The sequence below is a fragment of the Protobothrops mucrosquamatus genome, unplaced genomic scaffold, assembly GCF_001527695.2.
Source record: "Protobothrops mucrosquamatus isolate PMUCROS unplaced genomic scaffold, P.Mucros_1.0 scaffold315, whole genome shotgun sequence".
Classification (NCBI taxonomy): Eukaryota; Metazoa; Chordata; class Lepidosauria; order Squamata; family Viperidae; genus Protobothrops; species Protobothrops mucrosquamatus.
This window is the reverse complement of record NW_015386655.1, coordinates 732,633-860,778: the sequence shown is the minus strand read 5'-3', so window position 1 is coordinate 860,778 and position 128,146 is coordinate 732,633. Positions and strand designations below refer to the sequence as shown.

Sequence of the window (128,146 nt, the reverse complement as noted above, 5' to 3'; positions counted from 1 at the left end):
GTTTCTTGATGATCATACAAATTCTTCAGTAAATTAAGTGGCTGGATATCTATGTTTTAAGGGCTATCCACAATTTGTTTTATTCTACACAGTCGAAAGCTTTAGTATAAACATTAAAGCAAAAATAGACGTTGCCTTTACTCATCAAATAGTAGCAATATCATCTCAAGGTGAATAATAATAATATTGATTGGCTTGTCTTGAATTCAAACTGAGATAATCATATTGTGATATTTTTTTAGTTGTATCTCAGTAATGGTAACTGCTTCATTTCTTTTTCATGTATGGTAAAAGACCTAATGCTCCTATGATGTGAAGTGATCAAATCAAGTTCATTTCAATTCACTGGTTCCTAGAATGTCAATACTGAGTCTTGATATTTCTGCTCTAACAATCCCAAATTTGTCTTGGTTCATGCTTCTTATATTCCACATACCAGCTGTAAACACAGAACTTCAAACTTTCTCTAGCTTTTGAGAAGCTGGATAGCTATATTTCAGACCCCAAACCAAGAATGATATGTCACATTTTTTTCAAGCTGAGTCTTTATTGTTTCATACCTATAGACAAAATCTTGCCAGAATGAAGACTACTACTACATCTAAATTTTAGATTCTAAAATATACTCTGAAAAATATTAGGGAGAGACTGTCTTCACCCTCTTTCTCTCACACATGATATCTGGGCTAAGTTGTCTCTTACTTATCTGGAATGCACTGCCTCCCTCATGGAGATCCAACGCCACACTATATTCCATCACACCGTACCAATTTTGCAGGTGATCTCAAATATGATAATTAGTGGTTCTGTGATCACTTGGTTCCTTTGGTCTCCTAGGATGTAATTCTTCTGGCCGGTGATACTTGTATTCATTTGAATCAGCTTTCTATTCTTTTACCCTCTCTTTGTCTAGTCTGAGCTTCACCACTCTGCTACTAGTGATAGAGCAAAAGCAAACTAGGACATTGTGGGGTCCTTGGTCCACTCTGAGCTTGGTTGCTTTCTTGCAGATATTTCATTACCAAACTAGGTAACATCATCAGTCTTACCGGTGGTAGGGAGTGGGGTTTGCTCTCATTTTATAAGCTAGTGGTTTACCCTGTCAGTGTCGGTGAAAGTGGCCTTGGTGGTTTTGTTGATTGGGCTGTTGTTTACTGTTAGCTTGTTTGTGAGTGGTGGTTCCTTGACTGGGGTATTGTTTGCTTCTTGATTCGTGGTCTAATGTTAATTTTGGTGTTAATCTAGGCATTGTATTGAGTGCTGGTGAGGAGGTGTTTTCATCTTTTTGTTTCCTTGTTGGCTTTTTGATTGTCTCTTTTAAATGGTATGTAGATATTATCTCTATGTGCCGGTTAATGGCCAGTTTGTCTGAGTGCCTGGCTTCAGGGAATCTTCTAATTTTTTGGACTTGGCTTGATCTAGGATGCTTGCAGTTTCCCAGCTGTAACTATGGTTAAGTCTGTCCATGTGTTGTGAAATTAAGGAATATTTATCATGTCTTCTGATTGCTAGTTGGTGTTCATGGGTGTGTTGTGCTACTCTTCTGCCTGTTTGTTACACATAATGACTGAGGCAGTCCTTACACTGCATGTTGTACATGACTCCTGTTTTTTTCTTCTGGGGCTGCGGAGTCTTTTAGTTTACTTAGGATGTTTTGAAAGACTTTAATTGGTTTGTGTGCTATGGTGATGCTATGTGGTTGTAATAGTCTGTTGATGGTTTCTGGGATGTTTTTTATGTTTGCCAGTGTTATCATTTTCATAGCTTGTGTTGTTTGTGCTATATTGAGCGGTCAGGCATTTTTTTTATAAAGTTGCATGGATATCCAATTTGTTGGAAGATATTGTATAGATGATCTTTTTCCTTTTTCTGATGTTGAAGGATGCTGCAGTATGTTTGTACTTGTCTAAATAGTAATCTTACACAGCTTCCCTTATGGAAGGTTGAGTTGTTACTTTGGTAGTAGAGTTCTTGGTTGGTGTGGGTAGTTTTATGATAGACTTGTGTTTCAAATTTGCCATCACTGTCTCTGCTAATGAGGATATCCAAGAAGGGCGGTGCGTTCTTTTCTTTTTCCTTAGTGAATTTTATTCCTTTGAAGATGTTATTGATGGTTTTGTGCCTGTTCTTTAGTTGATTCTTTTTTATTATGACAAACCGAATCCATACTTTAGGTTGTATGCAAGGGAGTGCCATACATTCCAGGCTTTGCATTATGGTCACTGCTATTAGTCCTGAAAGCTAGGACATTGTTTCTTTCTCAGAGAAGACAGACATAAAATATGAATTAAAACCTTTCTCACCATCATTCGTGACTAATTTATCTGTTTCTCCCAAGAACAGAATTTATAATTTCTTGGCTTTTTCTTCTGTTTCTGTCCTACACCACACACCCCGCCGCCCAAAGCCTTTGTTGATATTCTTGGTATTGTTCACAAGCCTCAACTTATTATGAGCTTTAGCCTGATACAATCCCTACAATTCCTAGGGATTGTCTTGTATTCTTCTTTAACTATCCACTTCTCGTTACATTACCTCTGCTTGATCTTCTTCTTTCAGCATTTTGGAAATCCACCTGCATATTCACACTGGTCTGTTTTGATGTCTCCCATTTTTCCTTCTAGTAGGAATTCTTTGTGATTGTGCCTTCAGTATCTTGCTTTATCTTTCCTGGAGATTTTTTTCTTTCAGCATTTGAATCTGCTGGATTTACTTTTCATTGGAAACCATCAAAATCAGTAGTGAAACCCAGTATATAAATTTGACTCTTCCCTGATCCACCTCTCTTTGATATCAAGAAGTCCCAGTTGTCATCTCTAACTTATGTCCTGATTTGGGAATGTTTATTTCATTCAGAGCCCTGGTGGCGCAGTGGTTAGAATGCAGTATTGCAAACTAATTCTGCCAACTGCCAGGAGTTTGATTCTCACTGGCTCAAGGTTGACTTCCATCCTTCTGAGGTCGGTAAAGTGAGAACCCAGATTGTTGGGGGCATTATACTGACACTGTAAATTGCTCAGAGAGTGCTGTAAGGAACTATGAAGCGGTATGTGAGCACCAGCCCACTGCTCATGTGATCCTGGGCCACCAAGCCGCCTGCTCGAGATGCTCCAAAAATGGAGTGGTGAGAGCAGAGGCTGAGTAGGATGAGTCCACCCTGCTCAGCTTTGCTGACTCACTGAAGCTGTCTGTGCAGGACATCTGATCCACTTTTGGTGCATCGGGCAGCCTCAGTGAATCTGAAGGAGCATGAGACCAGGCCCCCAAAGGCTGCTTATCTTCTCCACGCCAAAAGCTTTTGCAAATAGACAAATGGCTTCAGGGGAGTGATCTTGCTCTGCTTCAAGCCTTACATCCCTTTGCAAAAGTTGGCGCAGAGAAGCCTGAAGGAGCATGAAACCGCGCCCCAAAGGCTTCTCTTCTCTCTTGTGTGAGTGGAACAGTGCACGCACACAGATCCATGCACCAGCCCACAGCTCTCGCGGCCTGGTTCCCCTCTCCCCCCCAGCTGGACCGCCAAGCCGCAAAGGTTGGGGACCACTGCTGTAAAGCATTATGGAGCGATATGTAAATCTAAATGCTATTCCTCTTTCTTGGCAGTGGGTTGTTATATCCTTCTCTAGTGAATAATACGTAGTATTTGATAATTAGTATTGGAGTATTTATGGTTCACCAAATATGGTGAACCATAGCTCCCAGAGATTTTAGTCAACATAACAAATGGCAGGGCATAACAGAATTTGGAAGATCACAGGTTTTTTCAACTTTTTTCTGACCCCTAACTCTTACACTTGAAAATGACACACAGATATTTTGAAAGTTAATCCTCACTTTAGTTCCATCGACGTATTTAAAATCATCTGTGATTCAAGCACTGTGGTTTGGTGAGTCAAATGAAAAAGCTGTCTCAATATTCCAATCACCATATACATGTAGCTGCTTACTGGGAAAAAGTATTGATGGGGACTTGATAACCATTTGCATTTCACAATGAATTATTCATAGGAAGCCTGAGTCAAGTTGAATGACTTTCTTAATAGACCCATGGGGATGGGAAGGTAGTGTGTTGAAGTTGGCTACAATTCCCAACCCCATTCTTATTTGTGCAAAAATTCAGAATGGAGTTTAATCCACAAATTGAAAATGGGACTTTTAAAGAAAATTAATCGTTAGGGAGAGCAACATAATCATGGTGAGATAACTATGGGATAGTCCAATGATTCGTTTTAATTTAGTTCTATGTTCAGTTTACTGATTAAGTTCAGAACCTTTGTTACAAAAGAAGGCTTAGGCATTTCCAAACCATTCCAGCACTTCTGGGGATGTATGACCTCACCCTTGCTCTAAATTCAGGAGTTTAGTGAGCAAAGACTGTGCAAACTGTATTAAGATCAGGTTCGGTTTCACTCAAGGATGTTCCCCAGTGTTCTCTGTAAACTCTGTTTTTACTCTGCATTTCAGATATACTGACAATGAAAATGAACTGGCTAAAAAATTAGCAAATATACTCTTTCTCTATCTGTGACTTCATAACTTAGCCGTTGTTGAAGGAATTTAAAGGTAATTCTCATTAATATTACTTTGGTACAAAAATGACCGGATGACTCTAGAACACGGGTGTCAAACTCGCTACATCACGTGACGTGTCGCGACGTATCGCAACTCTTTTTGCATTGCCGGCAATGGGGTGGGGCGCAGCTTCAGTATGATGAAACCGGCCCGCTGGCCAGCAGTTCGACACCCCTGCTCTAGAAGATGTTATATAGATAGTTCTCAACTTGCAACTCTTCATTTAGTGACCAAAGTTACAACAGCACTGAAAAATGATTTATGACCGTTTTTCTCACTTACGACCATTGCAGCATCCCCACGATTAGGTGAGACAATTTGGATGCTTGGCAACTGGCATGTATTTATGACGGTTGCAATGTGATCATCTTTTGCAACTTTCTGACAAGCAAAGTCAGTGGGGAAGCCAGAGTCACTTAACAACTGTGTTACTAACTTTACAATGGCAGTGATTCACTTAGCAACTGTAACAAGAAAGGTTGTAAAATGGGGCAAAACTCACTTAACAACTGTCTTGGTTAACAGTGGAAATTTTGGGCGCAATTGAGGTAGTAACTTGAGGACTACCTGTACATTGCTAGTGGAGAAATGACTTACTTTCATATATTCTATAATGCTTCAGCATCCTCCACCTTCTTTCTTTTACATTAGTTAAGGTTTCCGTAGCCACTCCCCAAGTCTAATTGTAACACGCAGCCCTGATTAGAATGATTGGGGAAAGCACTTAGTTTCAGGATTATTAGTATGCTATACTTTCACTTCACTTTTCTTTTTGCAGCCCACTCACATGTACTGAGGGACGGACTCCTAGCCATTGAATTTTATTCCCCTTTATACAGAGTGGGACTGAGAGGTTATTTCTTATTCTAGGACTGGGAGAGGTTCAAGAGGGAGGCAGGATACTGATTGGTTAACAGGTTTTGCATTCTCTTGTTGGTCAGTTGGAGAGTTAGCAATGATTCGCTCATTGATTTCTTTGCTTATTCTCTCCATTTCAAGACCAGCAGAAATGAAGACATTCCTAGGTTATCCTTAAACTATTTTGTGAGGGATCGGAAAGTGGAAATGTGGTTGATAAAGATTAGTGCTACATTTTCCATTGAATGGTGCTTTCCAGGTATGTTGGGATTACACCATACAACATTCCCAGAATATTGCCCACACATCTGCAGGTACAATATTGGAGAAAACTGCAGTGGTCTGATCCTGGTGGCGCAGTGGTTAGAATGCAATATTGCAGGCTAACTCTGCACACTGCTAGCAGTTTGATCTTGACCAGCTCAAGGTTGACTCAGCCTTCCATCCTGCCAAGGTCAGTAAAATGAGGATCCAGATTGTTGGGGCCAATATGCTGACTCTGTAAACTACTTAGAGAGAGCTGTAATGCACTGCGAAGCGGTATATAAGTCTAAGTGCTATTGCTATTAATAAATATATACTGTACAGTGCAACATGAATTCACAGCTGCCATTTGTTTTAGCTGGTATTGACTTTCACATCACATTATGCCCCTGAACATAGGATATTATAATGGTTTGACATGGTATCTGTGCAATTTCAAGTAGTTTCCAAGTAATTTACAGATGGAATTTTTTTTATCAATGTGCTGTCCAAGGTTTTCTGATATGGTACCCAAGATGTCTATATCCACGTGGACCCCCACTGTTGGTTTATACAAATTTATTTATTATGGCTGGTTGCCAGATGTTTAAACTGGATTTGGCATTTTTATCCACCAATGGAGTTTTTCCCAAGGATGTGGATAGACAGATGTTGTTTGCTGGTGTTAAAGGTATTATTGTGAGATGTAAGCTTGCTATTGACTGATGGTGATTTTGTCAATAGTGATGGTGTTCAAGTGGTTTTGGGATTGCATCCAAGATGCCTATTACTATTGGTACTATTATTATTACTAGTACGGCTACTAGAGCTTCTAGCAGTGATGTGTTGAATATATCTAACGGGTTGCCACAAAGAGGGGGGGTCAATCTATTCTCCAGAGCACCTGAAGGCAGTACAAGAAGCAATAGATGGAAACCAAACAAGGAGCGAACCAACCTAGAACAAAGGAGAAAGTTAGAACAATTAATCAGTGGAATTGCTTGCCTCCAGAAGTTGTAAGTGCTCCAACACTGGAGGTTTTTAAGAACTGATTGGACAACCATTTGCCTGAAATGGTATAGGGTATCCAGCCTGAGCAGGTGGTTGGACTAGAAGACCTCCCGAGGCCCCTTCCAATTCTGTTATGTACTAGATGAGGTTTTTCAGGCTTGGTTTCATAGAATTAGCTCCTTCTCCCTCTGTTGCATCTGGGCTCCTCTTTCCTGTAGAAAGTCTGTGTTAGTCTGCTAGAATACAACAGATATCTGTGGATTAAATAAAATAGATAAATAAACCCAAAGGAATCTACTGAAGTTAATTACTAAAAAGGAAAAGGGGTAGGGGTGGAGGAGGGAATGGCTATGCACTCCTGGAATGCAAAGAATGTTGTGCTATTGCTGAGATCAACTTGGAGCAAAACCACATGTGAAGGCTACTTAGGGTGGCTGCCCAACAAGAAATCTCAAACCGATTTCCTAGTCTCTAGCCACTATGCTCAGCAACAGCAGACATAGCGTCCCAACACAACTCAAAGGCTTCTTTAGAGTTGCTAAGACTTTCAAAGATAATGACAATTTGAATCAGCTGAGAGATTCTTGCTCGAACACAACATCTGAGAAAAAGGGAGATTTTGTAATACAGCCATAAAAGGGTTGCCATTGCCACATTTGGCTCCCTTACAGAACCCAAATGCTGTTAGTGATCTACTGAAAACTTGCCATGGATTTATCAAGGGAATTTTGTGACAAACAGAGTATGAAGGAGGGGAAATTCTAAGTTACTCTGTACAGGATTTAAGATTCTCAAGGGACTCCAGCAAAAGGCTCTTCAGAGATGCATCAAAAATGTGTCTGCCTACATTAATGTCCCACCCAGGGTACATTCCTGCAGTTGCTGTCATGACCCAGCTGGGACCAGCTCCTGCATGGGCAAGAGAAACACATATGAGCAAGAACCAGGAAATGTGCATTTGAGTGGAGACCCAGCTTTAATTTAAAAAGAGAGAAAAGGGACATGCTAACAGTGAAAAGCTTTAGGGAACTTATGGTTTAAAACAGGGGTCCCCAACCCTTGGTCTGTGGACTAGTATCGGGCCATGGCATGCCAGCAACCGGTCCGCACAAACAAGCAAAGCCCCATCTGTGGGATGCAGGCAGCACACAAAACCACGCCCCCTCCGGTCCACGGAAAAACCTCTCTCCACGTATAAAATGTTGGGGACCTCTGGTTTAAAATACCCCTAGCCAACACATCTGAATCCTTCTCATATCTTTTCACAAACTCTGGCTACTAAGTTTCCTCCTCCCCCCACAATTATTAGACACTCCTCCCCCACCACGAGTCTCAGATTTTGACAGCACTTGATGAAAAGTATTGGACTTCCTTAATCATGCCAATGGAATGTGTTTTGTTATTACAGTATAGTAGCCACAGTAGAGCTAGTGCTTGACTCACAACTCCAATTGGGACCAGAATTTTCATCATGGTTGTAAAGCAAATCACTGCAGTTGTTAAGTGAATTGTGTGGTTTTTAAGTGAATCTGGCTGCCTCCGTTGACTTTGCTTGTCGGAAGCCAGCCGGGACGGTCGCAAAAGGCAATTCGCATGACCCCAGGATGCTGCACAACTGTCTTAAATACATACCAGTTGCCAAGTGCCCAAAGTTTGATCACATGACCATGAGGATCCTGCAATGGTCATAAGTGTGAGGACTGGTCATAAGTCACTTTTTTCAGTGCCCTTGTAACTCTGAATGGTTGCTAAATAAATGGTTTTAAGTTGAGACTGCAATGGTTGCAGGTTGTAAGGTTGAGCAGTGAGCAGGAAAAAGTTGCTGGGTCTAAAGACTTGCTTAAACTCTTCAAGTTTAACAAGCAAATGTATCCTTTTCTCAAGTTCACTGCAGGTGAACTATCTCCAGAAGAACTACATTGTCAAGGCACAGAAACTACAGGACCAAGGTAGGAATATCTAAGAAAACCTTTTTAGGGAGAGTCTGGCCCTTACCCATCCAGATAAAAATAGGAAAGGAGAGTACAGTCTGAGTCAGGCATAAAGATAATCATACAATATTCCAACCTGAAAATTTATTATGTATTGTAACCATAATACAATACAATAGAAGGGGATGACAGAGAATGAGGTGGCTGGATGGAGTCACTGAAGCAGTAGGCGTGAGCTTAAATGGACTCCAGAAGATGGTAGAGGACAGGAAGGCCTGGAGGAACGTTGTCCATGGGGTTGCGATGGGTCAGACACGACTTTGCAACTAACAACAACAACATTGTAACCATATATTGTATTATGGATGGTTCTTTCACTACAGTTAGCACCTTACCTTGTTATCTATACTCAAAAAAGACAACATCTGGAAATTAGAGTTTGTAACATAGAACAAATCTTGTGTCAGAAGTTTTGAGGGCCCACTCAACTTCACTAATTGCAGACAACCTCATTAACTTTAATCGTCAGTCTACTTAGAAGCTGATGTCAAACATACCTGAATGACATAAGGTTAAAGAAGGATGATCTAATCAGAGATTAGGTTTTGAGGCTTATACTATACAGTGCAAACATTTTATATTCCAAATGTTAGGATCAAGCATTGTAAACAAATTTCTTCCTTGGGATCGCTATGTCCAGTTCACAATTTTGATAGACATTTCCCAACAACTGTGCACGTCCTTTTGAGGTGCCCCAATTCCTACTTTTGCTTCCCCCCAGTGTGCTTTCAGATCCAGATCATTTACAGACCCAGCTTATGGGGAAAATTGTTTCGATTTACTGTCAAAGCAAGTTATATACACTGGTGGATATGCTCCAGTAGTTGGGGACACATTTAAATAAGGTTATCAGATCTGGGCTACAACATTGAGGACAACCATTAGATGGCAGCAGAAATTAAGAGTTTTGTGTATTCTTCTGGTGCCCCCTTTTGGTCATGGGATTTTTGCAGCCCAGTTCTGGGAAACCTCAATCAGAGGTTCATGATTGGTATGCATGTATGTGCAAATGTGGGCCTGTATGTTCCCAGTCAGTGCCAGCTATTTTGATGCTGAGGTGGCTTGCTCACAAGAAGAAGAATGATAATAAATTAAGTGACTGTGTTTGGCAGGAAGGATTTTGGCATCTGCAACCCTTTGTTATGCAATGTTATCAATTTATCTTTGCAAAAATCTAGCCAACCAGCTGTTCTGATTGATCTTTAAAGGACAAAATCTTTATTATAATATTCTTTCAGGGCTAATGCTGCCTGTAGACAGAAAGATGTACATGCCAATAAATATTGGTTTGCTTAGTTCTGATCAAGTATGTTGGGTGAACTGAGACATTGTGGTACACAAAAGATGGTTTATAACTTAAGGCATTCTATGAAGCCAGCCAATGATGGTTTATCCAAGAAAGCATGGATAAACAAGCCATTGCTCAATGTAATATGTAAACCCAGTCATACTGGGTTTTTTTCCCACACAGTACATACATCAGGTTTGGTAGGAAAGGCATGTTGTGGGTCACTGGTTGGCTAGAGAATGTTGTAGTGTGGAACCTAGGAAGAAAGCCTTTTCTGTTGTAGCCCCTGCCCTTTGGAACATCATTCCACTCAGAGCCCCTACTCAGAGTCACCTCGAACCACAAGTTGCACAGCAAATAAATTTAATAACAATAAATAATAATCATTCCCCACAAAATAAGGTTGAGCCCAAACCTGTTGGCCTTCAGGGAGGCCCTTAAAACATGGCTTTGTCAGCTAGCTTAGGAATCCCACAGTAAAGTGGAGTTTGTTAGATGGTTATATGCAGGGCTTTTTTTCTCATAGAACACCCAGAACGGAGTTCCGGCATCTTTTTTAGATGGAACCTTGTAGGTTAGGCAAGGTGGGTTGTATGAGGTGTGTGAGTTCTGGCACCTTTTTTTTTTTTTTTTTAGAAAAAAAGCACTGGTTATATGGATTAATGGAATATACTCTCTATATGTTTTCCTTCCACCTTGTTTTTATTTGTTTTTATCTTGTTTTTATTTTGTTTTAATTTCAATTGGTTGTTTTAAGAGTTTTGTGTGTGTGTTTATTGTTACTGTGTACACCTCCCATAATCACTGTGTGAGCTGGGAGGCTATACACTGGTGAATTTTGCCATTTCGCTCACCCATAGGAATTGTTGCTAGTAAGTCTCACTGAAACCAACCAGAATATATACAAGTGCACAACAAATCCTTAGGCCAAGGATGGAGCAGGAAAATGGAAAAAACATCCGATTCATGATCTAACCACTTGCAATGATCCTTTCACACAACCACTTCCTACCTCTTGAAAGGGAAACTGTAAAATGGCTGATTTCCACAACAACCTTGTGCATCCAGGTGTGGCAATCTATTTCCATCCCCTGCTTTGTTTCTAAAAAAAAGACTGCCTATTGTTAGGATTAGAAAGGGCAACAATAAATCCTTTTTCTGAGCTGGCACCCTCCCAACTCCCATAATGCTCAGAGGATTTAACTATAGATTTTGGAATTTGTAGTCCATCATAATAAATAAAATGTGCCAGATTGGAGAAAGTTAGATAAACGGATGCATAATCCAACAGAGTTCTTATGTTTCTGTCGGCCTCCCAGGGAGAGGGGAAAAAAGGGCCCTCTGGATATTGTTAATTACTATTCCTCTCATCCATGTCCAACAGCCATTAGTTACTCTAGGCTGCTAGAAGCTGCACTCCAGTGAATTACTATACCTCACCATAAACCTCTCCATCTTTATTCTGTATAAAGCATGCTGTATAATGAACGAGCCCTCTCTCTCCCCCTCCCCCTATACTATATTTCTGATTTCTCATCCTTTCATATCCCAGGACTTCCTCTCTCCCTCTTTATCATTTATCTTCTTCCACTTATTGTTTCTTCAAAGTACAGAACCATTTCTTTACCAACAAGATGGCTTCCTTTCTTCTATGTTTATCACAAGCCAGGCTCTCCCAGTCAGGGAAGATAAATATTTTGCATGGCCTTAAACCAACACAAAAGCCATCCTTTCTGGCGCCACCAAGTCAGAGAGTTTTTTTTTGTTGTGTTGTCCCCTTCCCCCACCCAACTTCTTTTGGGGGCAGTTTTGTCTCCTTGCTGTCCTCCCAACCCACTAACTCTTGTGACCACTTTGAAACGAACAGGCAAAAAAAAAAAAAGTCTGTCATTTTGGAGTGGAGAAGTGGCTGAAAACTTCCATCCTTGAGGTTGAGCGGTTTTTTCTCTCTCTTTTAATTTTTTTCCCATTTTTGGCAGGTGGTTGATGGAAACCACATGATGGTTCAGCCCCTGAAGTCATTTGTGTGTGTGTGTGTGTGTGTGTGCGTGCGCGTGTGTGTGAGCTCTGTACCTCATTGAAACCAGCTTGCCTACAAGGAAGTCAACCCCTTTCAATCCCCTCTAGTACAGTACAGCCTCCTTCAGTCCTGCGAAGGGCTTGACACACTCAGCTTCAGTCTGCTGGCAAAGGGGGAGAAAAAAAGAACATACAAAAAACAAGCGGAGGAACAGAAAAAAGACGGACTTTAACAAGGCGGCCAAGGAGAAGGCGCTCGGGTAGAGAAGAAAGATCTACTTCAGGTGTGATTGCGAGGACCAAACTCTGATCTGAAGGTACATTTTCTTTTTTCCTTTTCATTTTTCCTCTCTCAACTCATTTCCCAAAGTTTGGGGTTTTTTTTTTGTTCTCTCTCTTGGAGAGTCTTTGGGGCAAATGGATTAAATGCAGTGGACCACACAGGAATTTCAGCCATGGAACCAGCAGAAACTGGGAATTTGGATTTTTAGATCCCTTGCTCTCACCCTCAACTTAAGCTGCAGTGTTCTGTTACTCTAACCCGTTAGAACTTCCTCCTTCCTAAAAAATTTTTTAAAAAATCCATTCTGTTCCATTTACTGTCCCATCACTGTCTCCCCTCCTGCTCTAACTATTAGAGATCATTCCTCTTACGCTCTCAGGAATAAATAGTAAGAGTCCTGCATGTCTACTTCTCACCCACCCTTTCTCCAGCTGCATACATTTTGTGTGTACATAAGTGGTGGAATTGTTCTCTCCAGTCGCCATTCCCTACATTTTGCTCCCCCCCTCCCTGTAAACTGATGAGAATCCTACTGTTAACAGCTTGCTCTTAAGCTCCCTTACTCTCAGGTTTCGTTTCATCTATTTGGCAGCTGCCTAACCTTGTAAGATTTATTTGATTGTTTCATTCTTGCTCCCTGGAAGAGCTTTTAGGGAACCCCCTGCACTGTAGCTGGAAAGGAACTACGATAGGTGTGTAACACAAGGAACCTCTCCTACGCTGATCTCAACAACTAGCCACACATTATTCAGGCTCCCTTATGGTGCGTCCCCAATTTTTTTTGAAGGATGGCTCAAACCCTACTAAGAAAGAAATTTGGGACTGTCATCTCAAACACGGTGTTTGGTCTGCACTTGTGTGTGTCTGAGTAGGAGACAGGATGACTCTGAAGCCACAAGGTCTAATTCAGTGGGGAGTTCAGCCTTGAGCAAGTGAGGAGAAATGCCACATATTGTGGGATGGACATTGTGCGTGTCCATCTATGTTTTTGTCTTAGATCCCGACATTTGTGGGAGCAGAGATCCCTGAGAATGGGTTTTATCATTTCTAGGTATAGATTTTCTGCAACGGTGTAAATGTATGAACTGGCTGGGGTGATCCTCAACAATTCCCACAATCAACCAAGCTGAAGTATGGAACTGTAGCTGAAACTATGTTTGTATTTATCTAACTAATATATCAAAGGTGGCCATGCCCAAAGAAAGTTGGAACTCCTTGTGTCCAAAGAGAGAAGTGAACTGAAAGTACCAGTTTTTTTCTAAAGCAGGGCTTTTCATGGGATTTAGCTCTCTTTTATTCCTTTCGCTTGTGGTGTTTTTCCATCTCAGGGGTAGATGCAATCTCCCGTTCTCAACCTCTGCAAAGTAGTAAGTTAAAATTAAAACAAAGGGTGAATTTGGGGGGAAATGCAGCTCCAAAGGGTCTTTCTGAGTTCCCATGAAAAGAGAGCCTAGGACCTAGGTGCTTAGACCTGCTCATTGACTCTAGCGCCCTCTAGCACCACTTGCAGCTATGCAAGATCCCCACCAGAGGAGCGCCTTTTGGTCCAGATATGATCAGAATCTCTCTCCAATATCCCAGGAGCAGCTAGAGGACTCTGCAAAACTCGCCAGAAGGGCAGAAACTGCCTTTCCCTGATGTTTTTTCCTTCCACCTCTCATATTCAGAGATGTACTGCCTCTGGTCATGGCAATTTTAACTAGCTTCCGAGTCACTGCCTTCCCCATCTAAGCCCCTTGTGGAGTCATTTGGCCTCCCGCTCCATCTTGCGGGAACAGCTTCCTTAAATGAAACATGGGTTTGAAAACTATAAAAGAGCACTTTTATTTGTCCATCTTTCTGTGTTATTGCTGTTCTTTGATTTGGCACTCTTCTGGATTTTGTCTTTCCTAGTCAATCAGCACCAGATCTTTCTGGTACCGTAGTTGGAAAATATAGAGACGGATATTTATTGTTCAATTTATTTGCTGCCTATCTTGCCAAGGGGCTAACATTGAGACCCTCATCTCTTGCTCAGGGGATACAGAGAAGCCCTGTATTCACCTCTGTAATTTCTCAATTTAGCATTGCACTTTTTTTAAAAAAAAAAATATCTTAAATCCAAGAATGACTGCACTCAGCTGTCTTGGATTTGTCCAGTGTGAGTCGAAACATGAGCAGAGCAGACTGGAAGAGTTTTTTTTCATTCATAGCCAGCATAAATGTTTGCAAACCAGGACTGCAAAGCCAGCAATGTCTCCAAGAGCTTCCTATTCCCACCCTTGGAAGCAATTATACAAGGAGGCCCCAGGGGGATAGGAAACCCACAATGCCTGCCAATTTAAGCAAAGCCTCCTCAATCCTTTTAGCGGATCAAGCAAAAGGGAGGCGGAGAAGATGGTTATAGATGTTAGAAAGAGAGAACAAGAGGGAGAAAATTAAGACAGGCTGAGCTATCCAAGGTTAACACAGGAGAGGCATCCAGCTAAAATGGGAGATACGGAAAAGTGGGTGGCTTTCCCAGAGAAGGGAGGAGGGGAGTGACAGACGTGCTTAGGCCAACAGATGCGGGAAGCACACAGCTCCTCGCTGCTGCCTCCATCTTTGGGAGAGCAGATCTAGCCGGGCTTGTGGAAGAAAGGCTGCCTGGGAAAAAAACTATATGCCTGCTTGCCAAGTCTGCATCCTTGTGCCAATTCTGCCTTTCTTGGCTGTGCAATTTCCTTGGCAGCCCGCTGCTTGCTGAGCTGGCAGGCATGACCCACTGCCTGCCATTAGAATCCTCAAGCTGGCTCCACACAACCACAGATGTCAAAGCCACACGGGCTCCTCTGACCCACAGCACGTGGCATTCCCCCTCCCCCCCACTTCGTATTTTTAATTTGATTGTTCCAGAGCTGTGTTGGTCAGTCAATTCTGTACTTATCCCAAAGATGCTTTTTCACGAGGCAACTGGACTTTCTTGTTTTTCTTAGAAGACATTTTGTTTCTCATCCAAGAAGTTTCTTCAGCTCTGACTGGATGATGGGGAATGGAAAGATTTATACTCCTTGGAGACAGCTGTTCATTTGCATTCTTTTAGCGAGTCTTAAAGCTACCTGGAGGCTTATCTGTGTCTTCAGAGTCACCTGAGTAGTGCAAATGGGTGTAGACCCTTCTTAGAAGTGTTGAAAGGACTGTGTTGTAGACTGGAGATAGATGATGTTGGATCCCTCCCCCTCTGTTGAGAGAGGGTTGTTCAATTTTGACATAGATGGCCTCTTTGACCCCTCTTTCATCTATGTCAAAATAGAACAGCCCTCTCTCAACGGAGAGGGAGGGATACCACATCATCTATCTCCAGTCCTTTCAACAGTTCCAAAAAGGCTCCACACCCATTTGCACTACTCAAGTGACCCTGACACAGAGATAAACCTCCAGGTAAACCTCAACAACTCTCTAAAAGAATGCAAATGAACAGCTGTCTGCAAGGAGTATAAATCCTTCCATTCCCCACCATCCAGTCAGAGCTGAAGAAGCTTCTTGGATGAGAAGCGAAACATCTTCAAAGAAAAACAAGAAAGTCCAGTTGCCTCGTGAAAAAGCATCTTTGGGATAACTATGACCTGGATGACTGAGAATCTCCATAGACAATCCTGTACTTGTTTTTTCCAGGCGCCATCCTTTCCCTTCTCCCATTATTGTACCAAAGGCCACATTGTCATGCCTGGAATCAGGAGACCTGAATGGATTCCAGAATCCACTACTCTGAGCTGGCAGCCATAGTCCTGAATGATCCTGAAACTTGGATTCTGTCCCCATCTTTCCTGTCTCCTTACATCAAAGGGGAGAAACCAATTTGTCAGGCGTATACATAATATCTCAGTCCTATGTTCTTTCCCACTCTTCTAGGGGATTTTTAGGCATACAATATCTCTATGGCGTTGTGTTTTGTTTGGACCTCTTTAACACATCCCTGCAATCTGGCAAAATATCCTTACAGGTTTACAGGATTGTTTTTGTGGGAGTAAATCTGAGAGGCAGGAGTGCTATGCAGGTTGCCTTGATCTCCTGACCTGGTAGGAAAGTGGGTTATAAAGCTAACAAAGGAATAAGGAAAATATTGCTGTGGTGCAATGACTACGAATGAGGGAGGTGACACTGGAACCAGTGTCCCAGCTTAGAGGCTTTAAGTAGCAATTAATTTGGAATTAAAATTTGCCTTTCTTTATAAGTAACTTTCAGCCTCATCCAAGCATTATGATTTGTAGTACAACAGTAACAAAGGCAGGCTTTATTAATAGCACAGCGATGATGGCTACCACTATAAGTTATTGCAAATCACTAGGGAGGAAAAGGCCAGGGACACTGAATCTACAAAGTGAGTGCTTTAATTGTACACTCTCCCTTGCAGTAGGCTGACACTGTTGATCTAGACTTGTCAACTCAAAGAAAGCCCTGTTAAGTATGCCTAGAATGTCAGTCTGAATGTCCTACAGACAAAGAAAATGTATTGAGTATTAGTAGTATTTGTTCAGAATGGAGGAAGTCATTAAAAAAGCAAGAAATGGTGACAAATTTCTTTATCCAATACGAGCAGAGTCTAATTACATCATTCTCCTGATATGTCAAATTTCAAGCTGATTTATTTATCACACATACATATTCCACCTTTCTTCCAAGGGCTTGTGGGGAGGCGTTATTCCTTCTGTCTTCATAACAACCTGTGAGTTGCATAGGCTTAGGGACTGATTCAAACATGCACACAATTCGCATGGAACGTTGGATAAGTATCATTTCTTGATGAGCAATACATGATTATGGACTCACAAGATATCCTAACAAGAAATAATCCAAGTAACAAGTAAACAAGTCAAGGAATGTTGCCAGCTGTGATAATTTTTTTTTTCACTCAGAAAGCAAAGGAAATATTATTTGAAAGTACAGGAATCTTTTTGATCATTATTCCATTTGTCCTATTATTATTTACCACAATTCCTACAGTTTCTACAAGGACTCCTATTTCAACATTTTAAATTGGCGATACCAACTGAAATTGGAAAGCAATTGTACCTCCATTAAGCTACCACCTGTTTCTGTTTCCCATCTCACACACACATGCGTCACAAAATTGTCTCTTGAAACTCTGAGATATGCTTCCATATTCTTTTTCTATGGTGTCACCTGGAAATGGTTCCCCCACAGGGGAACCATGAAATTCTTTGTCCCAATTGTATCTAACCATGATGCAGACATAATAAGAGTAGCAAAATAGTACCTAATCAAGATGAAAAGAATCTTGGTTTTGTTGCATCTCCATGACCTCATCCTCATTTTGTTCCCAACCTTTAATATAAGATTGGATTGAGACATGCTGAGGTGTACCTGGGTTAGCACATCCCCATCCTCCCCCTATATACAGATAGTCCTCGACTTACAACCATTCATTAAGTGTCCGTTCAAAGTTCCAATGGCACAAAAAAGGTGAGTTATGACCATTTTTCACACTTATGACTGTTCTGGCATCAAAATTCAGACGCTTGGCAACTGACTCATATTTATGACGGTCGAAGTGTCCCGGATCCTGCAATCACCTTTTGTGACCTTCTGACAAGCAAAGTCAACGGGGAAGCCAGATTCACTTAACAACAGTGTTACTAACTTAACCACTGCGATGATTCACTTAACCGTGGCAAGAAAGGTCATCAAAACTCACTTCACAAATGTCTCAACAACAGAAATGTTGGACTCAATTGTGGTTGTAAGTTGAGGACTACCTCTATTCTGACACTATCTTAAGGGCAGCTTCAAGAGGTATAAAATTCAGGAGGCTTTTCCCCTCATGCCTTGGAGGGAGGGAAATCAAGGGACTCCAGTGATTCTGAAATAGGCCCAACAGAGCCAGGATGGGGATCAGCAGTGGGAATATTAAATGTTATGCTGGTATAATTTCTTGCCGACTCCAATACGGATGCAGAACATTGCAGCGTAGCAGCAAAGAAAGGTCCAGAGCAAGCCTCATGCAGGAGATGTGAAACAACAAAATTGATCTGCATTTATTTTTTAATAGTTTCTTTCATCCAACCCGAGCAACTCAGCTTCCCTTTTCAACATGTCCCCCACCTCCCAATGAATATGCAATCTGGCATATTCAGGTGTCTCTGCCAGCTGGTTGCTGGTTCGCTTACGTTGTCATTGTCTTCCAACTGGCACTTTGTTAAAAATAAAGTTCAGATCCTAAATGAGTATTTTGTACGGACAAGGAGCCAAATTATTTGAAAGCCAGGATTGGCAAGCCCCAGTTTTGTTATTTTATGTTGGAATGGGTGGAGCCGTTTGCTGAGCTGGAGTGCAGATGAGCAGGAACCAAAACTCCTCTCCTGTATTCATGAAAAGCAGAATCTGGCTCCGGCACACTGGCAGCCACAGAGGGAATGCCTGTAATTGACAGCCTCATGTAGAGCACTGCATGATGTTTGGGGAAAGCTGCAAGATGAGGGCCAAGATGTGAACATGTTCAAATGCTGGTCCAAGATTATTGGTTGCAGGAAATCCACCCCGATACGCTCTAATTAACAATCAGGGAGAACACATTCCACTCCGAAAGGCTGCTGAGAAAGTGTAATTGAAATTAATAAGAATAGCAAAATAGCCCTGCAATGGGGCATCAAGAGTGCAAGGGAGAACCTCCAGTTAGCCCAGGAGTCTGTGCCTTGGCTAAGGCTGAATTAAAAGTCACTTGAGTCCAGGGGTGCTGCAGAATTCTCCACTTTGCATAATCCTCTTTTTCTATCTGGAACACACCAAGGTTTTCTCCTGCTCTGCTTTCCATCTCAGATCTGCTAAAGAGGAAAAGTTGGAATAGCTAACCATTGGCTTTTGATGGGTAATACTAAAAGGCCTCCTTTACAATTCTCCTGAGGCAGCTTCCAAATACAAGTAGTCCTCTCTTAATGACTGCCTTGTTTAGTGACCATTCAAAGTTACAATGGCGCTGAAAAAGTAACTTACGACTGTCAGAGCAACCTCACGATCGATCGTGTGCTTGAGATGTAGGTGTTTGCAATCAGCCAGCATTTATGACCCATGAAGCACCATGTGAATACACGATTGCTATTTCCATGCTTCATAGCCAGCTTCTGACAAGCAGAGTTAGTGAAGAAATCAGCAATAAAATTGCAAGTCGCAGTCACATTCCATTTTTCCATCCATAGAAGATCATTTTTGTCACAATTAAAAAGGCCAACAAAGCAGTGGGAAAACAGGCATATTCCAAAGGCAGAGAATAAAGTCTGTGCACACATCTGTGTATGCACACACTCACTGGAGAATAATATTCCAAGAAATAGGGCAAATACACAATAAAAGCCTTGTTTGGAAAGCTCCTATATTTACATTTCTTTATATCACATTCCTTATAACATTCCTCCCTATTACTGTCAAAGTGTGTTAAAAGTTAAACAAACAAGAAAGAAAAGAGAATTTTGTATTGCCAGTTCTCAAAGCTGATGAGAAAGTTCAAATCTTATTACTTCTTACTTTGACATTCACAGCATGGGGCTGGTCTCTGGAATAGCTCTCCCCCCCCCTTTCTAGGCCCTTTCCCCTGTGATTCCCTGCCCCCATTTGAGTTGGAATAAAATCATACTATCTTAACATTGGCTGTTTGCATCACCAATTCCTATCCTACATCTGCAGCAATTCCAGCTGCATGCACACTCTTTCCAGACCCTCAGGCTTTGCAAGCAAGCAACTACCAGACCCTCAGTTGCAGCAAGCAAGCAACTACCAGCCAGGAGACTGCAGCCTGAATAGGGTGGGTCTGATATTCTTTAATTGCAAGACTCTGCTTTGGCTTTCCCAGGTTGTCTGCTCTTCTTCTGACATCCTATCTGGGCATTGCACACATTATGCAATGAAATGAAGAAACTTACAGAAATCAAACCTCAATCATAAAAATGTGCCTACAATATTTTTGTACTATTACTTTTTACAGAGTAAAAAAGAGTAACAAAAGAAACCTTTTATAGAGTAAAAATAATTTAAAGAACAAAAAAGTAAAGTGATAAGTAAATAAGCAAGAAATAAAAGAGAAAAGGTAGAAAAGAAAGAAGAAAAAGGGGTATATAAAAAAGCAGCTTCTGATTTTCTTTACAGCAGTTACAGTAAATGCATTTATATTTTATCCTCTCTAGAGTTATATTGTGGCTCTCTTCTTTCCATATTCTACCCTTGCTATTTCTCAAACCCATAAATCAAAATTTATTTTTTTATGTTTTTAGCATAATAAAGTACATAAATGGTTTCCAGTCAGAAAATGTGTCTATAACTTTTTTAATTAACCGAGCAAGATCAAATAGATTACAATTTGGATAGGTAGGGGATGAAAAAACAGAACAGTCAGTGCAGAGGGCTAGTGACCAGATGGAAGAAGCATATCTGTACCACCTAACACACATCAAACCCACCTGTGGCCACGCCTACAACATCTTGGTAACTTTGGCTTGGTGACCTTGGATGGTGAAGGACTATAAATTCTATATACGTAGGGGCTGTGATGGAGCCGTGTCAGATTCAGATCTGTCATTTAAATTGGATAACAAGCAGTTCTTGAGCAGGTAAAGAGTGGGGCAAGTTGACTAGCAGGAGGTGAGACCAATAGTATCACTGCAGTTGAATGATGACTTCTTGGGACAGTGGGGAACATCCCTCCTCCCAGTCTTCCCTTTGGAAAAAAAAAAGAGGTGATATGCTGCAAAAATTAACAACTGAACCAAACTTGCCTACATAATACTCCTGCTTCTAGGAGCCAAAGTACATATTGTATTGCCATTCTGACACATGAAATCACAACATAAGATTGTTGAGGTTCTGGACTGTGTACTAGACAAGGCTAGGCTTATGTGTGTAAGGGGTAACATTAGCACTGTCAGGGCATTATGTTGACACACTGTAAACTTCAAAGTGGGGGAAGGTCTTAGTAAGTGAACAGACAGAGGTCTTAAGCCTTGGAAATGAGAAAACCATTTTCCGTTTTTCAGCTTTACTAGCTAAATTATAATAGGAAAGTTGGGTGGAGAAGATAGGGCCCAGCGAGCTGCTGTGGTACTTGCACAATTAACAATTGCATGAATGGTTTTTTTAAACAGAAACCTGCAAGAATGGGGTCCTTGAGCTTGGGATGGTGGGACAGAGAAGAGGAGGTCTTCACTAGTAACTGCGAATAAACAAATAATTAACAAACATGCTTCTTGGGGTGACAATCATAAAGGAACTTCAGGAGTCCATCTTGCCTTATGTCCATTCCAAACTTTCAGGATGGCATGCCTAACAAAATGATTTTAAAAATCAACATTACCTTTAACTAAATCATTCATTCCCCCCCCAACACTCTTCTCCCAAGTAGTTAGGCTTTCAATTGTCAATTGATCAACTGTTTGTCCTTTTTCTGCTGAGGAAGACAGCAAGTGAAAAGTTGTCCACTTTATCCCCAATCTGAATCCCACAGGAAACCTTAAAGAATGCCAGGTGCTCAATATGTTGCCCACTTCTAATATGATCTTTGACATCTATGGTGATCCTAATCTGTATTAGTCACACTACCACCCATGCCTGTTAGGAAAACATTAGCTACTGGAGTAATTGAGAAATTTTTTTCCAATGCAAATAGGCCTCAAATCCAGATTGACATTGCAAAGATCTGTCAAAATTGGGAGCTTCCATACTTGCAATATATACAGGGGCAACTGTGGGGGAGGAACTTTAAAAAGTCAAGATGGAGTCTTTGATCATGTGCTCAAAAAAAGAGGTGTGACTTAAAACAGGGCCAGGTCTTTAATCATATATTTGCAGCTGCCATTTTGAGACCCTCTACCACAGATGTTGCATAATGTGTATTTAAATGCGATTTACATAGTTGCTAGTTAACTGACTTCTCATCTACTTTGACTTTTCACAAAAGGGAAGATCAGAAGGAAAAGCAAACTTGAAAAAGAGAGATATATTTATAAATGTTTAAGGTGGCTGCTAGGGTCATGCCAGTTCAAGAGACAGTGCTGCCAAGTCTGGTTTCAATATGACAGAAAGGGGAAATTATTAAATACACATGGGAGGAATTTTTTAAACATATTTCATACATTTTAATAAGGTTTAAATGAAATGAATTCCACATTAATTTTTTACCCTGGCCCCATCTCCTTTTTTGAACTATGCCATTCGAAACCCACATATGGGTCCTGCTCGCAAAAAACCACACCCTCCCACTTAGGGTAAACGGAGGGATGCTTCGCTGATTGGATGTGGCACCAGGAGGGGATTCAAGGTGGCCTATTTTACCATAGAGCAGTGTTACTCAACTTCAGCAATTTTAAGATGTGTGGACTCCCACTCCCAGAATTCCTCATTCAGCAATGCTGGGGAATTCCAGGGATAGAAGTCCAAACCTTTTAAATTTGGTGAGGTTGAGAAACAGTCATAGAGAATGCACAGTGGCAATGAGTGCACTATTGGAAGACTTAAAATATCAGGGATAGATTGTCTTGAAGAAAATCTATGTGGTTATTAGGAGTAAAACATGACTTGATGGCACAATCAATCTGCCACACCATAAACAATGACAATGACAATGGAAGAACTATAATTTTCTGAATCTGCCAAGTAATGACAGCTAATATGGTAAAGACTGTGGATGGATCTTAATCCCTTCTGAAACCCACCGTATTCTTATAAAGGAGGAAACATGGTTTAATCAGGACTGGGCTTTTGAACTACAGGTAGTCTTTGACTTATAACAATTGAGTCCAAAATTTCTGTTGCTAAGTGAAACACTGGTTAAATGAGTTTTGCCCCATTTTACGACCTTTTTTGCCACAATTGTTAAGTGAATCATTGTGGTTGTGAAATTAGTAACAAGCTTGTTAAGTGAACTTGGCTTCCCCATTGACTTTGCTTGTCAGAAGGCTGCAAAAAGTGATCACATGACCCTGCAATCGTCATAAACATGAGTCAGTTGCCAAGCATCTGAATTTTAATCACGTGACCATGGGGCTGTTGCAATGGTCATAGGTGTGAAAACTGGTCATGTCACTCTTTTCAGTGCTGTTGTAACTTTGAACAGTCACTAAATGAACTGTTGTAAGTTGAGGACTACCTGTATGGGAAGAGTGTGCTGGAGAGTGTCATATCACATACTCAAACCAAGTTTAATGAAGTCAAAGGAGAGAAGCCAAATGAACACTGTGGAAACCTAAGTGCTTCCTTACACCCCAGCTTTCTTTTTTCTAGAGTAGTACAGTCAGCCACAGCAGTTTTTCCCCAGCCTGGTGTTCTCTGATAAATTGGGACTACAATTTCCAAAATTCCCTGTCAATTAGGATTTTGGGAATTGCAATTCCAATATTTGGAGGTCCCAGGTTGAGTACAGCAGGCCTGTTAAATATACAGTACACAAGCACTGCACCTAGAAAGAGTGCAATGAACTGGGTTTCTCTTCTGTGCCCAGTTTTTAATTCTTGGAATTAACCCAGAAATGTATGAATACCATTTCTTCAGTCTCTGGTTCTAGCAGTTGGTGATTAGTTTCAAAAAAGAAAAGTGCCAGTGCTCTGTCTATTATGAAATGAATGTGTCTTAATCCCAGGGCTGTATGAGCATGAGTAATCGGGCCATAGAAGCTCACTGAAGGGCCTCTGTTTAGATTAGATCGCTAGAAATGTTCTCTACCCACGGTGGCATCCACAGGCTCTCACCGTTTTCATCAGAAGGACAAAAACAGCACAAGAGCCTTGTGCATCAGTGTGACATGGCCATAAATGTAGCTGGATCACCACAATCACAATGCCTCAATCCTGCTTGCATTGCTAGTTTTGATCATTCTCCTCCTACAGGCTGCTCTCTTACCATTTTTGGAGCAGCATAGGAGTAAGGTAGTTTAACTAGGACACCGAGATGTAGGTTTTAATATTCCCCCAATACTCAAATGCTGCAGAGCATTAAGGCTGCTCTGAAGTCCAATATTTTTAGAACTTAATTTGTTGTGTTGTTTTGAAGCCTATCCTTCTCACGTGGAATAAGATGAGTAACAAAATTCTATCTCCCAATACTGAACATAATAAAAATCATATCACAGGGCCATCAAACTTTTCTCACTCACCATCTGCCAGCATGACTCTGGATTCCAAAATACTACTTTTATATATTTTTTCCCTGATCCTCCTTTCTTCCCCATATTTTTCCATTTTTCCATCATTGTTGTTGTTAGTTGCAAAGTCGTGTCCGACCCATCGCAACTCCATGGACAATGTTCCTCCAGGCCTTCCTGTCCTCTACCATCTTCTGGAGTCCATTTAAGCTCATGCCTACTGCTTCAGTGACTCCATCCAGCCACCTCATTCTCTGTCGTCCTCTTCTTCTATTGCCCTCAATCTTTCCCAGCATTAGGCTCTTCTCCAGTGAGTCCTTCCTTCTCATTAGGTGGCCAAAGTACGTGAGTTTCAACTTCAGGATCTGGCCTTCTAAAGAGCAGCCCTCATTACACAATTACAATTCTTGGTACTATTGATGTATACAAAGTTAGATATAAACATCTTCATCATTTTTTACTACTATTATACAAATAACAATAATATCAATTCATAAATCAATATCCTGTTTTTCGTGCTCTTGTTAAAGTTTTATTTCTCATCAATATTTAAAGTATCTTTGTCAGTTATGATTTTCTCAATATTAATTACACTTATATAGCTAAAAATTTTATTCATATCAATCCTCCTCTTATTTTCATATTTCCCATATCAAAAGAAGAAAAAAATGCTATTTTAATTCTAAATCATATCTTTCATTATAAAAGTCTAATTATATCTAAGGGTCATCCATTCTTTTAATCATATTCAAACAAGTATTTAAACATATCATGCCCCCTCTAATAGGTCAAATCTTCTATTTTTTAAATCTAACTCTTGCTTTCTTTCTTTGCCAAGTAGCTTTCCAAGCCAAGGCAATTAAATCGCCCAGGAATTTTCTTTCTATTTTTATGAAAGTTGCTTGGTATGAAGAAGATAATTTAGGTAGGGTATTTTTTTTGAGGAGGGGGGAATTCCGCCCATTTATGTTCCTTAAGCAACTCCCACCTTCCTTCTCCCTCAATTTCTCCCCTCATCTTTTGTCTCCCTAACTGTAACATTTCCCCTGACAGCTCTATGTTCCATTCCCCAAAATCTTCTTCCTTGTCATTAGGTGCATGTTGCAGACTTAAAGGGTAAAGGGTCTTTTGCATTTTCATAGTTATGGGTAAGTCTTGCAGTATTTTATTTGTGTATGGTAATTTATATTTCCCTTCTTTCATCTTTTCCGTCTCTAAGTCCAATTCCTCTGCTTCATCTTCCAATCTCTGGTTTATTTGTTTATACTTTGTAGTTGTTGTCTGGGAACTTTCTAGTTGTAGATTTAATTTGGAGATTTGCTCATTTATATTATCTAAATTATTTTTAGTCTCATTATGGTTTCTTTTTATGTCCTCTTTGTATGCAATAATTGTTTGGTGAATTAGTTGTAGCGTAGAGTATATTTCCTTCTGAAAGGTGTTTGTTTTTTCTTAGGCATCATTCCTGGAGATCCTCTAATATCACCAGTCTCAGTAAGAGTAGAACAAAGTTTCCTCTAGCTTTCTGGTCTTTATATGTAGCCTTTATAATCCAATAGATTCCAGAATACAGGTCCAGTCCAAAAAGCAATATTTTATAGTGATCCTTTGTCTCAGGCATCCAAAAATTTTCAGTCAAGCAAGGTTATAATGCACAATGTTCAAAGTGTTCAAAGTGTTCAAAGACCCTTTTTAGGGACCCCAGCAGGGTGAAATTGGATGCGGAAGGCAGAGCCCTGTCTTCCTGCATCCCATACTGCCACGACGCAAAACCGGAAGTCCTCTACTTATATTTTTTCCTAAAAGTGCTTAATCCTGGACTTTGGCCAGACTCTGAATATTAATCATCTTGTACAAATTGTGCATATTTGCAAATATTTTCTAATATTGCATTAATTAAAGCCCTGTTTCATTTCAGTAAGGTTTGAGAAGGAAACCATCCAACACATCATGCTTTGTATTATTGAGGAGGCGAGGGGTTGGGGCCAGGCTTGGCTGGGGCCATTTGGAGTTTGTGCAACATTGATCAGACTGGGTTGGTTCAGCATCACATCTTCTTCCTTCTCCAGCATGTCCACACATCACATTATAACCCAAGCTACGTTGGCTTGTCCCAGGCCCGGTGTGTACAGGTGGTCCTCGACAGTTCGTTTAGTGCCCATTCTAAGTTACAACGGCACTGAAAAAAACTGACTTCTGGCCATTTTTCACACTTATGACTGTTGCAGCATCACCATGGTGACGTGATCAAAGTTCAGATGCTTGGCAACTGACTCATATTTATGACGGTTGCAGTATTCCAGGATCATGTGGTCACCTTTTGTGATCTTCTGACAAGCAAAGTCAATGGGGAAGCCAGATTCACTTAACAGCTGTGTTACTAACTTAACAACTGCACTGATTCACTTAACAACTGTGGCAAGAAAGGTGGTAAAAATGGGGCAAAATTCAGCTAGCAACCGCCTTGCTTAGCAATAGAAATTTTAGGCTCATTTGTGGTTGTAAGTTGAGGACTACCTGTACATCCAGGGAATGCTACTAAGGGAGAGAAACTTTTACCAGTCTGGCGTCAGCTCCAAAACTGGAACAGAAAACTGGGTGTGACTCCACCTATAATCGCAACCATTTGGGATCTGGGATATAAAGGCTGCTATTGTAGGCTTTGGAGTGCGTTGTGGGTTTGGAAGGGACATGGGGGATGCTTGCTGCTTGTAATTGTTGGCTGCAGCCTGGGTGGAAAGCAGCTTTTACTGGAAGTAGCTCTTCTAGGAACGCAATCATTTATATTTTGGGCTGTCCCACTAAGACAATCTGCTTGATAGAGTTGCCACCTTTCTCCCTGGCTTTGTTCCTGTGCCATCAGCAGCAAGGAAAAATTAAAAAAAAATCACTGGAAGCCCTTTCCAGCATGGAGATTAAAGGAGAGGAAAAAACTTCAGGGTTTATTTTCTCTCTGGCTGCTGTTAAAAACGTAAGAGCGCAGATATTGGGAAGAGATAAAAAAAAAAGGAAGAAAACCTCCAAGTATGTAACAGGGAATATTTTATTGAGGTCAATATATTTGGAACAGAATAAACCCTTAGAGTCACTATTAAGCATAACTAATTTAACTGGATGGTCAGTCTGCATGATCATACAATATTATCCTGGCATTCTGATATCTAGCTGGTGTTCCAATGTAGATTTTGCCCTGGTTTTGTTCACGCTTTGTGCAAAATAATGCCCATTTGGGTATAAAAGTGTGCAAACATGTGTTCTTCAGCTCAATATGAAAATGTAAGTTACCTAAGCATACTTACAGACAATGAAAAAAGAACTAACCGTTGAAATCTGTCATCTCACTCAGCTGTTTCATTCTGCTTCACGGTCAAGCCCTTGGCTCTTATCTCTGTGGTTTGGTTGTGCTTGAGTTGCTCCAGGAAAAAAAAAAAGCATGTGCAGAAAAGCATGGTATTAGCCTTTCAGGGATAACCGGGGAGAAAGCTTAGATCATCTAGTTATACATCACATGAAATCTGGTCACTCCTGTCTGCTTTAGTTGTAAATCTATCCATTGTTATTTTATTGCTTGTACTGTTTCTGAACTTCCATACTGTTATTGTTCTCATTTTGCTGTCTAAGCCAAATACACTGGCAAGTACAGAGAAGTTCCCAAAATCTCAAGTGATCCCTTTATTTGCTACATATGCAGGACCCAGCTGGATCTTTGGTGTCTTGAATTCTAATACAATAAGCTAAATTTACTGTCTTGAGCAAGCTCAGGCCGGCCAGGAGCCAATGGCACTGCAGAGCTGGTGGCCCTGGAGGGAGGTAGAAATAGAGCACAATTCACTAAATGGGAAAAATGTCCTTTGGGATCCAAGCTTAGATTTTATAATTTAATAAAATAGCCATAGGATATTGAAGACACAAGTTTAATTCTCTCAGTAACTTCAGTGATGCTTTTGGACAACACTCCTTCCACATCTTCTTAGGAAATGGCTTTTAATATTTGGAGAAACTTTGCTTTCTTTTTAACTGCCCTCTTCCCAAATCTTACTTTGATACATAATTCCAGTAGATCACATTGAAAGCATTAGAGGAGCAGGCAGATTCCAAAGGGAGTTTGCTCACCACAATTTATAGTCCCTGTGTTGTTCATTTGAAGCTGCTTCAAAATAAAAATGTAAAAAATCAGCTTCAACGGGGAAATAATTCCTGTTAGCGTTGTCCAAAGTGCAATTGACTGTATTGCATTTTTTATATGGTGTACATCTATTTTAATGGACCAGGATTCAGACAGGGCTCCTGTTCAAATTCTAGTGCCACAAGTGCCACAATAAGACATAGGGCAAAGTTGGAGTGGAAGCAGGGTCCGCCCTGTGCAAGGAAGATGTTTGTGTATGTTTCTATGTGGATGTGTAGATGATGACTACAAACAGAGGGACTGAGGTTTTCCCTTCCTGGAATTAAAAAGTAGCTTGGTAAGTGCACAGAATTTGTTTTCACATCTGCCATCTCATGTGAGGATCCCTTCCCCTTAAAAGAAAGCCAGGGGAACAAATAGCTTCACCCTACACAAGTGCCAGCTCAAAGAATTTGGGCAATACACATGTGCATGTGTGTGTGCACGCGCACACACATATACACACAGAGAGAGAGACAGAAAGAGAGAGAGAAGGAAAAAACCAAGTGCATTGAGATGATAAAATTCAATAATTTTAAATTCTGGGAGAAAAAAAAGAAAAGCCATTCAGCAGCTACCATAATGTCCCTTGTTCAGAAACTGCCCCATCATATCCAAGAACCCTATCATCTTGGAATTAGGAGACTTGTAATCCAATACATCTAGAGGAAATCAAGTTGATTAAAACTGGGTTGGATCCAAGTCTTCATTCATGTTATATGAGTCTGAGCAATCTGCCTAAACATCAAACATCAATCCTCCGCCCAGTACTCATCACAGTTGATCCTTACTGGACAGGCTGATTCCATTTGAATAATCTATCCCCAAAGTAACAAGGAGCCAAGCCACAACCAACAACCAAATGTTATTGGTTTACTTGTTTATCAAATTTATTTGCCTCCCATTTCATGGTTCAAGGCGACTCTGAGAAGCTTATAGCAAGATAACTTATCTTGGCTAGTTCATCTTTTCTCAAAACGATGCTCTCCAAATGTTTGGTACTATAATTCCCAGGGATCCTAGCCATCAAGGCCAACCAGAGAAATACCAAGTTGGCAGCAGTTAGGGCTGTGTTTTTCAAAGTCCATACATCTTAAAGCTGCCAACTTTAAAAAACATTGAGCTAGGGGAATCAATCTCATTTAGTCTACCAGGATTCTTATGAAGAATAATGGTTTGGAGAAGAATGTATAGAGTCATTCAAGACCTGGATAGGGAAGGAGCATGTCTGGTTAACTTAGGTCAATAAACTCAATATTCTGCTAGGCAATATCTTTGACCCATCAAATTCCTCTAGTTGGGCTACACTGCCTTAGCTCTGGGCTAGGGATATTTATTTAAAACAAACATTGGCAACCATGTGGCCTGCCAACATAGCTCTTATATTTGCATTGGAGACCAACCATTGGCAGAAGTCACATTTCATGACACCTCATGAGGGAATGTCCTTAGCCCAGACCTCCAACAGCTAGTATGCTGGTCCCAAGTGAGGCATAGAGGGAATATTGCCTAGAATGTATGTTATGTAGCTATAAAAATTAATATTAGCTTTTAGCCCCAGTCTAGATGTTGTCAAGGAAAAGGAGAAGGAGAAGCTTTTTAATCTCTCTGGTAGAGAAGACTACAGTTGGGGAGAGAACTGAACTCACATATCTGCAAAGAAATTCCCAAAATTTGACCTAAGCAAAAGAAAATTAGGAAAATTAGAGCCATGCATGTGAAAGGTTTGGGTTGTCAGAGTGAGATTATGAACTCATCTCCTTTCCTGGTTTGGAATGGCCTTGGGATTGCAGTAGTTGGTAAGGTTAGATACTGTTCTGGGGATTTTGTTCATGAGCAAATCAGCTGAAGAAGTGGGATCCTAGAAGCTTCCCTTGATAAATTCTGCCTCATAGATAAGCTTAAGTCAGAAAAAGATTTTAAAGCTTTTTGTTGTTGTTGTTCAAATGATGGTCAACTTTGCTGTCTTCCTATTCTGCTGGCTAAGTGTGATTTCACTCATTTTGTGGGACCCTTCAGAAAGAGGGAGTTTACCTCCACATACCCTTTTTCGGATACATTCTTAGAGCTGAAGTGAATGGAAGGGAGGACAATAATGAATAGGACTTACTTTTAAGAGGGAAGCAAGTGAGGCAAGTTGGCCTTTTTTCTCCTTCTGTCCTTCATGGACATAAATGTTTTGTTTTCCTGGAGGAATGGAGGAGAGATACAGTTGAGTAATAGGTTTCCGAAAGTTCTTCATATATCAAGTGGAAATACAAAATAGCCATGAAGTTTTAATCATTTTTTTATTGCTGATTGAAAAATCAGAGGACTTGAGAGTTGAAGAAATCCATGGATGCTTCAAATACACATAATATGCTTTGTCAAATTGGTCCATATGGGAGTCAGAAAACACCAGAACAGGGGCTCATCTCTGGAAGTGCCGTGTGCCACTTCAATATCCCCTCACCTGCCAAGTTTACGCTTCCTACATTTACATTCTTATCTTTCTCCTCTTTCTCCTAATAAATTCTGGCTGTGAGGACTGAAGCTATAGAGCAATGGAAGATGGTGGAGAGAGGAAAACAGCATACGACCTGATTACCTTTTCCTTTTCACATGAATGAACAATCTAGTGCCTACCAGGGAAATGAAAAACTCAGACAACATTTTTTGACTGGTCAGGTTGGGTGTCTTTCACCTGGATGTCTGCAACTTTCAGTAGTTGATTTAGAGCAGTGGTGGCGAACCTATGGCACGGGTGCCAGAGGCGGCACTCAGAGCCCTCTCTGTGAGCATGTGCGCCGTCGCCCCAGTCCTAGGCCTTCACTGGGTTTTATAAAACCTTTTCGCTTTAGGCCTCCACCACCATGTACAAAAAAAAAAGGTTCAATTAATCAGTTAATTTCAATCTCGCGGGGAAAAAAAAGACCTTGCAAAGTTGGAATTGATTGATTGAACTTTTTAGTCCCACCCAGTCTGCTGTTACCACTGCAGCCACGCCCACCCAATGGGCCACACTCAGCCAATGGGCCACACCCACTCGGTACCCGACAATGCATAAGTGGGTTTTGGGTTGCAGTTTGGGCACTCGGTCTCTAAAAGGTTCGCCATCACTGGTTTAGAGATTCAGTACTGCACTGTAGTTGCTGCTTTCTTTTTCTCTTGCTTTTTTTCTTTAATAAAAGGGATCAAGTAAATATTCCCTTGAGTCTAGCTCTTTGTTCCTGATGGCTACTGTATATAAATATGGCCACGTATTTTCCTTGGCCACAAAGTATTGCGCTAATCTGAATCCCCTCCCTCATCATTATTTTTCTAGGCATAAATGGAAAAGAGAAGATCAAACTGACTCAATGTGTTTATCAAAACATGACCAAGAGGAAAAGTGTTTCTAAAATTCTACTTTGTTTTTATCAAAAGTGGTCTGTTTCCTAGCTCTTGAAAAGATTCCTGGAAACAAATTAAAACCATACATATTCCATACATAAGACAAATCTCTACTTTCCCAATTATTTGGGGGAAATTCATTATGAAGCCTTCCATTTAGAGGACAATGAAATAATGTACAAAATACCAAATGTCCCATTTACAGTCAGCATTTCCTTTTGGGTTGTAAGGAATGTTTTGAAATATTCCATTCAACACAATGGAAGGCATTCAAGACAGTAATAGAAATCTCAGGAGGATATAAACTTTCCTCAAAGGAAATTTGCTTAAGCATACAATAATATTTTCTCAGGCAGAGGTGATACTAACATTGTATTGTGCAAGAGAACAATCAAAACTGGATTGAAGGAAGAGCTGTTTCCTTTAAGGCAGAGGTATCCAACCTTGGCAACTTTAAGACTTGTGGACTTCAACTCCCAGAATTCCCCAGCAGCCATGCTTGGACACCCCTGTACTGTATTAGGATGTTCAGCAAAATAACTTTTGTCCCTCTAAAGGTTAAGCCTCATATTCTGAAGAGCCCAAAGTGAATTGATGAAACCATTCTCAGAAATGAGCTGTCAGGGAAATGCTATTTTCTAAATTCTAATTTCTATAGGAAATTCAGTTCTTTGCTAAAGAAATGTTGTTGCATAAAGAGAAGCAGAGATGACACCCATCTCTGTTACAGCCATGTTTTCAACAGACTTGGGACACTTTTTAAAGGTCAGTTTCTGCCTTCATCTCTCCCAAATCCTGCCTCCTGAAATAACCTTCTTCCCCCCACTGCTGTCTGGTAGGGCCAGGCCTGAATTTGCTTAGGCAGAAAAAGGGTTGGGTAATCTCCTATGTTTGCACAGACACAAATCTGAGCCAGAAATTAAGAAGGAACAATTGGGCTTTTATTTCTAGAAATGTTATTTCTATCATGTTTCAACATTCAGTTGTAAAGGGGGAAAAAAGAAGCAAATTGGCAACATTATACTGGAAATAATTTCTTAAGTATTTGTGTAAACTCATAACATTCTAAACCTTGTCTAGAAGTTAAGGATATAGTTTTGATTCAAAAGATTTTTAGATTGGGTACTACCATTCTGTCAGACTGTCTTCCAATCTTTTGACACGCTTGTAAATAATAAATTGGTGAAATTCATTACCACAAAATGCCTTGTCCTTCAAGTAGGCTAAGTCAGCAAACACATAAAGCAGTAATTCCAGGAATGGCCTTTATCATAGAGGTAGTCCTGAACTTATATCCACAATTGAGCCCAAAATTTCCATTGCCAAACAAAACAGTTGTTAAGTGAGTTTTGCCCCATTTTACGATCTTTCTTGCCACAGTCGTTAATTGAATGACTGCAGTTGTTAAGTTAGTGACACAGTTGTTAAGTGAATCTGGCTTCCCCATTGACTTTGCTTGTCAGAAGGTCTCAAAGGGTGATCACGTGACTTCAGGACAGTGAAACCGTCATAAATATATACCAGTTGCCAAGGGTCCGAATGTTAATCTTGTCACCATGGGGATACTGAAATGGTTGTAAGTGTTAAAAAATGTCATAACTCACTTTTTTCAGTGCCATTGTAATTCCAAATGGTTGCTAAACGAATGGTTGAAAGTTGAGGATTATCTGTAATAGGGTAGAAGAATAGAATCTTGAAATGAGGGGTACTTGGAGCTCTCTGAACTTGCTTGTTTTCTTATAGATGTTTCTGCAAGAAACTTGAAAGCCTGTCCAAATCTTTCTGTCTCATTCTCCACTAAAAAAAAAAAATCAAGGAAGGATTATTTTGAGTTACTTTTTCACCCTTCCCCCCTTACTCGGGACCAAGTAAACTTTCCTCAAAGTCCCACTTCAATGGCCCATTCCTTTCTTCCATATGACCAAAGTCAAGTCTACATTCCTTTACAAAGGTATAGTGGCGGACAGTTCCTTGGATGGCTTTAAAAGGAAATTGAATAAATTCAAGGAGGGTGGCTCTATCAAGGCTATTAGTCAGTGTTTCCTCTGGATTGGGGTCAGCATACTTTCAAACATCACTTGCTGTGGGAGAGCGAAGGGGAAGACATTATATCTCCGCCTCACCAGAGGCCTCTGATAGACCACAGTAAGAAACAAAATGCAGAACTAAGAGGCAGCTGGCTCGATGCAAAAGGGCTATTCCCACAATCCTACTGGCATCTTCTTACTGTAATCTTGGGGTAGAAAATAAACTGGTTTTACTGAATGGGGATGTATATGTTGTTGAAAGAGACTGGAGCATTTCGTAGGTATATCCTTCCTCATCATATTCCAGGGACATTTTCCTTTCGTGGCTCCCCAGCACTAGTAATAACTTGAGGGGATGATTTTTTTTGACAGGGCAAAGCAGAGGAGAATTCCCTTTCCAGCAGTACCATCATCCTGATCAGTAATCACAACCTCCTCCCATATGCTGCTATTTATAGTAACACAGCAGGAACAGCATAAGTTCAAATGGCAGGTTTAACATCATGCGCAACTCAGTCCTTTAATACAGATTTACCACCTCAGTGACAAGCCGTTGTGGTAACAAATTACATCCTTTCACCTCACTTTCTGCAACTTAAGTATGGAAACATGTCATATCCAAGTCCCAAATTGCAACTTACAAAAGCACATGACTTGCCCGCTGCTTCTGACTCTTCCTGGCAACAAGGGAATGAAAAGAAACTACCAATATGGTATTGTTGCATCATCACCTAGAATAGCTTCCCTCCAATTGATGCTCTCCAGATGTGGCTAGGAATTCTGGAACTGCATTGTGGCATATCTAGAGGGCACCAGGTTGGAAAAAGCTATTTCTGGACTATCAATCAATTGAACAGATCAGAGGGCACAGCAATGCTGGTGCAATGCGGTTGCATCAGATCCCTTTTTCTACAACATATGAATGGGAAGTTGCAGGAGCTGTGTAAATTGGCAATAGTTATTGTATTTTTATAGCTTGGTTGCAATTCTCTTTTTCATGTGTGAATCAGTCATAAATCTGTCCCAGAAGCATTCTGGCTTCTGATCTTTTACTGACTTGAAGCATTTACCACAGCTAAACTGGAACAATTTTAATCATAGCTAAACTTGAACTGAAATGAAGGATATTAAATGGTTTGAGTCTTCCTGGTCAAGTTTAAAAATAAAAGGGAAGTAAAGAAGGGTGCTTTAGTGGACCAGCTACCAAGGAGAATTTGAAAAGACTGTTACAACATGCGGTAGAACCAAGATCCTTGGAAGGTCATACTGGAATAAGAAAAAAAAATTGCCTCTATTGAACATCTGTACCCTTAATTATTGGATATACAGGAGTTTTACTGACCTGTGCAGGTGAATATCCTCAGTGTTTGATATTCCATCTAGTTAATGGGCTCAGGACTAAGACCCTGCTGGAGCAATGTATAAAGAATACTGAGTGATCACATAATGTACAATGATCACACAACTAAATGCTTCCAGCTTTGGAGGCATAGTTTCCAGGAAATGCTTAAATCTGGCATGCATTTCTTGGAGTAACCATCTGTCACTGGCTGCAATTAGAGCCTAATGTGATGTTTTGAACATTTGAACATTCATAGATATGCATAAAATAAATAAAAGGAAGGAAAACGCTGCTGCAGAAGACAGAAGGAGATTCAGAAGACAGAAGACAGAAGTAGTAGCTCAGAAACAGCCTTTTGCTCAATATTTCTGTCCCTCTCAGAGTTGCACTTTCTGTCCACCTATTTGGTTGATGCTATAGTACTGTGGTTATTTCTCACCATTCAATACTTATTCCAGCCTCTAGAAAAACCGGCTTTCTCCATCTACATATCCGGAATATTGGATTACAGTCACCTTCATTTGCCATCACTCCTTTCTCTAACACCAAATTAGGGTTTGTGTGTGTGTGTGTGTGGGGGGAGAGTTTAAGAATTAAAGATAATGCTTACCTACTGCATTCCTCTAAAATGCTCCTGTCTTCCTCCAAGGAGGAGGACATGATCTTCACATGGGGCTTTCCTAAGCATGTTATGGGATATGTCAAAACAGTTGCTTATTTATTTATTATTGCTCAAAATATTGCAGGGATGTGGGTGGGTGGCATCCCAAGGACAGCTTCTTTTGCTCCAGTATAGTCTTTTCCATCCATTTTTTTTTCACCAGAGAATGATCACCTCCACTGTATTATCCACCTGTCTTGACTGGTTGCAAAGATAAGGGTGTTTTTATGCAAATGATATTTTCATGGTTTCCTCAAATGGTATGGCAATTTATTCAGCTTCTTCGAGACCTTGGAAAATCAGAGAGACGGAGATGGGGGATGGGGGCGGAGGGAATCTAATTCAACCATACTGTTTGCTTGACTTCATTATACGTTTACTTCACACCCTCAATCATTTTTGGACACACAGAGAATTTCTAAATTTTTCTTCATTTATTTTCAGCATTAGCCAATATTACCCCCTGCCCTCATGATGCTGCCTACTTGCATCTCAGTCCTAGTTATCTCACCTTATTCCACATGCTGTCTTAAACCCAGATCGGAGGTGAAGACAGTCAGATCAATGATCAGATTTTTTTTTGCAGCAACAGTTCTTTCTCTCATTACTGTGAGCTCTGCTAAAAATATTGAGAAAACATTCAAAGGACCACTTTTAAGTGAGGCATTTGTTGGGCAATTTCTTTGCTGAGTGTTCAGATATTTAAAGGAGGTGCCGAGATGGACATTCAGACTTTGTTGCATTGTAAAAGCTTGTGCTGAGACTGAGAAAAAAAAGAGGAGCGGCACTAAGCAAAAAATAAAATAAAAATCAGCAAATGGGGGGTCCTCTCATTACCAACTTATCTAATAAACGGACTTTTTGTCATGCAAATGTTTGGGGAAAAAGAGACTCAGAGGTTTCAGAGAGATTCCTGCCTTAATGAACGCACCAACAATGCATGGTTGGAGATTTCTCACCTCAGCATCTCACAATTCTGTATAAGGGTAAAAGTAAAGGTTTCCCCTATCCAGTCGTATCCAACTCTAAGGGGGGGCGATGCTCACCTCCGTTTCTTAGCTGAGGGAGCCAGCATTATCTAAAGACACTCCTGTGGTCATGTGGCCAGAATTATTATATGGTGAGACATGGAATGCTGTTACCGTCCCACCCAATGTGGTACCTATTTATTTACTCACATTTGCATGCTTTTAAGCTGCTGGATTGGTAGGAGCTGGGGCAAGAATAGGAGCTAACTCTGTCACATAGTGTTTGGGTTTCAAATTGCCAACTTTCCAGTTGACAAGTCCAGCATCTTAACTGCTAGGCCACAGCGCGCTCCACAGTTCTGTATTCTGATCCCTAATTCTTGCCATTACAACTCAAAAGGAAAGCTCGTGTGAATCTTGCTTCTGTGATTGTACTTTTAGGTTAAGGGGCTTGGAATGTGTTGCTCCAGGCATTCCCCATTTTTTGCTTTGGTCAGAAGAAAAGAAAGGGAACCATTTTTTACTTTTAGCACCAATAGCAAGACCGGTTCTATCTTTAGATGGGGCAAAGCTCTACTATCTCTAGTAGATGCTTTGGTCTACTATCCAAAGCAACTGATTCACTTTGCTTAATGAAAAGAAAGCTGCCAGCATGGTCTTGACCTTTGATGCTTCTAATCTGGGCTTCTAAATATGAAGCAACAGTAGCTCTTTGATTGACTATGACTGTCAGCTCATATTCTTGTTTTGAGAAATTACCTAAGCAAGTATAAAGCCAACAGGCTTGGAAGCCATTGCACACAATGAGAAACATTGCATGTGGATGAATGAGGTGGGGGGATTGTTTTGGGTGAATGGTGGCTGCAGTGGCAATTCAGGAAGGGTAAAAGTAAGAAATCATCAGCAGCAGAAAGTCTTGACTGAAAACATAGCTGTTGAAAGAAAAATCTTCATCAGGGTCCAGTCCAAACTGGGAATAAGCAAAATGAAGACTGCTTTAGAAAGAAGGTTGGAGTTTATTAAAGAGCAAAGCCAGGCAGAAGCGTAGCTCTGGGAAAGCTGACCACATGTAGTAGGGAGTGGTGGGTTTTTATACCTTTCTTGAGCTTTTGTTTGGAGTTGTTCCTGTGGCATGAACTTTGACCTGAGTCTGTGTGTGCCTTTCTGGTATTCTGACAGTGGCGGGTTAACCTTATTATGTCCCAAATGTCATATCCTGCTTCCCTGGGGGTGTGGCTGATGACTATGTCCTGTGTTGGATTTTTTGGTGTGACGGATTGTTGATTCTATGGATCTTTGTCTTTCTAAACCCAGCTTCCTGGTTCCAATCTTTCTGACAAGATTATCACATCTGCATTTCTGCAGACCTGGTTTCTGTTTGGGGTAGATAGAGTTGGAAGAGGGTTGGTTTCTGCCTTTAAGATCCTTTGGGTAAATATAATATTCTGCCTTTTAATTATTCCCAAAAATATTTCTTTCTGGGGGGAGCTGACTTCCAACATTGCCATTCTGGTTTCAGATTTTATCCATGTGCCTAAAAGGCACATTTGAGCCACGCATAAAATTGTCTCAACTCAGAAGTGTCTGTTGCTAGCCATGATAACACCAAAGTAAAAAATGCATTAAGATGTCACAATGCAAGCCTTCCCTTTTGTATTTGTATCATACATAAGTACATAAGAAGACATTGCACCATGAAGTTGCAATTGTGTTTTGACACTTCCTACCTTCCTCCCCCCAAACTATGTTTCAACTTTAGCATTTACCTGAGCTTTACTTACATTCTTTTCTTTCTCACTTTCTTTGTCCTAGTTTGGCCTACACTACACTTTCCCCATCTTATCACCTCTAGCTCCACCTACATATATGACAGCACTTGAAATCAAAGGTTCCTACTTTATCCTTTCCCATATTGGGTTTCTTCTAGAAGCATTTATTTATTTATTTATTTATTTTACAAAATTTATATGCCGCCCTTCTCCCCATGGGACTCAGGGCGGCTCACAGCATGTTAAAACAATATACAGAATTACCCCTTCTAAAAACCAATTAAAATCCAAATATTAGTGGCTGTGACTATTTAAAATCATTAAAAATTATCCCTATTTAAAATTCACCCTAGGTCAGGCNTGTGGGAGGGAATCTGCGGCAGAAGGCGGTCTCGGAGGTAGCCAGGACCGATGCCATGGAGCGCTTTAAAGGTGGTGACTAGCACCTTAAAGCGTACCCGGAAGGCCACTGGCAACCAGTGCAGCTCGCGCAGCAGCAGCGTTACATGGGAGCGACGTGTCGCTCCCAACACCGCCCGCGCGGCCGCATTCTGGACCAGTTGGAGCCTACACTAATCAGCATATATTAAAATGAGATTTCAAAGGGTAACCACCTCCAATATACACTTCATAAATGTAACAAAAAGTGAATAAATAAAATAAATTATGCATATGTGGCCCAGAGAAACAACACAGCATAGTTTGGATGAAGTTTTTAGAGGAAGTTATATTTCTCACACTTTTCATATCAATACTTGGAAGAAAACAACCAAGTTCAGAGCGAGCCCCAAGGATCTCACAGAATAACCTTTTTCTTGAAAAGCTGGCCCCAGAGAGCCTTCTGTTTAAAGATGTCCTCTCCTGAAAAGCCTTTCTTGTTCTGATTAAGGAAAAAGAATGTACAAAGAGTGAACCAACGGTGGCTTGAAGGGATCCACCAGGAACTTGCAAGAGGAGAGCCGGAAGTCAGACCGTTACTCACAAATCTTTCTCTCTAGGACAGGGGTCTTCAAACTTGGCCACTTTTAAGACTTGGCCACTTTTAAGACTTGTGGACTTCAACTCCCAAAATTCCTCAGCCATTTCCATTGCTGACCGAGACAGTTGCTAAGCGGGTTTTGCCCCATTTTATGACCTTTCTTGCACTAACGGTGAAGTGAATCCCCACAGATGTTAAGTTAGTAACACGGTTGTGAAGTGAATCTGGCTTCCCCATTTATTCTGCTCATCAGAAGGTCACAAAAGGGGGAATCACGTGATCCTGGGACACTGCAACTGTCGTAAATATGAGTCAGTTGTGCCAAACGTTTCAATTTTGATCACATGATCCTGGGGATGCTGGCCTGGCGGTAAGTGTGAAAAACCATCATAAGTCATTTTTTTTCGGTGCTGAACGGTCCCTAAGTGAATGCTTGTAAACAGTGGTGGGATACAGATATGGGAACAACCGGTTCTCTGCGGGGAGGCCATTTCCGTAAGTCCATTCTGCCGAAGTGGTATGAACTGGCTGAATCCCACCACTGGACACAGGGTCTCCTGCTTGAGCAGGGGGTTGGACTAGAAGACCCTCAAGGTCCCTTCCACTCTATTCTGATTCTGATTCCAGATTCCCAATCCGTGTAGGCAGTGGTGGGATTCTCTGTATGGATGCCACTTCCGGAAGTTCATTAGCTACCGGTTCTGCCAAAATGGTGTGAATCGGCTGAATCCCACCACTGCTTGTAAGCCAAGGACTAACCGTAATTTAAACTTGGCTATGCACAACCAGTGTGAGACAGATTAACATCCTTTCCTTTTAATGACACAATCCCTAACACCAGCTGCAACTCTCCTTCTCCTACACCTGTCTGTTTAGTTCAACCCAACGGCCCTGTACTCCGGGAATCTTTTCACACCCGTCCGTCTGTTTCATCACGTAGACATGCTTGTTTATTTGATGATGGCTGCAGGAGAGATTCTCACCAGTCTCTTTGCTCTTGAAGTGATGGCATGAATGCATCGGCACTGACAGGGTGTGGAGGGGAGGGGTTGGGGGGGAATATGACAGAAGAGAGCAGCCCCAGATAAACCCATAATTCTGCCATCTCCAGGCTGCCNAGTAGTCCAGGCGAGAGGTGACGAGGGCCTGAGTGACTGTGCGCAAAGCGTCCCGGTCCAGAAAGGGGCGCAACTGGTAAATCAGGCGCACCTGATAAAATGCCCCCCTGGTCACGGCCGACAAATGATCTTCCAGTGTCAGCCGTGGATCCAGGAGGACTCCCAGATTGCGCACCCTCTCTGAGGGGGCCAAGGATTCACCCCCTATAGACAGCGATGGAACCAGCTGACTATGCCGGGGTGCCGGCAACCACAGCCACTCGGTCTTGGAAGGGTTGAGTCTAAGTCTGTTCCTTCCCATCCAGACCCGTACGGCCTCCAGGCATTGGACATTCACTCCCATAATGACTAACCAATCTGGCCAAATCAACTTGGAAGGCTTCAAGTTGGAGAAAGCTGCCCTATTTGCCCGGTGAAAGGGTATTGAACCCACTTGAACCATAACATGACATCTGCACTCAAGAGCCTCACTTCCTTACAGATAAAAGAGGGATGTGGACCTCTAGAGAAGCATGGGACAATGATCTCAACTCTCCAGGCATTGCCTCTGGGAAGTCATGTCTCATTGTTGTTTTCCACATCTATAGACCTGGGCACAAGCAGGAAGTGGGGAATGGAGAAAGAGAAAAGGCCAGTGTGGATTCTCTTCCCTGTCTTTCCTGTCCATGGTTTGCTTTTCAGTCCAAAGTAGTCCCCAAAGCAGCTCTGGGGATCAAGGGATCTGCCCGTTTCTGAACACCAGAGGCCTACAGGCAGGCTAAAATAATGGTGAAATTACAGCCTTTCCTTTATGCAATTACAGGACATCTGCTTACTGCAAAAAACCAGGGAAAGCTACCATATTTTCCCCCAACTATTTATAAACAGTTATAAACATGCTGATTTGCTTGCAGTCCGAAATAGTAGCATAGATAAATCTTGAGGGACCGGCCTTTCATTTAGCTGATTGTGGGTGCGTTTTCGATCTGAGATTCACCTGTGTCTCAACTTTTGCATGGTCTCCAATAGCAAACAAATCAGGTCATAAGTATTAAGAAACGTGAAGGTATGAAATATTTTGACCCTATTCAGGGATCAAGCAGTGGAGGGATCAATCCCTCTTCATTGCCTTAACTAGGGATTGTATGCAAGAACTGATTGCTCTGCCAATCATCTTTCTTCTGTGTCAGAAGGGCAGCTGGCAGTTAACCAAATGGATTGTTAAGCAATATGTACATTTTTTTGAAAAAATAAGTTTCTAGATCTCAAGACTGTGAATTGTAGGGCTCTCAGATTTCAAAGGTGAAAACCTGGATGACCAACAATGAGCAGCGAAAAATTTGAATTTTCTCATTTAGCATATTGTGATGGCACAACATATTCTAATGGGTAAATATGACTTAAAGCTTGTCATCAACACTCTAACTCATTTTACAATTAATTTCTTAGCAGTATTTTTGGAAGTGGTTGGCTTCTGCTGTTGTTCCAGAGCTGAGAGAGAATGACTAGCCCAGAGACACCCAGATGACTTCATGCCTAAAAATCACCATCTTCCAGTTTCTAGCCCAGGGCTTTGAACCACTGCATCAAACCCAGTTGTTTTCTTTTGTTGTTTGGAGGGTTGTTGCTGCTCTTTTAACAGTAGTAGTTTGGAGCTGAATGTTGCGTTTATGCAATGTATGTCCTTTTTGTGATGTCATTATTATAACTACAAATTTACATGTAAATTTTATTTTGTTTTGGTTCACTGTCATCCTTCACCTGAATCTGATTGCAAAATTTCCAGCAAGCTTTGTCTGGAAAAACTGGAGGATTTATTGAAATAAATACAGGAATGAAAATGCAGATTGCGCATCCCTAACCTAAAGCTAAAGTTTGGTAGGTTAAGAGCCCCATGTGATTGGTAAAAATGGCATATCTGTGGTGCAAGGGGCAAAGTCAGCTCAAGGTAAAAGTGGATATAGCCAGTGGTGGAATACAAATACCTGAACATCTGCGTGGATGCCGCTTCCAGAAATCTGTTCTGGGCCTGGGCCTCCGAGGCCCATAACGGACTTCTGGAAGTGGCATCCATGCACTTCCGGTGGGCCGTTCTGGGCCTGGGAGGCCTCCCTGGCTCAGAACGGACTTCCGGAAGTGGCGTCCACACACTTCCGGTGGACCACTCTGGGCCTTGAGAAAAAAGGCTAGGGCATCAGGCGGTTAACAAAAAATTAACTACCGGTTCTACTCAGCTAGTGCGAACCAGCTGAATCCTACCCCTGGGTATAGCATGAGATTAAAAAAAAAACCCATTTATTTTAAATTCCATCTGCTTTTCCATAGCCAGCTAACTTTTCCTGTTTTATTTAGTTGTAAAATCATAAACTTTGGGAGAGGGGGTTTACACATTTTGTTAAAACTGTCAGCAGCTGATAGAAGGGCACAGGCTGTATAGAAACCTGGGATGGGGACCTGCAGCTTGTGTACCCCCATGCTTTACACTTTCCCCCCATCCTAACAATGGAAAAATGACTTACAGTCAGTATAGGCATTTGCAGCTAGCAGCTCAGTCTTCTGACACATCAGAAAAAAACACAAAGAACAGATGAAAAATGCTATGCTAAAAATAAGCAGGAAGTATGTTCCTTTAACCCTCTTTTCTTTCATATTGCTTTTCGATCACTCACTTTTTGTGAAATATCCAAGGAACGTCATGTCATTGCATCCTGTTTTCCTGGATTTATTTTATTTGTGGAAATTTAGGGAGTGGGGATGGTTGGTAATACAATGCAATGGCAAGAGCAGGTCTTGTGAAGTGGACAATATTCTATTATAAGAGTCCTGGTATCTTTAATTAAAGAGTTCTTATTTCAGATTCAGAGTTTTTATTACCAGACACAAAAAGCAATGTTTTTTTTTTTAATACTGTGAGACCTTTATTCTGAATAACACTTGCTTGTAAGTAAATTTTCTAGGAGAATCATTTTAGGAGAATTGACATTTGCTTTCAATTAAATTCAGAACATCCAGCCTTTAGTAATGCTGATGGACTCTGACATGAAAATAACCGCAATTAGGATAACTTGGAGAATGTGAATTTAAAATTATCATTGCAATTACAATTCTTAGACTTGTAGAATCATAGAACTGTGGACTTGGAAGTGAACATAAGAATCTCATCCAGTTATCTTCAAGAAAAAACAGTTAAACTATTCACAAGAAGTGGCTGTCTAACCTTTTCTCCAGAGAAGGAAGACCCATGGTTGTCAATAGAGACTGACTCTTTCACTGTTGCACAGATCTTTTCATCAGGAATTTTCCTCTTATTTTTAAACAAAATATTGGTAGCTGCAATTTATGCACATTATTTCTGGCCCTACTTTCCATGGTCATGAAAATAATTCCTGCCCATTTTCCTTACGGCACCCTTTCATAGATTTCATATCCTATCACCCTTCAATCTTCTTTTTTTGCAGGGTGAACAACCCAAGGTCCTGTCCCCTATCCTCAGAGGGTGTATCCTTAAGTCCTTCTATTAACCCAAAGGTGCTTTTTTAAGAGGCAACTGGACTTTCTTGTTTTTCTTTGAAGACATTTCACTGCTCATCCAAAAAGCTTCTTCAGTTCTCACTGGATGGTGCGGAATGGAAAGATTTATACTCCTTGCAGGCAGCTGGTCATTTGCATTATTTTAGAGAGTTGTTGAGGCCACCTGGAGGTTTATCTGTGTCATCAGGGTCAGCTGAGTGGTGTGGAGCCTGTCTATCTCCAGTCTACAACACAGTCCTTTCATCAGTTCCAAGAAGGCTCCACACCCATTTGCACTACTCAGGTGACCCTGACACAGAGATAAACCTCCAGGTGGCCTCAACAACTCTCTAAAAGAATGCAAATGACCAGCTGCCTGCAAGGAGTATATATATCCTTCCATTTCCCACCATCCAGTCAGAGCTGAAGAAACTTCTTGGATGAGAAGTGAAATGTCTTCAAAGAAAAACAAGAATGTCCAGTTTTCTCTTGAAAGAGCACCTTTGGGACAACCATGACCTGGATGACTGAGAATCTGCATAGACATTCCTTACATTAATTTTGTTGGTGTCTTCCAAACCCTTTCTAACCTGTCAATATCTTTTTGGAAATTTGAATGGTAAAAAATAATCCAGGTGTGGTTTCACCAGTGCAAACCGGAGGGGAATAAAGACTTCACATGCCGTTCAGGCAGCACTTCTATGATGCAGTACAAAATTGCTTTAACACCCCCGGGTGTCAAACTCGCTGTGTCATGTGACATGTTATGATGCATCGTGACTTTTTTTGCATTGCTGGAGTTGGGGTGGGCGTGGCCTCTGTATGACGCAACCGGCCTGCAGGCCAATAATTTGACACCCCTGCTTTAATCATTCTAGCAACTGCCTCACACTATTTGCCCATGATTAACTTGTTGTCAATGACCACACCCTAATCTTTTTTTCCCAATCTAGTGCTTTCAAGCCATCAATCCTATATCTTCTATACATTTCCTATTTTTTCCCCTCTCAGATGTAATTCCTCATGTTTTTTCCTATTAAAGGGCACCTTGGTCCAGTCTTCCAATCTATCCAGATTAAATTATAATCCCATTCTGTTATCATAGGTATTGTCCAGACCTCCCTGCACATTTCATTACTTTTCAATTAATTAGGTTATTAATAAAAAGGTTGAATGTAATAGTTAGGGCAGCTGGGTGACTTTTGGACCGGTCCCTCTTTTTTAGTCCTGGGAAACATGCAAAGGGCAAACCACTTCTGAAAATCTTGCTTGGAAAACTGCAAGATTTAAACAATCACTAGAAGGCACAAAATTTTGATGGTGATGTTCTGAATGAGACGGTCATTCACCTTCTGCTACATGCTCATTCCATTTTGAAATGTTTTTTTTCAACCGCACATTCCTGTGTTGTTGGTCTTTAAATTTTTATTTATGTATTTTACTTTTGTTCCCTTTGTACACCGCCTGACTCCCAAAGATTCTGCACTGTAAAAATGCAGCTTCCTCTTCACTCTTGTTATAGGTTATAATGAATGTGCCTAATCTATTTGTATGCTGTATATAACACTTTCCTCAATGATGCCCCCACATGTTTGGCACTACAATTCTCAGAATTTCCAGGAAGCATGGCTCTTGGTTGCAGTTGCTGAACTTGATGACAATTTGTTTGTTTGCTTGATTACATTTCTAGAGTTGCCTGACTCAACCAACTCTGGGTGGTTTACAGTAAAAGCAACCAATAATCACTCAGCATCCCCCAGGAGAGTCAAACCAGCTAAAAAAACCTTGTTCTTAAAAAAGAACAAGATCTGGTCATGCATATCATCCAACAATAAACCCTCTCAGGTCCTGGGGGCGGTGGGGAACCCTATTTTCAAAGTTCACTTAGAGGACGACAAGGTCAAGGCAATGAAAACTTGAGGAGGGCGGGGGACTAGTATTCCAGAGGACAGGTGTCATGGTAAGGAAAGCACGCTTAGATGCATTGTTTCAAAGATGGGACCTGCAGTATGCCCACTCTGCTTAATCTTACTGGGGAGGTGGGCAGAAAACATGTGAGAAAGTCTTTAGGTAACCAGTCCATATGCCATGGATAGGCCATCACCAATACCTTGAAATGAACCTGAAGGTCATTGGATGCAATACAGATGTTACTGTGGTAGACACCAAACAGCTGCCTCTGAGGTTATAGAAAAGTTCTAGAAGTAAGGAGAGGAAAGATATGACAGAGAAAAGCAGGTTCCATCATGAAGACTAGAACAGTTAGAAGGATGAATGGCAATTATTTTAAGGAGGATTAAAAGGAGAAATAACTGAATGCACTGAAAGTGTGTGGGATATTCCTTTTGTATCCTGTACTGACTAGAGAAGGAGAGTCCCAGCAGGGTAGCTGAGAGGACCACCAAGGCAGATAATAGAGATGTTGCAGGCCAGATGTGAGGTTAACTCAGATCTGAAGGATGAAGCAGCCACTGTGGAGAGTACAAAACTGCTTAACGGTTGCTTCGACATGGGAGGAGAAATGAGGCAGAGGCTGATTGCTGTCTAGATGGTAAGGTACCTTATGTAACAGAAAGAGGGGAACAAATTTAACTCAGTCAACTGCCCTGCCAGAAACTGCTTTAGTTCAGTTACATAAACAAAAGTAAGGCAGCCTTTCATTAAAAGACAAAAACTTTGCCTACAACTGCAAAGCAGAAGTCAAAAACCAGAGCATGAAGCAATGAGAGGCTCCAAATGTAAAGAGGGGCTATTAGCAGTGTGGAGGAATTGCGGGCCAGGAACTCTTTGTTCCTGTCTCCCAAAAACAAGGATAAGAGAATACCCCAAATTAATTAGAAAAAGTTGGGTTTGAAAGATGGAGGATCTGGGTGATAGCCAGAGAACATATTGCCTTTGGCTGAAGTATGGTATGGTTAATAATTGAAATAAGCAAGCCCAGAGGGCTTTAGTAACAAAGAGGTCTCCCCAGCTCAGCCTGGTTTCCTTTTCACCCATTTCCTTTGCAAACAAGAAAAAGCAAAATCTTCCACCAATGCTTTCAAACGAGTCTTTCTTGGCAGACCGAGTTGGCACCATTAGAGAAGCAGTGTTACAGCTGTTTGCAGGCCCTGGATTGAATGAAGCTAAGCTATATGTTGCCAAGTCAACCCAGCTTTGGGGGACAGGCCATTGGCAGGGATCCCAGTCATTATTCCAGCAATTCTGGGCTGAGTTTTGAAAGATATTTATTGCACAATCAACACTGGAGTGAGTATACTCACTCTCTCCCACATTTTCTGGTGTTCCTGACTCATCACCCATCCCTCCTGGTTCGTAAGGGCTTGGATTTTGTCTCTTCTCCTTCATATAATGAAATAATTAACTGTACAAAGTCTCAGCTAGGAAGTGCCTGATTTAAATCTGGATTCCGTTATGGAGTCACTAAGTTGCCACATCCATATCAATGTTTCATGAATTAAATAAAGTTCCCTATTTAAATTAAATTAAATTAAATTTAGTTTAAATTAAATACAGTGTTACCGTAAATAACTGAAATAAATAAAAAATAAAGTCATAGTAATTTGCAACCTCCCTCACCCTGGGACTGCCCAGAAGTGTTGGCTGTCCAGTCAGGACTCTATAGTCCTACTAGATTGGCTAGATGGGACTCAGTTCAGATTTGTTCTTAGCACTTAGCACCAGAAGGGAAGAATTGAAAATTATGATATCCTCTTGAAATTTTTGGAGAAAAAGTGAGTCCATTGCACTTCCTTCCTTCCTTCCTTCCTTCCTTCCTTCCTTCCTTCCTTCCTTCCTTCCTTCCTTCCCTTCCCTTCCCTTCCCTTCCTTCCTTCCTTCCTTCCTTCCTTCCTTCCTTCCTTCCTTCCTTCCTTCCTTCCTTCCTTCCCCCTTCTCCCTTCCCCCTCCCTTTCCCTCTCCCCTTCCTGTCTGTTGAGTCAGCTGAGTCACAATGTACAGCCTGAGGATCAGCTACCAATTACTGAAGCCATCTACCAAAATGAAGATGGTGGTCTTGGCTATATCTATTGCAGCAAGAAATTTGTTGCACCACAGTTTCATGCAAAAGGACAAAAAGGGACATTTCCATTTACCACATGGTCATCTAGGGATGAGAAGAATGGGATGGCAGCAACTCCAGATCTCATAGAAGGGGGAAAATGGGAGGGGGGAGTGGATAGCTGTGGCAGAGCAACCAGTGAAACAGGTAATACGGGGAGTTGTAGAATGGGCTTAAGCAAGGTTTCTCCCACCTTTATAATGTCACTGAAGAGGAGCAGGAAAAACTCAAAGATTAGCTATGGTCCTCCTTTCAGAGCATTGGGCTGTGGTAGGTGCCCAATAATACCACGCTGAGAGTTATTATCAATAATAAAGAAATTCTGATTCTGAGGATCTCGAGAATCTCAACTCCAAGCACACTCTGATCTCTGCCCATCTTTTCTATATCTTAGCCTGGGACCTCCCACTATGGAACACTTCCTTCTTCTGATGCCCCTCCTGGGTCTGGTGAGCAGTGAATTGCCATTTGTACAAAGAGGATTCTGGGACTTCTCCATGGACGATCCCTCGGTTCAAGAAGAGGAAGAGGCTTCTGGGATCCTCCCTACTTCGAGTGGATCTGAGGCAGAAGACATTCCTTTCTACCCAGGCCTCTGTCCCTTTGGCTGTCATTGCCACCTAAGGGTGGTCCAATGCTCTGATCTGGGTGAGTCCCTTTTCTGAGGGGGAGGGAAAGATTACAGCAGTTGGGCAAGATTGTGATCTAACATTCATTCTGGAGATCCTGGTGCTATGAACAGAGGTAAATGTCCATGGTTGGAAAATTTAAACCTAAGAAACAAAAGAGTTTAAAATATAAAACTATTGTTCCAAAAACAATATTAGAACATAGAATATCGGTAATAGGGTTGGAGGGGACCTTGGAGGTCTTCTAGTCCGACCCCCTGTGCAAGCAGGAGATCTATACCATTCAATCTAAATGGGTATCCAATTGTCAAATGCCAGAAATCAGGCAATCCAGGCAGTTCAAATGAATATAATGGTTTATTGCAAGCTTAAACTCTCTACTAGAATCTGAACTACTAAAAGCCAAAGCAAATTGGCAGTAGATAAGAGTCAATGGAATTCAAGGTGGGCTGAACTTAGATCTCTTGTGGGCGTGAAGAGACTTGAGACTGATGACACATTTGACCTTTCCCTCAGGCTCAACCTGGTCACCGCCCTATACCAATCTTTTCTTAAAAACCTCCAGTGATGGAGCACTCACAACTTCTGGAGGCAAACCGTTCCACTGGTTAATTCTTCCCACAGTCAGGAAATTTCTCCTTAGTTCTAGATAAGTTTTTAGCAGATGGATGGAAGGAAGGAAGGAAGGAAGGAAGGAAGGAAGGAAGGAAGGAAGGAAGGAAAGAAAGAAACACAGATAAGAGCAGCCATCTGGAATCGTTAGATCTTTCCATCAGGCAAAGTATTAACAAATAAAGGAAATTGACATACTGCTGAAGTCTGCAATGCCTGTCATGAATCTTGCTAGAACTTCCCACGACAGCTACCATTCTGGCTTCCTTTTCCTTGCCCCCACTCTGTCTGTCAAATAAGCTTCTGAGTGTAAACAAAGACCTCTTGGGCAGACTCTAAATGCAGTTGAAGAATAGAAGAGGAAACTGGCTATGTGGTTTATCCATTGTGCTAAACCACATTGTAAATTACAGTTGATTGGGCTCACACCAAAGTAGAATGTCATTAGCTAATTTGTGTCTTTTTTTTTTACTAGATGAGCTATATCAACAAACCAAGCCATGATAATCCATAAGATGTTTACAAATTGTGGTCAGAGCATATCTTTATTAGGAACCAGCATTTTCTAGCCTGCAAAGTAGGACATGCTACAAGACATCATTGTTACTTATTTCACAGCTATTATTATTAGCATTTGTGCTAAATAATATTCTGAATATATAAGACATATGGCCTATATGTACAAAGAGAGATAAAGTTCTTTCCCAAACTCTTCTCAACCAGTAAAATATAATAAATGGTGCAACTACACAAATTAAACCACTCTCAGACTAAGAAAAAGCACATACTACAATAAAATCAAATTTGAGCTGGCAGATTTATTCAAACCTTAAGCAGTGATAGAAAGATTAGAAATAAGAAAGAGAGAAATAATCTGTTGCCTTGAAAATAAAATTAAAATAAAATAAAGTATAAGGTTAACTAGCTAAGACCTAGTTAACTAGTTGCCTCTTTGGCAACAGCCTAAAAGTGAACATTGTTCTTTCCAAAGTAAGATTTGTTGAAATGAAAGGGATAGTTTTACAAGAATTCCAGCAACTAAAATATTTTAGAAACAATCTCTGCATTTGTTAGGGTGGAGATTTTGGGTTTCTGCTGATAAGGAGAAGCCTCACAGCTGATTGTTTACATTACAGTCTCCAGAACTGTCTTTACAATCTGGAAACTATCTCTTATATTTAAACTTTAAAGAAGACGATTAATTTATTAATATAGTTGCAAATGGAACAAGGGGGCACTTGAGCTTCACTTCTCTGCACCTGCTCAAAGTTGCATTTCACATTCAAAGATATTTCTGTGAAATACATGGCAGTTCAGTAAAGTCTCAAATTATTTGTTCCACTTATTTCATTTCACCATAGTTGGTCTTCCCTTACAGGGAATCCAGACCTTGCCTTGGCAACAGAAAAAAAGTTTGGGATGAGAGTGGGACTAAAGCTGTCCTGATGCTCTTTATTTTCCACTTGTGTTTCTCAACTGAATGGGTGTTTTGCAGGTGTAAAAAGTGCAGGATTGTATAAATCATAGCTCAGAGTTGAGACAAGGGCACCATCCGGAGGATAGTAGGTTCAAATAGGATTACCAGGCCATTCCAGTGACTGCTATTGAAACACTAGTAAAAAAAAAAAGAAAGAAAGAAAGACTGTCTTTAAAAAAAAAACTTTTATTCAATTTTTTAAATTAAAGATAGAAACTAACAAAAACTAATAATTATGATAGAAAGTCCTGCAAGAGACTGATTGTGCTGTCTCTCCTTTTCCTTCTCATACCCTAATAAATTAGGGGGGAATCTGCCTGAGCCGCTTCCTAATGTTATCTCATTGTTCTGGACTTATAAAAGACTTTAGCCCCTTTCCAATGTACATATATGTATCTAGGTACATACATGTGTATGTATCTCCTTTAGCAATGATAGGCAAATTTCAGGGTTACGTGATTTTCAATTTCATTTTTAACTAAAGCTCCCTCCACCCCCCACCCCCCAACAAAACCCTTTAACTAGAGCCTTGGTTGAAATATATGCACTTTAAAGCAAAGGATTTGAAGTCCAGAAATTTGTTTTCATGAGCAGAACTTAATGGAGTTGACAGTTCTGTCTCCTAATTCCAATCTATTGATTTTGTTGCTGCTACAGTCAAATAGTGGGGACTCAGATATTCTTATTACAGCTCACCCAGAGATTTATCAAGAAATTCAGATTCAGTCTATCTGTGCTCTTCAGATTGTACAAAAGGGCACACTGATTCCAAAGCATCTACAGGTAATCCTTCATGTACAAACGTAAATCGAGCCTGGAGTTACAGCTGCACGTTGAGTATCATTAAGGCAATCATTAAGTGGACCACTAGGTGACCATGACTGAATGTACAACCTTTTTGCAGGGGTTGTTAAGCGAATGCCTTGATGTTTAAATGAACCCATTTTCTTCAATCTGCGGCAGGGGGCGGGTTTGCCAGAAACTGGACGTAAATGCCAGAAACAGGCAAAAAACACTAAAAATTGCAGTAATGTGACTATGGGCTGCTGCAAACCGCCATAAATGCAAGCTAGTTGTCAAGTGCCCAAAATGTGATCACGTGATGACAGGGTGTGTGGCCATTGGAACTCCAGAAGTGGGATGCAAGCAGCTCTGGGGAGGTTTATCGTAGCTTTGAATGTTCACTAAGTGAGGACTACCTGTATAATCTAATACAAATTACAGAGGAGGACGTGTGAGGGGCATATTAGGGATAGCCAAGTCACCAGACTCAGAATGTGAAGCAATTTTTCCCGTTCCCTAGATTGAGATATAGCCAGAATCACCCAAGAAAATTACTTAAACAAGGTTCTCAAACAATAAATGTGAGGGAACATCTTTATTTTAATGTTAACCTTTCAATGACTTTTGTGTGTAATGCGCAGCTGTATATCTGAATGCATTATTTTGACACAGTTCTATCTTCTTGTATAAGAAGAAGAGGGTGCCTAGGAATGAAATTCTGATTGCCAGATTATCTGTGTATTTGTGAAACTCACAAAGGCTTCAGAGCAGGTAATTTACTTTTTTTGAAAACCTCTATTTTGCTTCCGGGTTTTTTTGAAACAGTCACTTGCAGTAGTTTATTCATTCTTCATTGAGCCAGCCCATGAATGGCCTTGTTTGAAGCGGTCAAGGTAAAATAAAATACAAGTCTTCACTATTGATCATTCTGAGCTGTGCAACAGGATTTCTTCATGGTGTTGGGAGTTAGGCCATCTTAATCACTATAAATTAATAGTTAAGACTTAGAGAATAAATTAGAGACAGACAAGCAGACATTCAGCAAATGCAGTTTTTGCAAGAATTTAATGTTTATTCCAGACAAGGCATCTCCAATGCAGTTGATAAAGAAAACATCTCTACCACATACTTTTAACACAGCAGCAACAATTCTGTGAATATTTTTCAGGCATGTGTAGAAGCAGTATCTATCCCTCATCCCTCTTGTAGCCTTGAATAAAAGCTTGCTTCTGGCACATTAATCATGTGTGAGCCACATCAGATTTACCAAGTGTGACTTAGCATTGTGTGACTATAAACAGGGTAAACAGATGAATGCAGTATGTGGGCAGAGTCACAGCGAATCCACATGAGGATATTGTGACTGTAATACCGGTAGCAGCCCATTATACAGCATGGTTTATTGTGATCCAGTGATCAGATCAGAATAAGACTGTTGTGCCAGGGCTCAGGACTGTATTTCACTGAGCTAATGAAGAAGTGACTCAGCTGCCAGTATTGTTCCACCCACGTAGAGAGAGGAATTCCTTGGAATGCTGACATGTTTTTGTTTTAATCAGAACCAAGGCAGCTTGTCAGTCCAGATTATAATAACTTTTTGGGAGGGAGGGAGGGAGGGAGGAGGAGGAAGAAGTACAGCCAGTTATGGAAAAGCTGATGTGGAGCTCCGGATCATAATGTGAGTTGGGAAGATGCCAGAGGATGCTTCTGCATGGATGCATTTCCCATCTCCAACTGCTGCAAAATATTTCAATGCTGGCCATGCAAACATCTTCGTTCCTGCTCAAAATGCTGAGATCAGAGCTCTCACCAGTTGAGCACTGCAGGAGAGCCAGAACTGGCATTCTGCCAGTGGCCCAATTTTCTGAGCAAAATAGCTCCCGAAGCAACGCACATTTTTTTTGTTCTGTTCTAGACAGAAAGAGGACAATCAAGTTGCTGAAGGCATTTCTGTTTCATCTACACCAGTTCTGGCTGGTGGTGGCAGTGTCCCTCCAAATTCTCAATTGGAGTTCTGCCCCCTCCCTCCCATCAGTTTCTTCCATGCGATCCATTTTTGGCTGCAGAGAGCAAGGCAGGAACGTGATGTTTTCTGCATGCAAGGCATTCACCCTCTGCCCTTGAGCTATATACCATCCTTAAATACCCAGTTCCTCTGTAAAATGACATGAAGCAGCTTCTCAAGACAATTCAGGGGAGCCCGACTCTTGAAAGTCGCCAGGCCATCACTGTTCTCAAGGAAACAGCAAATCTTGCAAAGGCAGCTTATGATTTCCTATGGTTCAGTGGCTTAGGTACAATAGCATCAGCCAGGTACAACTGAGCAACAGTACTTGGTGGATTGTATGTACTTTGCATATTGATGCAAAGCTAACTGTAAGGTAGTGTGATACTCTAAAAGGTGGAGCTTCTAATCTCCGTGCTCTCTTTCTTGTGGACATTTGCAACCATCAAGTTGTGAAAGTGATGTTGCTGTGCTGGACTGTCTCAAGTCATTGGCTGACAGATGTGTGGAAAACCCGAACACTGTTGCTTTATGTCATACATTGTGAGTTAGCAAGAAACAATTGCAAGCAAAGGGAGCAAAGAAACTGGAAAGCATGCTGGACCACAAGTGCTGCCCCTTTTCGGTTCTCCTGGCCATTCATGATGCTCTACCTCACACACACACACACACACACACACACACACACATCATTGATTACACTTCATGATAAGGGAGAAGCGGGAAAAGCAGGTGGAATACTTATTGCTAATTTATTTATACGGCTTGCAAGGTTTTTAAAATTCACTGACAAATTGTAAAACAAGAACTTGAATATTTTTCCTCCTTGCTTGGGGTAGATAATCTTATTAATGTGGGCTGTGATTAATGTGTGGGGCTGAATAGCCAAGTGCAAAAGAAGCGAGGGCTCCAGAGCCTTAATTTCAGCAGGTGCTAAATTCATTCTCTTCTCTGGGATTCACAGTACAGGGCCCCATCCACTCTGGCTTTCCAGCCTTGTCTAGCTGGTCCTGTTTCAGCCTGGCCAGGCCTATCTGCCCTGGATATCCCTTCATCTGTCTGTGTAGCCAATCCTGACTTTTCTGACTTGTCTGTTTCTGTTTTTTCCAGGTCTCAAGCAAGTGCCTAAGGAAATCTCGCCAGACACCACATTACTAGATCTGCAAAACAACCACATTACGGAGCTGCGCAAAGATGACTTTAAAGGGCTCTTTCGCCTCTATGTATGTACTGCCAAAGACCCCTCCCCACTTCTAATGGATATAAGTAGGACAGGAGAACCTAGTTAGGTTCACTCTGAATATACAGTAGCTTCATTCAGGTGTAGCACTAAAATCTATTTATTCTGCCAGGACTAGATCCTGGAACACTGAACATCTCAACATGAATGGCCTTCACTATTTGCAACCTCCACTTCTCTCTAACACCTGGGATTATGTTTCCTGGAAACCTTGAGCCACTAGCTGTATTCTTTATCATGATACTCTGCTAAAAGATTTCTGCAAGTCTCACTCCATTCCTTAAATTGTTTTTTTTTTCAGTGCAAACAATTGCATCTATCTTGTCTACAGTATTGCTCCTTTCTTTATATGATTACCATCTGCAAGCAGACTTGGGAAGTGTGCAGATATCTTATTTGTACCGATGAGAATCTGGTATCTAATTTTTCTGCAGGACTTCCTCACAAATTTCTCTAGCTGCAAAAATGGGTTGCCAGGATAATAATAGATTCCACCTTCTTACATCTATGTCAGCACGTGCTTAAATGCTGCTCACATGTCATCTCTTTCTATGACTCTACCCACAGGCTTTGGTATTGGTGAACAATAAGATCTCCAAGATCCATCCAAAGGCTTTTACCCCTCTGATTAAGCTGCAGAAACTCTACATCTCCAAGAACAACTTGGTGGAGATTCCTCCTAACCTGCCCAACTCCTTGGTGGAACTCCGGATCCATGAGAACAAAATCAAGAAGATCCCAAAAGCTGTCTTCAATGGGCTCCACAACATGAATTGCATTGGTGAGGCATCACTACCTCTCCCCACTTTTCTTTCCCAAAGGCCCGCTTTGTATTTGCTCCTTTTCTTTAGAAACATAGACACAGACCCTGATGAATGGTTCCCTAGAATGAAGAAAATTGCATCCAATATTGTGTGACATGTTGGTTGGTCCGTTAAAAAAAATATATGGTTAATATCAAGCAAGACTAGACCAAAAGGCCACTGCAGCTCCCAATGTTACCCAGTGTTTTGGAAATGCAAATATACATTAACAGTCAATTTATATTCTGACTTTATTTGCCTTCTTGGCATACGTTTTCATAATCATCTTCCCTTGCATAAATTTATAGCATGCATAGAGTGATATGCACAATATAGTTGAGAAAAAGCACAGAATGAACATTAACAAATCAGAGTCAATTGGCTACATTTGCATAGAGGTCCTTTTCCATTGTTCATGTGAACCTATGAGCAAATAAAAAAAAATCAAGAATAGAGGGCTCAAAAATCCATTTTTTCACCTTTCCAAAGAACTCTACCTTTGCAAGCCAGCAATTTGGGAGGAATAAACTAGATATTGGCTTCAGATGAAGTTTGAAAGTGTTCGTTTCCGGTTTATTTACTTACTTAGGAACAAAGCATGAGCAAAGAACTGTGGGAATCTGCATATACTTTTCTTCTTAACTGTGTTCATTAAGTATGTTTAAGAATAGATTAAAGCACAATCCACGGAAAGTTGAGCTTTTCAGTTTAGAATGTCAAATACATTCACAAAATTATTCTACTGCCTCCTGAAAGGACTTACGTAGGCCTGGATCAGCTTTGGAAAACTTCTAAGATTTTAGAATATGTTAAACTGAGGAGTTCTCCCCCCCTCCCCCAAATTTGACTCATTCAAAATATGATGCCATAATCAACAATATCCATTGTCTCTTTCAAAATTCCATCAAGATTTTTAGGGCCTTTCCCTGTGACTGAGTTTATTTGTTATCTAATCATCCCACCTCCTCTGCTAATCCCTATCCTGCATCTATTGCATTGACTCCAAGTCTGCTCCAAATGATAATGCCCTAAATATACACATTGATCAAACCCTTCAGCACTGTCAACAGGCAGGGAAAACATCTGTCAGACTCAGCATGGCAGCAGGTGTGAGATAGGTGTGACCTCAGGGGTCTATTAGGCATCACTAGACTACTTTGTGTACCCCTTCTTCCATGTCCCTTTCAGGTGTAACTCCAGCTGAATTACAGGTTTTAAAAAACCAAATAAGAATCACGAAGGGAAGCGAATCACGTTTAGCATTTCCTGGGAGAGTAGAGCACCATTGCAGCATTGCATGAATCCAGCAAGGCTATAACAATAGAGAAAGTTCTTAGAATAATATCAAATGAATGGTCTACCCCTATAGTGCAAATCTGCTGAATTACCTACACAGTCATGGTCTCTACACTTTCCACAAGCATCAGACTCCAGGGCCCAAACTCAGGCGAAGCTAGTTAGGCATTTGACACAGCACAGCTAGCTTAATAACTTGGATGAAGACACCTTAAACAGTTGACTGCCCTCTGCAAAAATAGAAAATAGACACCAATTCTTATCAATCCCAATGGTTTAATTCCTACATTTCTCCTTTTCCCCTTGTGTCTATGGAGATTGTCAGTCATCCAGGTCATGATTGTCCCAAAGTTGCTTTTCAAAAGGCAACTGGACTTTCTTGATTTTTTCCCCCTTGAAAACATTTCACTTCTCATTCAATAATTTTTTTCAGAACTACCATATTTTCCCAAAAATAAGACGGGGTCTTATATTAATTTTTGTTCCAAAAGACGCATTAGGGCATATTTTCTGGTTAGGTCTTATTTCCAGGGAAATACGGCACTAGATGTGTCTGGCAGGCTGACGATCTTAACTGGGGCTTATTTTTGGGGTGGGGCTTATATTATGAGTATCCTGAAAAATCATACTAGGGCTTATATTCCAGTTGGGTCTTATTTTCGGGAAAATACGGACCCTGGCTTTAATACAATTGCAAGACCACTTGGAGAAAAATGCCCAAATTGCTCCACCAATAAATTTGTTTAAAAATGCAAATGATTCAAATTGATTGAAAGCGTAGAATCATATATACATATCTTATTCTGTTAACATCAGCGTTGCATTTAATGAACATTTAGTTGCTTTCCCATAAGCTTCGAGGGTGGAACTGCGTGTTTCAGGCAAGCAAGTACAATTTGCTTCTTCCAAGAAGAAGGAAAAAATGGGTTCAAGAAAGGGAAATTTGGAGCTGAGTTGGAGGAGGGTGGGAGGAGATGGGCCTTACTAATCCATAATCAAATAGAAACAGATTGTACTTTTGGCTCCTAAAGATTGATCACAATGTGTAGTATCCCTCTTACCACGTTTGTAGCCCTTTTCATTCATTCTTCCTGTACATGGCTACCTTAGAGAGAGAAGGAGAAGGACACATACATAATTTTTTTAAAAGATATGCCATACGTTGCAGAAGAGGGCTTGGGTGAATCTGGATCTGATAAAGCTGAACACTGTTGTTCTATATAAAACTACTTCTTTTTGCAGAAATGGGTGGGAATCCTCTGGAGAACAGTGGATTTGAACCTGGTGCCTTTGATGGCCTAAAACTGAACTACCTGAGGATCTCAGAAGCAAAGCTCACTGGTGTACCCAAAGGTGATAACTTCTCCATATTCTTTTTTCTCTATATCTACCTGTTAATAAAACCCAGGGCTATGGCTTCTCTCAGCTTTTAATCCTAAAGGTAGTGCAGAACTATTTTGTTTTTTTCAAAGAATACTGAGACGTATCAGCTGAATTCAGGGACACAGCAGTGACACAGGAAGGAGACCATATTTTTTAAAAAAAAGACACAGATATCTTTATTTTCCCTTATTCTTCCCCTAGAACTCTAGTCTCTTCCCCCCAAAATACATCTTTCTTTTTCCTGCAAGGATTCTTTTTTTTTTTCCAGTTTCCTTATTTCAGATCATATGGGATGGGGAGAGTTTAATGTTAGACTATATATAGTAGGATGGGAAGTATTTAATATTAGACAACTGAGAGACAAAACCTGCAATTTCCTGGAAATCATATACAACTCGACTATGAGGTATTGATGAGTCATCATAAGTAGTGGAAGTGACATAGTGAATGGCATAGTAGCCATTGTCCTGATGAAGTTTTACAAGAAGTCCCATCTTTTCTGTTGCTTTCCATTGGGAGCAGAACTTTTTCATATATGCTAAATAGAAATGGAATTCTTCTCCTGTTGAGGAAAATTTCTCCTTTTCTGTAAACCAGTACAAATGTTGTGACCTCAGAGCATTTCAGAACGCATTACTGCTACTGTATATCCCATTTTATTTTGTTTGCAGCATCATTCTCAGTTCAAAACATTAACGGCAGGGTTCATTCAACAAAACAAGCTTATTTGGTTAATGATGACTCAATGCTATACATGAATTCAGGCCATTGAGTTAAGCCAGGGAACTATAAAAGTCGGCTAACCATTGTTAGTGCATTGTGCAATTAGAGCTTCTCTCTTTTTATTGTTGCTTTATCTGTTTTGAAGCACTCTGGAATGCTGTGGATTTTAGAAAGACTAATATTTTCCTACTCTTCTCCAACCAGACCTCCCTGAAACCTTAACTGAGCTACATCTGGACCACAACAAGATCCAGGCAATTGAATTAGAGGATTTGATCCGCTACTCCAAAATCTACAGGTAATAGGAGAGTCATTCTTGAAGAGCTTGCCAGGATTGTGCAGATGAAATCTGGGGCAAAAGTAGGAAGGTCACTAATCTCCAGATGTTACAGAGCAACCTCTCTCACCATTGGCTACACTATCTGCAGTTTTTATGAGTCGCAACATCTGGAGAACTACAAATTAGGGTATGACTGAGATACAAGGCAGTTGATTTCAGACTTTGCAACATAAAGATGAGAAATGAAAATAAGCTTGAGCATTTTTTTAAAAAGGAAATTATCCTACTTCAAGTCTGTCCACAATTTCTCATTGCACATTCTAAACAAGGAAGCCAAAGCAGTTCCTTGCTTCAAAGTTAGTTGCACAGGAAAAAAAGGGGGAATACAATAGTGGGAAGCAAATCTGTGTTTTATCAAGCTGGCAAAAATGTGTTTAGAAAATAGGAAATGTTCGGAGTGAATATATAGTAAGAGTTATTTTTTAAACATGGAAGGAATGTTCCTTTTTTACTGGTCATCCTCACGATACTTTTGATAAAAGTTTTAGTTTCCCTAGAGATGCAATTATGGTTCACTTTTTAGCATAATGTAACAATAATACTTTGTCTCTGGCCTCGAACCTTCTTTCCGCATTTCCTTTTCCTCTGGCCTTGTAATTCCAAGGTCTTTGCAGGGAATCACTTCATGTTGTCCACAAAACCAAATGCCATACAGTATATAGAGTTAGAAGGACCAAGGGAGGAGGTCCACTGAGTTTTAATTTTTGTGCACATATAGCAAAGTTGTTCCATCTCTTCCATAACTTGGTAGCTGACAGAGTGATCCTATCTTGGAGGTTTCTGCCTAGATGCCCCTCCCCAGGCAGGGGACAATCTGACCAGGTGCCAGATATGGGCCCAAAGTCAACTTCCATCCTCCTAGTTAAAACATACTACAAATTATAGCTAAAACTGAGGGTTATAGATCTTCAAGAAGCATGTGTTTAAAGCCCAGATTATCTATAAGGAGCAAACAGTGCAACGAGAAAACAAATGTACAGTATTCAAAACACAAAAATAGAGCCTTTCACCAGCTGGTGCCCAAAAGATACAAACAACCATTCACTCCCTTGTTCCTGACTTGCAATCCCTACTGTTGGGCCACCAATTCTGCTTCAGCATTTAAGAGGTGCATTTCTTTAAAATGTTTCACCAAATAAAAAGGGGAAGAGAGAGGAGAGGAGAGGAGTTCTGTTACAACCAAGGAGAGCCCCCACTAACTACCTGGGTAGGCAGAACTAAGTATTGATTCATTTCAGTTCTCTGTTTCTAAACCTACACCTGCAACATCAGTCATCTCCTACCAGTGTCAGGGAGATCTGGACTGCCTCCCTTTCATTTTTCTTTTCTCTTTTTTTTTGCCACAAAAGCACTCCTTCAGAATCTTTAACTGGCTAAAATGTTAAAATGTCTGGGGGTTTAAAATATCCACCCAGCTCAGCTGTGGTCTCCCTAGCAACAAGCTCCTGAAAAACTTCAACTGCTGTCCCCCCCCCCCTTCCCACAGGCTGTAGGTGAAAGCATTTTCAACCGTGCTCAGTGATTAGTCAGGATGCTGCTCATGACCTTGCTCCTCCAAGCTAGAGAAGAACTGCGACTGTATGAGGTCATCATAAGTAATCTTCCATGGTTCAGACTAGCAGAAGGTATTCCAAGCATGAAATGGGAGGTAGAAATATGCAGACGTAGAGCCTACTATAGCACAGCATGCTCAATATGGTGTATAATTAAGTGTGGCCATGTGCAATTGTGCCAGCTGGTTCCTTTCCTTTCCCCCCCTGTCATGGATGACTTAAAACAGCCATCACCAAGCCATTTTAAGTTATTGAGTGGTCTCTATATCACATCTAAAACAATCAACAAACAAAGATGGTGGCTGTGTGAATGTGATAAACAAACTGAACATGCAACCTCAAGTCAGAGAATATTTGTTTTTCACCATATGTTATTATAGAGTATAATTTCAAAGAATTAAAACAGTTTCTAGTCCGATTGAGAAGACAGGCCTGGAAAATCAACTGGCAAAAATTCAGTTTTCTAAATTTTTCAATTGTTTTCTGTTAACCTGACAAAGGAAATGACTTAATAACTGAAGTAGAATCGCTCTTGGAAATAAAGCCATTAAGTTGTCCAGTGAGGTGAATTTTAGCATATCCTCCAATTCACAAATTTATATTTGGGGAACTAATGTTGTTCTAAATAATGTAACATAGATACAATAAAGTGCTTCATCTGGGAAAGATGAAAAAAATAGGAGGTGGAGTTTTTATTATACTCTGTATAAACTTCACACATATTTAAACTAGGCCTAAATATGGTCTCACCGTTTTAAGTTCAATATCTATTTCAGCCACTAGAGGGGGAAAGAGCTATATTTGTTAGCAACTTTTTAACGGGTGTTCTAATTCCTTTCCTTGAAGCATTTTGATCTGAAGAGACAAACTTGATCAGGAAAGTCTTTTCTAAGAATTTGCTTTCCCTGCCTCCCAAGAGGCCATTCTTTTCATCAGTTCTGTTGTATAAAAACCAGACAAAGCCCAAAAGATTAAGGTCCTTGATTCAGGATTGAATCCCTCCACTTTTGATTTTTATGCGTTGATTTTGGGCAGATTTGGATGCAATGAAAGGAAAAGAAAGAATTTTCTGAGTTTTAAAAAAATGTTAATAGCAGCTTAGCAGCTTGACTGTAGTGATAGAAAAAGGATTTTCATTTTTCCCTTTGGGTAGCTCTGCATATTGAATTACTACCCAAAGTTGTTACTGCCCCATAAGATCAAACTCAGTGCCCATTGGAGGCCCACATACTTTACTGCATGGGGCAGTCCTAGCCTTTGATGAGGTACAGTTAAGACAACTGCACAGGGACATGATTTTATCCTCTGCTTTCCATTTGTCACGTTGCATTTGTGTTCCTCCTTGGGGACCAGCTCCTAATGTTTGTCAATATTTTGGATGAAGACATTCAAGTTGAAGCCATAGTCAGGAAGCTGGGCAGTTTTTCCAGCCAGGGAAGTCACTTATCTTAACGCTGGCCTTATTTCACACAAAGCTGCACACAGAGCACTAATACCTCTGGAGCACAGCTTTCAGACACGCAACTCTTGTAAACCCCATGTGTATTCTGAGGTGGTGGTACAGCACTGTTTTTCAACTCAGCAACTTTAAGATGTGTGGACTTCAACTCCCAGAAAACCCAGCCTGCATTCCCTAGCCAGAAAAAACACTGTGGTACAGTAAAAAGGAAGCTTCTGTTGCGTTCATTTCTGCTTAAATAGGCTCCAAATAGCATCGCCACCCAGACTCTAGAAATGTGGACTTTTATATTTTACACCAAACAGCAGCCGAAATCCTTCTGTGTCTCCTTCTCACCTTTTCCTTATTGGTCCACTTATCCAATCCATAGCTGCAGTTGGTGTGGCGCACCCAGACATCTGCTCGCTGCATGAAGGAATGAGGTAGCTGACTGGAGAGAATCAGACAGAAGATGGCAGCGTAATCATACATTTGTTTCCTGCTTCATTTGGAAATTGAAATATCTGTACCCAAATGCCCAGACTGATTGGTCTTTGTTTTCTCATTCATCACCATCTTCATCTGTCATCTATAACATTTAACTATATTGCCTGAGCTGTGATGTGCAATCTGTAATACAGACAGACACATCTTTGATGAGTAAGCTGCAAAAAACCAACCAGGACCAAAAGAAATCTGGTCTTCAAATTTTACTTTCCCTTGGCCCACAGAGCCAAAAGGGTGGACTTTATCAAAGGACTTGGGACTTGCTCCTGTCCACAAACTTTATGCTGTTTATAAGGTGGAAACTGAATTCACACATAACCCTAAACTAGTAGGAGCCAGGGTGGTGTCGTGGTGAAGATGCTAGACTAGGGCAGTTTCAATTCTATAACTCAGAGAAACTACTTGAGTGATTTTGGGTCTGTCTCCTATCTCTCCCTTCCCCAAAATTTTATTAGGGGGAAAATTAGAGTGCTGTATACAGATAGTCCTGGACTTACAACCATTCATTTAGTGACCATTCAAAGTTACAATGGCACTGAAAAAAAAGTGACTTACGACTAGTTTTCACGCCTACTACCGTTGCAACATCCCCCTGCTCATGTGATCAAAATTCGGATGCTTGGCAACTGACATGTTTTTTAACAGTTGCACTGTCCTGGGTCATGTGATTACTATTTGTGATCTTCCCATCATCGGAATTCCATCTAAAATTTTGTAATCAAGACAGGGCAACTGCAACAAAGATTCCATAGCCAAAGGAAGGAAAAGTAAGAAAAATCTTTATTCTTCCATTTCGTGGCTTGTCCCCATCTCTGCAGTTTTAGACTTCCAGTAATTTGAGAAAGAATTTGGGGGCAGAGGGGGGGGGGGAGACAAGGAAAAACACCTCATTGGCAAAGTGAATGCAAGGAAGTGAGGGCTGATCTTCTTCTGCATTGTAAAGTACACAAGTTGGCATCATACTAAATCTCCACTTTACTTTATATCCCCTTTCTCTTCTCATAGATTGGGCCTCGGACACAACAATATTCGCATGATTGAGAATGGCAGTCTTGCTTTCCTGCCTATCCTACGTGAGTTGCACTTGGATAACAACAAGCTTTCAAGAGTCCCCCCAGGATTGCCTGATCTCAAGTTTCTGCAGGTAACCAATAAGATGCAGTTCTGTGGTGAGAAAAGTAAGGTCCTGCACTTAGGCAGGAAAAACCAAATCCACAGGTACAAAATAAACAGTACCTGGCTCAGCAGTAGTTTTTGTGAGAGGGGTCTACGTACTCTGCTTAACCATGAGCCAGCAGTGTGCTGCAACTGCCAAAAAAGCCAATGCAGTCCTAGGCTGCATCAACACAGGGCTAACGTCAAGATAATGAGAAGTGATAGTACCACTCTTTATAGTACTAGTAAGGCCACGCTTGGAATACTGTGTCTGCTTCTGCTCACCATCATACAAAAAAGATGCTGAGATCCTAGAAAGAGTCAGATAGAAGAGCAACAAACATGATAAGCTAGACTATATGATGAAAAGTTCAGGGAACTAAGTATGTTTAGCCTAATGAAGGGAAGGCTTAGAGGTGACATGATAGCCATCTTTTAATACTTGAACTGCTGTCACAGGGAAGAGGGGGTCAATTTATTCTCCAAAGCACATGAGGGCAGGACAAGAAGCAATGGATGGAAGATCATCAGAGGAAGTTCCAGCCTGGAACTAAGGAGAAGTTTCCTGACAGTAAGAACAATTAGTCAATGGAATGGCTTGCCTCCTGAAGTTATGGATACTCCATCACTGGAAATTTTCAAGAAAAGATTAGACAACCGTTTGTTCGGGATGGAATAAGGACTCCTGCCTTGGGTGTGGGGTTGGATGAGAAGACTTCCCAGGTCCCTTCCAGCCCTATGATTCTATGACCCTATGATCTAGGTTTCAGGGAGGGCATGGAATCTAGGAGATCATACTTCAAACTTCAACAATGAGCAACCTTAGAAAATTGATTGGGATGACATGACCCATAGATATCTAGAACTCTGTCTTCTTGATTCTGTTTTGAAATACCTATAGAAAACATTCAAATGGAACAAGACATTGCCATCCTTTACCAATCCATATATTGCCTTTTTGGTTCCAAACTGTCTTTCATGTCCCTTTCCATAGTGAATCTGGCTCTGTTGCACTGCAAGTCCAGAACTATGAACCCAGAACCCAGCAAACTGATTTTGCAAATTCTCTGTGGTGCATAAAAACAATATATTTATCTGTATTCTGTAGTTTCATGAGTATCTTGTGCTACTGTAATAATCATGGTTATTTGCATGGAATTTTAAAATGTACTAGACAACCCATGATCCTTTGGGTCATCTTTTCAAAGATCCTTATCAGATCCCTCAATACCTTCAACAGTGGCAGAGCTTCTAATGTACTTGAAAAGTTCTTAATAATTCAGGAAGATATTTAGAGATGTATCTAGCTTGAAAATAGCCCGTGTTGAACTGTATAGTGCAGTCAAACATCAGGAGTTCACCACAAGAAATGTTTTATGACATTTTGTATAGTCATAAAATGCTTTATGATAATTTTTATCACAAAATGTTTTTTTAAAAATGACAAATTTCAGTTCCATAAGAGTCATGGGCCCCAGATTTTGGATGTATTCTGTAAGGTAGTCCATTTGAGGTTGCTTGGTTCCAAACATTTTGCCCTATAATGCACCATTTTGTCAAGGTAAGGGTTACAGGTCTGAGAGCTTTAGATATAGTTATCCTGCTAGGAAAAATGGATATTGTACAATTTACAAAACTCAGTTAACAATACAAATAATGGCAAAGCTGGAAATTGCTGTGTCCTTGGAAGGACACTGTGCTGAAATCAATAGAGCTTATTTCTCGTTGCTGTAAAACCATTATATGAATTCATGATCTTTAGACATTCAACCTTCCTATGGCAACCTGAATCAATTGAATCTCCTTCCCTTTCTCCTCCACCCAAAACCAACCCCCACCACATTCCCAACAAATTCCAATTGTTTCTAAAACAAACTTTGTTAAATATGTATACAAAAGGACCCAATGACTTAACTGGGACTCTGGGTTTTTTGGTTCTTCATTGTGGCTTTCTAATACCATTGTTGGGAAAATAATTTGTCTGAAACAGCTTTCCCTAGCATGGTGCCTTCCAGCTGTATTAGGACTATAGCCCCCATCATTCCCAGCCAATATGGCCATCAGCTGCTTTAATAGACCAGTGCTTTAGGTAACAAATAAGCTGAGCTGAGATTTTTTATATATATATAAGATGTTTTACAAAAGTTTCACCCTCAAGAATGATAGATTCCATGCAGTATCTGCAGCCATTTTGTTAGCTTCAAGGTATCTCAAATTCGAATGAATATGATCTAAGGGAAAGATACATATGTTCCTTTTTGCTTATGCTCTTCCTGTTCTTACCACTTGCAGAAATGTTATTTCCCACCGTCTCATTATGGGGAGAGGCAAGGTTTTAAACAGGAGTCTGTCTGTTTCCTCAAAATCTTAATCTTGCCGTAATTTCTTAGGCTTCTGGGATTTCATCAAGTGTTACTCATGGACCACTAAGTGTATCTAAATGGGAAACCTGAACACTGGATCCAGTTTTAGCATATAAATATAGGTCTTTACATTGAAAAGTGTTAAGAGCTGAACTGTTGTACAGGCAACTTACAACCATTCATTTAGCAACTGTTTGAAGTTACAATGACCCTGAAAAAAATTACTTATGACAGGTCCTCACACTTATGACTGTTGCAGCATCCCCATGGTCACATGATCAAATTTGAGTGCTTGGCAGCCATCAAGTATTTATGATGGTTGCAGTGTCCTGGAATCACGTGATTGCCATTTCGATCTTCCCATCTCGCTTCCAAGTCAATGGGGCAAGCTTAATGACTATGTGACTCATTTAACCACTGCAGTGATTCACTTAACAACCATAGCAAAAAGATCATAAAATCAGGCACAGTTCACTTAACAACCACCTTGCTTAGCAATAGAAACTCTGGTCCCAGTTGTGGTTGTAAAGTCGTGGACTACCTGCGTTCAAGACAAATGTCTCCATTGATGAAGATAAGTCCAGTTGACCCTCCACTTCTAACAAGTTCTTATGTCTTCTTCCACAGGTGGTGTACTTGCATTCCAACAACATTACTCATGTTGGCGTTAACGATTTCTGCCCTGTGGGCTTTGGGGTAAAGCGTGCCTCGTACCATGGAATCAGCCTTTTTGGCAACCCTGTGCCTTACTGGGAAGTTCAACCAGCTACTTTCCGCTGTGCCACTGACCGCCTGGCTATCCAGTTTGGCAACTACAAAAAATAAAGAATAAATGAGGGAGGGAGGGTTGGGTATAGAGGGACAAGGTAAGCCCAATGGGGAAAGGAGGGGGTGGGAGTAGGGAGGGGGATGTGAATAAGGCAACGGTGAAACAAAGCCCATTCTGGAGAAGTGGGAATCACTGGTAAGGTTATGCTAACAAAAAAGTCGAGAATTGTTGGCTTCTACGAGCCAGCCAATATCCAGGATAGAGCAAGGGATGGGAAGGAAGTTCATAGAGCAAAGGGAAGAGAAATAGATGAAGATCTTACAATATGGTCCATTTAACTAGCCTACATTACTCCTGCATTTGAAATCAGCTCTTTATGATCTGCAAACAAGCACTTGTCTTTCTAGTTCCAACCGGTTTGATGCTAATGCTGGCTTGTCTGGGGCAGAACAGGGTGGGGGGTGGTCGGGAATTGAAGGGATTCTGGGCTATAGTTTTGTTTGCATGAGCAAGTCCGCTCTATCAGACCTGCTACAACGGTATATTGTTGATTTGTGATTGACTTATGTGCCCCCTGAATTTAGCAGCTTGCAATATGGATGTCATTTTCTGACCGCAACCTTCATATGTTATAGAACCAATGAATTCTGTTTCTGCATTTCTTTAACTTGCAAAATCAGCCTCTGTATATCTTTTTTTTAAACAAAAAAAAAAGAGGAAGGCACCTCTATATAATGTACATCAATCTTATACCAATTAAACTACCATGGCTCCTGCCAAAGTATCCTGGGAATAGTTTGGTGAGCTGGCTGCAAAACCTCAACAATTCCCAAGATTCCTTGGGAAAAGGAAGTGATTAAACAGATTTAAACTTCTACTGTGGCTCTTATATACCTAAGCCTCTTGCCACTGGCAGTCTGGCTTCTAAATCAGTGTGGCTGGAGAAACACCCATTATTCTACTCTTTATTACCATCTTTATTGAAGAAAAATGGACCTTGTAAATTATCCTATACAATGTAAGTGGCCTGTCTTGATATCTGGAAATGCTGGTTGTTTGAGAAGATTAAGATGTGAGCAAACTATAATGTGGGATTTTTGACTCATCCAGAAATCCAACAGCAGCAACAGCAACAATCCTGTGCAAATTCTGCTACCAAAGTCCCTAGTTTCAGTACAGATCAAAGTATATCGTCCTTTGTTCAACTTGGGTTCCAGTTACCACAGCAAGAATAACATTTTGGCAAGGTTGGGCAGATAATGGAAGAAACACCACCCTCTTTTGGGGTTCTTTCTCTTAAGTAAGAGAGGCCCAGCATGTCTCCTGTTCCAATTAGCCAGGCCTTACATCAAAGAAGACAATGAGAGCAACTTGTGGGTGCACAGAAGATCCAGAAGTTTTCTCAGTTCACTGCCCCCATTCTTCTCTACCCCTCCTTGTTCTGCCTTCACTTATTCTGGAAAAATGAAGTGGAGACCTGTGTTCACGTCCCCCTCAAAGTGTTTGAATATCATTAGATGTATTTCCCACCCCCACCCCCATATGGTTGCTTGGTTTCCTGAGGCCCAGATGCATTTAGAAGAGGTGTTCATTGCTATATGCAGAGAATATAATGAGGGGTCCAGCAATGCTGTCCTACATTGGTAACTCACCTGTCTTTTCCAATTTAGTTTTCTGTCTTACAAGAACATTTAGAAAAATCTGCTATGGAGGTAAATAATGGCATAACTGCAGGACATCTTTCGGTTGGTAACTCTGAGAAGCCTTTTGTCCAAAAGTCTCAGAGACTGAGGGTTAATGGACATGTACCGATTGGGGTATACTGTTCAGCTCCAATTTGATTCATTGATCTGAGATTTGAATGATTAATTTGATTAACTTGGAAACTGATTCAAGGAATGGAGTCTGCCTGATTTTCTGACTTGATGGGGGAGATTTTCGCTCATGCTCAAAAGCCACTCTGTATAGGCAAATCAAGTTTTCTGGCATCCTGACTTTTTGATCCAAATTGCCAATCTGATTTGGAAGTTAATTTGATTCAAAGATCCAGTCCAACTATTACATAACTGAATCGCCAACGTAAAGCTTTTGCACAACCCTATTATACGGTAGTTGGGAGGTGGGCAGGAAAGAAGATAGCAATGGTATTTTCCAAAATAGGAAAGGGTAAAAATAGGCCATTTGGGACCTAGATATTGAGGGTAGTACCTGATGGAACTTGACAAAAAACAAAACAAAACCCAGCTCTGCCCAGTGCCATAGAAATGGAACCTGATGGACATGAATAATGAAACCAGAAGAAGCAGACCCAAAATACTGCACTTCTATTATTCACTCTGGGGCAGGCTTGACTTTTTGAATGATTGAGATCCACACTTAAGATGATCAAGAGAATAGAGATATTCAAGAAGCTGGGGGGGGGGAGAAAAAGAAAACTGGGAGCAGAGGTGGTAGGACAGCACTTTTCAGTTACCCGAAGAATAGTGCTTAAAAAGAAAAAGCAGTATTCCAGAAAAGGGCAGTGTCAATCCATTTCTATAACCCTACTGTCATGGTTCCGACAGATGAAACTCTTCAAAAGAACTTTGAGGCATTGTTTACCTTAAAGAATCTTTTATTCGAGAAACAAAGTATCGGCACTACATAGTTAAAGCCAAAAACTGAATTGCCCTCCCCTGGGCACAAAGTAGCAAAGCACAATTCCCTCCTCCAATTAACTGTCATAAATCACATTCCCCAATTAGTTTGAAGCGTGGGCTTTCTTCCCAGCTCTCCAGCCCGCCAAATCTTTATCAACTCTGGCCCCAATAACCTTGGATTCCCACGCTGAGTTATTACTGTTATGACTAACTGGACTCTTATCCACATCCCCCCTCCCAGCATCACCTAACTCTAAAAGCGAAAGAAAAAAGATGGCTACATTCCCATCTGTCGTCAAAGCAAGAACATCCAATGTTAGCAGCGTTGACATCTATACTGAGTGTGACCCAAAGACAACTTTATCATTTTACAGTTGTGGACTGATTCCTCTTTTTATGCTCAATCCATCCTATATCATTAACAGCTTTTCAACCCAGACAAGGAACTTTAAAGCCAGAAACTTCAGATCTGCTCTCAGCTATGATAATCCCAACCCTAATTCAGAACACACATCTCCGTATCTTTAATCTTTAATTGTGTCTGTGTCTGTGTGTGTGGGGGGGTATTTTTCTCTCAATCAAAAGCTGGGAAGAAAAGAAATAATTGTAGGAAAACTCCAAAGAGATTAAGAAAAGCTGAGAGAATTGTTGAGGCCACAAGTTTTGGGTCAAACAATTTTCATTTGCAAGTAGATATCAGAAGAGATATTCTTAGAAGCAGTGCTGGATTTAGGCATAAGCTGAACAAGGAACAGTTTTGGACCCCACAAAATTTCAGAATGTCAGTTTCTGATTCTGCAAACAAGTTCATTATTATATTTTAAAAAGTAATTTTGTTAGCATTTTGTACGTATATTAACATACAGACTATGAGAAAGAGAATTACATGTATACATGAACACATATATTTATAATTTTTATTGAATGCTTTAACAATAATAGAAACTGCTAATGCAAACTAGAATAGAATGAAAAAGAAGAAAGAGAAAGGGAGAAATAAAAATTAAAAGTGCTAAAAGAAAGAAAAGTGGCAGAAAACTAGAGAAAAAGAGAAAAAGATGTGGTTTTTAGTCTTCTTCACAACACTTACAGCTACAATTATATTTTAACTTCTCTCTCTCCCTAAAGTTACACCATGACTCTCTTCTTTCTGTAATCTATCCTGTCTCATCATCAAAACTATAAATCACAAGTTCATTTTTACACAAAAAATCCATAATGGGTTTCCAGTCATCAATAAATGTACGCATTTCCATCTGCATGTATGGATACATATACTGTAGGCTGCATCAGTGACGGATCCTATATCATTGCTTTTTGCCCAGTTCTTAAGATCTCTTTATCAACAGACAAGTTATATGTGTACCAGAGGTAGGGAACTATGGCCCATTTATGACTTGTGGCTGGCTCAGGAATTCTGGGAGTTGAAGTCCGCAAGTCATAAAAGGGCCATAGCTCCCCACCCCTGGATACAAACAATGCTAAGCTGAGGCTGTAAATAAATAATTTGAGAAGGGGAAATTTCCTTTTGTTCACTTCCTGCCTCTTGTCTTTTTTTTATAGTCCAGAAATGCATGATGGAATAAAGGGAACCTTTATTTTTTTTCAGCCTATTTGCTTCTTCTGCATCCTGTAGTGCCATGCTGTGCATGGCCACTTCATCACTAACGACATCGCACAGGCGATCTCTGGGACTTCATCTCTACTGTGTTAATGTTAACAGAGCAGCGCTGCAGTGTCTTGAATTGCATTATCATATTTTTAAACTGTCACCAGGTGTAACAAAGGCAACAGTTGACCATTCAATACAAAAACATCTAATTAAAGGAAAGGATACAGCTATAGGGACAAGGGAAAATAAGAGCAATTACCCAGATATGAATTCTTGATTTGACTTCTATGTACAGATGTATGATGAACTTTTTAGAACAAGAAACTCACTTTTCACAATAATGTCCAGTTCCTGCAGAGTCATGTAGCTGAAATCTGTCTAGCTGTGAATTGGATACCTAAGCCTTTGCCTTCCTGTCTGGGAGCAGGAAATGTCTTCCTAGTTTTGTCCTTCTTCCTGTTATAAAAATAGTAGATTTATGGGTTTTATAAAAAAAAAACACCCATTGTGGAGCCCAGTGCAACACTGACTCTTGTAGAAGTATCCAATAAAGTTAGCAGTAATTGCCACCTTTAGCTGTTATCACTGGGGTTGGTGAATAAAACATCTTTTCGATTTAAATTCAAATTCAAATTCAAATTTATTTGATTTATATACCGCCCTTCTCCCTTGCGGGACTCAGGGCGGTGAACAGGCACATTAATAAAACAGCAATACCATAATATTTAAAAATATTCAAAACTAATTAAATTATTTGTCCTGTCCTAAAACCCACTATAATAATATAAAATTATACCCAATTTAAAATTTTAGAGTNCGGCACCCTGAGGAGGCCTAATCTGTGGGAGCGGACTGGTCGAAGGGAGGTATGTGGCAGAAGGCGGTCCTGCAGATAACCTGGTCCACTGCCATGGAGCGCTCTAAAGATGGTCACCAACACCTTGAAGCGCACCCGGAAGGCCACAGGCAACCAGTGCAGCCCGCGCAGGAGAGGTGTCACATGGGTGCTCCTAGAAACTCAAGCGCCAGTGCAATTCAGCCACAGACAGGGAGACCAAAAGCAACTTTGTGCATTATTTTCTTTAGATGTCTATGTATGCTTAGGACTTTTTTAGGTGTCCACCTAAAAATGTAAAGTTTGTAACTGGCAAAAGAACGTAACCTGCTGTTGAACACCGTATGTGATAAGGCAATCTAGATTACTACCTGCAAATGTATTTTTAACTGAAATAATTTTTTGGTATGTAGCCTATTTTTCCCATCCTTGAAATAGCCATAGACATCTATTTTACCACTTATATGCCAAAGAGAGATTTACAGCTAAGTAGAGCTTCTTACTGGAAAAAATTGTCTGCTTCAAATCTATTTTTTTTTATATAAATGCACATTTAAACAGCATGAATTCTTAATGCTTAACAGGGAAGCAATGATCATTGCACTATTAAGAGGCAGCAATTGTACAAAAGGTGAAAAAAGCATAAATCAGTGCATGTTCTGATAAAGTTTCGTTGATAATTATAAAAATTAGCTGGTTATACAACTGAGGAGCTTTTATGACAGTCGCCTGCTATTGGAAACATGTCAATTGCTGCTAAAGCTTTTAGAGTTATTAAGAAGTTGTGATGGCTTTAGTAGTCACAACCCTCTGCACCAAAGTGGACATTCTCCTGAAAGCTAAAATTCTAACATACACGGAAAGCATTAGGTTGTGGAAAGCTTCAGCACCCAAAAAAAATTCTAAGGGATTTCATTAATGTTAATGGCAGGAATGTCCTCACGGGTGGTGAAAAAAAGTCAAAATGGCCACCTCAACTATATGATGCAAGCCATGCCCCTTGTTACTTGGAATGACATAAAAGGTACAAGATAATGGCCACAACTGCATAGTTGTAAACCCTGTATTACAACTATGCAGTTGTGGCCATTATCTTGGCATCCTTTCCCTGTGAATATCCTTGGTTAAAGACCAATGAAAGGCAGCTATTGGGATCACTGGTTAAAAGGTGCTGGCTGAAACTGTAGAATAGGGGTAGCTGCAAACTAACAAGAATCAGTTGGAATAATAGCTGAAGGAAGATCTATGAGGACTCAGAGACTTGATTTTTATATTGCGCTAAACTAAGCAATGTAGTTTGTTTGGTTTAGGCTAAGCATGTATTATAGATGCAGCCATTGTGGTCTGTAAATCATAGTTGGCTAATGGCCTCACAATTTATGTGAACTTTCCCAACTATGGTTTTTTGTGCGAACCTACTCAGACACCGTGAGGGAATAGCTGAAGTGATTCTTCATTTGAATTTCTGACCAAAGTGATGAGAGAAAACAGTCCAGAAACACAGCTGTAACTTTTTGTTTGTTTGTTTTTTGTTTTGGTTCCATTTTGGTCCACAAAGGAAGACTTGAGGAGAAACATAATAAATTTGCCAGAAAAAGAGCATCAAGGACTTTCATTCAGTTTCATTCAGGGTCTTTGACTGAATCCATCTTTGACTGTTTATACGAATTCAACATTTGGAATGTTATATATTTGCTTAGCTAGGTAGCTACCCTCAGCAGGTTAAACTTAACTGTGTTTGATCTGCATTTCTGAAGTCCCATTTATTATGGTCAACTCAAGACCTTGATTTGAAAAGTAATGAGGTTCTCCCTCAATCTAAAGACTGGTATTTGTTAATATTTATTTGTTAATATTTATTATATGGCTGGCTGACTAATTCATTCCCAGAGAGTCTGGGCAGCTTAGAAAGTTAATAGCTATGGGTTTTCCATTAAGATTTCACTACAACTTAGCCAATAATATCTTACCCAATTTCCCTATGGTCAGGCTGCCTCCATTAAACAAGTGAAGGGGAAATCCGTTGGTCAGGTCTGGGATGTGGTTGAAGGTTCTTGCTGGGTCTCCTGAGGCCCTGACCTTGGGAAACAAAAACAGAGAGACCTCATCATCAGGAGGCAGAACCTGAAGGCATATTAAGGAGAGGGAATGTAGATCATTAAATTGATTTTAGGACAGGGTTGTCTCCAATTCCCATGTGTTTCCAGATAGATATTTCATCATTTGGCTCCATCAAAGGAGAGAAGGCCTAGGAGAGAGTAATGGCCAAGAATATGATTGAAATTATTGATTGGTGAGCGAAGGCTAGGAATATGTCCTACTTTATTGAATATTTTATATTCAAAGGCATCCTTTACTTGAACGGGTGTTGGGCCCAAGTTCACATCATCATGATCAGTAAATGGGAGAGCAAAGAATGGCAGGCATATTGGTTATCTGGTTACAAAATTCCCTTTACATGATGAGATGTAATTATTTCTGAATTATTTCTGGATGTATAAATCAATCTAGGCAAATATTAAACAAGGTCTGTTTTCCTCTTTAAAATCTTGCATGTTCTGAGCTTGTCAGCTGGAAACAGACTGGGTTCAAGGCCCGAGAAGTTTTGGTCATCACAATATAAAAAAGATGTTGATACTCAGGAAAAAGAGCGGAGAAGAGCAACAAGGATGATTAGGGGGCTGGAGGCTAAAAAATATGAAGAATGGATCCCGGAATTGGGTATGTCTCGTCTAGTGAAAAGAAGGACTGGGATGACGTGATAGCAGTGTTTCAATATTTGAGGAGCTGCCACAAAGAAGAGGGAGTCAACCTGTTTTCCAAAGCACCTGAAAGCAGGAAAAAAGCAATGGATGGAAACTAATCAAGGAGAGAAGCAACTTAGAACTAAGGAGAAATTTCCTAACAGTAAGAACAATCAGCCAGTGGACTGGCTTGCCTTCAAAGGCTGTGGGTGCTCCATCACTGGAGGCTTTCAAGAAGAGACTAGACAACCATTTGTATGAAATGATATAAGGCAGAGGTCCTCAACCTTGGCAACTTTAAGACTTGTGGACTTCAACTTCCAGAATTTCTCAGCCAGTAAAGCAAATTCCTGGGAGTTGAAGTCCACAAGTCTTAAAGTTGCCAAGGTCGAGGACCCCTGGTGTAAGGTCTCCTGCTTGAGCACGGGACTGGACTAAGTGACCTCCAAGGTCCCTTCCAACTCTGCTGTTCTATGTTCTACTTGCCCCAGCTCCTCCCACCTAGCAGTCTGAAAGCATGTAAATGCAAGAGTATAAATAGGTACTACTTCAGTGAGAAGGTAACCTCATTCCATGCACCTCAGCATATAGTCATCCTGGCCACATAATCATGGAAACATCTTTGGACAATGCTGGCTTCCTTGGCTAAGAAACATTGATGAGCATCGCCCCCTAGAGTTGGACATGATTGGACAGGGAAAATCTATTCCTTTATCTTTATGCACAGCTATCTAAGAAAGTTCATTGCTCTTTTTGTTTCTGGATTCTCATCCTGAGATTGTACATACACCCTCTCCATGCCCCCCATGACCTTGAGAGAGGGAAGCTTCAGTAAAGGCCATGATACAGAAAATGTAAAAGAACTGCAGACAACTCTTGTGCACCGTATACTTGTAATGTTTTTCTCCTATCTCCTCCATCTCCACACATAAGTAGAGCACAGTAGCTTTTCTAGCCTGTTGTGAGTGATAAACAAAAAGCCAATCCAGATCTTTAGTCAATTTTAACTCTAGGTTACCTTGACACCTTAATTTTTTTCTACACATCCCACCTCTTTTTGCCTAACCAGGCATATTGGGAGTAATGATCATGCTGCCTTTGAAAAGGTGAGCTAAAGTCACCTCCTCATTCCTCTGGTGCACTTATGAGGGAGGCACAATTGAAGCAGTCATAACAAATTTTTAAAACACAATGTTTGTTTGTTTATTTATTATTTATATTTTTTTCATTGGTTGAATTACCAATGGACTGATTCTTCTAGTCAGTCCCATATTGCTGCTGAGCTGGCTCTAACATCAACAGGAAATTTGTATCTTCTCCAGATGCTATCAGGTGTAAAAAATAGTCTCTCTCTCTCTCTCTCTCTCTCTCTCTCTCTCTCTCTCTCTCTCTCTCTCTCTGTGTGTGTGTGTGTGTGTGTGTGTGTTTGTGTGTGTGTTTAAGATATTAAAGTCTATTAGTTGGTTTTTACTTTTTACTAAATATGTTCATTTATGAAGCCTAAATATTCTCCACTGGCGCTCATTTCTTACCTAGTTCACACAGGTAAACTGAAAATAGCAAAAATAAATACTCCTCCTCCCCTTCTTTTTCTTCTTTCACACTATTCCAAATTTTGAAATACTAGTTAGAAACCAGCTCTCGTGTTTCTGTCAGCCATTTTAAATGTAAATGATCAAGTCTCATTTGCTCCTCCGCTGAAAGACACTCACAAAATGAGAAATACGTTTTGTTTCAAGCTCAGTGTTGAAACAGTCCAACTACTTGTTTTGAGTGAAACAGCCCACTGAGACATTCTGTTGCAAAGTTCCCTGTTGGCTCTGTCCCAACAGAAGAAATCATAAAACAAATATTATAGCCATCTGAAACAATAGGAAGCCAGAACAAGCCCTTTGCTTCTTTGTTTTGCAGCCCAAGGGCACAAGAACAGGTGAGGTTCAGTCCATGCTGACTGCTAACTACCACCCAACTGGAAAAAAAAATTGGCCAGGATGATGAATTTAAAAAAAAATAACAATACTGTAGTAAAACAATGTACTGATTTCTTTTTTTAAAAAAAAGTGGGGATTTTTAAAAAAATGTAAATTAAAACTATCCCCTTGGTTATTTTTTTTTAAAGGTTAGGTAGCTGATAACAATCAACATGCTTCAAGTAACAATTTTGACTCACTTTTTAAAAATCCTACTTCCTTCTTGACATGTACAAGCCCAGTAAAATGTTGTTACTCTTTGATAGACTTGCATGCAAGAAATGACGGCGGCGGCTTAGTAATTCCACGAACAACTAATTGTATAGTTAATTAATTGTATAAACATAGTAAATGTTCCTTCCATGCAGCTTAAGAGCAATAAATATTCCTCAGCAAGTATTTAATTTTTTCCCAATGTTATAAGTATGCCTCCACATTTTAACCTGATCATAAATTGTGCAAATTTATTTATTCATCTGTCAAATTTATAAAGCCACCCATCTCACAAAATAAACGGCCCTGTTGTGGAATTTCATGAAAAGAAAAACCTGAAGGATTCATGAGAAAATATAGGAGGATTACAAATATAGAGATATATGGTGTAGTACAGATATTCCTGCCAAATTTTTTAAATCATGCCGGGTGATTGAGTGATATCAATGGTATTACTACTTAATGAATAATAATTAACTATACATTTCCCCTATTAAATGACAATGTAAATGAGGTTATCCTCACACAGAGACCAGGAGTTTTGGGCAAATCAATAAAGCTTTCATTCAAAGATAGGAACACTTTTATGATTCATTTGGCTGGTTTTTGTTTGTAGTAGAAAGGATTGAGAAAATATACCACTCCATGGGAGAACAGGTACTGTGGGGCCCTTGGTGCTCTCTGAGCTTGGTTTTTTCCTTGCAGATGTTTCATTACCCAACTGGGTAACATCCTAGTACTGATGTTGTTATCTAGTTGAGTGAATGAAACATCTGCAGGAAAACAACTAAGCTCAAAGAGCACCAAGGACCCCACAGTTCAACCCTGAGCTACAAATATTTTCTTCTCTTAGTAGAACAGATGTAACTGACACAAAGCTTTACTAGTAGGTAACAGTTTTCAGAACTGTCATATTGAGAAAGTTTGCATCCCTGTCTGGCTACTATGTCTGAATATTATGACAGTCATTTGGCTTTTGTAGGCTCATAGGACTATTGGTGGCCTGCTGTTTCTTGCCACTGTTGCAAGCCTAATTCTTCAGATTCCAAGTAGTTTGAAGTTTGTAGTTAATGAAGATGCTTGAAAGAGTGGGAAGAGCCTTAAGGAAAAAAGACTTAACGGTGCTAGAAAAATTTCAGGAGCATCTGCATACCATCTGCTGCTTGACTTGGCTGAGCTGCCAATTCAGACTCAAGATGTCTAGGTATACCCCGTAGTTATTATAATGAAAACCCAACAAAATATTGTTGCTCCTCAACTCCTCATGTTCAGGTGACACATCACAACTAGTATTGGCTATCTGTATGACCTTTTATTCCAGTAGAAAGCCACACAGGACAGTACTGGCATTTGACTTGTAGGCTTGAAGTGTTTCAAGCTGGCAATGATCTCTTGCCTACTCAAGTCTTCTATATAGTGCCTTTCAAAGCCGCTCTCAATATTTGTCTCTTTCTGCTTGATTTTCAATGTCTTAAACTTGATGGTGCCATTTGGTTCCAAGCATCCAAGCTGCAAGGCCATACCTGGTCATTACTGAATCCAGAATTTTTGGTGCAGACATTAAATCTTGTAACTAAGCCTTTTATGTACTGAACCAGTGACATCCCACAAGCAACCCTGAAGCCAACACAGAACATCATAGCCCAACATCCATTTGATGGTTACATTACGCAAGGAATGGTTGCAATTTTACCACATAGCTTAGGGGCCCTGCCATGTGGCATGCTAGTTGTGCATCATAACTCCTTTATGGGAAGTACTTCTGACCTGCATTGAGCTGATTTGATATGAATCTGACGTTTGCAGGGGATTCTATTTATTTATTAACCAAATTTATATAGCTGCCCATCTCATCGAAGATGGCGAACAACAATTAGCTACCGACCCACTATCAGAAAAAGGAGACAAGAGGAGAAGAGCGGCTTCCTCTCGTCCAGTCAACATGAATGCAGAATGCTGGAGCATCGGAATGCTTTGTTTCTTCCCCCTCTTGCACCCTCCCTTCTTCTTTTCCAATGATTGTATGGTAATAAATAATCTCCCGTTCCGGCTGGGACCTGCCTATTTTGCATTCTCTGAACAACACTTAGCAGCATTTCAAGCACTTACTAATCATCTTTTATTTATCAGGTTTTTTTATCTTGACCTTCCCCTTGGAGAGCTCAATATGGGTTTATCCCATGCTGTCCTTACAACAACCTGGGGAGACAGGTCAGTTTAGGAGATTATGGCTCATCTAAGAGGCGATCTGATAGCAGAGTCCCCAGCCCAAATCCAGTAATCTCATCTGCTTTGCTGTGTAAAAAAAGAAGGTGGCTGAAGGTGCACAGAAAGTGCCATTTTAGAGATCAATATTTGCATGTGCATTTTTCATTTCATTTTCATGCCTTTTCCCTTTCCTCCAAGTACATATGATAAATTGCAGCTAGGTCGACATCGCCTTGCATATGTTCTTACTGGATTCTTGGTTGAATAGTTAAGCTGCACGACTTTACTAATGTTACTTTTTTTTCCCTTAATAATGGGAAAAATCAAGAGCAGAATCTGACATGAGTGCAGAATTTTGTAGGATTCCACTAAAGCAAGAAAAGCTCACATACTCTGACACCCTCTGAGCATTGTAAGTCTCTGTCTGGAATGAAAGCAGACCAAGAAGACAGCAACCTCCCTATTCCCTCCCTAGATAGGGGAATGCCTTGGCCTACCCTGAAGCACTTGGTGATAACAACAGGACACCCCAGTTTTTCTTTTTTGGGCCGAAGAGGAACGGTAAAGCCTGCTATAGGTGCTCTGGCCCTATCAGTACTTTGGAAGCTTTCATCCTCTGATAGTGGATATGGTCCATTACAAATTACTCAATTTCCCAGAAATCCAGATTTCTCCCAGGTTGCAGGCTCCAGACTTCTGTGAACCACTGTTGTTATTTTTAAAGCATACTTCCGGGGTCACTTGTAGCCCAGAGTTATCCTGGGAAATATGGAGACTGGCATTTTGTTCTGGAACACGCCAGTGGGTGTGCTTCCTCTCTGGTGGAAAGGAGCTTAGTGGGAAAGCATCATGTTGTGGGGGCCCCTGCTGCTGGCTGTGGCCAATATGGGGCTTCCTTTCTCCACTTTGGCCACTCATCTGCATGTCTGCTGCTGAAAGCTCTGGTTTGATCAATGGGGTTCCTTCCAAAGATCTCTCTTATTGATGGCATGAGTGCTGCTAACTGATGGACGGGGGGGAGGGGGGAGATTGGGTTTGCCCTGCCAACTGGCCAACAATGCCCATTAGCTGATCGCTCTGCTCAGAAGCACCTTCCTGGCAGGGCAAAAAAATTAATAAATCATTACTCTTGGGGAACTTGGGGAAGCATTCTTGGCTGAGCTTTTGTCAACTTGTTTGGACCGAGAGCCTGCAGGAAGAGCTCTCTCCAGCTCCTTTTCTATCACAAGTTGTGTGCAAGGGTAGCCATTTAAATCCAGTGATGTGGAGGTAAAATCAGAGCATGTTTTCTTCTTTATGAGACAGGTGTCATGCCTGGATAATCCACCACAACTTTCTCTTGTTTCCCTCTCTTTCTAGAAGCGTATGTAATGGTTATTTATCTAAAGTTGGACTTGTCAGTCATAGTCACCATTGTGATCCCTGCTATAAGACATCTTCCTCCCAATCTGCATTTTTTTTACTACACAGCTTTGGGGAACAGAAATAAATTTCCCAAGGAAGGGAGTTCCTGCCTGCTTTTTCTGCTGCTTATTCGGTTTTATGGGGATTCTTAGCAGAGCAATATGTGTGTCATCTCTGAGTCCTTCCAACTCCCCTTGATCTCAACGGAGCATGCTCATCTGACAATAAGAGTCTTCTGATACTTGAAGTAAAGACTAAGGTCCATGTCTGAGGAGCCGCTCATGGTCCCATTATAAGCAGATGCAGAATTCACATAGAGCAGGAGGACTCCTGAATTTATGGGACTAATACAGAGAAACATATCTGTGTATTTCCAAACAAAAACCTCTTAAAACATATTATTGCAATGTATGTTTCTATTGTTGTGCCTTCGATGTTTTAATGAGATCACGTTATTATGGTATATCTTAAAATTACATATCATTCTCTTAGGGTTATTATATCCTGAAAGTCATTTTGAAATATTTTATGAATATGACACATATGTGCATTCATATATATAAATACATGCATACACCTCTATGTGTACATACACATACAATAAATGCTTTTAAATAATATCTGCCAGGTTGTTTCTTTCCTGAGGGCAGGACTGTTCTGTCTTACATATGTTCAACTAATGAAGCTGTCATCTTAACTATGATGGTTATGATAATAAACATATTTTATTTAATTACCTGTTGCCTAACATGTTCAAGACAGGTGCTTTATTACATTTCTATCCCTCAAGGAAGCGAGGGAGGATAATGGACTTTCTGCCTTGAAGCACTGCCACTTGTGAAGTATTTCTCCTTGTCTTTCCTATGTAGAACATTATTAAACAATCTATCAACAGACCATAGACTGCATAAAGGAACACATGGAAGGAAGCTGCCCTTAATATCTTGAGAAGACATACAAGTTTTTATTCTAAAGCAAGTGATGGCAAACTACTGGCAGCTGTGTATCACATCTGCCTCTTATAATCCTTTGTTCTTGGCCAGACAATCTTAGGCCACCTTTCATGCATGGTTCCCCCTCCATCTGCCAGACTTAAGGCAAGCAGGTCATTAAACCTTGATTGCCCTGAAACTCTGTCCAGCATTCATTGACTAGCTAATGTCAGAACCTTCACAGATTCAACATTGCAAGATAAGCTATTTCACTGCAAGTCATATGTTCACAAAAGATCTGTCCACTACAGAATGGAGAATACTAACCCTGTCTATATATCAACCCAAGGTTAAAATCCTAAGCTTTCACTCTCAGACTTTAGCGTCAACAGACTTTACTCTGATATATGATTGGTAGGCACAATGCTTATATAATAGCATGTCTGGCTGAACAATACTTTTTCGGCTTGCAGTTCAGCCTTTACACAATCTCATCCAGCATGATCAGTGAGGAGGGGAACTTGATAGCAAATGGAAGACCATATAGTGCAACCCTCACCATAGAACAGGCAGTCGACTCTTGTCTTCAGCCCCAGCCCTGCAAGTTAGTCATAGCTTTAAATCTTGCATCTGTGGGTTGACAATATGGGACCCATCAAACAGCCTGTATGAGAGGCAATTAATAAAGCTCCCAACTTTATTAAGAACATCTGGGTGATGCAAATAGATGGTTGACTCTCTTCATTCTACTGAGTCAACAAGGTGTGCCACAATGATAACCTAAATAAAAATAAATAAAAATAAAGGCAACATCAAGGAGGGTGGAAAACTAATTAACTTTTAGCAATATGCTTTCTGTAGTCTCCTGCTTTCAATAGGCTTGATACAATAACAGCTTTCCCCTTCACAAGGTTGTTATAGGGAGGAAAGATATGGAAAAGGGTCTAAAACCTTCTTAGAATGATATAATCCTATCCTATAGATAATGAAGATGTAGGCATATGTATGTGCATGTAAATGCATGTATGTGCATGTACATATGTGTATGCCTTAAAGACTACTAGGATATTTACAGATTTTTGATTATAGATTTTGGTTAAATTTCAGAATACAGCAAGAGTCTCTATTTCCCCAGTTCTAGTGATCATCCATCACATGCGACAGAGCTAAACAGTAGGACTTCATTTCTAGAGAAGCATTGTTAAAAGCTGAGCTGAGGATCAAATCTCAGTTCATCCACAAGTTCCCCTCACAGCAATTCTCTTGGCCTCCACTGGGTATTTCAGATACTTTTGGCCTGTCTTTACAAGTTGTTGTCAGATTTACTAAGACAATGAATAATCTTCAAAAATGCAAGGAGAATTTACTTTTAAAAAGGAAGGAGAGGAATATCCCAGATTATTTGTCCTCATGGTTTCTTTTATTCTGTGTCCACCTGAGAACAGAGAACTTCTTAATATATCTGATGCAGTGACCTTTAATCCTCCAGTGCTTAGGCCACGTAAATGTGTTGCGGTTTAAAGTAATACAAAGCATTTTTTTTTAAAGAACGCAACTTACAATTTTTACTAGCATTAGCAGTGTGGGGATGGAAAGAAAAAAATATAAATGCCTTTGACTGATCTGCTGTCTCCTCCTCCTCCTCGACTCCCACCTACTTCCGTAAAGGGTACTCTGCCCAACCCACCCCTCCTGCACTCACGGCACTGCCCACACATACATACATCAGCACTGTCATAACCACTATCAGTTGGAAGCTGCCTGCCTGAGCAAGGATTGGGACTGCGCGCCTATGGCTGGACTGCTACAGAAACAGGTAGTGGGAATCCTTCCATCGCTCTTAGTCTCTCTATCAGTGATGGAGAGGCAGCTTGGAACATACCATCTCATGGGCCGGAGGGAGGGGAAAAGCAGCCATCAATGAAGTGCCAGCTATACATCCGTAGGTGTCTCTTGATTTCGTGAGGTGGGGAGGAGTTGGAGGGATGGACCTGGTTGAGGTGGAGGGTGGGGCAGGAGGTTCAAATCTCTACCATTGGCTTTCGCCTGCTTTCACCATTCCCACCCCCACCCCACCAAGCCGTGGTTCCCCTCCTCTTTCTCCTGCCTCCCCCTCCCCCCTCTGCTGAGATTTGCAGCTGGACCAGTGCTCTGCGAGCCCTCTCCATCCTTGCAGGATGTAGGCGCTGCGATGTCGAGCCGCAGCATCCCCGGGGCTGTAGTCAACTAGCAGCCCCCGCCCTCGCCCTCCCCCCTTCCCCTCCAATCCTCCCTTGAAAGGGGGCAAATTGAGCTGAGGAAGTTCCCCCGCTTCTCCGATTCTCGACTGGATCCGGGCCAAGCTAGAGAGAGAAAGGGGGGACCCCTAGTTCCACCACCTCTCTCTCTCTTCAGCGGCCGAACAGCCTTCCTGCTCCCCTGCTCAGTTTCTTCTGCTTCTGGCATGGCCCGGTGAGTACCTTGCGGAGAACCTTCCTGGGAGGTGCGGGGGGGGGGAAGGGGGAGGGGGGAGATCGGGATGGAAAAGTCTGTGTGATTGATAAATAGAGGCATGTATGCAATATATAATCTCACAGCGCCCAGTGGGGTTTGAGGAGACTTCCCCTCCTCCTTCTGAGAAGGGAACCCGGGCAGCCTCCGTCATAGGTAATGCAGAAGGGGGGAGGGGAGCGGAATGCGGTTGGGATGGCGTGGGGACAAGTCACTGCAGAAAGCAAAGCTTGGTGGCCGTCAAATGGCGCCCCTCCCACTTTTTTTTTTTTTAAAGGTACTCTCCCAAATGCAGCCTAAAATTACCAGGGGAGAGAAGCGCTTGGTTATACCTGCAGAGGTCCAGCTTTCAAAAGCGGCTCTAGGATACTGATTATTGGTATGCCCAAAGAGTGTGTGTGTGTGTGTGTGTGTGTGTGTGGTGGGGGTGTGTGATTGCAAAATAGAGTGGGAGCGTAGCAAGTCCTTTGGCCGCTTGAGATCCCTTCCCAGTCATCGCCTGCTTTCTTTTGCACCCGACCTCCTCAATGTCGACTTGCCTTGGCTTTCTCTCTTGCTGCACCTTGCGCGCTCGCCTGCCGGCATCTCAAGGTGACAGCGACGTATTCTTGAGGGGCGTGTGCGTGTGTTTGTGTGTGTGTGAGAGAGAGAAAAGGAGAAAGAGAGCGAGCGAGACTTTGCGCGCGCGCACACACATGCCCAAGGAGAGAGAGAGAGAGGAGGGAGCGCCGGTGACGTCCCTGGCCAGATCAGTAAAGGGGTGTGGGTGGGTGGGGGCATATTTCAAAACCAATAGGGATCTCCCGCCCACCTACCCACTGCAGAGAGGTACCTGCATTAAGTGGGGGGCAGGAATTGGGCTGGGGCTGGGGGTTAAATCGGCAGCTTTAGCAGCGGCGAGCCTTCCCCATCCGCCACGCCATTCCCACCTTCTGCACCCTTGGTAACTAGAAAAAGAGGTGGAGAGTCAGATCACACAGCATGTGATGTGCGAACACGAGAGCGGTGCGAACGGGCGAAAGTGCGAACCTTCTAGCGATCCTCTGGAGGTCTGGCTGGACCTTTCAATGGCTTGTTTCGGGGCAACGGATCCCGGTGTTGGACTGAGCGGAGAAGGAATAATTAAGACTTAAGGGACTGGGTGGACAGGCGGCTTGGCGGGATAGATAAAGAAGAAAGGAACGGCTAGATTCAGTGGGGGAGAGGGGGGGCGTGGACGGACGAAAAGCAGCTCGCTTGAACTTCAGCAAACGGAATCGCCAGGCCTGAAGGGAAGGACAAGCGGAAAAATTCGGGGAAACTGAGGTCAGGCAAGGGTATTGCCTTGCCTAACCCCAGGGGGAGCGACATTAGGATAAGGACATAACTGCCAGGTCTGGTCTGGGATAAGATCCCAAGGCTTCTTTGGTCCTGCCGTCTGTCTCAACTGTTGGAGCGGGTCAAAGCAGGACAAGAAAAGAAGGGACGGGCCGCCCCTTTGGGCCTTATATTCGGTGCCTCTTCCTCTTGCTCAGCAATGCTGCCTCGACATCTGAGGGACACACACACACACACACACACACACACACACACCCGTAGCGATCACGCCCCCCTCCCGGGAGTAGTCTCCCCGCCCCCTCCCGGCCACCTCAAAGCGAGGGGGCGCCCGTCACGACCCCGTCGCCTTCTGAGCCCGTATGGCTCTCGGGAGAGGCGGAGGTCTCGTAGAGAAGCCTCTGGGTGACCGGCAAGGGCTTTGGCCTCCCAGACTGCTCTGAAGCCCGGGAACAGCAGCGAAGAAGAGGGAATCAGTGGTAAAAAAAAAAAAGGGGGGGGGAAGGGCCTCGCGCTGGGCCTGGCGTGGCCTCTAAACCCGCCCGCGAATCGCCAAGGGCAACCGGGGAGCGTCTATTCCGCGGTCTGCTTTGGCGCATTGCTCGGGATGGGAAGCAAAAGCGCGTTCCGGCTCTGGCTTTTTTCAAGGCAACTGCAGGGGAGGGGGCGGGATCCACAGGCTGCCGGGGGCTGCCTTTCCTCGTTTCTGATTGGTCGAGAGATCCTGAGTGGCAGCAGGCGCGAGGGGTGGGGTGGGAGAAGAGGCTGAGGAGAGGGTGGGGAGGAGAGAGCTCCGCCGGGAGGGGGGCTGGGCTTGACCCCCCTCCCCGTCGGCGGTGGACTGGGGAGGGGGCTGGAGAACCGCAAGACGCCCGACTGCAGCGGCCGGCCGGTAGCAGAGGACAGGCTGGGGTGGCGGGAATGATCGCGGTGTCATCGTGTTATCTGGAAACCGGTCTTTGCTTGATCGAAGGAGGGGAGGGGACTCTTCAGCCCAGGCATTCGAGGAACGCGGGCTTTCTGTGGCACGTACCCCCGTGTGCTGACCCCACAGAAAGTCCTTTGCTCATGGCAAAGGCAATCCGAGCCCCCCCTCCCCGCGCCCCCCACCCACCCCGAGTCGTGGCGAGGACATAACTCCAGTCGGAGAGAAAGATGTTGCGATCGTGACGCTGTAATATTGCGCTTGGAATGAACCGAACCTCCTGGCTGAGGGACAGTCTATCTCCAACCAGCAGGGGCTGAAGACGAGGCGGGGGAGGTTGGCGGCGGCGCTGCCGCCTCTGTCTGCTTCCCTGATGGAAACAGACTAGCTGGCCCTTGATGCAGGAGTACAGTAGACCGGCGCCTAACTAGGGCACAGGGATTGCACCAGCACTGCCGCAATCATTTTGGGGAGGTGGGAGAGAGAGAAGCAGAGGCCGAGGAGGCGAGGCGGAGGGGGGAACCCAAGAGGAAGAAAAATGTAGGCGGAGAGAGAGAGAAGAGGGAGGAGCCAAGAAATGCTGGCAGTTGCCTCCACCTCCCCAGCAGTACAAGTTCACTGGGTGATTTGGGCACCAGCCCATCCACCCTCTCCCTCTCTCTGCCTCTCTACCTCCCAAGGTTGTTGTGACAAAAAAAAAAAGAAATCGGAGGAAGGAGTGATGTATACATCATCTCGAGCTCAGGAATAAAAGGCAGGGTTATTAATTTAATTAACCAATGCACCAGAAAGCTTTATTAGAGCATAAGCTCCGGTGGACCAGAGACTCAATTAGTTCATCAGCTTGGTAAATGCATATAAACCGTGCCTTATTCCCTCTCATTCTCTTCTAACACCCCCCTCTCTTTTCTGTTGTGAACCCCATATGCCAATTTTATTTTTATACATTCTGCCCTACCCCAATCTTTGCCTAATGTTCCCTGATCCATCTCTGCATGCTGTGGAGCTTTGTTAGACCATTCATCCTTTTCTTCCCCACTGATCTGGGGGAGGGGGGGGAGAGGAGGGAATGGAAAACTCCTGTTGAACAAACAGAAACCCAGCCCTCCCTCCTTCTCTCTCCCTCTCTTTCTCTCCTTATATAACCCTGCATTAAGTAACCTACTCATGATTTCCCACTTATTTTCATTCTTGTGTCACTCTTCCTATCCCACTCCTCCCCTCAGGATCACTAGGTCCCAGAGCTAACCAGGACAGTGCCTCCCTCCCCTCTTCCTGAGAGGAGGCCACAGCTGGCTATTCTCTGTCAATATTTCGAAGGCGTGCTCAGCCCTGGGGATGAGGGCAGGCAATATGATTTGCACCAGGCTGCCTGTCTTTGCTGTGAGTTTGCAAAGAGCTGGCTGAGAGATATTGGGCTTTTTATTTAATCATACAAAGAATCTTACCCTTGAAAGCAAACCAAACAAAATAACAGGATTTGTGCATCTGGCATAAGTGGTCAGTTTGCTGGGCTTTAAATGTTTCGACTGGAGTTGTTCACCCCAATGCTGGCAAGCAGCACCAATTCTTCTCTGCAATAGGGACACGCCACCTGAAACAGGGAGAAGGGGTCAATGTCTCTGTCCCAAAATGACTCAGTGATTGCTGTCTCTGCTGATCCCTCAAACTCTTTTGGTCTTCTGTTCTTTCCCTTTTGTGAGCTTTCCCCTCAAGTGGATCTGACCACAGCACAAATATAATCTGGCCACTTCTTTTTATTGCCATGACCTCTTGACTTGTCTTCACCTCCCAAGCCCATGAGAGAGACAGGCCTAAGCCATCCATAGTTGTACCACTGTTGTAATGGCATTTCCCCCCTCATTCCAACACTGTCCAGCAACAGCCTGCAAGTGTATACCAATCAGTTTGGCTTTGTCCTCTGTAAAATGACTGCCAGTGACCAGGAACGGGAAATTGACGTGGGGATGGGGGTTCATCAATAGGAACAGCAGATTTCCTGCTGGTCCCTGCAGTTTTCCACTGATTTAGAGATGGTAGACAGGCTTTAATTTCACAGTGGGGAAAAGTCCCTTGGGATTTCTGTGAACTGTAAGTTGCACAATCTACAACCCCAAATTCTTGGAGGCATCACCCAGAAGCTTTTCATGAGCTTCTTGCAAAATATTAATTTCCAAAAGTAGAGGAATATATTAAGTACTGGGAACAAATGTCAAAGACATGTGCATAGAAATACCAGAACATGTTAATTGCATTTGTTCATCTTAATCACATTCACAATTGAAAAGAATTCAAGGAAATGTTAGGATTTTATATATTTTTTTTGGTCCTGGCTTTGTCCATTTCTTGCTGGCATCGCATTTAAGAGCTAAGCACCAAGCCAGACTTATGCTGTATGTCAAAATGAGCCAATTTGGAAGAGATTGCCCTCAGAGCCCATAATCCAGGTCTATACACTTCTGTGCCCCCCAATATCTCTGCAGATCCAAGTGGATCACATTCAGCCCTCAAACTCTCACACTGGCTGCCTGATCCTTATTGGTACAGGGATCCTTTCCTTTCCTTGAGAATTCTCCTCTTCACCCACCTGGATTCAGAACATCCTTTCTCACCTACACTCACAAATATCCTGCACCAGAAAAGGACTTATCATTTGGCACCTGGGAGCTTCATTTCATGGTTTCTTGGGGAGGTGAGATGGTGGGGATCTGAGAGTTTCAGTGAGCATGAAGAAGGAGGCAGCCTTTTTTTAGACTGTTTCTTTGCTTTCTTAATTGCCTTAGGCAGATTTTAAGCATATAGTTTTCATGGACTGCCTACCTCAAAATGATGGGATACGCAATTCAACGGTACAACCACGTGGAACTTCAGGGCGATATGTAACTTGCAAGTTGCCCAGTCTGATCATACATATTGTTTGCAAAATGCTTTTCACAAACCAAAAGACTTAAACGTTACATCTTGCTATAATGATGCCTAACAGTACTGCAAAACTAATTTCATTCTTGTTTGCTACTCAACTACCTAAGAACCTAGCCAGCTGTTTACATATTTTGTTATGTCAAAAGGAAGACCTTTGTTTTTATTTATGTATTTTATCATTCTGAGTTCCACCCTGGTCTGCTTGTCTCTAGCCCCATTTAGGGGGCACCGTAATCTGCTGCTGCAGCCATACAAACAGTCAGACTTAGCCAATTTTGCTAGATATCTCCTAGTTATCTACTGTTGGTCCAGCTGTTGCTCTGATAACTCAATACACACTTTTTTTTTTTTTAATGCAAGTGCCCGTTTCTGAAATGCATTTCTTTCCTTGGCAATGCCATGTATATCTGTATGGGCAACTGGCCCTTAAAGGTGATCATTGCTGGCAAAGACCTTATAGATTTCCTGTCAGTCTTGACTCCTCTAGATGTATTTGATCACAGTTCCCAACATCCTAGCTGAAACTGATGCTCTTGTGACTTCTCATCCCATTACTCCAATGTGATCTACATGGGGCTGCTCTGGAAAAGCATTCAGAAGTTTCAACTGGTGCAGAATGCAGCTAGACAGGTAGTAACTGGTGTCAGATATTTGACACATGTAACACCGCTGATGTGGGACCTGCATTGGCTGCCAATGTGCTCTTCCAGGTGCAATTCAAGGTGCTGATTGTCACTTTTAAAGCACTTCATGGCTTGGACCCAAGCTACCTAAGGGATTGTCTTCTCCTGGTCATTTTTACTTGTAGAATTTGGTGCAACAGGTTGGACAAATTACAGATCCTGTCAGCCAAAGAAATGTTGGCTGGTGGGGACTAGGAGACCTTCTCTGCCGTAGTTTTTGCTCTCTGGAACATTCTCCCTTCAGAGATTAGAATGATGTCAACCCTGTTGGCCTTTCATAAGGCTGTGAAGACCAGTTTATGTACCCAGTCCTGGGCCCACAAGTGTATTAAGGATCTCATTTCTTGGCTATATCAACACCTGCAGCAATAGTTTTACTTGGCAACCATATGTATTTATTCTGTATTGCTTCAATTTTAAAAATTGTCTTATGTTTTTATGAAACACATTGCCCAGAATCATTTGTTCAGATGGGCAGCTATAGAAATCAAAGCAAATCAAATGTCTTTTAAAAGAATGAAATGCAAGGAACTTGCAGTGAGAAGTCCAAATGATTCCCAGCGGGCTCAATTCAGTCCAGGAACTGATGCTGGGCCTTCTTCTTGGCGGACAATGTTGTTGCTCCATCATACAACTCGCACTCTCTGCCTTAGCATTGGTGATGGGTTTATAGGCAGGTTCGGTGATTCTGGATTTCAACTCCAGGTTCATGCCTTGGCTGAGTACTTCATCCTTCCAGAAAGTGCCTCCATATATTCTCATTTGTCTTGTAAAGAAAACATTGAATTAGGAGTCCCGTGTCGCCCTCACGTTGTGTGTTAGTCTGTAAATACATCCACTCTAAAATGATCTCTGGTCTATCAGCTACAAATGGGAGCTCATTCTACTTCATTGACTCCGCCCCTTTCCCAAATATCCAAGTCTCATCCAACCAGATCCGCGATAATATAAGTGAAAGACCTGGCTTCAGATGCTATCTCAACACACACACACACACACACCCCACATACTATCCTATTTATGCACTGATGTATTCATCAGCGTGGAAGATGATAAATAAGATGATGAATTATTCCCCACTTTTTATTAAGGAACTGGAAGAGGCATACACATCTTTCAGAATAGGAACATCCCTTCCCTTCCTATTTTTCTGTCTCTACCTTATGGTGCTGAGAATGACCCATCTAAAATCATTCAATAGGTCTCTGTGGCTGTGGGGAGACTAGAAGCTCAGCCTCCCCATTCCTAATTCAATACTTTCACCACTATCATCGCCCTCATGGTTTTCATCAGGTTGGGGCAGGTCCCTTATGTTTTAAGACACTGCAAGGGGGGGTGTCAATATTCAGCTTGGCTGAATGTATGGCAAGAGATCATTCACCTCCATCAGAAACCGAGGCAGGGTACGTCACTTCTGCAATAATCGTATGCATTCTTTGTCCTCTAATCTTCAAGAATTCTGCTCCTAGAAGCAGAATTCTCTGACCTATATAGCTTATGCAGATTCATTGTCATTACTTTGCATAATTCATTCTGTTTTTCTTTAGCTAGGGAGAGGAAGGGGAAAAAAAGAGGTAGTTCACTTTGGGACCACCTGATACCCTAATCAACAATTTATTTGGCTTTTGAGATTTCATCAGACACTGGTCTCATGTTCAGTATAACCTCTACAGCTCCCCACAGGCTAGAAAATCCTTTTCAGATGACAAAAGTGGGACCCTGAAGTCAAATTTTATGTTCCGTTTTTACCCTCATGTCCATGAAACAACAGGATACTTTTGAGTCCTCATTATATCATACAGCTGGGTATTATATCATACTGTTGCATAGTAAGTCTCCGTTCTTCAAATGCAAGCCATGGACTTTAATCTATAAAGGGCAGGTTGTTCAACCTGATAGTTTCTTGCTTTAATTCATCTGCCTGTGACATAAACTCCACACTGGACTATTGTAAAAGGTAAAGGTTTCCCTGTCAATCATGCCTGACTCTAGGGCACAGTGCTCATCTCCATTTCTTGACCGAGGGGCCCAGTGTTGTCTGAAGACAATTTCCATGGTCATGTGGCCAGCCTGGCTATATGCCAAAGGTGCATGGAACACTGTTACCTTCCCACCAAAGTGGTACCTATTAATCTACTTGCATTTGCATGCTTTCAAACTGCTAGGTGGGCAGGAGTTGGAAGCAAATTGTTTGGAAAACTCCGTATGCTATTGAACAAGAGCTAACTGGCGTTATCATATTGGGTAACGATCAAGGCTGATGGAAGTTGTAACCGAGTAATATCTGAAAGGTTACAAGTCTGTTACTTATTTACTTAACTTACTAAATTTATAGGCTGCTCATCTTGCTAGGAAGAGGCTTTCTCATAGATACAAGAAACTGAAATGTGAACCTTGGCAGAAGTGGAACCAGAGAGGCAGCCCCAGAGCAGAGTGCTCTGTGGGCCAGAATTCAAGCTCAGAAATGCATTTGGGAAGGGTGAGAAGTAAGATGCAGGGAAGAGAAGTTGGCAATGGAGCACAGATAAATGAAACTTTGGTTAGCAAGACTGATGGAGACACTAATAGGGCCAGATATGGTGGTTGTTTCCTAGGAAACGATCCAGAAGGATCAACAGGTGGACCATATCAGGAGTAGACAAGAGACAGCTTGGAAATACTGGGGGCAGAACCATACTGGAACCTGAAGCCAGGCCGCAGTGCTGCCAATGGCTTCCTCTCCAATTGTGATCTCAAGCAAACCAGCATGCAGAGACTAAAGGACTCCTACTTTTTAATTCTCGGTAGCTCCTAGTAGCCAAATGTTCATCCATCAGAAAGCTTCTTTTCTCCTCTTTTCATCTACTGCTTGCTACCATTTATTATTTGACTTACTTTCTGGAAGCCAAGGGGCCAATCTATTCCTGATGACTCTCCTTCCCTCTTAGGATAGTCTCGCTTAGGGCTTGCCTAAGCAATCTACTGGTATTACTGGTCTTTTCTTCCTTTTGGCCTAATGCAACCAACCTTCCCAGGCTTTCTTAACCAGCAACAGTTCATGCGTGATCTAGGCAGGCAGTGCCAATTTGCATCAAAGTATTTGATGTTGACGAGGGAGAGTAGTTGCTGTCCAGCAGCACTGAGGACAGTTCTTAAAGGTAAGACTGCCATGGAACTATTGAATGTGTGTGTAGGGGGGGGGGGAGCTCCATCTGCTGCAAGAGGGAGGCTGAAGCAACTTGCGTAGCTTTTCATTAGTTGGCCATGAAGCCTGAAAAGAGTCTCCCAAAACAACTCCTAAAAATGCTTTTATTTTATTCACGAGACAACAGAAGAATAAACAAAGGCTCATTTGGTGCCTATAAAAATACTGGTTTTTTTAAAAGACAAACGCATGACCTTCTTCATGCAGGAAAGAAAGGAAGAGAAGCCAGTGAACTACAATCTGAGCTGGGAATCTTTCCGTCTGTCCTTGAAAGGAACCCAAATGCCCGAGACGGGATGGGAGGCAATTGCCCCCACTTGAAAGGCTGCTCTCTACTCCACGGCAGGGTTTGGGGAATGAAGAAGAAGACTGCTCAGGGCAAATAGTGCATCTCTATAGAGGTTATTTTAAAAGGATGGGCTGGGGAAAATTCCCACACAGAAGCTGCTGTGCTACGGACAATGTGGCAAGATTCTGCTACGCAGCAAGTAAAGGCAGAGCATGCCTGCTATAGGGGACATTAGTAGGAAGCAGCAGATGTTTCGTTTGTTAATTGTTATACTCTCTCTGCTTTTAATATGGCAGAAGTATTTCCTTTCTTGTGAAAGCTGGATTTTGACTACAGTTAATAACATTTAAAGCTGCATATGAGTTATGAGAGAAGATAGCATTTGGGGTTCCTGATCAAATAGACCAATGGGGGGGCACACCAAGACAACTCCCCAAATCATCAGCTAGTACAACTATTTGGGAGGCAATTAGCTGGGGAAATCTAGCCTAGGCCCGATTATCCCTGTCAATTACAAGTCCAGTACCAAAAGGGGCAATACATTATTATATACACAAAAATGTGAAAACAGAACTGCCAATTCTTTAGCTGGTGTTGGCCTTCATATATATCAGGGGTAGTCAACCTTGGCTCTTTTATGACTCGTGGACTTTAACTCCCAGAATTCCTGAGCCAGCTATGCTGGCTCAGGAATTCTGGGAGTTGAAGTCCACAAGTCATAAAAGAGCCAAGGTTGACTACCCCTGATATATATCGAGTACTTCTCAAGAACCTAGGATGTTGTCATGTATTGGTGTAGTATCTCTAAGCAATGGAGTCTTCTGTAACTGGGAGGTAGAAATGCACAGATCTTTCTAAGTGCCATCCAAGATTTTTTGGTATGGCACCCAGTGTGCCAATAAACACCAGGACCACTACAACTGGTTTATGCCATCATCTTTCAACTTCAGTTTTCAGATCTTGATGCTTTGTGATCTTTTCCAATTCTTTGTCTTCTACTACCCCCTGGCATTGCCGCATCAATTATCTGTTTCTCAATCACAGTTAAATCTGGTCTGCTTAACTAGCCATGCCTTTATCAGTTAGGATTCAGAAATCCCACAGTATTTAACCTGCTAAGTTTCAGCTACTTTTTCAACTATAAGTTCCCACCATTTTTTTTCATTACCAAACATGATAATGTTTACAGATGTTCCAGTGAATCATTTTCACGACTGTTAATATAGTTGTTTATAATCAGTTTGTGTGATTATTATTAAAACTGATATACCGCTCAATTCCCAAAAGTTCTGTTTGGGATTTGTGTGTGAACTATTTCAGTCTGGATGAGTTAATGCCATTGCACATCACTCCTTTCAAAATGCAGTATATCACCCCATAGGCATCTGGTAGAAGCCACAGTGACATGCATCATGATGTGATTGCATAAATGACTCAGGTGGTGCAATTTTTCAAATTATGACACTGTGATACAAATAACATATAGTACTTAATCCATTGTTATTTGCCTAATGCACCTGCTGTCACTTCTTAGTACTATTGCAGACACCCATGTTCCTCTAAACGCTGTTCTCATGGCACCGGTGAGGATGCCAAAGAATGTTTGGCAGTTGCTTAACCCTGATCTCTGTTTTTCAGTTTATACAAATGAAACAACTTTCTGAAATGCCTATTCCTTGTGATGCATCATGCTTTTCCTCTTTCATCCATGGCTGTTTCAATACTGTCTTTTGATAATGATGTTTCTTCATGAAAGTCATAGGGAAAAAAAGCAAATTGAAATGGACACTGGGGGGCAATTAAGGAAAATTATTCAGGTAATCCATTATTAATCCCCTACTTGTGTTCATTAGGAAGCAAGCACCAAACAAGAAGCTTTTCATTAACATGCCAAAACTCCACTGTTTAATCGAATTGTGCCTGGATAGCACTGTATAAAGTATTTGTGTAGCCTTTAGTTTTCTTCTAGCTATCTAGAGAGCACTATAAAAAATGTTTGCACATTTTTGGTGACTACCATTCTCTTCTGAGCATTCATTAATTTCTTTCTCCTCCCCCCTCAAATACAGAACCCATGAGGTCCATACTGAAGTGGGCCGTTGACCCTGGTTCTTGTCCTATCCAGGAACTTCAATGTTACCCATTGAAAGTCTGTTTGAAAGTCTCTTCCAATCACAGTCTTAATATTTTATAAACTTTTGATTAGCATGCAGAAAATCTCAAGGTCAATTTGTATCTTCTCCAGTAAAACAACAACAACAACAACAACACCAGTATTAAGTAGCAAGCAAAGCCATGGAAAGATTTTTCCTTTAGGTTGTGGAGAACAAGTTCTCAAGCAAAGATAGAACATATCCAAATCCAAGGCAAATTTCTATGCTCCTCTGAAGAACTTTCAAGCACATATTTTCTAGTTTCATAACTGAATACATCTGGGTGAAATCAGGTGGAAGGAGACTGTTTTAGGGCCTTTACTTTTCTGTGCTAATTATGAAGTTCTCATTTGCTGAGCTTCGTCATGCTTTAATGGAGTCCATTTCCTATGCCAAGCTCCCATCAAAACCTTGGCACCGCACCCTATGGCCAGACCTCATGGCCATCAAAGGCATTTTCTAAGGCCTTCTGCCACAATTATGGTATGTTCTTTCCTTGACTCATACAAAATCAAAGTATTTTTCAAAAGTGCAACATCATTTCATGTTAAATAAGAGTGTGCTGGATGAGTACAGTAGAACTAGGAACATTACCTCTATCTCATTACATTTTCACATGGTTTTAACAAGAATGAACTATTCTCTAACATAGGTCCCTTCCAACTTTATTATTATTATTACTACTATTATTATTATTATTATTATTATTATTATTATTATTATTATTATTATTATTATTATTAGCAACATATTGGTACATGCTATTTTTTAAAATAATAATAATCTGAGTTAACTTTGTACTCTGTGATACTAACATGTTACTAACTCAAGTTTAGTTTTTTTTGCTACGCCTACCTTATGGATGCGTTAGAGGAAGAAGCAATAACTAACATCGTATATAGCATATAAAAGCATCTTTCATAATAAAATAGATGATTGCAGAATGAGTACAGAATTGCAATTGCAAGATGGGCAGCTATATAAATCAATACAATACATAAAATCAATATAACGATGCTATAACTTTTCTGGATGAGAAGGAACAAGACAATATTTTAAAATAAATTGTAGCAGTTTTATTTTTTTCCTTAATGTAAAAAAAAATGCCATTATGAAATTTGAAAGTGATGCTAATAGAAATCCTTTACAGTTAATTTATGAAAATCTATGAAATTTGCTTTGAAGTAAGTACCACTTAGTTCAAGTTTGTACCCTCCCCATGGATTAGAAAGCAACCCTCAATATTTATTCGGAAGCATGCATGCATTGGGTCTACTTAGTAAGGCAGGTACGCTTAGGAAATGTCATTTCAATGAACAGGAAGTTGCAGAGGGAAGTGCTCTAATGCCAACTTTTGCAATTCCACTTTTTTTTTTCTTTTAAAGAAAAAAAAAGGGGGCAGGTTTTTCTTGCGATTGACTTTGGGATACAAATATGCTTTTGGTAAGATGCTTCCAATGTTGCATATTGATTCTAATGGTAAAATCCAAATCTTAATCCAGCTAGACAGTGTAGCTTTTCTCCCTCCCTTCCATATAAAGTTATTTTGCTTTGCTTCACGCTAATGAAGTGGGATCTGATCAGGATGAAACTGAAGTCTCTTCAAGATGTTTATCTCCTTGAATGCCACAAAGGAAAAGCAAGATCTTCATTTATGCAGTTACTTTATCCATTTCTTCAAGAGTGAGGATACCTGTGGACCCAGGGATGCACCGAGACCTCCCTGAAAGCATTTTGGAGGTCTGTAGAGTGTCTCATGATGCTACTGCTGAATTTATTCCCACCCCTTTTTGAGGCAGAAATCCAAGGAAACAATAATGTAAACTAAAAATAGACTTCAACGCAGCTCACAAAACTGAAGACACCCTCTATCACCATCACAAACTAAGAAAAAGCCAGAAATTCCCACGTGCCTAATCCATTACAACACTCTGATATTTGCTCTCCCTCCATTAGTCTATCCCAAGTATGTTCGTTACTAAATTAACTACTTAAAATTAATTCAGGACAATGTCTCCAAATGGTGAGTGGAAAAAGACACACAGTCTTGCTTTAAATTTGCTAGATGGGGTTGTTTTCCTCTGCTTTTACAAGGAATCGGCATCAGTTTGAATTACGTCGGTCTTTCTGTGGATTACGTCCAACTTGTACATCAAAAAGAAAAAAAAGACGTGTATGCCATCTTCAGTTAAAGCATCCATTTAATGTTTCTCACATGGGTTGGGAGGAGAGATGGGACTGGAAGGAGCATCCTCTCTCTTCCAAAGATGGGTCCATTTCTAAAAAAAAAGACTGTTCAGTGCAGAAACATCATAGGCACTCAATATTTAAACTAGTCATTCCCAAAGTGGGGGAAGGTGCCTCGTTGACCGTGCCACCTTGAAAAAGCAATCTGTCAGGCTTAATATGGGATCTGTCCTCCTGGGGCAAGGAGTCCTTTTGCCCCTCCCGCTCCTTCAAAAAACAGTGACATCATTCAGAGGGAGAGAGGGAGGGAGGGAGGGAGGACACCCAGGGATTTCCAGAGGCAGCTAACAGCTGCAAGGAATTCCTGCAGCATCACCATTATTAACTGGGCTTCTATCCTTCAGCTGCAGGAGAATATCTGCCCGTTGTACCAGAAAGTGGCCAGGCGGATGCACAAATCAGAGGGGCGGGGGGAGAGGGTTGTTTTATTTTTTAAGCACAGGATAAAAGTGCATCACCAGTTTTTATCGAGGAAAAACAACTCTCTTGGGCTTCAACTCCCAGAAATAATCTTGACTTCCTTTCTGGTCGGCTTCAGCAGAGGAAATGGCCAGTGCTTTGGGAAGGCAGGAGCAAGAGCAAGGGCTGTTGCTGCTGCTTCTGCTATCTGAGCCACATCCTGGGGTCAGCAAGCCAAGGGGGCTGGGAGGAATGGCATGTTGGTCTGCTTCCCCTTTCAAGCTATAGGCGAGTGGTGCTGAACCTATGGCACACGTGCCAGAGGCGGCACTCGGAGCCCTCTCTGTGGGCACACACACCATCGCCCCAGCCCTGCCTCCTCCCGTGGCCCCCTCCTCACCAGCAGCTCTCCCAGAGGAGAGTTGCCCCCGGGCGCAGCCCACGCGAAGCAGCGCAGCCAAGGACATGGTAGCCAGGTAGCGGGGACAAGACTCCGCCCTTGCTCCCCGTCATGCACAGATGATGCTGTGGGGCATGGGTGGAAGGCATGGCTGCCATGGCACTGCTGGGCTGCCTGGGCGATCTGTGGTGGGCCATGGAGGTGGCAGGTGGCCCAGCAGGCAGGGCTGAGCGGGGACGGGGGTGGGGGCAGTTTTTGGGCACCCGGTCTCTAAAAGGTTCACCATCACTGCTATAGGCAGAGCAGGATCAGGGTGAGCAACTGAGGGGCTGGCAATGAAGGAGGTGAATGCTATGGTTCCCCCCCACCCCTTCTGTTCTGTTAGAGTATAAATTGGTGCCACCGTTGGAGGAACGCAGGTGGAACCAAGGCTTCTGGGTGTCGCATACACCTCTGGCAGAGGAGACAAGACGACCCACGTCCTGGATGTGAGCCTGATTGGATTGTAAACCTGTAGTCAGCTTCCATCCTCCCTGTGGCAATTTTGATAAAGCTTTCTCAGAGCTTATTCCTGCTCCTGTACACAATTTAAAGGACGTATTTCCAGAAACTGACATCACGCATGCAATTATGGCAAGTGCCTCAAGGTTGTATGCCAGTTCAGAGCTGCTCCTAAAATACAGCCCTTCTAACTAAGCATCCACATGCATGAAGTTCCTAGTAAGTCCATAACACTCTTCAGTTGCAGTGCAACTGAAAGAAAACCAAAACAGAATACAGTCTGATAAAAGATTACTTCAACAGTTCACACGATCAAATGGTTATCAGTAACAATTCCATTGAAGCTGTTAATGCATGTTAGGGGTGGATCCCAGCATATTATGTCTCCCCCTCCATTTCCACCATGCAATATGTTGCCATTCCTATTTTGTTAAGAATTACTGGGCATTCTGCCATTCTCACAATCTTTTAAGTTTCTAGATCAGCATCTTGCCCTCTTGATCTTGAAGGCTTAATCTTCTCCATTGTTTCTCAACCTTGGCAACTTGAAGATATCTGGATTTCAACTCCCAGAATTACCCAGCCAGCTATGAATTCCTATGCCGGCTGGGGAATTCTGAGAGTTGGAGTCCAGACATCTTCATGTTGCCAAGGTTGAGAAACCCTGATCTACGCTATTTGATCTATTAGTTTACTTTGTAAAAATGATATAAAAGTTCTGTCTGCAGTGGTAGAATTATAGTGTTCCATTCATATACACAGGTTGCCAGTGCAATCATTGCTAATAATTAAGTAGTTTTACAACAGAGTGAAGATCGTGAAACTAACGGAGTCATGCTATTCAACACAGATTGCTTTCTGACACCCTTACGTTGTGAACCGTCATCACCCTTTTAGCGAGTGTGTAAGTCTTCTCATAAAGATAGTGGAACTGAAGCAGAGAGATCTGAGAACCTGCATTTTGCTGGGGCTGGCAGAAATGTGTACCTAAATGTAATTCATTTCACCCGTGGTTGCTTCTGTATTATTGAATTGCACAACGCTTGTAGTCTCCACTGCCAGTATATAGACTGAGATGTGTTGAGCTTTCAAGAGATGTAAAAGATTTTCTATAGCAATCCATAGATCAGTTTCATATTATAGTTGGAATGAGTTTTAGGAAACAAGGCTACTTTTTACTAAAATGCATTATTAAATGTGAGGTGGATTTTGTTGATAATTTTCATAACAGTTCAGGAAACCAATCTGCTGTTTTGCTTTTTTTTTTTTTTACTTTTGACAAAATGTATATAAGGGCTGGAAATATTTGTTTCACAAAGAAAGAATATACAGTAAATCAGAATGAGACATTGAGGTTATTACATATATGTTAGCTATTCCAAAAGAGAATATTTCAGACATATTACAATGCCTACTTACTCACTGAAATACAAATGTAGTCTGGTCCATCTTGACAGGTAACCATACTTAGTGGAGATTCTTTGGGCTGAGGAGGGAACGAAACTTTGAACATGGGTCAGAGTCAGAGGTAGTAATCTAGAATGGGAAAGGAGGCAGAGCCATCACTTCTGGATTCTGTTTGAACTAGTGCCGGAGCTGGCTTCCCTTGGGATCTTTGCAGTGTTTCTCATTTGCTTGTTTCCTCTGGCTGTCTTGCACTTTCACTTGGGGACCAGAAATGGTTGTATGGTTTTCTTGAGACTGTGATCTCTTAACCCTAGTTGTCACCATTTCCGAACTTCAGCCAATCCCAACAGGTGCAATAGAAGATTGTAGATCAGGTTGTGACCTGCTCAGGGTGCAATGGGCAGCCGGTAATATGAATGAAAAGCACTGACCAAGCTAGGAAAGGCTTCTTCCTCCTCCTCCTCCTCCTCCTCCTCCTCCTCCCCCCCTCTTTTTCCTCCTCCTCCTCATCATTAAAGAATTCAGATTACAACCTTTCCATGTCACTACTATGGGCATTCGTTTTTGGAATATCACTGGCAGTGCTGAGGGAGACTTCTCCAAATGGAGCCAGAGAGCTGGAGAAGAGACTGGAAAGAGAGCATTTCAACAGCAGAAAGGGACAAAAGAGTTCCCTTACTATTGAGATTTTGCTGTCTTCCAGATGTGCTGGCCCTCCCAGAATTCCCTTCCAAGGTGGCCACAAGAACTTGCTGACTCCTGCTCTAAACCCACCCAGATGAGTGTGAGTGGGCATGTGTATCCATAGCACTCTTACGGCATTGTGTAATATAAAATATCGAAACTGTTTGGGGAGGGGAGGTTGAAAACTGCTGGGGATAAAACTGAAGGAACGTTCAAAAATATTTTATGAGAACTAGCAGATTGCTAAATACCTGAAGGAGCCCTGATCAGTTTGGTGCCCTCCAGATGTACTCAGGTTATACAGTCAGGAAGAAGTTGCTTAGAAACAGTCCTCTACCCACTATCCTGGCCGTTAGCAAAAGTCATGCTGGCTGAGGAACTCTAGGAATTATGTTCCCAATATGGCTGGGGGGGCACCAATTACTTAATGATTTATTATTAGTTTTATTTCCTACTTTTATTTTGTTCAGCTGAAGGCACAATCTATAACACTCCCACCTACGACTTGAAGGGCAAACATGAAAAGGGGGCAAATCTAAAAGGGATTTATAAGGATTAAAAAAAAATTGTTTATGTTCATAACTTCACCTTACAAAGAAAGATTCAAAGGTAAAACCAATACAATAAAAAATTAAATAAATCTATCAGGTAGCTTTCTCGAATAAAGGACTGTCTTTTGTGATAAAGGATATATGGTCGCTGTACCCACAACAACAATCCTGCAAGGTGAGATGGGCTGAGATAAAGCAACTGACCCAATTCACTCAGCTTGCTTTCATGCCCAAAGCAGGATTAGAACTCACGGTCTCTTGGTTTCTAGGCCAGCATCTTAACCACTACACCAAAATGGCTGTCAATTTGAAAATGGCTACTCTGAAGTCAGGGCCTTTGATATATGAGTAGACTATGATGGAATGTTATAAATTAGGAAATTTGGAGCTTTAGTGCTCTCTGACCTTAGTTGTTTGCTTGCAGGCATTTCATTACCCAAATACCATCATCGGTTTTCTCCTTTTTCTCCACCAATCCTAAAATTCCTGGTCACCAAGCAAATCAACAACAACAACAAAAAGTTTAACAAAATGCCCCCTGTCCACCAAACGGGGGTGGGATGACCTGAGAGAGCCAATTACCTCAAGGAATCAATTGCCACAGAAGATGAAGTCATATTTGACAGACATGATCATGGAGGAAAGGAATGCCTAGCTGATGGAGGAACCTCTACATTCAAAGGCACTCTACCTTGAAATGTGACACAGATGCACCTGCCTATCTCAAAAGAAAACTGAGCTGAGCAATGGAATGTGATGTTTCTAACATCAAATCTGCTGAGGGGGCTATTATTTGCCAGCAATGCCTGTGATACCCCTCCCCCCAGCTCCCTTTCATCTCTACCCTGCACACCCTATTCCATGCACTGGGTGTTTTGCCAAGCTGGGGAACGTTGCTGGAAACAGGCGGCTCCATCACCCATCGCTTGGCAACAAGCAGTAAAAATAGCTCAGGCTTCAGAGAAATCTGGCTCCACTGACACTGCCGATTCAGAACACTGGCCTGAAAGTCAGGGGCTGGTTTGGGCTGCAGAAGGCTGCAATGTAGAGCATCTCAAACCTTTTCCTGCCTTTGCCTTTTGGATTTCCCTACTTAGCAAGGAGCAGCTCTTCCTGCTGGAATCTGGGCCTGAAGTGAGCAACAGCCTTGCATACAGAGACCTGTCACGCTTTGGCCCAGAGGCCCTGTTGTTATATGCAAGACTGGCATGCAACCTCTTGAAGGCAATCTGATCCTTCCCTAAGTCACCACCAGCAAGGATGATTAGATCATAGCCGCAGCACTGGGAAGAGACTTTTGAGGGGGAGAGAAGCAATCCCCACCCCCAAATCCCACAGGAAACCATGAGGACTTTCTGTTAGGCAACCTGGCACAGCTGATTAGAGTACAAAGGTCCACTTTGCTTAGGATCTTCTCCTTCTCTGGACTTTAACCCATGTCTTCTGATAAGACTGTGACCTTCCCCAAAGACAGCCTGACTCAACAGTTTGAAAACCAACATCCTGAGAAACAGCAAACGAGGAGAGAGTGCCTTGCCTCTGGGCAGAAAATGGTACCACTTCCACTAAGAAACAGGCCCAGTGTTGTGTCAAGCACATTTCACCTCTCTAAAATGCTTCTGAAATACATTCTACCTTCTTTGCTGAATCTGGCTCAGTTCATTCAATATATGCCCATTAACCAAACCATGGCATTCAGTCCAGAATCTCTTTGCAACACCAGGCTGATGATGATGATCATGATGATGTTTTTCTGAGCATGTGAAGACAGTTGCCTTCATCTTTTCAGTATTAGGCACATTCAGAATGAATTTGCAGGGGCTTCTTTGGCAATGCATAGTTTTAAATTTGAAGAGGAAGGTTGTAGGTCAACATTATCCTATCCCGAGCAGACACAAAAAGCATTGCACAATGAGAAACTTTGAGAAGGAGAAGGAAGTCAAGGGCTTTCTTCCTCTGCATGGCTGCCCCAACCAGATGTGCTCCAGGTGTGTTTGATGACATTTCCCATCATTACAGTTTGGCAGTCAGGAAGGCTGGAAGTCATGATCCCATCCAATGTGGAGAGCAGCACAAGGCAGGCCCAGTCAGTTGCCTCTTGCGAAGCACCACTTACAGTGTAACCCTCAAACAAGAAGTAGGTAAGGATGTCTAGCAACAAGGAGTTTAGAGGGGAATGAACTGAGGCATCTTGTATATCTCATGACTGAATTCTAGCATGACCAGGATGAACTATACAAAAACAATTAATAAATGCCATCTGAAAAAAGGGAGATGATGTATGTAATTATGATTTTTAAAAAGCAATATAACTGTGTAAGATATAGGATCCACTCTTAGATAAATGTTCAAGCAGAACTGGTGAGAGTCCTAATTTGAGATGTTTCAAGCCTCAGGTGTCTGTGGTTTTGTGTGAGCTCCACCACAAATGATGGGAGAGATGGATGTGAGAGCTCAGGCATTTTCCGAATGATTAGCCAGCTTGCCTAATAGTATTCCTAGTTGAAGTTTAAGTAGCAGTCTTGATGAAGCTAAGTCAGTGAAGTTGAGGGGCCACTGGGTTTCAATTAAACTCAGATAAATCCTCGTGAATTACAGCAAGAAAATAGATCTGAGCTTGAATAAAGCTACCATGTCTGAGACACAAAAAAATTCAACAATCAGCAAAGAGGTACAGAAAATGCTAATCCTTTGTGGCCATCTGGATGGGAACATCTGATGATTGCACCTATGATAGCCTTAAACCTGAAAGTCTATGTAATTCCCTATCCCCTTTCCTATCTCTCGGTCTTCTACTCTCTGATGGGATGCCCTCTTGTCTTCTTTGGGCACCAGAGTCAGTGCATTAAGCTGTTCTGGCCTTCCACCAAGTATCTGCTCTCAATCTAACAACAGCTAATGGTTCCATTAGAAGCCAGGCCTTGAGATTATATTGCCCTTCCCAGCACCTTCTGGAACCACTCAAGGACTAAATAATGACCTGTATGGGGAAGAGAGGTTTAAGTCACTCCTCCTTTTCCAACTTTCCCATTTATCTTGGCCAGACACAGTGAAAGATAAATTGTTCAATATAGCAAAGATTTATTTTGGTGCAAGAAGCTATAACTGAGGTTCAGTACTTAGAGCTTTTTAGGATTCCAACTCCAATCAGCCCCATCCTATATAGTTTATGGTTATAGGGATGCTGGAATAGATTTGAAAAGCCACAGATTTCTCAGCCTGAGGGTAAAGAGTGGGCAAGAAGGACTGTGGATTAGCAGTGACACAAAACAGAATCTTGCTACATGCACCATGGATCCGCTACTATGGAAGGAAGAGCCAATTTACTGAGAATAAGAGCGGAGGGAAGAGGCAGAAAGGGCTGTTCTCTGCTGGGCGCTGTCCTTGGTACTGTTCACTGGTTGCCTGATGCTCCTGTGGGGCAAGAACAAAACAATCCGAGGAAGAAAATGGATTGAAAAGTGTATTAGATCAATCAGCAGATTTGACAACAAGAGTCAAAGGGCAGGGAGCATTAAAGCCTAGGTTCAATACTCAGCTTTGCTAGTAAGCAAGGGACAGGCATTGAGGGCAAGGAAGATGCTTTGGGGAAGAGCTACACAGGACTTAAAATGGGGGGGGGGAGCTTAAATATGTATATGGAGGATACTGGGAACTAAAAGCTCCTGGGTCACTTAAGTCAATTAAGTGGTGGTTCCAGAATTCTTCCATGAAATACTCTCCAGTGCATCACCAGTGTAAATAGAGGCACTCTTGTTGACCACTTTTACTATTTGTCAGTGTTCGCATCCAGATTGGGAGAGAGAGAGAGGCCCTTAGCTAATTTGGGTCTAATCTACGCCTCTGTGCATGAATGTTTCCTCCCAAGGAGTCTGTGGGAAGCTCCCGTATTGTATTGACCCTCATGTCTTTCATAATGTAGTCAGATCACCTGGTGACATTGGAAACCTCCTGCTGATTCAGTTTGATGGCTCCTTGGACTGTAGTCCAGAGCCTCACTCTTGAGAAAGGGGAAGGGTGGTTGTTATTTTTAGATCATGTATCTGGCTTTAATTTGCCCTTTTCCAGGGCTTGACCTCTAGCTGTCCACAATCCAGCCCTCTACAAGTGAAGCAGGTTACACTCTGGGCTTTCTACTTGCATCACTACAAGAATGCCTTGGCAAACCCCAAGTTCCTGCACAATAATAACCAGGCTTAAAGCATATCTTGGTATACTTCAAAACAATCAGTTTTTCCTGCTTAAGCTGACAAAAAGATGTGGCGTCTATTCTGTTTTCCCCCACACAAATTGGGAGAAGTACAGTATGTTAATGTGACCAAGCCAACTTTGAGCAGTCACAGACTCCTAATGCCTGTGATGGAGGGTGAAGGAGCAATGGCTATATTTCATTGGAAAAATCATCAGTCAATTAGCACATTTGTCATAGTCTCCCTACCACCAAGGAGGACAACACATTTTACTGGTCAACAAGAACAGCAATACAATAGGAGAGGCATCATTTTCAGCCACCATCATGCAACTCAGCATGTCAGTGCAGGTGCAAAAATTTTAAAAAGGCTAAAAACTTTTGAGACTGTCAATTAGCCCCCAAATTAATGAGATCTAGGACCAGCAACTTCATAATGGAACATGAAGTGTGAACTCAGGCATTGGATGGAAAAAATGGCCTATCACAATGATTGTGATGATGAAATGTAACAAACTATACTCTCCTCCTGTTCCCCACTCCATACCTCTTTTAATGCATGTTTTGGGTGGTCTCTTGAAGGAAGCTGAGGGCAGGGGGAGAGAAAGGTTATCTCGTTAATATTTTTCAGGCAGCATCACTGTAGCGTCAACATTTTCTCCAATTCGAATAATGATGCCTGTGAATGGTCTTGAGGAACAAAACAGAACCATCTCAGGAATTGTCATCACTGTTCAAAGATGCTGGAACAGCCAAAAGAAAAGAAAAAACTAAGAGCCGCACAACACTGGTGGAATCCAAATAGCATAGTGAATCTAAGTGGCAGTCATGAATCTATCTTTCTTAAAATGTGTCTAAAAGGAGGAGGACATTTTATTTTCCTTTAGGGATGGGACAATCAGTGCTTTGATGTTTACCTGAAATTTAGAACATCTTTTCAAGAGATCAGGCAGAGCCCCTCTGGCAAAAGCTATTAGTCCTGGCAGTTACTGTGCACTGCTAGGAAAGATGAAGAGAGAGTACAGAAGGAATGGTTCTGGGCACCTAGCAGGATGGCCCAGCCTTCCAAAATTAGTGAACAACATCCATAGACTTTTCCTCTGATCCGGATGGGTTCACCTTTTCTTTTATGAACCCCTTCTATGCATTCTTCTGACGGATACTACTACTCGGAGATGAGGCATATGGGGCAATTCCATCTTTCCTGAGTTATTTGGGGATGCAACCAAGATATTAGAGTTGTTTTGGGGGTTTCTAGAATGCAGGGATGTTGCAAGACATGTCTGGCAAATAAACAGAGCTCCCCAGATGAAGGATAAGTAAGGAATTTGCCAAACTAGGTGCAAACTTTAGTATGCATACACTCTGGCTCCACTATTTGATAGCTTTTCTGAGTTAAAACCGGAGACAATTAAAATTATGTTGTAGGGAAACATACATTACAGATATCTTTATTTGCTGGAAGTAAATTCTTCCCGTTCTAGTGAGATGGGCGAACATATGAATTTGATAAAATAAATAAATATTGTAGTTGCTATATAGTCATTCTTTCTGTGCCTCGTGGTTAGTATATTTCAATTTTTTAATCATGATGGTTTGATATTTTATAATGATCTTTTTGTTTTATTTGATTGTTGTATTCCACCCAGAATCATTTCTTGTCAGATGGGCAATTTATTTATAAAACATAAATAAATAAATACCTGCAGCCTGACTTTGCAGTGCTGCAGAAAGAGCTGGCAGTTTGAAGCTTCCTTCCCTCCAGAGACTTCTGGTCCTACTGCCTGGGCTCCTGAAACTGCCGGCTGTCCCACTTTCAGAAACACCCAGCTGTTTATTTGTTTCTCGGAGAACCCTTCTTGTAGAAGCCTCATCCTTAAAATGGATGGCGTTGGCAGGGAAATATATTTCAGCTGTTGTGAATGCTCTATTTATTGCATAAGGCTAGACTAGACGTTATGCCTCTCCAATGAACCTCTAGTAACCAAGGGTTCTGAGATATTATTTCTTATGCTCTGGATATCTTGGGGGTTTGGCAACCCCTGGCCATCATATTTGGAGGGTGCCAAGTTTGAGAATATTACAGGGCTGGCTGTTCTCGATCTCTGCATACAATACTGTAAAAAGGCCAGCCATGACCTGCAGGTTATTACTGTATTAGAGAAGACCCTTCAAAAAGATCTTCAGAACATACTGGAATGCTTCACTTTTCTATCTAGCTGACAATGAGCAATTCTGTAGAGAGGCGACCTATGCGCAAGAAGAGATGCCTCATCAAACAAAGAACTAAGGACAGCATGAAATTGCATGAAATATGCATAAGATATTCACCAGGATATATGTGCTTCTGGACATAATTGCTGCAATTTAAATAGGAATATACTATATCTTTCCATATTGGAAAGCAAATAGCCCTATGACCTCCATCTACTCTCTGTTGCAGCTGCTGATTGACCGGTGCTGTCCTATTGCATTGGTTTTAAAATCAGATTTGGACTAGGCTGCATTTCAAACAGCACTAGCAACAGCACTTAGACTTATATATCACTCCACAGTACTTTGCAGCACTCTCTGAGTGGTTTACAATGTCAGCACATTGCCCCCAACAATCTGGGTCCTCTTTTTACCAACCTTGGAAGGATGGAAGGCTGAGTCAACTTTGGACCCCATCAGGATCGAACTCCTGGCTGTGGGCAGAGTTAGCCTGCAATACTGCATTCCAACCACTGGGCCACCATGGCTCTTACTCTTAGTTGGCTTTCAACCCTCTTAAATAGAGGACTGTCTTAAAAGAAGAGGACACATATTGATCCCAGACCTATGGTTTGGGTGATTGTATATTTAATTATTTCTGAATTAGTTGCTGAGAGATTGAACTTGAGCTTGAGGCAACATAAGGATACTTAATTTACCCTTTCCCTGAAGATGAAAGGAGCTGGTAAAGCATCAATTTGTGAAATAATGTTTTATTCTAACTTGATAGCTTCTTTGGAGAAGAGGCTTTTTGGCATGAAACATGGAATTGTGTTCCACAGAATCCTTCCCTTCTCCTTTACAGACCCCCTGCCCGAATTCTTAAAAATGGCAAGACCATAGATGGGAAGTGGCTGATGGACATGCATGGAAATCCTTAGTGAAGGATGCTGGCTTTGGGGGAGAAGGTCTTGGTACAGTATATATTTATTGTAGCTTTTGAACCCATTTCCAGTGGCCAGGTTCAAGAGAGCTGTCATGTTCATGTCATGCAGAGATGTCATAAAGATGAGTCAAAGGGCAACAACTTCTCTGTTTTGATTATGGAATCCCCCAAGAGTAGGCAATTAGTGACCCATCAGATACTGCCAAAATACTGTTCCTACAATTGGTAGAAAGTGTTGCTAATGGTGAAGGCAGCCTCAAGTTGTAATTCAGCCATTGCTAGAATGCCACAGATTGCCTGAACCTGAGATAGTGATATTGTTATCACTTAGGCCCCAGATTCCAGTAGGTTGCTAGGTAGAGAGCTTTTAGTGGGTGGCATTCCTTCATTTTGTCACTGTCACTGCTGCCACTGCTTTGCCCTTTCTTTTCAGCCCAACCCACACAACTTCCAAAAGAAAAAAGGGGGTGGGAGAGAGAGAGAGAGAGAGAGAGAGAGAGAGAGAGAGAGAGAGAGAGAGAGAGAGAGAGAGAGAGAACTGATGCTGTTGCTCTGTTTTGCCACCCTTTCCAATGCTTTTTTGCTCAAACGTAGCAGGCAACTAAAGTCAGCAAGACTGGCAGGACCAGGAAGTACCATGGAGGGGGGGGGCGGAGGAGTGTTCCTTGCAGACATATTAACCTTGGCAGGTGCCTAATTACTTCTCGCACTACCCCATGAAAAGCATGCATTTGAACTGCTGTGGGAGCTCATTTTGTACCAGTCTGAAATAGATCCCTTCTTACCGAGCAGTATCACGAAAGAGGAGGCTGGATCAGCAGTGTGCAGCATGTTCCTAAATCTCTAGGCAACAGAAGCCCTGGTTGGTTGAGGTATCGCATGCTAGTCTAGGGTGGAATCAGGTCCTTATTCAGTTCAGAAGCTGTTGGCATGGCCATGGGCCAAGCATTCTCGTTCTACCCTAATCTGAATCATGGGAGTGTTATGAAGTGGGGGAGAAACCTGCAGGTTCCATTAGAAGAAAGGTTGGAAGATAAATGAGATGGAGAGAGAGAGATGGAGAAAGAGAGATAGAGAGGGAGAAAGAGAGAGATTAATGGCTTGATCCTTCAACTAACCTTGCCTTATTTTAGGCTTCCTCTTCTTCCCAGACTCTGATCAGAATGATCCTCTAGCCCAGTGGTTCTCAACCTGTGGGTCGGGACCCCATTTGGGGTCGATCAACCATTTTACGGGGGTCGCCAAGCAAGGCTGTCTGCCATTTTTTTGTCCATTTTTTTTGTCTGCCATTTTTTTCCCCTTTTCCGGCGGGTGCCTTACCTCCCTTGGGCTGGGCCAGCTGGTGGTCGGCCTGCTCCGTCTCTGCCGCTTGCCAGCTACGCCTCGGCCAGCGCAGGGGGCGGAACCACGCATGCGCAGCGCTCCCGGGCAGGGAAGTCCTCGACTTACGACCGGTTGGGTAGTCCTCAACTTACGACCAGTTTAGTCCTTGACTTACGACCGGTTTAGTCCTCGACTTACGACCGGTTTAGTCCTCGACTTACGACCGGTTGGGGTCGCGGCATTAAAAAGGTTGAGAACCACTGCTCTAGCCAGCCACACCTGTCAGAGCATTTTAATTCCAAAAGGCAGTCAATCTCCAGAGCCCTCCTTTCCTCTGCTGCAGACGGAGCATGCCCTTGGGATGAATTTGGGGAGTCCTCAGGACTCCGCTTGAGCCAGAGGTTTTTCTTCTTTGCATAATTATTTTTACAAGCTTCTGAGAAGCAAAGTGCAGAGGAAATTGAGCTCAGCAATCAAACAGAAGAGCGGAATTTCCTGCTGACTGTTGCTAAATATGGCCAGGACTCCCAGTGTCCACAGTGGGGTGGAGCAGGTGGGCCAGCAGGCGAATAATCAGGGGGCTTTGCCAGACTATTTCTGGAGTCCATTTAGCCCAGCAGCATCTTATGCATGAGGAACTATGGCTCCTCTTGAGCCTGGACAGCTTGCATAGCTCCTGTTACCCACAGCTGATCAGGCGTGCTTGGAATTGCCAAAGACACCTGGAGTTCAGTGGTTTGGTGATGGCTTTTTAACAGGCTTTTGTATAGCTTTTATATAGCTTTAGCACTTAAGTTATGATTGGTGATTGGTGATCTATACCAGTGGTGGCGAACCTATGGCATGGGTGCCAGAAGCGGCACTCAGAGCCCTCTTTGTGGGCACGCGCGCCGTCGCCCCAGTCCTAGGCTTCAGCTGGGTTTTATAAAACCTTTTCGCTTTAGGCCTCCACCGCCGTGTGCAAAAAAAAAAAAGGTTCAGTCAATCAGTCAATTTCAACTTCTCGCGGGAAAAAAAGATCTTGCAAAGTTGGAATTGATTGATTGAACTTTTTAGTCCCACCCAGTCTGCCGTTACCACCACAGCCACGCCCAGCCAATGGGCCACGCCCAGCCAATGGGCCACACCCACCCGGAACCTGACGATGCATAAGTGGGTTTTGGGTTGCAGTTTGGGCACTTAGTCTCTAAAAGGGTCACCATCACTGTTCTATACCAATCAAAGCCACAACAAAAGAACAATTAAATGTGAAGACATAGAAGGGTGTAATTGTATGAATTGTACAAATCATCAGGGCAAATTCAAATAGTTAATAGTTTGAAAAATGCATCTTGAAAACTTGAAAAAAAATAGAAAAGGACTAGGAAAATAGAAAAGAGGTAAGATTTAGGTGAGCTTTTCTGGGGGACAATTTCTCAAGCCCTAAAAAGGCCTCCTTTTGGGTAGCACCCAAAATATAGATAGATTCCATCTTACAATGAGAGCTTCCATTTTAGCTCAAATTATCTTAAATACAGATTTGACAGATTTCTAAACATCTCGGAATGCATAGCTTTCTGCTTCTCAGGGTCTCCAACAGAAAGAATGAAAATTCAGTATAGCTGTTCTTAATTCAAGCTTTTGCTATCAACTTTTGCCTACCTCATATTCACGTCATTTAAATTCCCCTCCAGAATAACTAGGCAGACCCATCTCCATGCATGGGCAATTGATGGAGCTTTCAGCCTTCCAGATGTTCCTGAATTACAACTCTCAGCAGCCTGAGGTAAGGTGGCTAATGCTAAGGGATGCTGGGAGTTGTAGTTCAACAACAACTGGAAGGCCTCATTCTTCAGACACCAATCCTATTTCATCACCCTCAGCGCATATGTTGAGATCTGGCAAACCTACTCCAGGGTTAAATACAATCCACCAACCCCTGTGCAGCATCATATGACAATGTATCTGCAGCCTGTTAACTGTGATAATCTGGACTGCCACACAAACAAAATCTGTATGAACATTTTAACCTTGCAAGACTGCCATGTTACATTCCAGCAAAAGGCTGGGCACGAGTGGACTATTAGTAACATTTAAATTCATGAATATTTTGAAGAATAAACAGCAAAAAACCCCAGATTGTTTCAATCGAGTGTTGTTGTTTTGTAACGTTCTGTTTCTATTGAGCCTGCTGAAGTATCAACTCTTGTTTTATCAAGAATGTCCAGTTGGTCAAGGATAAAGCAGTTCAGATTAGCTGGGGAGCTGTCCAGTATGAAGAATAGTGTGAGAGATGTTGCTTCAGCAATGGCTAGGCTCCAGCTGCGCAGTTGTGTAAGTGACTTTGCTGCTTATGTCTTTCTTCCTTGCTTTTTCCTGGCTTGACTGGTCTCACAAAGGCTATTTTGTCTTATCTTCATCCTAAGAAAAATGGTCAGGGGAGAAACCCTTTTCAAAAGTGCCTACATTTATTGAGGCTTGACATGTTTTGGAAAAGAACAAGACCTTTCTCAGGGCATTCAGCAACCTGCAAAAGTAAAATTTATTTGTTTGTTCGTTTATTTTCTGGCTTTATTATTTTTATAAATAACTTAAAGCAGCGAACACACACAATGCTTCTTTCTCCTATTTTCCCCACAACTCTGTGAGGTGAGTTGAGCAGAGAGAATTGAGTGACCGCCTCAAAGCCACCCATTTGGCTTTCAGTCTCCTGGCTTCTAGTCTGGTGCCTTAACCATTAGACCAAAATGCCATACGTCTCACTTTAGAGCTATAGTAACCCTATATGGTCAGGAACCCAAATATGAACTGAAGAAATAAAAAAGTATATTGCAAATTCTCCATGAGACAGTTTCTCCTCTGGCAATGTTGATGTTCCAGGGGGGGGAAAAAGCCAACAATAGATTTGTCTTTGTTGATCTGAGAACAAAGAAGGCAAAAGCAGAATGAGTTGGAAACTCACACAGATCTTAGCCTCTGGCAGTTTTTGCAATCTTCAAGATCTCATCAGAGATGCTGGCTTACCAGAGGATGGTTACTCATCTTTCTCACCGGTAGCTAAGTACTGGAGATATTTCTCTGATCCCTGGGACTCTCCTTCCAGTGTCTCCAATCTATTCTGGGAAATCATTCCACTAGGATGGTGTTCCTTAACCTTGAATTATGTCACTCATCTTCCTCAGCCATACACCATGCCGATTGTAGCTGATGGGTATCAAAACCAAAAAGAGAGAGACGGAGCTGTCTTGAGGAAAATGACATGGAAGGAACAGATGAAGGGAAGCAGAGCCACCCTGCAGTTTAGATGGGGAAAAGTGATTGGGTGAAAGGCTACTCCTTGAGGCTCAGTTCAGGACTGCTCTGTGTTGGAATCTGAAGCAGGAGCAGAGGGTGTATTGCAAGCTGCCAAACGGTCTGATTTCCTCTGCGCTTTCTTTTTGCACATATCTGGAAAACATACACGCACCCCTGCCCGAAAGAAAATATCACGGAGGCAGCTCAAAGGGGAAAGAAGGAGATCTAAACTGCTGCCCGGCTTGGGATGACGTGGAATGAATAAAATACATTTTAGAAACTGTAAAAGCTAGAGTCAATAGAACAGATCATGTTAAAGCTGTATGGCCTGCTTTAAAGAGAAACTGGAGGGAAGGCCAACCCAAAAGGCAGTATAGCAGCCATATTTATTGTGCTGTAGGTTTTCCTCAGAGGCAGGGCACGTTATTTGCTGCTATGTCAGGAGTGCGTATGTAAGTATATTTGCCAATGTAATGTTGGAGAGGAGTTGTTTGAACAAAAGGCCTTGAAAGGTAAGGGGCCCTTATTACAATCAGGGCCCCTTCCTGCTCGAAGGCCTGTGGGGAATTTCTGTTAAAGGGTGTGTGTTCATAAGCTTCCAGGTTGTATTTGGCTGATCACGCAGAGAAATCAACAATTCAGGCCAATAGACTCTTGCTCCTCTAAGGGCTCTTTCTCATCCTGGTTCAGTGCAGGCCACGGCTGCCACTCATCACTCCTTGCCTCATGCCTTAATGAGGAACAGCAAGGCAGAGTCCGATCTCCTGAAGTCTCTGAAGGGCTCTGTGCTCTGAAGACAGACCTGATGGGGCTGCCACTCCCAGAGGGAGGAATCTCCTTAAAAACAGCACCTTTAACTGGAGCATTGCTGTTTTTTCAAACATGTTTTATTAGCAGACATTCGCCGCCAGATTAAAACAATGGTTGAAGAAAGGCCCAGGAGGTACAGTAACTATTTGGATGGTTGGTTTATGCAGTTGCTGGAGACAGGGAGTGACCTTTTTCTCAGTTTTCCAGCTTGGGGCTGCTGGTGGGACACTCCCTGCTGATAAAAATAGCGCAAGAGCCAGAAGGCTACGACTCTTTCAGCCTGTTGTTCTTCTACATGTAATAATATCTTCCCTGTGAAAGAATAGGAGAGGACTTGGCCTATGTTTTCTGGATAGGAGAATGACATCCAGGATCTGGGTGCCCTTGTTCAGCTGGGCAGACTCTGGAGCAGACTTCCTTGCTGACTGTGCTGATTTAGCCCATGAGCAGGAAGACCACTCTAGAAGACCACTCCGGTTGCTACCTCCACATTCTCACCAGGGGTTTCCATGGTTTTAACTCGCGCTGTCTCCTAGAGTGAAATGAACTTGAAATACTAATGCGGTCTGCCAAAAGTAAAAAGAACACAAAAAAAGGAATAAGTATCACATGATGCACTTCAGTGCAATTTGAAGTTCTCTAAATTAAGCTAATGCATTTTGAATAAAAATAGGAATTGATTGGGATAGGAGAGAGTCAAGAAGAAAGAAAACAGGGTTGTGGCAGCCAAATATGTGCAGCAATAGCTTTTAAAGCCCCTCAGTTGGTTCACAGAATTACATTAATACATTATAAAGCCATCAGCCCAAGATTGACCTCTTAGGCCCTGCACTAGGGAGAAAGACCAGGTCCCTTCTGTTTCCTGTTTCATTTAAAATGGAATGGAATGGAATGGAATGGAATGGAAGAGAAGAAGAAGAAGAAGAAGAAGAAGAAGAAGAAGAAGAAGAAGAAGAAGAAGAAGAAGAAGAAGAAGAAGAAGAAGAAGAAGAAGAAGAAGAAGAAGAAGAAGAAGAAGAAGAAGAAGAAGAAGAAGAGGAGGAGGAGGAGGAGGAGGAGGAGGAGGAGGAGGAGGAGGAGGAGCCTGGGGGCAGAATCAAGAGGGGAATTAGTCTGGAGTTGTTAGATTGCCACAAGCAATCCAAGTCTAATCCCCCTTCCTTGAATTCATTGACTCTTATCTAATGCCAATTTAGTGCTGAACACTACTTGATTAGATTCATGTGTATAGGCATGAGCAATAAAACTTCTTAACTGGAGCTTAACATGTGTGGTCCTGATTCTTAGCACCTGATAACAGAACAGAACAGAACGAACAGAACAGAATGCTCATGGGACACCAGCCTTGAGAGTCAGAAGCTGAGCAAATCTAGGCAAGGCTTTAAAAATCCTGTCTGAAAACAGGAGTTTTGCTGCTCCATCTAGGCAACCTACTGTAATACAGAACAATGCTCTGACTGAGTGTGGAACTTCCTCTTATTTTTCCTGTATTGGTGATACAGTGGCAACCAGAAGGAGTCCTTGTTCCATATACTTTGGGTGTTTTTCTTAGGCTGGAGGGTTTTTCTTTTAAAGTGTAAATAAACATTTAAAGCCTTGTGCAGCTCAGCGACAAGCTTCACAGTGTCACCATTGAACTAGGCATTGCTTTCATCTTCCCTCCCTTTCAGTCACTTGGTCCACCTTGAAGGCTAATAGAAGTGCTAAAGGAACTAAAAAGTATTGACCAATGTTCATTAAAGTGCCGCCTTTCTTGCAGGCTTAGACCTTAGTTTTAGCAGGCCTTAAGAAAGGTCTATTTTCCCAAACTGAATACCATCCAGATTATATATTCATGGAGCTCAACAGGGGGAAACTTCTGAAAGTTGTTTTAAATTGGGCTTAAATAAATCTGGAGTGAAAGGAAGTCTCTTAAATTGAGGGTTATGGAAGGAGAGGCACCACAAACACCTTTCCCATTCTCCTCTGAACCCAACTCAACACTAATACTCTTAAAGGTCAAAGGTATCACATTTTCCTCTATTTTTAAAATTCCAAACTGCCTTGCATTTGCAAACAGTCCATTCTGTTTCAGAAATCCAATTAAATAGAGATTTAATCAAATCACTGAACCTAATTAAATTTCCACATCAGACTGTTGAATCAAATTCGTCATGGCCCTTTGTGCATATACAAAAATACTCTTTTTCCCTGGCTAAATCCACTTTCCAAATAGAGTAAAATCAGTTTAAGAGGGATCGCTTTTAAGAAATCCAAACCTGACCAGTTGAGAAATCAAATCACAATGACTGTGAAATCTGCATCCGAATAACTAAATGGATCTGATCTGTTTCCCAAACCCTCTCCTTTATATGGAGCAAAAGTAGCTGTAAAGATTCAGAGAGAGAAAAATTAGGCAGAGGATATAATTGCTGAAAAAATGGGATCAACACTGTACATTAAGGTGGGGAGGGGCTTTTATATCAGCCTGTGTCTATTCTCTAAGTAAAGCTTCATAGACTGGATTTGAGAGTCTAAAAATCAGCTTGCAATAATCAGCTGGCTAAAAGAAACACTGGGACAGATTCCCCCAATCCCCTTGAATTTTCCAGATCCTGTTGTCTTTTTTGGTCTGGTTCTCTTCATTTACAGCCAACAATGCTGAGATGCCAGAGGACAAAACTGACTTTTGTTCCATAGCGTCAAAGCCAACTTTCGACTAAGATGCTTTTAATCCTGAACTGTGCTATTATTAGCAAAACACCTTGCCAGGGTGAAAGAAAATGAGCAGAGTCAGTCTCTCTTAGCCAAAGCACTGTCAGGTTAGAGATGTAACAAAATGATGAGAGGAGAAGCAGCAAGAGGAAAAAATTACAGATACGGTTTAGAAGGAAATAGATGCTCCTTGCCACTGCGATAATGGTGGTGCGTAAGCAGGGATGCCAGTTTAAATTTAGAAAATCTCTGGAAGAACGCAATTGATTCTGAAATGTGCTTTAATGACCAGACAGACTAATCCAAAATCCAGAATCAGTTTCCTCAAATTTTGCTTAGTAACTTTAATTCTAAGCTTAACCTACTGCAATAGGGTTCTTGTGAGGTTATTCTATAGGTGGCAAGGGGATAGGATGAATCTTGATGCAAGAAAATTCTTTGGGGGAATACAGACTAGGAAGAGGGATGCTAAATTGTCAACCGGTTGAAAGAGAAACAGCCTATCCTTCTTTTCTTTTCTTTTTTTCTCTTCTCTTCTCTTCTCTTCTCTCTTTTCTCTTCTTTTCTCTTCTTCTTTTTCTCTTTTTTCTTTCCTTTTCTTTCTGAATAGCAGCACAATTTGCAGAAATGCAAACAATTGTTATGATTTTGGTCAATTCACAGGGATAAATGCAATTGTTGCATTAATCATAGTTGCTCTTCTTTTCCAAAGAAAGTTTTCCTGCACGGAAGGCTAGAGTGACAGATAATGACCAGCACTTTCTTAGCACAATATTTGGGCCCCGGACTTTTTAACTGAATTCCAGGAGTCTGCTCTATCTATACCAGGGCTTTTCAACCAGTGGTATGGGTACCACCTGTGGTACATTGGCACCTGGCAGGTGGTACGTGACCATCCTAGAAAAGTGGTAGCGGGGCAGGGGAATGAGCTGAACCGGTGGCAGCACCGCACAAGCCTGAGCGAGAGATGGCTGGAGCTGCAGGGCTGTCAAGGCTCAGTGGAAGCGCCAGGATCAGTGCCGTTTTCCAGCTGATCAGCGCTTCTTCGGGGCTGTCAGGGCTCAGTGGAAGCATCAGGATCAGCGCCAGGCTCCAACTGGAGCTCGGTGCTGATCCTGGTGCTTCTGCTGAGCCCAGAAGAAGCATCAATCAGCTGGAAAGCAGCACTGATTCTGGTGCTTCTGCTGAGCCCAGAAGAAGTGCCGATCAGCTGGAATGTTGCAGCATCCCCATTGTCTTGTGATTTACATTCAGATGCTTGGCAACTGATTCATATTTATGATGGTCACAGTGTCCCAGGATCATGTGAAGTGACCAAAACCTGCTGCAACCACCCAGCAAATGGGGGGAATAAAAAACAAACACCCTCCCACCCCACCCCCACTGCCAATCCTCAACAGAAATGCTCACAACAATGAAAACCTCGGACAGGAGGAAGAGCACCGCCGGGAAGGCAGGCAGGTGTCTTGCTCGGCTGTGGCTTGGGGGGCACTTTTTTCAGTGCCATTGTAACTTCGAACAGTCACTAAGCAAACTGTTGTAAGTCGAGGACTACCTGTACTTTATCACTTTTTTCCTTTTTTTGTCATCAAGTTTTTGACACCTTGCTAGGTGACCGGTGGTACTCGGATATTGCCATATCCTAAAAGTGGTACAATGGGTGAAAAGGTTGAAAAGCCCTGATCTATACCATACAGGTAGTCCTCGGCGTATGGTCAGAATTGAGCCCAAAATTTCCATTGCTAAGCAAGACAGCAGTTAAATAAGTTTTGTCCCATTTTACGACCTTTCTTGCCCCCATTATTAAGTGAAACACTGCAGTTGTTAAATTAGTAACATGGTTGTTACGTGAATCTGATGTCCCCATTAACTTTGCTTGTCAAAGGGTCTCAAAAGATGATGACATGATCCTGGGACATTGCAACCATCCCAGATACATGCCAGTTGCCAAGTGTCTGAAATTTTGATCATGTGACCACAGTCATAAATGTGAAAAACAGTCATAAGTCACTTTTTAAAGTGCCATTGTAACTTCAAGTAGTCATTAAATGAAGGGCTGTAAGTCAAGGACCACCTGTATGGATAGTTATTCCAATCACAGGATTTTTGAGAAATATGGCACCAGAAGCTCATTAAAAGCTGGCAAATATAAAAGCTCATTTAAAAATTTGCAACCCAAAATGCAGAAGTGACCACTTAATCATAGAACAAAACTCCTTTGGAGATCTTTTAAGATTAGGAGAACGAAATTTCAGTGGCGTGACTTTATTACAGATGTTCAAAGTGACGTGCAAATTTGCATCTGCCAGAATCCTATCTCCTATAGAAATGCATTTAAAGCTTTACTCGGTGTACCTGAGTCAAGCTGAGAAACACCCAGTTTAAATGTTCTCTTTTCCTTGAATACTGTATGATATCTTGCTGTTTCCTTTGCAAAAGGATGATAACAACAACAATAACAACAACTGACTTTTCGTGGCTCTTTCAAGGGTTATTAAAAATCATATTGATATATTTGCCTCCCTTGAAAATATATTTTCTGCAGCCTTCTCTCAAGTACAATCTAAATTTAAAAAAACACCATGCAATATTTACCAGGAGATCATATGACAGTCAGAGTGCTCCCTCCACATACACACATCCACTTCAGTCAATGCTAGCAAATAATATACATTGGGGGAAAGTATTTTAAGCCAGTCCTCTGAATGATCAATCTGCAATGATGCTGGGTCAATAGCAGAATATTAACCAGTATCTCTACTATAATTTTTAAAGTAATATAGTCATAGGGCACCTAGGTTGCACAGTATATAGGCTCTTTGCAGCAGAACACTGGAGTCCAGTGTCATCCTATAGACCAACAAATTTAATATTGTTGCATAAATAGGTTATGTAATAGTGAATACATTAACCCTAAAGGTGCCAGAAGATTCTGCTGTTTTTACAAAGAGAAGATATAGAATCAGATGGCTGCCGTTCTCCCCAACAACCTCAAAGCCAAGGTCATGGTCATTAATTCTGATTGCATTTCTTTCTGCTCTCTTAGAGTTTATTATTGATTTTCTGTTTATTATTTTATTTAACTGCTTTCAGCTGAATATTTTAATAGAACAAAATCATTTTTAAAGGATGTATGTCCTCCATAATTGATTGCAATTTGTATGTATTTTGTATCATCCCAAAAATCAGATCTGATTCTTCCTTCAATATTATTAACAAGTGGCAAGCAGTCCTAAGAGCTTCTATAGAATTCACTTGTTTCATTCTATTGGGGAGGAGGGGGGTTGTTGACACTGTTTCTAAGGAAGCTGATATGACATACATTTATTTTGTTGGACAAAATTCTAGTTGTGTTTGAGTAAGCAAGTTGGTCCAATAAGAGTTTATCAATTCACCTAGTTTTTGCCTTGCCTAAGATATAAAATAATCTTAGAACACAGTGTGTGGGGAAATAGTGGCATATATTATCTCTTTGCGTGCCCTCCTACTCCTATTGCTATGATTACTAGAGGGTGTTCTTTCCTAACAGTAATACTCAGGCTCATCCCATGAAACAAAATTGATGAGTAAGAGTTTTAGGACGGAGAGTAGAAGCTTTTCTTTGATTGCTGCTAAGCAGAGAGACTAAACAAATTCATAGCTGATAAACCACAACCCCTAGATAGAAATCCCAGGTTTTATGGCAGTATTTCTTTACATGCTTATTCCTGGAAGATAAGCAGAAGAGGCCTTTTACCTTCACCTCCTATGGGGAAGGAAAAAGAGGGGGAAGGAGAAGTGTGGGGTAAGGGGAACAAATGAAGAAAGAAAATGCATTAATTTCCAACTTTTTCCAGTGCAGTAGAATAAAAATAATAAAAATGAAGCCTTAATTTTTTACTTTTTATGGTACTTAGTATATACCAGAGATTTCTATAACAACACATTTATCTAATCAGTAAATCCCAAAGTCATAATTTCATTATTTTTCTGTCTTGAGCACACAGTCTAGAAGCATTTTCTATTTGTGGCCTTCTCCAAGGTATTTCATCTTGCAGGTTTTTTAGGTTCTCAGTACTTATGCCAAATAGACTTGGAAACCACTTCTGGACTTTGTGCTTGAGGTGGGAAAAATGAAACTTTGATTTGGGATATTACCAATTAATAGGTTTGTTATTATAGAAATGGCTTGTTCATATTACTATGTAACAGTAAAAAGTTGAGGTTTTATGCTATTATCTTATTCTACTGCCTCAAACGGAGTCAGAAGCCAATGCCTTTTCTTTCTTTTTTCCCTTTGCCCTACACTTTTCCCTTTTCTTCTCCCTCTTCCCACTATTTTCTTTTGTATTTTACATTATAAACTAATAAAAAGTACTTACGCCAAAGAGACTGCCTTATTTCTCTTTGCATTTGCCCTCACAATAATTATCAACCTACTATGCAAATTGTGCATTAATAATGCTGATTTCCTAGAGCAAAAGTGTGACTGTTTATTGATGTGAATTCTTAGTAACTATAATATTTAGGAGTGCCTCTTTTAAAAGGAGGTTTTGTTAAAGTTGATGCAAAGGGATGAAGGATTTTACACTTGCCCTTGTAAGAGATTGTAAGAGATTTCAGCTCCAGTGAAAAGGCACTAAAACTCCTCAGTCTCATTGCCTCTGTTAGTCATGCTTGTGTGTGCATGTGTGACAATATATGTGTCTATATGTAAGCGTATGTTTGTGCATATGTACATGTGTAGATCTGTAAAAATTAGCAGTCCACAAGAAAAAAAATCCTGCACATGTATTTTGTGACTTGTTATTTCAGGTTTTGTGCTTCCTAAATATTTAAAAACAAGATCCCCTCGCACTCTGAGTGAACTGCCTCTAACAGGCATGCATGGAGTCATATTGTTGCCTGTTTTTAAATATTTATATCTGACTCTCAGCAAAAGTTCCAAGCTAGCTGACAGGACATATTTACGGGATAAAGACTTTCAGGATACATGTAAAGTTTACTTATAGTTGGGCTTGATTCCAAATGATCTTGTCTCTATGGACATGTCTATGTAGGTTCTTGTCAGCAGTTGGGAAGTTTGTTTATCATTGCTTTCTTCTGGCATAGTTTTTCAACCTCTCATTATAGCCTTCAGCATTGGGATTTCTTGGTGATCAACTAGGAATGAACCTCCTTAGCTTTTTCAAGACCAGTTGAGGATAGGAAATTGATTTGAATTATTCTAATCAATATATTTGTATCCCTGTTTCTATATTGCTTGAAGAAAGTTAGGGAGGATTTCTGCCAAATGATCATGACAATCATGTTTTGGGATAAGATAATACAATCTTAATCTAGCCTCTTCTACATTTACTTGGAATTCTGGGAATCGTAATCCTAGTATATCTTTAGGCATGACTTTGGAATCAATTCATTGGGCCCCTTTGAACATTCAGCTAGTTAGGTGGTGAGATCAATATTCCAAGTTCCATTGAGGTGGCCTCAACTAAGTAATTGCATTACGCAGATGCATAATGCATGCATAGGATCACACTCCTCTTGCTTCCTTATGGCAACTTAAGTATATAAGTAAGACAAGGGAAATTCTTCATGTAATGGGATGGATCAAATATGTGTTGGATTTCTCTGGCTTATGGTTTGGATCCAGTTTAGGCTACCCATGGATTTGATCATACTAATTAGGGCTTTCTGTGAGTCTCAAGTTCTAAAGACAGTGGTTATATGATGTCTTGGTGGTTTCAAACTCTTTTTGAGATTCCTTAATTAGCTGCATAGTTGCATAGCTCCCGCATGGTAATTTGGCATTCCAGGCTAATTCCAGTGGATAAGAAAATTAAAATTAACAGAAGCATCTATTTGGAAGGAACATCCTGTTTCACTCCACACAAGTTTTTAGAAACATTTTTAAAACTACAATTTGGCTGCATTCACACAACACAGTGAACCACAAAGTAATCAACTACTTTACTACTAAGGATCACCGTAATTATCAGTCCTTGCAGAATTATAATGAATGCACAGGGAACAGTTTGATAGTTTGTGAATTCAGAAATTCTCCTTGTTGAAATGAAATAAATCTATGATGCCACAATGAGCCAGAGCTATAGAGCCAAAACAACTCTAAAGTTTTAATACTATAATTGACAAATTAAACCCAGTTTATATAATTGATAATATCAAAAGCATTAATGATTGGCTTACTTCTAAAAGCAAATAATAAATTGCACATTTGACTACAAAATCAGTCTCTTTTGGACATAAATAAGGGAAAGGCTGGTGTCAGTTTTTTTCACTGACATGATTACTGAACAGTACAAGCAAGTTCAATATGAGAGAGGAATCTATTTACAAACCTGTATCCTAAACTTTTTTTAAAGCATCCCTCTTAAAATAAAGATTAACAGTGCAATACAGAGACATGGTATCAACACAAAACACCTTACAGTAGATTTCAAAGTAACTTCAAGAATAAGCAGGGGATTTTCTACTGGACTGTGATATGATATTACACTTGTGTAGATTATGGACCAGAGCAGATAATAAATCATGGGAAAAATGTGAGCACGGATACTACCATGTATTAGCCACTTGTCTGAATATATTCAAATCAATAGTAAACAGAAAATTGGCTGAAATGTCTTGTTCAGGACCCTGGACAGCTCCGTTGCTTTGACAATAACTTGCTGTACAGTACAATCTGTTTTCTGCCTGTGCTTGGAGGACCACTGGTGGTCCTTGAAGATACTGCAGGTGGTCCTGAGTTTCAATTCCACTACATTTCCCCAAGTGCTACCAAATTTTGAAAGATGTTCTTGGTTTTTGGTTGAAATCTTGTTAAATATTGGCATTTTCATTTACATTTTTGCGAGAGATTAGCTTGAAATTTTACAATATTTCAGATAGCAGAACAACTTTCTCCTGAAAGTTGGACATCTTAGAAAATACTGACCATTTTAATTTTAAAAGTACGTTTAATTTTGAAGTATCCATGGGCACCATCAAGAAGTCACATGCATGTCAAGCAACTCACATAAAGGACATAATTGGGAATCACTGTCTTCATGTTATTATGCTGGGTGCAGAGCTTATTCTCTCCTAGTAGAGGTTGATGTACCCCTTCCAGGGGTACCTTCAGGAGGAAGAAAAAGTAATAGGTTGTATAGGAGGGAGGAAGGACTGACTTGAAAACTGGTGTTTTATTCCTCAACAGCAACAGCCACCTTGGGCCAAAGCCTTGTTTTGTTGAAATCACTATGAAGAAAATGTTCACCATCAAGGGAGAAACAGGAGACAATAAGACACAGTTACATTATTTACATTAGGTGTTTTGGGTTTACATGCTGTTTTTGAAGACAAGAAGACAACACTGGAAGTCAAACATTTGATTGCTCAAATATCCCATTCCCTCTTTCTGATCCTAGTCTCAAAATGTTGCAGATTATATATTTGGAATGAATTACATAAAAGCAATTAATAAACAGAGCAGAATTTATTTGAGTCTTGGAAATTCATGAACTTTGAAGTATTTAGAAGCCATAATTATAGGGTTACTTGTTGAATCTAGATATGTTAGCATTCATTAAATTTATTACTCATGAATTCTTCAGTATGATCATCATACATCTTAAAGCCTATATATTCTTATATATATTCTTATCTTCACATATGAATATTTATTTGCAACATTGGCTGATTTGGTGGGTTCCTGAGTACTGATCCAGATTTACATCCATTACTCACTGAGAGCTGTCCTGTGTTTGTGTTGCATTTAGAGCACTTGGGAAACATACATACATATAATTAGGACTGAGGAACACTTCAGATTTGTTTCTAAAAGTCAAATGGAGGGCAGGCATGCAACCATTGGAAAAGACACAGCTGTTTTAAGGAATTGCAAAAGTTTAAACATCTCCCTGTTCCAAAGCACTTTTTTAAAATTAGAATCTGAAACACTATAGCGCCCTAAGGTAAATTTACCAATTTCATGCAGATCCCTTAAAAATTAGGACTCTACTTTCTTTTTCTCCTCAAACTCACAGATTTATGTGAAAACTATAGGCTTTGTTTGCCTTTCATATTCAAACATGAGAACTGTTTCTTTAGTTGGTGATTAATTCAAATTACAGCCTGAACCATTTTTTCTCCAAACATTATACACATTTGCCAGTCAGATCTAGAAATAAGCACTTATTCCACCTCTATTATTTGAATGTAAGGAAATTCCTGTTATCAGTTTTGCTCTTTAATAAAACCCTGATGTGGGATAGTTTGTTTGTTTGTTTGTTTGTTTGTTTGTTTGTTTGTTTGTTTGTTTATTTATTTATTTATGTGTGCATGTGTATGTTCATGTGTATGGGTGTGTTACGTATTACATTCTTATATCCTTTAAATGGTATGTTACAAAGAATATTAAGGAATTTCTTTTTATTGGTTGATTCAAATGCTTGAAGCTTTGATTTATTAATCTGGTAAATTTGTATCCCACTTTTATCAATATATTTAAAAAGGCAATGGAGGGTTTGAATGATATGCAAAGTAGTTTATATTTAGTCCCTTGATTCCAAACACTACTTATAGTTAAATAACAACCTTGCTCTTTTTATCTTGCTGTCTTTTGCAATATATCAACATTTATTCAGGCCCTTTGGATTTGCAAGCTCTTCCTGGGAAAACAGCATTTTAAAGAATATCAACAAATTAAATATGGTTAACAAGGAAAGATTAAAGAAGGTGGAGAGACAGCAATGTATTTTAAATTGCACATCATACTACATCATGCTATGCTTTAATCATAGTTCTTGACTGAGGCCCAATGATTGAGTTAAACCATAAAATGTTGATTGGCAAACATTAATGTTCGAGTTCATACAACAAGCTGAGTTAAAATTAAACTTACCACATTGGGGCTTAGTGCAGGGGTGTAAAATGTGTGGCCCATGGACTTCATGTGGGCCACCAATATCCTTTTTTGCAGATCTGTGAATTCCCCAAAAATTATTTAGGGGAGGGGGGGGAAGGCACATAAAGTCTTAGAGATACTTAAAGGCACCTGTTACACTTCTTTAAACTTCTCACACAGGAGGTATTTGGGGGAATTAGCCTTTAAGACTAGTGTAACCGTCGTGCTGATGGAAGGTATACATTCCTGACTTGTTTCTATGTGTCACTGCAGACATTGGTTGACTTGAGAGCTTCATGCTTTGCTGACCTGAATGAGTGCCAGGAGCTTAACTACATTGTTGCTTTTCTAACAGGTTTCCTTTGGGCAGCAGGAACACCTTTTGTGCCAAGCTCTAAGAAGGCCTTCTTCTCTGCTTCTTCCATGGCTTGGCCCCCTGGCTGGCTGGCCTCTAGAAAACCTTGTGGCCCCACCCCTGAGGCTCTATAGAATGAATCCAGGAGACAGCCAGGACTGAGCAGGTAAGCGAGAAGAATTTGCAACCAGGAAACAGAGGGGATGGATGACATTCTTTGCAGAGATGATATTGTCTTTCTGGCCAATGTATGCCTTTCTCCGTTCCCCTCCACACAGGTTTTCCATTCTGTCTGCCAGACTAACCTAGCTCAAGTCTACTCTTCATCCCCCCACACCTCTGCCCGGTGTACCCAGCTGGGCTGCGGCTCACGTCCAACATGGGAGACATGGCCAACAGCTCTGTGGATTTCTATCCCAAAAACCAGCGGCAAGAAATGAACCATGCAGGTGGCTTTGGCTGCACCCTGTCGGAGCTGCGCTCCCTCATGGAGCTGCGTGGGGCTGAAGCTCTCCAGAAAGTCCAGGAGACCTACACTGATGTCCACGGGCTCTGCAGGAGACTCAAGACTTCCCCCACTGAAGGTACCAGATAAATGACTGGGCAGGCTCATAATCAGTGAGATCATCAGGTCAGGATTTGGGAGCAGGACCCAGAAACACAGGCAGCAGAATAAATAGGGGCTTCCCTAGTGCCCACTACAGATGGAAGCAAGGGAAAGCGTGCATAATCATTGGCATCTAAGGGGCATCAGTGGCATGAAATAAAGGACGTAACATGCATTACTATATAACAAGAATTGCCAGAGGATTGGCTTGCACATTTTAAGGAATGCAAAATAATAAATTTTATCAGCTTATGAGGGTCCTTTACAAAATGTTTAAATCCAAAGTCTACCGTTCTTCATGTACATGACTTTCGATAATCTCAAATTGTCCTCGTTGTTGTTCCTATTCAAGTGTGCGTCAACCTCTCTTTATACCTGTAGTCTCAATATCACAATGGAAACTGGCTAAAACATAGCCATTCCTTTCATTTAAAATGCTTACATTAAAATTGTTCTATGACCTATTCAGTGTAACCAACCATCTCAAAGTCAATTACACATATCTAAGTTCTACATATGCTAACCCATTAACCCACTAAGAACTAGCACTAGTTATCTAGCCTGTCTCTAAATAGTCTACTGTTATCCCAAGAATTAAACATTACTTTCTTAACAAATTAATCAGACCTACTGAGTTTAGTGGCAATATTTATTTAGGAGCATACATATCTGCATTTATGTTGTGGTACTACTGAAACCCCCTTCAAAACAAAGTCAATCTCTCTCTCTCTCTCCCTCCCTCTCTCTCTCTCTCTCTCTCTCTCTCTCTCTCTCTCTCTCT

The 128,146-nt window shown here is 41.4% G+C and overlaps 2 protein-coding genes across 11 annotated transcripts in view; both read left to right on the top strand.

Moving 5' to 3' along the window:
- Positions 1-12,036: 12,036 nt before the first annotated feature.
- On the top strand, positions 12,037-67,445 carry BGN (biglycan). The gene is made up of 8 exons (XM_015815114.1): positions 12,037-12,296; positions 48,704-48,957; positions 54,926-55,038; positions 55,623-55,836; positions 58,397-58,507; positions 59,465-59,558; positions 64,104-64,242; positions 67,244-67,445. The coding sequence occupies exons 2-8, from the start codon at positions 48,720-48,722 to the stop codon at positions 67,439-67,441; spliced, it is 1,107 nt and encodes a 368-aa protein (XP_015670600.1). The 5' UTR covers positions 12,037-12,296; positions 48,704-48,719; the 3' UTR covers positions 67,442-67,445.
- A 59,692-nt stretch (positions 67,446-127,137) lies between these two features.
- ATP2B3 (ATPase plasma membrane Ca2+ transporting 3) overlaps positions 127,138-128,146 on the top strand; it is an 80,382-nt gene continuing 79,373 nt past the window's right edge. For all 10 annotated transcript variants that reach the window (XM_015815135.1, XM_015815131.1, XM_015815128.1 and 7 more), the window contains exon 1: positions 127,138-127,342. In XM_015815135.1, coding sequence (XP_015670621.1) covers positions 127,138-127,342 — 205 coding nt within the window. The remainder of the gene's footprint in view (positions 127,343-128,146) is intronic.

Excerpts from the sequence above, each read along its gene's own strand:
- BGN (XM_015815114.1), top strand. The coding sequence starts at position 48,720 with ATGGAACACTTCCTTCTTCTGATGCCCCTCCTGGGTCTGGTGAGCAGT. Across the intron at positions 48,958-54,925 it reads GGTCCAATGCTCTGATCTGG|GTCTCAAGCAAGTGCCTAAG; the intron begins GTGAGTCCCTTT and ends TGTTTTTTCCAG. Across the intron at positions 59,559-64,103 it reads CGCTACTCCAAAATCTACAG|ATTGGGCCTCGGACACAACA; the intron begins GTAATAGGAGAG and ends CTCTTCTCATAG.